The 104,599-nt window shown below is 44.0% G+C and overlaps 1 protein-coding gene and 1 non-coding gene across 2 annotated transcripts; one reads left to right on the plus strand and one right to left on the minus strand.

Annotated features, from left to right (window-relative positions):
* Positions 1 to 4,969: 4,969 nt before the first annotated feature.
* On the minus strand, positions 4,970 to 5,075 carry LOC114216885 (U6 spliceosomal RNA). The gene has a single exon (XR_003610860.2). It is a non-coding gene; the product is annotated as a U6 spliceosomal RNA (small nuclear RNA).
* A 9,215-nt stretch (positions 5,076 to 14,290) lies between these two features.
* On the plus strand, positions 14,291 to 83,116 carry MAOB (monoamine oxidase B). The gene is made up of 15 exons (XM_088028571.1): positions 14,291 to 14,387; positions 14,509 to 14,603; positions 15,575 to 15,712; positions 53,017 to 53,121; positions 53,840 to 53,931; positions 60,383 to 60,524; positions 61,719 to 61,868; positions 62,980 to 63,139; positions 67,212 to 67,308; positions 68,338 to 68,391; positions 70,868 to 70,925; positions 73,801 to 73,898; positions 80,122 to 80,233; positions 80,812 to 80,874; positions 82,100 to 83,116. Exons 1-15 carry the CDS (start codon positions 14,291 to 14,293, stop codon positions 82,250 to 82,252), a joined length of 1,614 nt encoding a protein of 537 aa, XP_087884697.1. The 3' UTR covers positions 82,253 to 83,116.
* The last annotated feature ends 21,483 nt before the right edge of the window (positions 83,117 to 104,599 follow it).

Below are 104,599 nucleotides of genomic sequence, written 5' to 3' on the forward strand. Positions count from 1 at the left end.
TATTTTGGCTTTCTTTTAAGTCTTTTATCAAGGAACAAGCTGGGTTTTGGCCGGACCTGAAGAGGTTTCAACCTACCTCTGATCTGGCTTATAGCAGAGGTTCTAAACTGGTAGCCCTTGGGCCAAGTCTTCCACAATTTGGGGATGGCTTTCCAGTGCTTTAAAATTTGAGTTTTTTACAGATTTTCACATAGATTTTTATTTATTTGAGATTTTTAAAAATTTTTATAAATTTTTTCATAGATTTTTTAATTTATAGCTTTTTATTTATTTATTTGAGAGAGACCCAAAGAGAGCATGTGTGTGTGTGAGAGAGAGAGAGAGAATGAGTGGGGGGGGAGGGGCAGAGGGAGAGGAAGAAACAAGTGGACTCTCCACTGAGCAGGGAGCCCGATGCAGGACTCGATCCCAGAACCCCGGGATCATGACCTGAGCCAAAGGCAGATGCTTAACCGACTGAGCCACCCAGGTTCCCTTAAAATTTGATTTAAGAACTTTTGTTCAAGGCACACAGTCTTTATCTCTCCTTGGCCCTGCCTCTTATATTACATCTGCCCACTTCATACTTTGCCTACTCTGCCCTGCTCCCCACTGCTTTTAGATTTTCAATCCTCAACTTGGAATGCAAAGTAAAGGCAAGATCTTGCCAGAACCTCAATATCCATAACTGAGAAGCCCAGGCAATGTGTAACTTCCAGGGGCTAGCACTCAGGAGGTGTGAGGTAGAAGTAGTTTACCAGAGCATCTAGGAATGTGAAAGAAAATTCTTTGTAGCCACATCAGCAAGTGCTTTTCCTTAGGAAGGCAGAGGCCAGAGCGAGACAGGCCACATTTTGGGAAAGTACTTTTGGGCTGTCAGCTTTGCCTGGAGTTCAATTTTGTGTTGAGATGGTCACAGAATGGGCAGCCCGTTTCAAGGTGCTGGAAGGAGCTTTCTGGTAAATATTGATGGTGGGATGCTTGTGGTAGGGGGAAGGCTCTGGATCCACTGCTTTCTATTTTAAAAGGAAAAAGAAACCCACATAATTAAAATTTTAGTAAAATGGAACAAATAAGAGAAAGTACAGTGAGAGGAACATATAAGCTTGATTAAAAGCTGTTATCATTGGATTTTTAAAACACTAGGATTTCAACAGGGTCTTTTATCAAAATTAAAATAGTTGAACAATTCTTAAAAATGTCCTGTAGGGGTTTTTCTTTCCTTTCCTTTTTTTTTTTTTTTTTTTGGAGGGCAAATTCCTGAACCCTAGGTGGGATTGTTGACTCTCCCCGGTGATGGAAGATGTATTTTGTCTCTCATGTAGGCTGCTGCCAGAGAAGCCGATCTTGGGCTGGGGATGATAAAGCGGAGAGGAGGGTTAGCCCCAAGGCTAAAATGTGAAAACAGCTTCTGAGAAAACACACCTTTGCCCTTTGCCCTTATTTCCTCCCACCAGCACCGATCAGTTCACACTCCCCACAGGACACTGACCTTAATGGTGTATGCCAGGAGAGCCATATCTTTTCCTTTTTCTTTATTACTCCTCGCTTACCTGTTTGGAATTCTGGATACAAGGACTGTTCCAGTTGAGTCAATAAAAAAACGAAACAATTATGCATGAGGATAGTAGCTGTATGTTGTCTCCCTGTTTTGGCAAGAAGAGTGACACATAATCCCCCAGTGACTGGCAGCTTGTGCCCCTGCTATCTCCATGTCAGCCCGGAACCCCAGCTAGTACTCCTGGTCATGTGTGCTGTGCAGTTTCAGCACACGTGTGTGCGCACACGCGAATATGCTGGATGCTGAGCACACATCTGCTTGCTCCGGTGTGGTTCTAGGTCTACACACTCTCTAGGTCTACACGGGATGCGACTTACAGTCTCAACGTGAGTCTTTCAGGTTGGATTAAAAAAACCAAACAAACCCAGAACGGGCGCCTGGGTGGCTCAGTGGGTTAAGCGACTGCCTTCGGCTCAGGTCATGATCTCAGGGTCCTGGGATTGAGCCCTGCATCGAGTCTGCTCAGTGGGGAGTCTGCCTGTCCCTCTCCCACTGCCGCTCCCCCTGCTTGTGCTCTCTCTCTCTGTCAAATAAATAAAATCTAAAAACAAACAACCCAGAAGGTACTTGGCCTGTAACATTGAGGTCAATGTTGTAATGCCAGAACTGCTCCCTCCACCCCTTTGACTTCTATTTGAAAGTGGTTGTGAAGACCTAAAAGGACTCATTTTCCCACACACTCGTTTCTGAATGGCCCATTTCTGGTTAAGTTCACACTTGACTGGCTGTCGTGTTTCCATCCCTCCTGGTCTGAGGGCCCAGAGACCAGGAGCACATGAGCTGGCAGGTGAAACTTCTCGTGTCTGGGTGGGCCGTGGCTCTTCCTTGGCACTGAGAAAAGCAATGAGATTCTGAAGGCAGAATTTCTCCCAGGAAGGTGAATCGTTTCATAAATGGCGTCGACCGTCATTTAATTTTTGAGTCGGGTTTAATGACAGATTTGATTTTCAACATTCTAAAAATACTACGGAATTTGTATGAAGCATAGAAATTGTATAACCTTGGCAAGGGGAATTTCTTAACTCCCATCTCCAGAAAGTTCCATTCCTCACTTCGGTTCTAGGTTGATTGATGCACCCTGATTAATATTTACTGCTCTGTGTTGAATGCTGCAAGACCTGCTTTTTATTTTGCTGCTTACAGCTCAAAGGCTGAAACTCAGATCCTTAAGCTCTGTTACCATGAGACTCACCCAACTGCTCACATAACACCTGTTTGGGCTAGTGCCCCATTTCCCAGGTCCTGAAATAACACTGCTGGCAAATATCCCTCCCTCTCCGCCTAACCCTCCCCCCCCCCCCACCGACACCCCAGGGCTCCACAGCACGTAAGAAATGTCAGCCTGACCCGGCCATCTAGGGCTTTTGTCACCATGCTATCCCAAAGTAAGTTCAATGAACAGTGATGTTACCTTAATATGGAAAAGAAAATTTCCTATGTGTATTAGTTTGCTGGCACTGCTGTAACAAAGAACCACACACTGGGTGGCTTAAGACAACAGAAAAGTATTGCCTGCAAGTGAGAACTCCAAAACCAAAGTGTCAGCAGGGTTGTTCCTTCTGAGCACTAGGAGAGAAAATCTGCTCCGTGCCTTTCTCCTAGCTTCTGGTAGTTTGTTGCAATCTTTGACAATTCCCTGACCCTCAGAGGCTTCACCCTGACCTCTGGCTTCATCCTCTGATGGTCTTTGCTGTGTGTGCATGCCTGTCACCCCATTTTCCCTTTTTATAAGGACGCCAGTCATACTGGATTAGGTCTCACCTGAATGACCTCATTTTAACTCGATGACCTCTGTAACAACCCTGTCTCCAAATGAGTTCCCATTCCGAGGTTCTGGGTGTTAGGACTTTAGCATATGGATCTTGAGAGGACACAGTTCAACCCCTAACACCGTGCTACCCCAAATTCCCTCATCTGGTTATCCTTTGGCTAACTTACAACACCTCAGAGGTGGCAGCCCACTTCCCCCCCTTCTCCAAGACTCTAGCTATGGCCCTGCCCCGGGTCCTTCCAGATTCCTGGACTTCCCTTCTCTGTTTGGCCTGCCTTCAACCTGGGTGATCCTGCCGCACTTCATGTCCCTAGGAGGGAAACTTCTATTTCCTATCTTGGTAAGATTCTGTCTTTTTCCTTCTCCATTCCACCATTTCCTGCTTTTCAGTACCTCGGCTGAACCAAGTACACGCCCAGCCTCCCCAGGAAGCTCCCTTTCCAAATTCATTATAGTCACCATCTTCCTCCCCTACCCCCGTGGTGCCTCGCCTGCTAAGCTTTGCTCTCTTCTAGAGGCAAGTCCTGCTTAGACATCAGTTCCTTGAAGACGTGCTGCCTAAGGACAGTGGTGTGGTTGAGAATGTTTGATTTGTTGAGTCAGGAAGAGGGGAGAAGTTTGTTTTGTTTTGTCTGAGAGGAGGATTTTGTGACAGATCTACCACCAATTGTAGCCACACCGACCAAGTGAACCAGTGGCTTTAGGTAGTGTTTCCCAAAATATGTAAGGGGACATTTCTGCCTTTCTAGAAAATCACTTCCATCCCCTGTCCCCCAATAAGTTACAGAGATGAAGAAATGACAGTATAGTATCTCCTGATGGAGACATGCAGTATATTAATTAAAGTCTCTGACAAGTCCAGCTGAACAGAAACTGGTCTAACTTTGTGTGTGTTTATTTCTATTTTATTTTACAGTAGCTTCGTAGCACATTACTGACACCATTACAACTTATTACTAACAATCACTGTTGATACAGCAAAGGTCAGCAAACATTTCAGCATTTGTACTTGAACAGTGTTTCATCCATCTTTAAGCTGGGCAAACCTTAAGTATTTTGCAATTAAAAAATATATATAGTCTAGGAAAATCTACACATTTCCAATTTCAAATAACCAACTTCATAATTTTGATTTTATGGACAATGTTTTTTAAAACATTGAGATGTAATTAACACATATTGGTTTCAGGTGTACCGCCCAAAGAGTCACTATTTGTATATATTGCAAAATGCACCGCAAGTCTAGTTAACATGCCCCATATGTAGTTAGAGAAGCATTTTTCTTGTAATGAGAACTTTTAAGATCTGCTCTCTCAGCAAATTTCAATATCAGTCCAGAATTATTAACTACCGTCGCCATGCTGTATATTACATCCCCGAGACTTATTTTATGACTGGAAGTTTGTACCTTCTGACCACTTGGTTTAACTTTTTTTCCAGAATTTTCTTACTACGAAAATCATCAGAGAATTACACAGTCAACACTCACATAGCAACCAACTAGATTCTATAGTTAACATTTTTGCTGTTTTTGCTTTTTTCCATTGTAACCATCTGTCCATCTCTCTCTCTCTCTCTCTCTCTATCGATCCCTCTTATTTTTTGATGCATTTCAGAGTAGGTCACCTTTTGCCCAAAAGTACCTTAGCACACCTATCCTTAACCAGCTTTGTTTACGAATTCGTGGGTTATCCTTGTGCAGGGGCCATGCTAATCTTCTCTGTATCGTTCCAATTTTAGTGTAAGTGCTGCCGAAGCGAGCAGTAAACCAGCTTTGTTTAAATCAGCATTTCCTTGTCCCCCATGAGCACAGAAGTCACATGTATTTTTTTTTAAGATTTTATTTATTTATTAGAGAGCAGGGGGAAGGGCAAAAGGTAGAGGGAGAAGCAGACTTCCCACGGAGCAGGGAGCCTGATGCGGGGCTCGATCCCAGGACCCTGGGACCATGACCTGAGCCGAAGGCAGACACTTAACTGACTGAGCCACCCAGGTGCCCCTAAAAGTCACATGTTTTTTTTCTAAAACGTACTGATGTCACCCAAATTTCATGCTCCACAGGAGAGACTTTGGGCTAGATGCTTTGGGGTTATGAAATCTCAGCTTACTTAAAATCATTGTCCTGTCTCATTTAGATTAATCACAGGATGAGAAGGGCCACATTTAATCACAGGCGAGGAAGACGTGAGGACTCTTGCCCAAGGTCATACAGCCAGGCCGTGGCCTATTAGCTCTAGAGCTTTTTCTGCAGAATGGTGGTGGTCTGCCTTGTCCTTGAACCCGGAGACATTTTCCTTCCACTCTGGTCGTTGCACACCTCTGTAGCTGACTGCGTTTGTCTTCGGTTTCACTGGAGTGTTTTAGGGGGGAACAAAGTAAAGCCTCTGGGCCAGGCTCCACACTAGGCTTCCAGAAGATGGAGGGGGAGGGCCAGACGTTGGCATAGATGAACCACTCCTTTGTGACTTCATTTCTTCCAGTGACTTGTTACATCTCACCCAGACTTCTTTTCCTTGGCCATGCCCACATTTTATCCTCTCCTTCCCGAATTCCTAAAATTCATCATCTCGTTTTTCGTGACAAAAGGTGTTTTTTTGTTTTGTTTTATTTTTATTTATTTTATTTTATGTTTTTATTATGTTCAGTTAGCTAGCATATAGTACGTGGAGAAGTATTCAAGGTAATCTACAGCAGGCCTCTCACCCTCTTCAGGGCATTTGTAATACCTAGCTCTTTCAGAGACTAGGGTCTAGGGAGCGGGTGAGCCCAAGGGGGAATGATAGCTCTCCAATTTTATATTCTACCCGAAAAAATGTTTGCTTGAGTCCAAAACTCCATAGGAAGGCTACTATCACAGCAATGAGATATGTCCTCCTCAAGTTACATTCAAGGAAACTCATGGCATCCTATGATTACCTTCTATGCTTAAAAAACAAGGTTTTTTTTTTTTTTTAGTAGTTAATTTCTATCCTGATGATTAGATATGTCTCAGGAAAACTGCTTTAATCAGTCTAAGATTTCCAGTAGTAGTTATTGGTTCCGTAGTACTAATCTTTTAAATGTTTGAGGATAGATAAATTTAACTCCTTGTTTTCCGCTACTATTTCCCGATATAAATAGTATTTGAAACATTTCTGGGGCGCCTGGCTGTGTCAGTCAGCAGAGCACGTGACTCTTCATCTCAGCGTTGTGAGTTCAAGCCCCACGTTGGGCATAGAATTTTCTTAAAAAAATTTTTTTTTAAATTTCGTCTGAGAATTATGTTCTTGGTAATAATGATTGTTAGGATCTCAATTACCATAACTCACTAAAAATCCTATAATTATTGAGTGGTTACTATTGATTGATTGATTAATTGATTTGAATTCCAGTATAATTACTGTATGGTGTTCTGTTAGTTTCAGTTGTACAATATAGTGAGTCAACACTTCTGTACATTACACAGTGCTCACCACAGTAGGTGTGCTCTTGATCCCCTTATTTATACGTATTCCATGGAATTTCCAAAAGGATTCAAGGCAGGTGAATTAAAAGTTTTGTTTTCTGTAACAAGTTTGTGTATTACAGTCTTCATTTAAAAAACTGAAAAAGACAGAGCTGTAATTTCTGGGTTTGCATTTTTTTCCATGGGCCTCCATGTTGAGGTAAAGTGAAAACAAAGTTTGTCTACCCTGATTACAACATACAAAAGCTATCCCACTCCTTTCCAACAACAAAGGGTAAAGACAAAAGCTTGGTTATGAAATAAGATTTATTCTGATTGCTGACATTTTAAGAAAATGTAATCATTTACATATAAAGCCATGATGAAGAAACAATTTTTATGGCTTTAGACATATTCTGAAAGGCCTTGGAAGCAATCTCATTCTAGTATCATCTGGAGAAAGGTTTCTATGGCAACTCACGAATGCTTGATGTTTCTTATTCTTTTCAAGAGCATAAATCATCCCACAGCCTGAGGCTCCAGTAAAGGTCCCCTTCATTTTGGAAGCGATTGTCATTTGTTTTTTCTGTTAGATATTTTGTCTGTCTTAGAGAAAGCAGAGCAAAGGGCTTCCAAGAAGGCTTGGAATCTATCTTTTTCATATTTGCGAGCAAGACGTCAATAGCCTAAGCCTAGACGTTGCTTCTCAGTGATCGAAATGACGGTACACATTGGTAGGCTTGGTTTATGTCACGTTGTCTCTCTTTTCCAAAGAGTTGGGTTGATGCGTTCTCGGGAAAGTCAGTCTGTACTTAAGGAGAAAGAACCGTTTGGCCAAAGCACTTAAGCTGTAGTTCAGGGGAGCTGACCTTGAGGGCACTGCATTTGCTCTAGAAGCTTTCAGATTGTCCTGTAATATGCTTTCAAGGTTTTGGGCACGGACAGGCTGCAGGTGATTTTTATCCATGTATTCTTTCCAAGAGAACGAATAAAGATATATTTCAATTTTAAAACTTGGCATGCTTGGGGAATTTTTCTAAACACAGGCCATTGTGTATATTATAGGAGTGACTAATGAAATGACTAGTGAAAAACACATAGAGGACATAGAAACAGAACTGGATTTTAGCTCTAACTCTGCCATAGCTGGTTGGGTAACACTGAGCAAGCCCTTGAATCTCTCTGAGCCTCCAGTTTTTAATCTAAAGAACAGAAATAATAATGCCAGCCTCACAGGTCATGTTAAGGACTGAATGTGTGTGAATATAGGAAACTACAGTGCTGTAAAATGTAAGGTGGTTAATATCGGCAGGCTCTTTCTTTCCAGCTTTTTCCCTTTGAAAAAGTCAAAGGTGTCCCTTACCATTTCTTTTTTTTAAGATTTATTTACTGATTTGAGAGAGAGAGTACAAGCAGGGGGAGAGAGAAAGAGAGAGAAGCAGACTCTGTGCTGAGGACGGAGCCCCACACGGGGCTTGATCTCATGACCCTGAGATCACCACCTGAGCCAAAACCAAGACTCAGACGCTCAACTGACTGTGCCACCCAGATGCCCCCCTTTGCCATTGCTGGTGTGACCAGAGGAAATCAGTTTCAGTGTGTGCAAATATTTTAGTTTCTTACACTAAATCAAATATATTATGTTTACATAGACACCATCACGGCCATTTATTTATTTATTGACTAGGTGATTTAATGTCATCTTTGTTGAAGGGTATTAAATGAATCCATTCCATAATCACCTAAGCGCCCAACTGTGTCCTAGGATTGAGGAGACAAAGAACGGATGATTACATTCTTATCATCCAGGAAATAAGTTTTCTGAGTTTCAGGGCCACAGCATAATCTGTTCAGGCAGGTGCCCTGCACAAGGTGGCCAGGCTGATGCAGTGACAGAGGGGATGCGGTCCAGCCCACATTCTGCCAGCCAAGCCATTTGGCCCATGTGTGCTGCATTCCACTGAAAGAAGGACACCATTTTGAAATTTACCTGCGGGGTTTGTGTGCATCTTCTTGTAATTTACACAAAGGCACAGAATGTGCCCACAGTGGCCCTGCTGCTTGTATGGTCCGTGATGTTTAATGGAAGGCTCCCTGTGTTTCACCTGTTAGTGTGAGGAAGGCTGCTGGACATGTTTGTTATCTGGAGTCCAAATGTCTGGATTTGAATACAGGCTCTGCCACTTTTTTTTTAGCTTTGTGACCTTGGGCACATGACTTGGCCTCTCTGCACTTCATTTTCTACATCTCCTCACTTCACAGAGTTGTTGAAAGGATAAATTCTTCTCTTTTTTTAAAGATTTTATTTATTTGACAGAGAGACACACAGTGAGAGAGGGAACGCAAGCAGGGGGAGTGGGAGAGAGTCTTTCTGCTGAGCAGGGAGCCCGATGTGGGGCTTGATCCCTGGACCCTGGGATCATGACCTGAGCCGAAGGCAGACGCTTAACGACTGAGCCACCAGGCGCCCCAAGGATAAATTCTTATATGTAAAACACTTAGAGCTCAAAATGTTAGCTGTTTTGTGACGTTTTTACCTGCCTCTCTACTCCGTGTTGGAGTTCAGCAATTAACCACCGAATTCCATCTACAAATACCACTTTCCTTTAATGAATTTATTTCACACAGGGGATATTTTCATCTTACCCCAGGCCCTTTGTGTGTGTGTGTGTATTTGTGCTAAATAACTAAAAGGCATTCTCTTTAGAGACATCAAAGAACCCCAGTTCTTTGATCAGAAGGTCACTTGGTTGTTTCTAGAAATTTCTCATAAAACCATTGCTTTGTCAGAAGTGACAGAGGTGTCGAGGGCTATTTGCAGATTTTTGGCTTTCATCCTTCCTGGGGGAATGCTTATATCTTTTACCACGTTTATAAGGTTAGAGATGCTTTGAGGTACAGCGAATTTCTTCGTCAATTTTGGTTAACATGATACTTTTTGGGGGGTGGGTGCGTAGTTTTAGACTGAGAAAAAAAAGTCCTTACATGGTATTGAAGTATTGATGTTTCATAATGTTTTCAAAACAATTAACTTTGCATTTTTGAAAAAGTTTCGTGAAATATTCAGGTTTCGATATGAAGGACGTGAGCCAGGTTGACAAAGCAAAGCATGAGGCAAGTGGGGATGACGATTTTTCTCTTCCTTCCCTGTCCTAACCCTTCCACCGATCCTAAGACACCTTGGGAAAAAAAAAAAACAAAAAACAAGTATCCTTTTGTTGCCAGTACTTTCCAGTCTCCTGCCTCATCCAACTCTTGGGTCATTTTCCATGACATGAAAACTTGGAAGCATTGAATGCTAATAATGCTAATAATTTTTAGATATTGAAAATAATTCGTATGTCTCCTCCCAATGGAGGGCTCCAAGTCATCAAGATAATCATCACTTTGATGAAACTCTTTTCCAAATAAACTGCCTGAGAAGAAGGATGCAACGTTTTTTTTTTTTTAAGATTTTTTAATTTATTTATTTGAGAGAGAGAGAATGAGAGACAGCATGAGAGGGAAGAGGGTCAGAGGGAGAAGCAGACCCCCCACTGAGCAGGGAGCCTGATGCGGGACTCGATCCCGGGGCTCCAGGATGATGACCTGAGCCGAAGGCAGTCGCTTAACCAACTGAGCCACCCAGGTGCCCAGGATGCAACGTTTTTATGATTTCATGGCATTAGGCATTAGACTCAGATGTGTCGTGCTATTCGTCATTCATCCAAGGAAGACTCTTTGAGCCAAAATACTGTAGCCACTGCACCATCTGGAGTCAAATGAGATGATCTTATCAGGGGCCTTTCGGGGGCACAGAGGGGCTGTCACCGAATGTGCCAATGGTAATTCGTTTGTGAAATATTAATTGATCCTGCATGTCAAGCACCAGTTTAATTAACTTTTTAAAAGTACAAAGTGATTCGAAGTTCGCTCCTCAATTGGTTACCAAAGTTAAATATCCATTGAAGAGAAAAACTGACACTTTAAGGGTCCTGTGTTTAGATGGAAAGTAGAATGTTTTTTTTGTTTGTTTGTTTTCGTTTTGGTTTTTTTAAGAGAGAACACAAACAGGGGGAGCGGCAGGCAGAGGGAGAAGCAGGCTCCCAGCTGAGCAGGGAGCCCGATGTGGGGCTCGATTCCGGGACCCTGGGATCACGACCCGAGCTGAAGGCAGACGCTTAACCGACTGAGCCACCCAGGCGCCCATGATAGCAGAATGTTTTAAGATATTTTGCATCAATCAGGGTAATAAGGTTATTGTATTTTTAATTTTTCCTCTTTGGTCCAAGGTTAGTAGCGAAGAGTTCAGGTTTGGGGCTGAGCTCTGACCCTGTCATTTACTGAGTGTGTAATCAAGGGCAAGTCAGTGAATGTCTCTAAACCCCCATTTTTCTTTTCTTTTTAAAATGAGGATAATAATACCTCCCCACATGGTGAAGACCCAATGAGCTTTGCTTGGAAAGCGTTTCACCCAGAACAAACCAAGTGCTCGATGCTTTACGATGGTGGCTGTCACTACTGTGAATATTTTCTTTTTTTAAAAACTGCTGTTGTTTTTTCACTTGTGTCTGGAAATGATTGCATGAGTGTTTAAACAGTACCAGTCACGTCTAGTGTTTTTTAGGCAAACGTATGTCTGCTACTTTCTGATCTGGGGTTGGTTTCTTTTTTCTTTTCTTTTTTTCACCCTAGTATTGCATTGTAAAATTCCCAGACTTCCCAGAGAATGCATCATCCCTCCTATTTTTGTTCCATGGCAAAATGGAAAAAAAAAGTTCCCAGCAACTGGCAGAGGAACGAACTCTTGAGAAATAACCCTGTTGTAAGCTGGGGTGGCTCTGTGGAGTTCAGTATTTGCTTATTCTTCCATCGGTTAAACCATCATCCTTCCCCCAGTCATCAGTGAGGAACCTCTGGCGAGCTACTTCTTAATCTTTTTTTTTTTTTAAGATTTTATTTATTTATATGAGAGAGAGAGAAAGAGAGAGAGCATGAGTGTTGGGGGCGGGCAGAGGGAGAAGGAGAAGCAGACTCCCCACTGAGCAGGGAACCTGATGCGGCGCTTGATCCCAGGACCCCGGGATCATGACCTGAGCCGAAGGCTCCCCTTAATCTTAATCACCTCCTGACTGGACTCCCAAGTCTACCAAATGATCCTCAGTTTCTTAGGTTCCCTGAAGTTTCCTCCTTCTAAACTGCAGTGACTTCCTTAAACCCCCCATACATGGACCGGACCAGTTATTTTTCAAATCAGTTTTTGCCCGTTGATGTCCCAACAAGCAATTGAACACCGCTCACCACCCCCCACCCCGTGAATATTAGACCAATTGTAAGGTATTTCCAAACACGTAGTGTCATTTTGCCCTATTTAAAGATATTTTTGTAGTTTTCTGTGTAGGACTTTTTAAGGCACCTGGGCACGGAGAAGTCTCTATTGAATGGTTTGATAAGACCCTGGCTTGTTTTAATAACTGTTCATGTTTAACATCAGATACTATTGGGTAACTGCACAGACCAAAAGACAGTGCCTTTCGTGGACTAGAAAATGCTACTGTGCATGAGTGATGTTGTATTTCATTCTGAATCCCTTTGTTTAAGCTTCAGCGTGTTAGCGGGTCCATCTGAATTCCCCGATAACGGCGGTTACTATGGCTGCATGTTATTTCATATTTCATTTGTCGAACTGATGCTTGATAACAGAAATGGCATTGAATTGTCTACAGTTTTGAATCTAAATAGAAATGTTCAAAAAATAGATAAATAGAAATATTTTCTCCTTTTTTTTCCCTCGTGGAGATAAAATTGACACTGGAGTTAAAAATCCGAACCTTATCTTTCCAAATGATGGGTTGTGCAATGCTGTGCACACTGTGTGTGGATGGCCGGGGACTTCAGGACCCTTACCCTGCCACCACCTCAAAGCCCCTGCCCGGCCTCCAAGGACAGGGCTTGGAGAGACAGATGAACTCAAATAATGAAATGTCAGATCCGCCTCTTTTAAAAAGTGGGTTTCCTCTTTTAGGATCGCTGATAGACAGCGAACAAAGCCTTGGCTTTTGCGGTGGGCTCCTATTTTCTGTTAGACGGATGCTTATCAAACCGCAAGATACAAGTGTGTTTTAAAAACACACTGAGCCAAATAAAGTGAAAAAGATCTTTTGAAAATGTAATTTCCCCCTGTAGCAGAAAGTGAGAGATGCGATCTGTGAAGATGATGGCTCTGAGTCCCTGTGGAAAGCAGTATGCATGGTTTATGAACTCTGACCCTGGAGTGAAGCTCCTTGTGAGACCTTGCGTGTTTCAGTCTCCTTGGCCGTCAAAGGGGAAGATCAGTAGTGCCTTTTCTCAATGGGTTGTGGTGAGAGTTCATTGAGTTATTAGTATATTAAAACACTTAGAATAGCGTCTCAAATGTAGTGAGCACTCGATGAGTATTAGCTCCTTTTTTTTTTTATGGACTCTTTCTTTTTCTTTTTCTTTGCACTTGGAGGGGGGGGTCTAAAAATCCCAGAACTATTATTTTTGAAAGACAAGATAGAAGCTGTTTCATTTGTCTATAAGGCCCAGCGTCTTGGCATTTCCTTGATTTTGTTTGCTGTCATGAGGCAAATGATGAAAGTAATTAGAACTGAGGAAATCCAGTCATCATGGTGAGAGTACCAGAGTTTTCCTGTCTTTCCTAAGAGAACCATCTTACTGAACTCTGTAAGAGTCGTTTCGAAAATGCAGGGTTTTAAGATCTCTGGGGTAAAAAACTTCACCTAGGATGTGCTTATACCAAAAAAGACATATATGGACTCTACAGTAAGGTTTGTACTTTGTCAAAACTCACTGAACTCAGGGCGCCTGGGTGGCTCAGTCGTTAAGCGTCTGCCTTCGGCTCGGGTCATGGTCCCAGGGTTCTGGGATCGAGCCCCGCATCGGGCTCCCTGCTCGGCGGGAAGCCTGCTTCTCCCTCTCCCACTCCCCCTGCTTGTGTTCCCTCTCTCGCTGTGTCTCTCTCTGTCAAATAAATAAAATCTTAAAACAAAACAAAAAATAACTCATTGAACTCATTGAGTAAAGTTTGTCGTATGTAAATTTTCCTCAATAAAGCTGTGTTTCTTTTAAAGAATGTAATTCGGGGTGGTTCCGGCATTCATTAAGTATTTTTGCCTACAGTCATAATTGAGTGAATGCACTGAGTCATTTCATTCTTCGGTGACGGTCCCATGGAGAACTAGAACATAGAGTGGGTTGAAATTTTATGTCTTTGGTTTTGAAACTTTACACCGACTTCCAAAAGTTCATGTTGACACAGAATTTAGCAGTCAATTCTAGGTCCTCTCAAATGCTTTGAAGGCCTAGTCTCCCCCTGACTTAATGGTGGGTTTTTTTCCCAGATTTACCTGGAGAATGAAGTCAATGGCTACATTTGGTCTGGTGCCTATTCGGGCTTATACATTTCTCTGAAGTGTGGCCTTGTATTTTTATTTGTGTTGTCAGACACATAGTCATGCAACTTAGTCCTTAGAGATAGATGTGTTGATATAGTAACCGAAGATGTTTTTAAGGTTTGAGACATTTACCAGAGATGAAATCCCTTTTGTTCTTGCTAGAAATAGCAGTTGCTTTCCCAGACTTGGAATCTGAGCCTTTACTGAGAAACCCTAGCCACCTGTACGGTGAAGGTAACAGTAGGCCATGTAAGTGAGCCAACACGGACTTTTCTCATTGGGGTTAACGTGAGGCCCTTATCTGGAGTCCCTGTGCTGTGTTTGATTGTGATTTCTTATTGTGTTTTCCCCCCAGGCATGGCAGCGGCCAAGCTTCTGCATGACTCCGGCCTGAATGTGGTTGTTCTGGAAGCCCGGGACCGGGTGGGAGGCAGGACTTACACAATCAGGGTAAGACACTAAGGATGGGGATAAAGAAATGTGAGACTGAAGCTGAGTATTTTCTTTTCTAAAAGTCTTGAATTTCATTTGACTCTTTATTAAGAGAGTGGAAATTACTTTGAAACATTCTCCACAGCCTCTCTCTCAATTTGCTACCCTTTCCAACGTTTTCTTCTGTCTCTTTGCTTACCTCATGATGCTTGGCACTTCCCGGATGAATTATTGCACTAATAAAGAGGTGTTTAGAATACATCAGTGAATAAAATAAAGATTCCCACCTTTGCGAAACTTCTGTTACCTTTGGGGGGGCGGGTTGGGCAGGGCAGCTAGATGACAAACAAACAACAACAGAAAAGGAGGGCCTTCTATGGTGTCCCTGACTAATAGGTATCTGGTTATGCTTGGACACCTTCAGACATAGGGAGCTTTTCTAGTCCCTTCTTCAAAGATCGGTCCTTAGTCATTGGAAGTGAAGCCAATTTGTAACCATATAGAAAACTTGCTTATGAACATATAAGAGCAATTTCAAAGGTTCAAATTATGGCCAAATGTTGCCTAATTCTTTCTTTCAAACGTCTGGATTAATCACATAAGAAGTGATCATTTCCTTTCTTGGTTTTCTCCAGCATTAAGCATCTCAGAATTAACCAGAAGTACCAAATAAAGAGAAATTCATCGATAATTCGTAGCTTACAAAAACCAAACCATGATGTGATATATGTTGTAAGTGATGGGGTTCAGAAGTCTGTTGCGTATTTAAAGTTTTCAGTCCAATTTGCTTTAAAGAATGGTTTAATAACTAAGTCACGTGAAGGAAGTACCATTGAAAACAGAATCCCATTTTCCATGGATACACTTCAAGGTGTGTCTATAACCCATGACATGACAATTTGCTTATTTCAGAGCTCTCTCTCTCTTTTTTTTATCTTAGGAAGAATATTTTCAAAAATATTTTTTTTTTTTTTTCTGTGGGAAAACAGAACCAAAAGGTTAAATATGTGGACCTTGGAGGATCTTATGTTGGGCCAACTCAGAATCGTATCTTAAGATTAGCCAAGGAGCTAGGACTGGAGACCTACAAAGTGAATGAGGTAGAGCGTCTCATCTACCACGTAAAGGTAAGCCTGGGCCAACCTTTGAAGGATTTGAAGACTTCTCTATAGGTCTTTCCATATATGAATTCCAGATCCTTCGCTCAGAGAATCTACTTCATTCCTGAATGATGCACATGTACTTCATAAGTGTGTTTCAACCATTCCGAGAATGTTTTCATTGTCATCAAAGGGGAGCTAGGTGGGAATTCTAACCTATTTAGGAAGGTTATTGATAAAGTGGCATTGCCCGTTTGGCAAAAAGTTTAACAAAACCAATAGAGAAAAAGATGTCTGTGATTGATTTCTTAAATACCTCTATTTAAATACCTGGGCTCTTTTTGTGATACAAAAACCTGTGTACAGTTTTATAAATACGGCCCTAGACTTCATATTATGAAAAGTATTTGTAGTATGCCTAATATGCCTAACATAATATTTTGAAATTTTGTCATTGTATCCTATATATCATCTAATATTACTGTTCTTTGGAGATTAACATAAAAGTGGCTCAAGCCCCAGAGTCCATCTTTTGTGGGGAAGCTCCATTGATCTCCCCAAAATTTCTGTGAGTTTACTGGGTCTACCATTCCCATGATCATTTGTGGCTCATGGTTCCTGCTTCCATGAAATCTATGCTCATTCACATCTTACAGCCTGTGACTCTTATCTTCCCTTTGCTCCCTGCCAACCTGTGTTCAAATTCACATCTTTATCTTGATTGTCTTCAGACCATCCCAAGCATTTGCATGCAACAGACCTGATCGAAGTTTTGAGCAATGGCGGGGGAGGGGTGTGGGGGCGGGGGTTAATTGCAGAAACACAAATAGCTTAGAATTGAATATTGGACATTCTTACTCTAATAAGCTCTTAGACCAATGAGCCCCCTGAGGATTTCTCACTGGCCTCACTTCTCTGTGCATCCAAGTCACCCACTGTGTTGCTGTCTTCAGACTCCTCTCAAATCTCCCAGGTCCTTCTTTTCCCAGAATCATCGTCTTGGTCCAAAAAGTCACTGTTCTCTGACAAGCAAAGAGTCACCTACTCTGGGTCCAACCCTGGAGTCCCACAGAGAACTGGCAGGGAAGTGAACTTCAGCTTTTCCTGTCTTTTGAACTTCAGCTTTTCCTCTCTTCCATACTTGCCTTTGCAGGTAGAAATGAGCAGTACAGAGACATACTCCTCACTGGTAGAAATCATCCCTTTAGAAGACAGAAGTAACTAGCAGCAGTCAATTTGGATTTACATTAACAAAGTTGACACCCTTATATAATTTGTGAGTGATAATATCAAGAAGGACAAAAAGCAGACTGTACATTATGAGTCATTTAATAAAACAGAAATAAACACCTATCTAATTTGGTTCAATGGGGGTAAAAGATTTCCTTAATTTATACATAAATGTTTTGGTTGACCTTCAGATTTTGTTTTATAAGCCTTTGCACCTTGCTTCCATCTGTGTCTAGCAGAAAAAGAGACACATGAATTAGAAGTGAAAGTGTAGCATGGCAATAGTGCAATTTCTTGAACATCAATCAACAAGCTTAATAAACATCTTTCATTGGATTCCTTGCTTTTAAATGAAGGTCACGTTGACCGCGATTTCTTTGTCTTCCTTGTCCTGATATGGAAGACTTTCAGAGACTGATCCAGAACACTAGGATCTCTTTTAGGTTTTTCCAGACAAAGGAAATGACTAGAGATTATATTCATGTCTCTGTCTTTGTGTGTGCTGGGTTTCTTGGCAGTCAGAAGCTATGCCCAGGATGCTTTGTTCTTCTGGTAATCTTACGGCTGACATTAAGTTCCTTGTTTGAAAGAGATTGCTCGCAGTCATCAACTGCAGAAATGATGTTACACTGAAATAATTTTTCAGAGTGATGGCCACATGTGCCGCTTTCTTAGATGATTTCAAATAGTCTATGTGCAGCTAAGAAAAAAAAATACAAATAATTAAGCAGTATCTCTGACTTGATACCGGGTAAATACATTATGCCGTCAGTGCTCCTTATAAAATTTCAGATAAATGCCATTGCTTTTTAATGACTACAAAAGGAAAAATATAATTAGAAAAGGTGGGTAAAGAAAAGCAATTTAAAGATCCTTCCATAATCCTAGAGAAAATCACTCGAAAATACTCTCTTGCTTCATAGATTTTCATATTTCTCTATTGCTATCTTCTGACCTCTACTGGAGGAAATGAGAAATATTAGTACACTTAAAAAATATCGGATACATACGTATATATAGAGATATATTTGACATACTGACTTATTCTGTAATTAATTCTCACTGCCAAGACAACTGAAACACTAATGAGGCTATGAAATATAGGTCTTTTTCAGTCTCGATAGAGGTGCTAATTTGACCTCCCGTGGTCAAATCCAGATCATAAATAGTGATAGAGACCTGATGCCTAAGAAGTTCAGAAATTTGTCTCCTCTGTCATGGTAGGCAGTCCTGTAGGCATATGGAGGTTACTCTCTATTGCCTATTTCAATGACTACTGCCAAGCACAAACTGTGGTTCATGCAAACATATAGTATATTCATGCCTTGTTTCATCAGCAACCCCACGTGTACTTTTTTTAAGATTTTATTTATTTATTTGAGTTGAGAGAGAGAAAGAGCACAGAGGGAGAAGCAGACTCCCCGCTGAGCAGAGAGCCTGATGTGGGACTCGATCCCAGGACCCTGAGATCATGATCTGAGCTGAAGGTGGACGCTTCACCGACTGATCCACCCAGCCGCCCCCGCACGTGTATTTCTTAAGCCAAAACCTGAGAGTATCATGTATGCCACTTACCGTATTGTCAGATCCTGCTCTTCAAATCAGCCTACTCAAGAAATCTGCTTTTTAATGTTTTACATGGTTGTTAATGGAAGACAGAGTTTTATGGGCAGATTTAATAACATTAGGCTGAGGAGCTAGAATAGGCTGGTTGGAACTGAAACTGTGTGTGTGGGGGGAAGCTACTCATAAAAGGAGGAGGGACCGGCAGCTCCCAATGGGCTAGCTCTCCAAAGGAAGAGTGTCTTCCTTTCTTTTCTTTTTTTCTTAAGATTTTATTTATTTATTTGACAGAAAGAGAGAGAGGGAACACAAGCAGGGGGAGTGGGAGAGGAAGAAGCAGGCTTCCCGCCGAGCCGGGAGCCCGATGCGGGGCTCAATCCCAGGACCCTGGGACCATAACCTGAGCCGAAGGCAGACGATTAATGACTGAGCGCCCCAAAGGGTGTCTTTCTTAAGAAATGATGAATCCCAGTATCACCAGGGCCCTGGTAGTTGTAGAAGGAACAGTCGGCTGATAGATGGGGTGTGCTCATGCCGGCATAACAAGCATCCAGAAACCCCTGGTGTGTGCTGTGATATGCGGGGTCTCTTTCCTGTCTGCCTCCGATCTGTCAGAAATGTTTATTACTGCTGAGTGGCATTCATTTTTAGTGCTACCATAGATCTGTCTTATGTTGCTACGGTGTGGTTTTCCAAAGCCTCGTTCGTGAATAAAAGATGTGATACCAAGCTACATTGGGATTTCATTATTGGTGGGAAAAGTGATCACTTCAGCTCAAATCTTTATTAATTTGGAAGGTGTTTTCCTCACTTCTGAAATCTGTGGTACCTCCGTTAGAGCTTCACAGTCCTGAAATTGTTCATCTGTTTTGCAAATAGTCGTGCTAATTTCTGCTAGTATGATTTAGAAGGCAGCTGTTTAGGTGCCTTGGAAGTGACTTGGAAACATTGTTCTCTTTCAGGGACTATCCCATAATTAAAAAGAAAAAGACGACAAGTGAAAACTGAAGGAACTTCACTATATTTTGATTTACACCTCTTTCTCTTTCATCTAGTGTGTGTGTGTGTTTGTGTGTGGTTGTTCTCTCATTTGTGTTTTATTCTCTTGGGTTCTTCCCTTGAAAGTGGTGAAAATTTTTGAAGTTCGGTACAAGTTAGGCTAGCGGCAAATAGAGTTTCTCTGTTTCGGAAGCTTTTATGAGTCTGAACTATGGAACCAGAGTCTAGTCAAACATGAAACTGCTTTAGCCCAACTTCACACTGATAATCATTTACCAACTTCAGCTATCTGGAGAAACTGAGGGGGAAAAAAAAGATACTCTGGTCTTAGTGTGCTTCCTGGCAGTCAGAAGCCAAGCTCATTGTCAAAGTCCCTTGTGTGTCTGGATGTGGTCAGCCTCCGTGCTCGAAGAGGCATGTGAATGAGGAGACCTCCCTCAAATATATTGCCAGCTTGTTCCTGCTACGACGACTGCCTTTGCTCACACAACCTCATGGAGGAGGTACCATTTGGCTCACCACCTCCACTTGTTGAGAACTCCGAAATCCAGCTGAAAATCCAGTACACCAAAGGCCTGTCAAAGGCAGAGAGTGGAAACTAGGTCTCTAGCGACAAGATCTGTTCTGTGAATTTCGTGAAAGAGATCACAGGTGCTGAACTTGCTCTCTGTATTAGGGAATGGCAACAGGTGCTCGCTTCGGCAGCACATATACTAAAATAGGGAATGGCAACAGAATGAGAGCCCAGATATCAAGACACAAAATATTCAAATTATAATTGCGTTTTTCACGCAGGACCTCAGCATCTCCCAGAAATGAGCAAATCAGAGGTGTCTGGTCTTTTTCAGGCTCTTAAAATTTCTTTCCCCACACCACTGCCTCCAGTCCTGTTAGTCCAGGGAAGCGTCCAGGGTGCACTTGCTTCTCTCGTGATGATAGAAGTCCCCGGGAACAGGTTAGACAAACACTTGCATTTTGCCCAGGAACAGCTGCCCATTTCACAGGAACGTCACACATGCCACGCAGAGCTCACTGGCTCCGGGAGTCTGCCCTAGTCGAGATGGGCTTCGTGAACCTTCTCTTCCCCTCCCACCCACATTCCACGACATTTCTTATTTGTTGGAAATAAATATCTCTTATCATTGTAGGAGGTTTTTTGTTTTTGTTTTTTTTTTTTTTTTTTAGTGTGGAGGATAGTAATTTCCTCTTCAGCGAGTAAAACCCATTTGTCTAGGGATCATTCTGAATCTTAGGTTATTCTAGAAACCGAAGTGCTCATTTGTGTTCTTTAGAAAACACAGGCAGCTTTTTGACATGTAATAATTTGCTGAAAATTATGCCTTCAACAGCTGGATTTGGAGCAATATTTTGGGATAGGAGATGAATTTATTCTAGGCCTTTGAGGTTTCCATTTGGAACTTAATTTATGATAAAATCAGTAAGCCTATTCTCTATGTGTGGACACACACATACAAACATCTGGATACACTTAACAGTGGCTAGAGTTGTGGGCAGCACAGAGTTCGTTTTAAATCACACGGAAGGCGGAGGGCAGAGAATGTATAGAATTCAGTTACAGTGGTGAAATTCACTAAAGGAAATAGGCCTTCAGCTTCAGCCTTGTGCCAGATTTGACAGCCCCTATACCATGTCATCATGGGGTGCGGCCAAGTGGTCCAAAGAAGATGCAGTGAAAGGGGGTGCTTGGTTGGCTCAGTCGGTCAAGTGTCTGCCTTCGGCTCAAGTCCTGATCTCAGGGTCCTGGGATCGAACCCTGCATCTCCTGATCTCAGGGTCCTGGGATTGAGCCCCTAGTCGGGCTCCCTGCCCAGTAGGGAGTCTGCTTCTCCTTCTCCCTCTGCTCCTCCTCACGCCCCCCACCCCCCCACCGCTTGTGCTCTTCCTCTCGCACACAAATAAATAAGTAAAATCTTTAAAAAAAAAAAAAGAAGATGCAGTGAAAGGGTCCCAGCTCACCAAAGCATGGTGGCCAATAAGGACAACCAGGTAACAGAACAGAGAGCTTTGGCAGCCTGCGGGTACCAAGGGATTGACAGGAAGTACAAGACGACCTGAAATGTGTTGGCCCACCTTGCCACCCCCTTGGCATCAGCCCGCGGAAAGGCTTACACATGGATTCCGAGTCTGTTGCTCACAGAGCCCTCGCCTTTTTCCTGGCCTTTGCAACAACCAGGAAATGATAACAATAGTAACACTACTGCAGTATGGACATCTGGATCCTACCAAGCAAGTGCTTTTACACATAATATCTTATTTGTGAGTTACTTGGTTGTGAACTAGAAGTTTTAGTCTCATTTCACAGGCAAGAACATAAAGCCTAAAGAGATTGATTGCAGAGGGCGGGAAGCGATGGGGTCAGAGCATGAACTAAGGTCTTTGGGTGCCAAGAATACACTGACCTTGCTGTCCCCTGGATGAGAGGCTTTCCGTCATTTCCTTCTGAGCCCCAGTACTTGGTTTGCCTGCCCGCCCTCCTTCCTTGCAAACTTACACGCTCGCATCTTGGAAAAATCCAGTTCAAGATTTTCCTTTCCTTAAAATGTTCTGCAGTTGACTACAGTTATCACCCTGGCTCCTTCCCAAGCCCTGTATCCTCCTCTCTTTCCTGATGAAACTTTGTCAAACCCTGTTTGAAAATAGGATGAATAGTGTCCCATTGTGTGTACTTCAGGATTACCCACATACACACACACACACACATACACATTCACACACAGAGCATATTTTGTTTATATTTAACATTCTTGGATTCCTATTTTTATACTTTTCATATTAAAAAAGGTTTTTTAGGTCTACTTTTTCACGCATGAATATTTCACAGATACTCTCCAATGTCATTAAAAGTCCTTTGTTTAAAAAAAAAGTTCTTTATAGGTCCCATTTTGAACAGATATATAATATTCTGTTGTAAGAACACTCTGTAATATAGTGGCTATTTTTCCAGTCAGATACTTTCAATGAGGCATTCATACTCTATCCAAATCATTCAACGTGTATTGAGCATCTAACACAGGTCACTAGTATGCAAGGCAGTGGGCTAAGTAATTGAATCTGAGACAGTTTGGGCTACAGCCAGTGTCAGATTTGTGAGATCAAAGATTCCCCTCTCAATATAAAAGGAAATTAGCTCCCCCCCCAAAAATGACTAAATAAAATACAGAAAAAAAAAAAAAAGGATTTCCACGCCACAATCAAACCAGAAAAGAGAGCAGCCTTAGATCATAAAATTTGAGAATTGATGGCAAGGAAAACTTTAGCTTTCTAATCCTGGCTGCTCAGTCCCAGAGCTCAACTGTTGCTGAAAGCTAATGTATTACACATAAAAGCCAGCGATCACAAACTCTTCAACAATTTCCCTTAGAGTGCCAAGGCTGGTAAGTACTTAGTGTGCCTTTCAAATTATCCAGACAACAGTTTTGCCAATGCGTTCCCACTTTCTCTGCCTCTTAATCCTGTGACATCTCTTTCCTGGCCACCTGCACCCTGTCCGCTAAGCCAATGGCACCCTATTTATTTATTTATTTTTAAGTTTTCATTTTCATTCCAGTTAGTTAGTATACAGTGTTATATTAGTTTCAGGTGTACGATATAGTGATTCAGCACTTCCATACATCACCCAATGCTCATCACAAGTGCCCTCCTTAATCCCCATCCCCTGTTTCACCCAATGGCACACAATTTAAAATTTGGTCATAACAGCACTCCACTTCAAAGTGTCATCAGATGAGGAGTCAGAGAACTCAAGAGTGGATAAGCCTTGGTGAAACTGTTTTTGAACAGTAAATACATTTAAATAAAAATTTAAATATAAAGAATTGGAAGAATTATGTTTGTAGTACAGAATATACTACAGAGTGTATTTTTATTTTTATTTATTTATTTTTACTTATTTATTTGGGAGAGAGCGAGAGCACAGGAGTGGGGTCGGGAGGGGCAAAGGCAGAGAATCTCAAGCAACCTCTGCCCTGAGCACAGAGCCCTATGTGGGGCTCAGTCTCATGACCCCAAGATCATGACCTGAGCCAAAACCAAGAGTCAGATGTTTAACCGACTTTGCCACTCAGGCGCTCCTGGCCTATATTTTTAAAACAACCTTTATGTGGTTAAAAAAAAAAAAAAAGGAAAAAAAAATGATGTAATCTATAAAATCAGAATGTGAGGAAGGTGAGAAGAAATATAAGCAAATTGAGTGCTAGTGACATCTTTCATAGCATGGAATCAGTCTATACCAAAATCAAACTTGGAGCCAATAAAAAAAAACACATTCAGATCGCTTAATGCTTTTTATGATCTTTTCACTTTCTGCTACAGGGGTCTTTCAGGAACCAGTGTTTCTTAGGGTTATGCAACGTTTATATGAAATTGAGTACTTCCTTCAGTTCACTTCTGTCTGTGTTTCTTCCATTAAATTTGAATACATTTAGGTCATTAAAAATAGTAAATATAGTATGATTTGATCCTCAGATACTTGCATTTCTTTCTTTGCCCCCCTTCCTTCCTCCCTACCTCCCGCTTTCCTTCCTTCCTCCTTGCCTTTCTTTTTTGTTTCCTTTCTACCTCTGTCAGTCATCCATTTGTGCATTTATCCATCCATCTATCCATCCACCCATCCACCCATCCACCCACCCATCCATCCATCGACCCACCCAGCCAGGCAGCCAGCCAGCCATCCATCCATCCACCCATCCATCCATCTTTCTGTCTTGTAGATGCTTATAAAAGGGTCTGGAATGTCAGGCACCAAATGTTATAGCTGTTTTTTAACCTGGAGGGCGTAATTTGAGATAATTTGTTTCCTGCTTCTTTGAATTTTTTTAATACTGCTGGAACTTTTTTTATAAAGAGCTCCTCTCATTTTTATTTTTAAAGATGTAATTAGACACAGACTCTACTTTTGAGAGCTCATGGACTATGAGAAGAGGTCTGACTCTGTGACTCACATCTGCCCAGCAGCAATCTCCCGGGTTATATATCTATTAACAATGACCAAACTGCTTCCAGCTGGGCTTAGTGACTGAGCTTCAACCCTTTGAGTTTAGACAGTCTAGATCCCAAAACAGCTGTTTGAATGCAGAATGTCAAAGGCTCTTATCCTGTTATTAGTGGGCTGCAGAATTTTCCCAGTGCCTGACACACACACACACACACACACACACACACACACACACACACACACACACACACACACACACTTCATTGTTGACCTTTTGTGCCACCTTGGCCATGGTCTTTATGCTTTTGTGCCTTGATTTCTCCATTTGCAAAAGAAAGGTATTTGTCCTTGCTTTTAGTGCTTTGAGCTTTGAAAGAAAAGATGCTAACAGAAGATACTGATTAACCTTATCCCCACCAGTAAGGCTGCTTTGATACACTGAAGTTACTAAGAATGTTTTTTTTTTTTTTTAAGATTTTATTTATTTATTTATTTATTTGAGAGAGAGAATGAGAGAGAGAGAGAGCACATGAGAGGAGGGAGGGTCAGAGAGGGAAGCAGACTCCCTGCTGAGCAGGGAGCCCGATGCGGGACTCGATCCCAGGACTCCAGGATCATGACCTGAGCCGAAGGCAGTCGCTTAACCAACTGAGCCACCCAGGCGCCCTAAGAATGTTTTGCTAGGAAGGCTAGAGTCTATTTACTTTCCTTTTGAAAAACTTCTCTAATGATTGTGTGGATTCTTAGTACCAAGGAAGAATTTGAATGGCAAGGGCACCACGGAGGATGAAGCTATACAAATTCCTATCTGAAGAGAACCAGGCCAATACATTCATCCTGGAAATATTTTTACAGGCTCCTTATACACTGAACTATAACTCTTCCTCCTTTTAAATGCAGGCTTCTTGCCTTCTTTATTTGTGTCCTGTATTCTTAATAGGCTAGGCCATCGGCATTTGGCTGCAACTAAACTCACATGCCCAGACAAACAAGAGCAAATAGATAATAGAAGAGAGAGAATAATATTTTCTTTCCTGGTTGTGTTTACCTTCTCTGTTTCCTTCAGCTCTCCTCTGATTTCTTTAGGTCCTGGCATATGGGCCGATGTTATTATTAAACCCAGTCGAGGCCCTTCCCTTCAGGTTACTAAGTGGTAATGCTTCTGTTCCTCTAGAACCCTCAGGAGACAGTGAGCATGTCAGAGTTTACTAATCTCTAAGCAACCTAAGTTCAGAGAACCAAAATACATTAATTTTTTTCTTTTTGACATATATGTGAAATCTGGGAATACTCACCAAAATAGCTTAAAACAGCACTGCACAATGGAAATAGCTGTGCCACATGCCATTTAAAGTTTCTAGTAACCATATTGAAAAGTAACGAGAGAGGTGAAATTAATTTTAATAATTTTATTTAAGCCAACATATTCAAAATAGTGTCATCTCTCAGCATGTAGTCAATATAAAATGTGATTAATGTGGTATTTTCCATTCTTTTTTTTGTACTAAGCCTCTGACACCTGGTGTGTATTGTATACTTCTAGCACATCTCAACTTGGACTTGCGGCATATACAAAATGCTCAATAGCTACATACGGCTCGTGGCTACCATACTGAGTAGCACAGACCTCAAAGGTCAGCAGATTCCGTGTATTTGTGTCGCCATTTCTCACACATCTTCAGTTTTTTAAAAACCTGTACCAAACATATGCCTGGCTCCTACAACATAAATCCTACATCATGACACAGGTTAACTTCCCTTAGGCTGGCAACCTCAAATATCTGGCATCACAAAGAACTTGGAAGTAAAACAGAATGATATTCCTTCTATGGATTTTGCTCCCTCATGGCAAACCAGCTTTTTTGAATCACATTTTAAAAATTCTCCTGGGGGCGCCTGGGTGGCTCAGTCCATTAAGCGTCTGCTTTCGGCTCGGGTTGTGACCCTGGGGTCCTGGGATCGAGCCCCTCACTGGGATCCCTGCTCAGCAGGGAGCCTGCTTCTCCCTCTCCTCTCTCCCCCTTTGCCCTCCCCACCTCTTATGCTCTCTCTCTCTCTCTCTCTCTCTCAAGCTGTCAAATAAATAAAATCTTTAAAAAATAAAAATAAAAATTCTCCTAGGTGCACAGGGAGGTGCCATGTGTCTGATATTTTTATGCATGAGACAGTAAGCAAATTGGAACTCCCTGAGGTCAAGGTGGTCGGAGATGCTGCCACGGAGAATGCTTTGAATGCCTTCTCAAAACCTTGAAGGACATCGCTGAATAAATTCAAGGCAGTAACTTCATGGAGAGTATAAAGCCTTTTTGTAGAGCGTCATTATTGTATTAAAATTGTCAGATGGTCCGTAACTATGACTAACTCAGGAGCAACCATAGAACTGGCCCAAAGTCCTATAAGTGATTATTGTTTTCAAACACAGCGAGGGAAGATTCCCACCAGTACTGAGTTGTAGAGAAGGTAAGCCTGGAGTTCGGTGGGAGAACTTAGTTATTTACGCATTTCATCTTTCAACACACAGGTGCCACACAAAACTCCGAGCAAAAGCGCTGCTGAGTGGCCTGGCACCTTTTACTGCTGACATTTACCGTTTCCCCCTTTTTTTTTTAAGTCAGCAAATATTAAGGACCGCTGCCACAGACAGTGTCTGGTCACGTGCGAACCAAGAAAAAGAAATCGTGGGGCGCCTGGGTGGCTCAGTCCTTAAGCGCCTGCCTTGGGCTCAGGTCATGATCCCAGGGTCCTGGGATCGAGCTCCACATCGGGCTCCCTGCTCCGCGGGAAGCCTGCGTCTCCCTCTCCCTCTGCCTCTCTGCCTGCTTGTGTGCCCTCTCTCGCTGTGTCGCTCTCTGTCAAATAAATAAAATCTTTAAAAAAAAAAAAGAAAAATCGTAATTCATAGTCACCAATAGTTTAGGCTCTCACGTTGAACCAAACACACGTGGGCCTTAAGGCCCCTGGTGGTTCAATTCAAAAGCGAATTTAATAATGACAATAGCCAAAGTCTTTTGAGATTTCTCTGTATACCAAGCACTATTCTAAGCATTTGATATGCATTATCTCACTAATGCTCAGAAAAGCCTGATGGTTATTATTCTCCCTTATTTACAAATGAAGGCACGGAAGCACAAAGCCTCTGGGTGATTTGCTCAAGATCCCCCAGTTGGCAGGTGATGGAGTGTGAGATCTACAACCCTGATCACCATCTCACTCCAGAGTCTGGGTACTTGGCTGCACAGCCAAGGTGCTGACGAGCGCAGAAATCCTACAGAAGGGTGGGGACGTCTCAGGAAAGAAGAGAAAAGGGTAAGGGTGCCGAGAACTGAACCCTCCTCTTCTTTGTAATCAGGTTCTTGCTCCCTCCTGCTGCCCTCTTCTGTCTTATGCCCCATTGCTGATGTTTGTTTAATCCTCATTTGACCGCCTGGGACCAACCTGATCTCCTAGCGGTATTAGGAGCTCATGGAGGCCACTGACACCAGAACTGTCCATTTGGTTAAATCAAGGGCTACTGGGAGACATCGAGTCATCCTATTTCATTCTTAATCCAGACATCTTAAAGAGTATTAGAGGTGCTCATTCTGGGGAGACTGCTAGAACTCTGCGTCATAGAAAATAAACATGAGAGTCGACAGCCACACGCGTGTCTCGGGTTCATTTCACTTTTCCATTGCAAAGTGTAATCCTAATGAGGTTATAAGAAGCATTGCTTTCTATAAAGCTTCAACCTTAGGCAGGAAAGGGAAGAGAAAACTATATATTTAAGGGTGACCTATGTAGAGTAGTTGTTTGGCAGTCGAGGGGTGTCGTTATGATACCTACTGACGTTGATCCTTTGGATTAAAAAGGATGAGAGTCCGTCTAAAAACAACAGGTTGTTTTAAGCTACTGCCGCTCTTTCTGAAGCCGGGATGGTTGGGCCACTGCTATTTTAAGGTCCTCATATTTCTCCCTTATTGGTTCCAGGCATTTCTCCCAGATCACTGTTGACATCTTGTCTACATATCCAAGCTGGAGCCAAGCTTTCTTGACTGTAGAACCCTAGGACAAAAAAAAAAGGCAATAAAAAGTAATTGAAAGAAGGAATAACATTAAATTTTTATCACGGCCTACAAGCACCTACATGATCTACCCCTACCACCCTCCTGACCCAGCACACTGTAGCCCTGGCCTCTCTGGATTCTAGTATGTCAAGGACATTCCTACCCCAGGGCTTTTGCACATGGAGACAGATCAAAGATGGCCACAGATTCTCTGACATTCCTCCCACGGAGAGGCAGAAGTGGGTGGGTTCTACGTACCTTCCCTTTGAATCTAGGAGGGTCCTATCATTGCTTTGACCAGTAGAGTGTGATCGAAGTGATGCTCTTCCAGCCTGGGGGGCTCAGGCCTTAAGAAGCTATCAGGTTCCACTTCTTTCTTGGAACACTCATCCTTGGAACCTTGAGTGACACCATGGAAGAAGCCCAGAGACCCTGAGAGCGCCCTGCTGGAGAGGACATAGAGAAGCACACTGGTCACCTGGCCCCGCTGAATTCAGCCTTCCGGCCATCCCTCCCAAGGCACTAAACTAGGAAGTAGAGCCGTCTCGGATGTTCAGCATAGTTGAGCCTTCAAATGACTTCAGTCCCAGCTGCTGTCTGACATAGCCCCATGAGTGACCTTAAGCAAGCACTGCCCAGCTGAGCCCAGTCAACCCACAGAACTGTGAGAGATAATATTAGATTAATGTTTTAAGCCATGAAGTTGTGGGGTTATGTCTTTATGCAACTAAAACACACTTGCTCTTTTCTCCACTTGGGATGCTCTTTCTCTGGTCTCAACCCAAACCCCTCCTCCTCCAGAAGGCCTTCCCTGATTGCTCTATCCTAAGGAGTAGCCTCTCCACACCCCCCGCTCCAATCTGGTATTCTCTATCCTGAATTTGTCCCTTCCCTGCTTCATTGTTTTCTCACAGCACTTAACAAATGCCTGACATTATATCATACACAGTATATGTTTTTTATCTGCTTTCTTCCAGTAGGTCATAAGCTCCATATGGGCAGAAATGTTTTTTTCTATTTTGTCCACTGCTGTATCTCCAGCACTTGCATTGGGACCTCACGTATAGTAAGCTTTTAAGATAAATGTTTCTTGCCTGCATGAATGAAAGAATGGGTCTGTCCCTTCTAGAGCACATTTGAATGCGAGCCTGTCTCTTTTAGAGCACATTTGAGCAGACCTTGATTTGGTGGTGTTCTTAGGGCAAAACTGAAATATATACTAGTCCTATAGAAACTAAGTGCCTGGGACGCCTGGGTGGCTCAGTCGTTAAGTGTCTGCCTTCGGCTCAGGTCATGATCCCGGGGTCCTGGGATCGAGTCCTGCGTCGGGCTCCCTGCTCAGCGGGGAGCCTGCTTCTCCCTCTCCCACTCCCCCTCTCTCTTTCTCTCTCTGATAAATAAGTAAATAAAAGAAAAATAAGTGCCTCCCTGGTATGATGTCAAGAAACCAGGAGTGCCTCCCATCTCCACACACCCACCACCAGCTCCCACCAAAATTCCACAGCTGACGATTACTTTCTTTGTCCACAAAGTTAAGTCACAAATAAACTTAGAAATACAGAGGCAAACAACACAGAAAAATTCTCATCCTCACGGAACTTATGTGTTAGCTGGGAAGGACAGGCAGTAAACAAACAAAATACATAGAAAAAAACAATTTATATACCTAAAATAGAATTAGAATTAGCCATGTTTGATATTATATTGCTTTTCACTCGCAGTAGCAGGCACAATGAAGAAAGATGATAAAGTGCAAAATTAAAAAATGGATTTGCTTCAAATGAAGTTAAGTCAATGGTACCAAAATTTCATAAACTGCGTTGTCTGAAACTTTTTTAAATGTTAATTTTCTTTTACAGTCTCTAATAGGTATATGAGTTGATTTTCAAATGTATTTTAGAGTTAAAATTCAGTTAATCAGAATTACACAAAAAGCTCTGGATTTTTAAAATCTGTTATTTTTCCCATGTCAAGATTTAATAATTTCTACAAAGGGTTTGAAATTTTCAGCCAGATCTGTTAAACCTTTCATATACATTAAATAAAACATCTGTTCAGCTGCATTTGAAAAAAATATATACAGTTGACCCTTGAATAACACAAGCTTGAACCACGTGGGTCCACATACATGGGGATATTTTACAATACAGTACTGCAAATGTGTTTCTTTTCCTTATGGTTTTCTTTTTTTCTTTTAGAGAGAGAGAGCTTGCGAGGGTGGGAGGGGAGAGAATCTTAAGCAGGCTCCATGCCCAGCGTGGAGCCCAACACGGGGCTCCCTCTCACAACCCCGAGATCATGACCTGAGCCAAAATCAAGAGTCAGACGCTTAACTCCCTGAGCCACCTAGGCGCCCCCCCTTACGATTTTCTTAATAACGTTTTCTTTTCCCTAGCTTATTTTATTGTAAGAATATAGTATATAATACATAGAACATACAAAATATGTGTTAATCGACTGTTTACGTTATCTGTAAGGCTTCCAGTAGAGAGTAGGCCATTAGTAGTTAAGTTTTGGGGGTCAAAAGTTATATGTAGATTTTCAGCTGTGTGGTGGTTGGCATGCTAACCCCCACATTGTTCATATATATATATATATATATATATATACATATATGTCCGAAGATCATGCACGCTACGGAGAATGGGGGCTTTGGGAGTGGTGTGAGAGAGTGCGATCCTATTTCAAATACAGTAGTCAGGGAGGAGGTGACATCTCAACAAAACCTCTCATCTGTAGGGTTTGCATGGTGTACATACCATACCAACTTATTGTCACTAAATGAAGAGCTGAGGGATGAGCACAATCGGTTCTCCTGAGCCACTATGTGCACAGGCCCTAGCACAACACGGGAAGGTCAGAGAGCTGGTATCCAATACTAAATGGCAGAGGGTGTATAGACAATTATGAGAACATTGGCTTATATTCTAGGTGATAGGAGAAGCCTACTTAAGCAACTTAAGTTTGCTCAGGAGCAAATAAATGTGTGTGTGTGCATGCATGCACGCGTCCACGTACACGAACGCATGGATGTGTGTGTATTTCTTCTTCATAGGTGTCAGTTCACTCCAGCCACCATTCTGCTCTTTTTCAGGGGTAGATACCAAAGAAGAATATACATCCTTCCCCTTGAAGAGCTGATTGTCTTTCTTCATTCATGCCTTTAACCAAGAACCCACTAAAATAAAAATGTCATAAATGATCATGATTTTGAAGACTATGCGGCTTATTCAACCTAGAGCTTTTCATAAAAGTGAAGTTCAGAACATGTTGGGAAGGCTTACGTTGTCATCACAATTAGTATATAATACTTCATCTCATTAGTTGGTGATGAAAGTATTCTTAGGATCCTGCTTGTAACATTCAATTGAAACTGATGTATGTACATTTGGGAAACTTAAGGGTTTTCAACAGACAGTAATTTTGAAGAGGAACATTTTGAAACTATGCTTACACCGCCCTGCATTTTTCATTGCCATGGGCAGCATTTAAACCAACTGTAGGTCAGCATAAGGTAGCGAGCACCCTGTGACCTGCCCTGGAATTTGAAGCAATCATATGATACAGTATCCCTGAATGGCATTTTAAAATTGAAGTTATGCATAAGCATGGTGTTGGGGTTATTTTAGGAACCTTCTAAGTTAATAGCTTAATTTTGAGGGAGTCTAAATGATACAGATCAAAGACAAAATACTTGTACAGTGACAGACTTCTTGAGCATAAATACATAAGCTTGCATATGGAAAAAGCGAGATAGTTGAAAAGAATGTCAGGAAGGAGAAAGAGGTAAGTGCTTACAAATTTATCAGAAGCCATAAATTATAATATATCTTAAAGAGCATCCTTCCGAGCTATGAAAGAGGTAGCCATTGTTCCAGTAGTTTTTGCTGATATCTTCCAGCGGGTCCAAGATATGTTGGAATGATCAGATCAGAGCTCTTCATACCCTTAAATATATATATATATATACATACATATATATGTATGTAATCAAGTGTATTGGGGGCAGCCAAAAGATAAAACTACTAGTCCATCTATAATAACATAAAGATTGAGATCATAAGGCTTAGAACGCAGAGGCCTGGATTCAAATTTCCGACTCACTACTTTATTAGCTGTGTGATTGGAGGCAAGTTTCTTAACCTCTCTGTACTTTTTTGTTTCTTAATCTAAAAAAATGAAGGTAATAATAACACCTTGTTCATAGGGTTGTTGAGAGAGAGAAATGAGTTAAATTTGTAAAGTCTTGAAAGAGTCGCTGGTACCTCGCAAGTGCTCAGGAAGTGTTAGCCGTGATGATGATGAGGGGGGTGGTGATAATTACGGTGCTTGCCTATTACAATCCTTATTTTTCTTTCCCACTTTCTTCTAGCTCATGACTTAACCTTTGCAATGTTTTTTTTTTTTTAAGAATATAAGATATAATGCCCTTGGGTGGCTCAATTGGTTAAGCATCTGCCTTCGGCTCCTGTCATGATCCCAGGGTCCTGGGATCGAGCCCCTCATCGGGCTCCCTGCTCAGTGGGAAGCTTACTTCTCCCTCTCCCTCTGCCAATCCCCCCCCCCCACTTGTGCTCTCTGGCTCTCTCTTTCTCTGTCAAATAAGTAAATAAAATCTTAAAAAAAGAATATAAAATAAAATAAATAAATCTTAAAAAAAAAAGAATATGGACGTCAATCAAAAGTAGCACTTAAGTGAATTCCTTTGAAAATGCTTTCTTCCTGAAAATAATTGTCTCAAATAAGCAAATGTCTCTGGGATAATCCTTTCATCTCAGTGCAATTCATCACATTTGAATTCCTTGAAGTGTCTCTAGGGTGTCTTCCGCGTACAGTTCACAAGTTGCCTCTTTGCCAGACTTGTCTCTTCCTTTATCTGAATCTCACTCCAGATTTCTCCCGCCGCATCATCTCTTTACTAGACCCCAAATGTTCCTCTAACTGGGATCTGCCCAGCATCTTTCTCGCTGTCTCAACAAGGGACTCTCCCTTAAATCAACGTAGTTTCACTCCAAGGGATTAATGTTCATAGCAGCAAAGCTCCTCTGGGGGCCAAGGAAACACTTCTATCTATGCATGGAGTCTCTTGATTTATTTCAAAGTGGAGTTCTTCCTTCAAAGCATTGAATTTCTTTTGGGGGGAATTTTCTGACTCATCTAAGGGAATCATCATTTTGGTTTGTACCATTAGAGAAAGTCAGCATTTTCCTCAAACAATTTATGGAGTGAAAGGTTGGTATCTGTGTCAGTATTGATCAGAGGCTGACTTTGGAACTGCGTGAGTTACTCAATCGAGAGTACAGAGCAAGTTGTGGAAATAATCAGGATCGGGATTTCCATCTTGGGAGAACCTCTCTGTAGAGAAATACAGACTAAGTCTGGAGTCACAGACCTCTGTCAGAGTCCTGGGCTTTTAGGAAAATTCACCATAGACCCTAGCCATGTGTAGTTTACTGCTTCCTAGAAACCTCAAGTCCTAGTGTGTAATGTGGAACTATTAGTTTCTACCTCCCAATGTGGTCATGAAAAGTGAATATGATAATATATAAAATGACTTTATATATAAAATGACTATGTGTGTGTGTATGTCTTATGTGGTAGAGAAACTCTTTAGGAGGGAATTTTTTTATATAATTTGCTTTTTAAACACAATTTTTCCAGACTTAGACCATAACATATCCTCAGATTTCAAAATGAGAGTCTGGTAACCCAAAGATGATAGTTGACTTCTGAAGAATAACCCATTTTGAGAAAAATCATTTGTTTTAAAGCCCTAATTTCTCTTCTTTCTTCTTCCTTCCTTTCCCTACCCTCTCTCCCTCCCTTCCTTCTCTTTCTCTCTCTCTCTCTCTCTTTCCCCCTCTCTCACTCATCTCTCTCCCTTTCTCTCTCCCTGGCCCTCCTCTTCCTCCCTCCCTCCCTCCCTTTCTCTCTCCTTTTATATTGTACTGTGTCTGTACCCAGGTTACAAAGAGCTTTTTCATCTTCTCATTACTCTATACAGTTTAGGGACATCAAAAGCATTTGGATAATATCTTTGAAAGACCAGGGATGCACCTGTCGTCTGGCACCTGTGACCCCAGGGAGGCTGCAGTTGGGCTGGGAAAGTGGTGCAGTTGTTGGGGATTAGCTGAGCTGCTCTCTGAGGCTGGTGTTCAGGGTCCAGTCCTGGAGGTTCAGAGAGGGCTTGAAGGTGACTGGATGAGCACCTTCCCTGACAGGAGGGTGCTGAGATGAGCAGTCGGAGACGGATTTTTCTGCTGGTAAATCCCAGCATGCTGAGTGATGCTGTAAGGGCAGGAAGCTTTGCGTCTTCTGCTACAAAGTCATCTGCCACTCACACGGTGGAATTCCCCTGGAGGGTCTGGAGAGCCTCCCTTCATGGGAGGCTCAAGATATGACAGTTGGCAATACCTTTCGTGGAAGGGAAAGTGTCGGGACAGTAGTGATGATATTCATCAGTATTTACACATTTACTGTGTGTAAGGCACTCTGTTAAGAGCTGCATATGCATCATCTCACTCACTGCTGGCCATGATACCATGCCATTGGTTCTGTTTACCTCCACATTTTTGAAAGGTGTGTTGGGAAGGCAAAATTTCCTCTGCCCTTCAGGGTCCTTCTAGCTGGACTAAGAATTAAATTGACGTGAGACCGATTAACAGGAGAAAATCACATTTAATAGCATATGTACTTATGGGGAATCCACACAAATGTGCAAATTCCAAAGCCAGCAAGGCAACATGAAGCTGCTATGAGCTGAGGAGAGGGGTAGGGATCTGAGGATACAAACAAGAGAAAGACCATTAGGAAGAAGGGGAAAGGAGATGTTTGGAAAAACAAGGTTGCCCTATGATGCAGCTAACTTTCTTAGGTAAAAGGGAGTCTCTGTTAATAGCTCTCACAGCTGAGGTGGAAGTAAAGAGCTTTTCCTGAGTCAGCTGGGTTTGGATTGCTTTTAACTCAAAATAATGTTCATGCCAAAGTGGCCCATCTCGGCGTGGCCTGCGCTTGGGTTCTCTAGGTGCATACAATTGAAGTCAGTTGCCTGAGTTCATGCGGTTACAAAAATGGATCTTTTCCAAGTGATTTCTGGTGTTTGAACATTCTAAAATAAGGCTTTGCAATAATTGTGATTAAGCCAAATATCCCTCTTTTGCTAAGGCTATTGTATTTGGTTTTCTTTCTTTACTGTCCTGTAATTCAATTAACTGAAAAATCACGTCAGCTCTTACTATGAACTATGTGTTACTCATGACACTTCTGACACCAAATACGTGGGGATTTTTTTTTTTCACACACCAGCCAATTCTTTAACTCTCCAGATACCAACTGGGTATACTACAATTCAGTTTAATTCTAACACTAATTACCCAGAGTTGGCATAGACCCCACAAATTAAGGGCTTAACCCCACAACATTGCCCCCACTACCGAGGCCAGTCACAGGTCCCGGGCCTTCTGTACTTCTGACTGACCAGCTATAAGTTGGAGGTTCCCACAACCCCCTCCTCAGGTGTGATAATTTGCTAGAATGGCTCATAGAACTCAGAGAAAACAGTTTACTTACTAGTACTGGTTGGTTGTGATAAAGGGATACAAATGAACAGCCAGATGAATAGGTACATCAGGCAGGGTCCCAAAGGGTTGTGAGTACTGGAGCTTCTGTCCCCGTGGAGTTTGAGGCTGGCCACCTTCTCAGTACACGGATGTGTTTTTGTTCACCAACCTGGAAGCTCTCTGAACTCCCTTGTTTAGGGATTTTTCTTTTTTAAAGATTTTATTTTATTTTTTTAATTTATTTGAGAGAGAGAGAATGAGAGATAGAGAGCATGAGAGGGAAGAGGGTCAGAAGGAGAAGCAGACTCCCTGCTGAGCAGGGAGCCCGACGCGGGACTCGATCCCGGGACTCCAGGATCATGACCTGAGCCCAAGGCAGTCGCTTAACCAACTGAGCCACCCAGGCGCCCTGTTTAGGGATTTTTATGGAGGCTTCATTACATAGGCACAATTGATTAAATCGTTGACCACTGGTGATTAGATCAATCTCCAGACTCTCTCCACTCCCCACAGGTACAGGGACACAAAGTTCCAAGCTTCTAATCACGTCACGTGGTTGATTCCTCTGGCAACCAGCTCCCTTCCAGAAGCTCTAGGGGACCAAGAGTCACTTCCTTAGCATAACTTCAGATTTGGTTTAAAAGGGGTTTTATGGATAACAAAAGACCCTCTTTTCACCCTTATCACTCAGGAAATTCCAAAGGTCTTATAGGCCAGGCATCGAGGACAAAGACCAAATATATATTATCACAACACCACACATTTGTAGTACAATTTTCCAAGCCATAACATATCTAGACGGGCATGGAATTTTACAACTCTTGAATAATGGCTGTTTTTACAAGCACTTTATGTTTTTGTCTGTGAAAAACCACATTAGATTTCTTAGTTAAACTAGAATGTTAGAGCTAGGAAAACTACCTTCTATGTAAATGATTTATGGAGGATCTATGAAGTCTTTTAATGAGACTAAAAGTGATCTTTTCTCTAATTTAAGATGACACGTAAGCTAACGCAGCTAGCAGAGCATGTTAAAAATGCATAGAAGAGAAGATTTCAATATTAAGACTTGTTTAAGATTCATGGGAATTTGGAGATCATGTAGATTTTAACTCCTTCTTTCCTAAATAACTCAAAACCTGTAGGAGTTTTCTTAGGTTTTTTTTTTTTTTAATTCCTTGCAAACATTTTTAAGATGGCAAATTTAACTCTTGCTCCTGGCACAAACCCTCACGTGAACACTAATGGGATTTTTAAACTCTGACCTATGATACAGAAGTGAGCTTTGCCTTCTCACAAACTTTCCCCTCTCGTTTCCCCCTTTCGGTCTGTAAACCTATCTGAGTACGTTTGTGGCCGTTGTCACTATATTGCCCATTTCCTGCAGCAAGTCTCTGGTGAGGATCATGGAGAAGAAGATTGGGACCTCCCCACTAATCCTGCTTCCAGAAAAACCCTCTTCTCAAATGAGGTCCCACTGTGCTTGGTTCTAGACGCTTTTCATGAGATTAGCATGATGAGGGAGTGCCCTGGGGGTCAACAGCTTGGATAGGAGGGGAAGAGCCATCAGAGGAAGTCAAACTGTGATGTAGTTTCAATGGAAGCCTCAGCCACCCCTGCAAGGAATTCTGAATATGGGATGACCCTGCAGAGCTGTTCTGAGTAGGGCAGAAGGACGAGGACTTGATACCCTCATATCATTCAGTTATTGGAAGTGAGCTCCCCAGAGAAGGTGGCCTAACCTTGGACAAGTGGATTTTTTGCAGCTGGGGTAATCTCTGAAGGAGGCTAAGAACCAGGGGCTGCCTGCCAGGAGTAATGCTAGCAGCTGAAGAAATAACTCCCTTGCTTCTGAATGGGGATATGGGCAAGCTTATCACAGCATCCACCACATGGACCGCTGGGTAGACCTCTCCTATCTTCAAAAATTCTAGGCCAAGCTTTACGGATTGGGACTTCTGTAGACCTTGCCATTTGGCAAAGAGAATGGCCCTGGGCAGAGAAACATAAGGGTGTCTGGGATAAGAGAGATGCAGTCATGAATCCTGCTAACTGCGCTCTCCATGAAATAGCTCACTTTCCCCAAAGACTCAGGGTTCCATCAAGGGCCTTTACAATATGCAGCCATGTAACCAGGTGATGCCATGAGGCCAGCCATGTGCCACATTATAATCATGGTGCAGTAATTCTCTGCTTCCACGAACCTGCCCCTCCAACTAGACTTTGGAACTCCTTGAGCCTGGGACTGTGTCTTATTTCATTTCTGTCTCTTCAGAGCACTACACGGTGGCTGTTTCATACCTTGTAGTGAATACATTTTTACCGAGTGAAAGAAGAAAGTGTCAGGGGCACTTAAAATTGCGATGCCTAGAGATTTTTCTTGGGCCCATCCAAGCCTATCACTGAGACAATTTTGATTCTCTTCATCATTTGGCTAAATATAGTGTTAGTTCTAATTTGGTAGTTATCCTTTGCTTTGTCTCTCTGCCTAGGGCTTTTAAAGTTCAATTACATATAAGCCAACAGAGTGGAGTGGTGATGGGGGGGTCATGTTGGTACCTGCCGTTGTGCATCGGTGACCATCCAGATCTTGGATCTCCTGATGCATGAGAGATGCCATGAGTAGGGGAACTAGCTTGACTTTAAGCACACCTGAATATGAACACCCCTCGTTAAAACTTTGCGATCCTGGGAAGGTCGTTTATCCCAAGACTCACTCTCCTCATCTGTAAAATGGATCAATACACAAATGTTCATAGAGCATTGCTCTAATAGCCAAAAAGTGAAAACAACCCAAATGTCCATCAACAGATGAATGGATAAATAAAATGCGGTCTAGCCATAAAATGGACTGTTCTAGAACCTTTGCCACCTGACTCACAGAATAGCTCTTAAAAAAGAGCCTTAAAAAGGAAGGAAATTCTGATACATGCTACAACATGGATGCACCTGGAAAACACTATGCTAACTGAAATAAATGAAGACACAAAATCCACTTGTAGAGTTATCTAGAATAGGCAAATTCATAGAGACAGAAAGTGGGATAGAGATTGCCAGAACTTAATGGGAGGGGAAAATGTAGAGTTAGTATTCAATGGGTATGAAGTTTCTCTTTGGGATGATGAAAATGTTCTGAAAATGAATAGTGAGGATGGTTGCACAACATTGTGAGTGTACTTAATGGCACTGAACTGTATACTTAAAGAAGGTTAGAACTGTAATTTTATGTTATGTATATTTTACTACAATAAAAAAGATGAATTTTATTGTATGTGAATGATATCTCCATAAAGCTGTTATTTAAAAATAGGGCTAGGGGTGCCTGCGTGGCTCAGTTGGTTGAGCATCAGACTCTTGATTTTCAGAACAGGTCATGATCTCAGGGTCATGAGATCAACCCAGGATTCTGGCTCTCTGCTGAGCATAGAGCCTCCTTAAGATTCTCTCTCCCCCTGTCTGCCCCCCTCCCCTCCACTCACACACAGTCTCTCTCTCTCTCTCTCTCTCTCTCTCTCTCTCTCAAATAAATAAATAAATAGATAGATAAATAAATAAAGGTGGTAGATGAAGAAAGAGAAGTATGTAAGTCTTGTTGACCATGGTAAGGACCTTGGGTTTCTGGTAAGCGTGATGGAAAGCCATTAGAAGAATTTGGTCAGGAGAGTGACATGCTCTAGTTATATGTTATAAAGCTCATTCTGGCTGCTGGGAGACTCTGGGGGCCAAAAGTGGAAAGCAGGGAGAGAGTTTAGGAAGTTAATGCAATATTCAAGGCCAGGGCTGGTGGTGGCTTGGACCAGGGAGGTAACAGTGAAGGAGGTGAGTCGTGGTTGTATTCTAGATACATCTTGCTGTTTAACTGGCAGTGTTTGATGACTGATTCTATATGGCTGGGAGAAGAGAGGAGTCGAGGGTGACTTTTACTCTAACCAATTGATTTTAGGCAGTCTGTGGTTTCACATATGAATGGATTATTGGTTTCTGACCAGGAACAGTGATGGGGGTGGTGGGTAGAGAAAAGAACAGAATGAATCAGCGAAGTTTGCTGGACTCCCTGAAGGGCCATTTCAGTCAGTAGTGAAAACACAGAGATGTAGCAAACAAAGATATTGTATGAAGGGGGGAAGTTATGCTGTCTCGGGGGGATCTCAGGCTCTTGTTGAAGACCATTGGAAATGGCGTAAGAGGCTCTGGAAGCCCATCTGCTGAAGAAAAATGGATCTTCTTGGGGCGTCTGGGTGGCTCAGTCGTTAAGCGTCTGCCTCCGGCTCAGGTCATGGTCCCAGGGTCCTGGGATCGAGCCCCGCATCAGGCTCCCTGCTCAGCTGGAGGCCTGCTTCTCCCTCTCCCACTCCCCCTGCTTGTGTTCCCTCTCTCTCTGTGTCTTTCTGTCAAATAAATAAAAAAATTTGAAAAAAAAGAAAAATGGCTCTTCTTAAAAAAAAAAAAACAACGGATCTTCTGTTGAGAGATATTGAACATGGACTCAGCCACTCTGCCCTCTGAAAACTGTGAATTCCCATTTTCGGGGAGGACTAGCAACTGCCAGCCTGACGCAGGACATCGGCAAGGTCTAGGTCACAGATGATGGTGGCTGCTCTACACTGGATAACAACTAGACTCCAAAAAGGAACTCGCCTTTGAAACCACTTCCTCTTGTTTCTCTCCCCAAAGAAGTCAGTCACCTATGGTCAGTATGGATACTGAACCCTTCTTTCCAAGGAAGGGACCCTTAAGTAGTGATCTGGAGGCCACCATGATGCATCAGCTTGGGCAGGAAGCTTTTCTCCATGACAGTAGATCAGCGCTGGCTGGGCTGAGATTAAAGCCTGAAGTTCCTTTCTACTCAAGTAGTCAATGAATTTATGTTTCTTAAGACATTCCAGGGCTGGGTGGCTCTGTCGGTGAAGTGTCTGCCTTCGGCTCGGGTCATGATCCCAGAGTCCTGGGATCGAGCCCCGCATCAGGCTCCCTGCTCAGCGGGGAGTCTGCTTCTCCCTCTCCCTCTGCTGCTCCCCCCACTCATGCACGCGCTCTCTCTCTCTCTCTCTCTCTCTCTCTCTCTCTGTCATAAATAAATAAATAAAACCTTAAAAAAAAAAAGACATTCCAGGGCTCCTTTTCTGGCTGCTAACCTTCCTCACCCTGAATTCAGAAGTTACATCAACCATTAATTTTTTAAATACAACTTCATTGAAATAGCAGTCATATACGATACAATTCTCACATTTAAAGTGTACAATGCGATGTTTTCTCGTCTATTCAGAGTACGTAAATTTTTACTGATGTATGACATACCTACAGAAAAGGAGACACAACCTAAATGTCCAGCTTGATGAATTTCCACAAAGTGAACACAACCATGAGGCGAGCACTCAGACCAAGAAACAGAACATGGTCAGCCCTCGGAGGCCTCCTCACGCTCCCTTACTGATACTGTCCTCAAGGATAACTGCTTTCCTGACTTCTAGTACTTTTGTAGATTAGTTTTGCCTGTTTTCGAACTTATATAAGTGGAATCATACAGCATGTCATCTTCGGGTCTGGCTGCTTTTGTCATTTTGTGTTGTGAAATGCAAGTGTGTCATTCCGGGTAATTGTATATCATTCTCCTTGCTGTATGGTGTTCCACTGTGGGAATATAATTCAGTTTTTCGTCCATACTACCGTTAAGGGACATTTAACATTCTTGCGTAGTGTTTGGAGAACATTTCCTTGGGCATCCAGAAGTGGGTCATAAGCTACGTACCATACACAGCTTTTAGTAAATAGTGCCCAACAGCTTTGCAAAGCGGTGAGACCATGTTAGACTCCCACTAGCCGGGTGCGAGAGTTCTGGTTGCTTCTGAATCTCACCCAACCCTTGGTATTGTCCTGACCCTTTTTTAACCCCAAATTCCTGCACTCTTGGGGAAGGAGCCGCAGATAAGTTTCAAGCCCACTAAGTGTTTTCTGCAGAATTGTCTGTATGTGTGCATTTGACTGGAGAGATTCCATGGTGGTCAGCAGATTTTCAGAGGGGCTCTTGTGCCAGAGAAGGGCAAGAACCCCTGCTTCAAGTTTTTGGCTGTCGTATAATCCCTAGCATTGTGATAGCACAGCCTTTTATGTGCGCCAAGATTTCTTCTGGAAAAGCTAAGGCCGCTGGGTAGCTGTCTCTATTTTTGAAAAGCACATTATTCAAGGCCAGAACACTCTGGAACTTCGCTAGTGCTGGTGCCTGTTGGGTAATATGTTGTTCAGAAATTATATGCCCGAAATAAAGGGATGGTGTTTATTGGGTTATTTTAGATGCCTCTGCTATTTGAACAAATAAACACTTAATGTGTCTACTAATTCAAAGACTGAAAAAAATTGGCACGGGAAAACAGATTTTAGCTGTGGGCATTATTCTGCTTTGGAAACAACCTCTTGGCATCAATGGGGTGTCCTGATGGTTTGCAGTGTGATATGGCTGGAAATGGCCGGTATAAGTGGCTCAGGATTAAGGGACACAAAACCTCATGTCTTTCTGGGGGCACCTGGCTGGCTCAGTCCAGTGGAACGTGTGACTCTTGATCTCGAGGTTGTGAGTTCAAGTCCCATGTTAGGTGTAGAGATTACTTAAAAATAAAATCTTAAACAACAGCAACAACAACAAAACCTCTGTGTATTTCTCACACACTGAGTCTTTGAGGTAAATATATGAGCTAATTTTGGAGACTCTCCCCTGTGGAACTCCGGGTCTGTCTCCATTGGCAGGTGTAATTACAACAAATGATGAAGATCAAGAGGACAAAGGTATTGATTAGGTCTTTGGTTGGGGGAGAGTTACAATCTTCAGCTTCCTACTCTGAGCACTTTAATTTTTTCAGAAAAAATTAATTTCGATTGTGTTTAGAAAACAGTCAGACTTCTGTCTCAGGCCCTAAAGAATTCCTCTTCTTAATTTACACGACTAGCCTTAATTCAGGCTGCTATTATAGAATACCAGAGACTGGGTGGCTTATAAATAACAGAAGCTTATTTCTTACTAGAGGCTGGGAAGTCCCAAGATCAAGGCGCCAGCAAATTTGATATCGCTGTGTTCTCTGTGTGTCTCACGTGGCAGAAGTTCTCCAGAGTCTCTTTTATAAGGGCCCTGAGCTCATCCATGAGGGCAGAGCCCACCTGACCCCATGACTTCCCAAAGGCTCCTCATACCATCCCACACGGGAGGGGAGGTTTCAGCCTATGAATTTGGGGGGGCGGAGCACACACAAACATTCAGTCTGCAGCTCTGTTCATCCAATCACCCACCTATCTGTCCGTTCATCCATCCAATCATCCAAAGCTTGTCCAACATTGATTAAATAGATAACATTCTTACACATTATGGGAGGATGCAAATGTTTGATTCCTTTCCCGAAGGGGCTGGAAAGAGAAGAGATACCCATGTGGAACACCTAGAGAATACTACCAAGGTAACATGGGCAGGTCCCAGCTAATATGGCAGGGGCTCAAAATGGAGTGAACTTTAGATGTAGTGCACTGATTGGGGGTGAGGTGAATCTTGGAAGGCTTCTTGAGAAAACTGTCTGGAGCTGGGCATAGAGAGTAGTTCAAGCTTTGCACTGATGGAGATCCGAAGGCAAAGGACCTTCGAGGGAAGAAGCAGCAATAATGCAGTGGTGATGATGGGCTGCTGAGATCAGAGAAACTTGTCTCCCCAACCAGAGCACAGAGGCCATGTGCTTGGCAGCCACCTTGAGAAATGGGCGCAGGAGCCTGGATTTGGTGCAGTGAGCAAGGGCGCATCCCAGGACACCGCTGGGGCCTCTGCCGGAAGCTCTGCCCCCCGCCCCCCCCCCGAGATAGTCACGTGGTTCCCTCTCCGTCCTCTCTTACCCTTTCCCTCAAATGTCACCTTCTCAGGGAGGCCTTCCTTGACTGCCTTATTTAAAATTGCAATCAACCCCAGGGGCGGCTGGGTGGCTCAGTCGTCGTTTAAGCGTCTGCCTTCGGCTCAGGTCATGATCCCAGGGTCCTGGGATCGAGCCCCACGTCTGGCTCTCTGCTCAGCGGGGAGCCTGCTTCTCCCTCTCCCTCTGCTCCCCTCCCCGCTTGTGCTCTCTCTCAAATACATAAATATATAAAATCTTTTTAAAAAATTGCAATCAACCCCAAACCACCAACACTTCCTCTTTGTCTTTCCAGCTCTCTTTTTCTTCATAGCTCTTACCACCTTCTAATATACTTCGTGATTGTCTTACTTCTTTTGTTTAGTGCCTGGGTTGTTAGTTTATTTCGTTTTCACCTACTAGACTCTAAGCTCCCAGGAGAGCAGAGACTGTTGTCTGTGGTGGCTCCACTACTCTGCCCCCGGAGCTGGAAGGGTGACAGGCACATGGGAGGTGCTCAAGAAATACTTGTTGAATGAATGAGGGAATGAGCTGACATGGCAGTTATTTGAGATGGGCTGGGCTGTTCCTGGCCTGGGAATGGGAGGGACCACCACAGGAAAGATCTGGCTGGTCATTGAATGCATCACTAGCTTCCCCTGGTTTGAGAATCTCAAATGGTTACCAGATCTAAATGGCCTTCCAGAGACCTTCTTTGTTGTTGTTGTTTTTTAAAGATTTTATTTATATATTTATTTGTCAGAGAGCGAGCACAAGCTGGGGAAGCAGCAGGCAGAGGGAGAAGCAGGCTTCCCGCTGAGCAGGGATCCCAACGTGGGGCTCGATCCTAGGACCCCGGGATCATGACCTGAGCCGAAGGCAAATGCTTAACCGACTGAGCCACCCAGGCGCCCCCAGAGACCTTCTGTAAATCAGTTGGGCAGTGGCTCATAGAGCAGAGACCTAAGTAAGAGCTTGAGCCCCGAATACATGAACCTGAGGTTAAATTCTGTTCCCACTGCATGCAAGCTGTGTGACCTTGAAGAAGTTACTCAACCTCTCTGTGCTTCAGAACTTATCTGTAAAATGAAACTTAAAATTAGAAGTTTACTTGCTGGGTTGTTGTGAGAATTAAATTAAATAACTTAATGAAAACTGTTAGCCCTGGGGTGTTTCATAGTTACAGTTAAGAGCCTGGGATGCTTCTTGATCAAGAATACTGGCGTTTGAGTGTCTGAATTTAGATCCTGCTGCTGCTTATTGGTTATGAGACCTTGAGCAAATGATCGTTATTTCATCTGCCTCAGTTTTGCTATCTGAAAGGGTCGTTGTGCAGATCAATGAATCCACACATGTAAAGTGCACCAAACACATCCTGAACAGAGTATACACTCTGTTAGCTGGTGTCATCATTGTTACTATTTTTCCTGTGGGGCTTTGCCTAATATCTTGGCCATCACGGCCCCCATCTTTGCCATTTCTCCCTACGTGGATAATTCCAGTCCTTTCCTGGGCTCCCAGGCTGCCACTCTCTGCCCCTCCCTCCAGCTTCACCATGTGGTGATGCAGTCAGAAGACCGTGTTCATGCCAGCTCATGGTGCTTAGAAATGTGAACCGCCCCCCCCCCCCGCGGGGCTCAGTTTGTTAAGTGTCCGACTCTTGATTTCGGCTCAGGGCCTGATTTCAGGGTCGTGAGATCGAGCCCCGCGTCAGGCTCTGTGCTGGGTGTGGAGCCTGCTTATGATTCTCTCTGCCCCCCGCCCCGCCTCACTCTCTCCCTCTTAAAAAAAAAAAAAATGTGAACGCATGAACAGAGGAAGAGAGCCATTTGCTACGTAGACCTTACAGGACTTCCTTCCTTTATCCCCCACGGGCAAGATTCCATGTCTTTTCTTCCAAACTGGAAATACAGATTGAAAGTAACGCTCGGTCCTCCAAATTTGTTTATGCCCTAAGCATCGTCCTTGCCAATAGCCGTAAAAATGACTGAGTTCTGGAGGGCTGGCTGGCCTGCTCCGGCTCCCCACAGGGAGGAAGGGCAAGACTCCCATGAACAGCAGAGAAGACATCCCGAGAGGGAAAGGTCGCTCTCGAGGAGCTGGATCTAAGAAGGGCCAGGCCACCTGTTTCTCCTGGCAGACACCGGGAATAAAATGGCAAAGGGACTTCCTAGATGGGACAGAAATCAGGATGTGGGGTCTTTGCCTCCAGAGAACCAGAGTCAGGAGAAGAGCAGGCCATCTGGAGCATTGGAGGTGATGGGAGTGAGGGGGGCGTCACCCAGCCAGCCGGGTTCTGAGAGCCGCTCATCTGCTCACTAGCCGGGGAGTCCAGCAGGCAGATATCGGATGTTTTCATTGAGTCTGCTGAGGCTCACGGACTACAAAATAAGGTCATGTGATCATCAAGTCAGTCGCTGGTGTTCAAGAAGTCTGCTTTACATAGTCAAACATAGGCTGCCTACAAGAGACTCATTTTGGATCCAAAGACTCCTGCAGATTGAAAGTGAGGGTGTGGAGAATCATTTATCGAGCAAAAGGAGGTCAAGAGTATTGGAGGAGCAATACTTATATGGGACAAACTAGACTTTCTTGTCCCTATATTGTTTTTATCTGGCCTTGGTAGCAGGGTAACACGGGCCACCTAGAATGATTTTGAATGCCTTCCCTCTATTCCATTATTTGTAAGATGCTGATAAAGATTGTCATTAATTATTATTTTTTTAACTGTTTGGTGGAATTCACCAATGAGACCATGGGGTCTTGGGCTTTTCTGGGCTGGGACATTTTTGAGGCCTTGTTCAACTTTCATTCTCATTACAGGTCTAGAATTACCTATTTCTTGGATTCAAGATTGATGATTCAATCTTGGGAACTTGTGTGGTTTTAGGAATGATCTGGTTTTCTTTCTGAGTGATCTGATCTGTTAGTATATAATTGTTGCTAGTAATCTGTTATCACACTCTATTTCTGCGGTTATCAGGTGTCTAGTTTTCCATTTCTCAGTTTGGTTTTTGAGGCTTTTCTCTTTTTCTTTGCTTAGTAGTTAAAGCATTGCCAATTTTGTTTATTTATTTACTTTCTGGGAAAAACTGGTTATGACTTTCAACGTTATGCTACTTAGCAGTTTATTCTGGTCTCTTTTATTTATTTCTGATCTTTCTCTGTTGTTTCCTTTCTCAACAAAATTTAAGCTAAGTTTTTTTTTTTCTGGTTCCTTGTGGCATCATGTTAAGGTGTTTATTTGAACTGTTTTCCTTTTTTTTTAAAAGATTTTATTTATTTATTTGACAGAGAGAGAGATAGCGAGAGAGGGAACACAAGCAGGGGGAGTGGGAGAGGGAGAAGCAGGCTTCCCCGTGGAGCAGGGAGCCCGATGTGGGGCTCGATCCCAGGACCCTGGGATCACGACCTGAGCCGAAGGCAGACGCTTAACGACTGAGCCACCCAGGCGCGCCTTCCTTTTTTTTTTTTTTAAGATTTTATTTATTTGTCAGAGAGAGAGAGAACACAAGCAGGGGGAGTGGCAGGCAGAGGAAGAAGGAGGCTCCTTGCTGAGCAGGGAGCCCGATGTGGGGCTCGATCCCAGGACCCCGGGATCATGACCTAAGCCCAAGGCAGACGCTTAACCGACTGAGCCACCCAGGTGTCCCAGAATTGTTTTCCCTAATACAAGCATTTATAGCATAGATCTCACTCAAACATCTGCTTTTCCTGCGTCCCATAGGTTTTTTCTTTTTCTTTTGCTTTGAGACATATTTCGATTTGCCATTTGATTTCTTATTTGGCCCATTGCTTGGGCAGTAGTGTGCTGTGTAATATTTACATATTAAATATTTAATATTTACATTGTAGGCTTTCCAGTTCCGTTTTAGCGTTGGTCTTTAGTTTTGTACCATTGTGGTTGGAAAATATACTTGGTAGGATTACAGTCTTCTTAAATTTGTAGTATCTGTCTTGTGGCTTTTTCTGTGGTTTGACCAGGGGATTCTTCTGTGTATCCTTGAGGAAAATGTGCATTCTATTTTTCTTGGATGGAATGTCTTACATATTTTTTTTAGAACCATGAAAAAAATTTTTAATGTTTAAAAATATAAAATAAAATAAAAAGTCAAACATAAATCTTCAGGCCAAGAATTTTGATTCTAAGAATTTATCCAAAAGCAATTAATCAAAAATGTGGATGTGGATTTATAGGTAAGAAGTGGTTGTATAAATGACAGGATGTTTATCATGAACCATCAACAACACCTATTTAGTGAGCATGTCCTGTTTGTTATGTATAAACACTTTTACATTCTTAAAAATCATGGAGAACCTCAAGTTGCTTTTGTTCACGTGACTCTGTAGATTTACCATGTTAGAAATTAAAACTGAGAATTTTTAAAAAATATTAATTCACCTAAAATAACAATAATAACCCAGTGACAATTTAACATAACATATTTGTATGAAAAAAGTAATTTCTAAAACAAAAAAAATGAGTGAGTAGCATTGATTTATATTTTTGCGTCTCTTTTTCACATCTGGCTTGATAGCAGAAAGCTGGAGCCTTGTATCCACATTAGCATTCAATCTGTTGCAGTATGTTTTGGTTGAAAGAAACGAAGATCTTCCTGCATGTGTGCTGGGGAAAGGGAGACCCTCACAGACTCCATGAATGTACTTGAGGGACCCTGAGGGGTTCCTTGGATCACAGTTTGAGAAACTGTATATATGGAATATTGTGTAATAATCAAGGGAAATGCTTATCGAGTAAATAATAAATGACATGGGAAATGTTTGGAATACAATACTGCCTGGAAACTAGCAGGACAATAATTGTGTGTACAATAGAGCCTCAAATATAAAATGTATAAAATATAGGAAAAAATGAAAAAAAAAACATAGCTGAAATGTTAATACCCACAATAGATTTCTGCTTGGTGGGATTATGGATACTTACTGTTTCTTTATAGTTTTCTTTGTCATCTGAAATTTCTTTAGTGGCTCAAACACACACACATATGATGTGTCACATCAAGCATGGCTCCTGGGCTTTACCTTCTCCCCACCAGCGGGGACATATGCCTTTCAGCCCAGTCTTACCTCTCCACAAGCACCCGCCCTCCCTAAGGTGACCCCCAAAGAGCCTGGACGCTTCTGTATCATCTGTTTGCCCCTAACTTCCCTCCACTGTTTCTTCCAGAGAGCCCACAGAACGGTGTGCCTTGGTCTCAAATCCCAGAATCCCTGTGGTGGTGGTGTCCCTTCCTCATGGCGCTTGCTACGATTCTTACTTAATTTGTATCACAGGGATTTTGATATTAGTCACCAGTATATACTTAATGGCCGGTGGATGGTTCATGATGATTTGCCAGACGTTACCCACCCACCTCCCTATACACACACTTGTGACCTTGACAGAAAGAGATAAAAGCACAAGCAGGTTGAGGGACCCCTGGGTGGCTCAGTCGGTTAGGCATCTGCCTTCAGCTCAGATCATGATCCCAGAGTCCTGGGATCGAGCCCCACATCGGGCTCCCTGCTCAGCGGAGAGCCTGCTTCTCCCTCTCCCCCTCCTCCTCACTTATGCTCTCTCTCTCAAATAAATAAGTAAAATCTTAAAAAAAAGAAAAAAAGCACAAGCAGGTTGAATGGTCACCCCTTACACGGGGGGGGGGGGGGAAACAAACCCTGAGGACCAAGATGGAGGGGAAGAAAATAGTATTCAGCCAAACAATTTAGTTACTCGGGGGTTTTGTGTGTGTTCGTGTGCACAGACACTTTGGTTCGGCCAGAAATCCCCAGCCATGAGTTGGAGAGGAGTGAGAACCCAGCAGATTTGATTAGTTGGTGACCGCTCTGTCACTACCAGGCTCTGCACCAACAGCCCATGGCCACTCCTGGGAGCGTGGAGATGGTTGTTTCAAAACTTGAGAACCCCAGTCTGACTCCTGGGGCTTGCCCTGGGCAAAGGTGAAGAACACCTTTCGGGTGAGGGCAGCGTTTCTGATCCCTTTTGCCACAGGAATGCAGGGAGATGTTTTTGTATGCCAGTCTTGGAGGCACTCTGCCCCGGGTGGGTAGCCTGACTTGCTTCTACACTCTCGAAGTTGTGTCCCTCACCTCCTTTGTGTGAGTACCTTGGTGCGTAGGGTGGGAAGCGGGGCGGAGGTTGGCACTACTCTGCTGGTGGGGATCTGCAAAGGTCAGAGCAGGTCTGAGCTCAGTGGCAGACATCGAAAGGAGGAGGTTAACAATAGCGTAAGAAACCTGCTCTAGACGGAATGTGGTCCCCCGAAATTCATATGTTGAAATCCTAAGCCACAGTGTGATGGTGTGAGGGGCCGGGGCCTTTGGGAGGTGACTGGATCATGAGGTTGGAGCCCTCATGAGTGAGCTCAGTGCCCTTATAAAATAGACCCCAGGGAGCTCCCTTGTCTCTCCTGTTATGAGAGAACACAGCAAGAAGACAGCCATCTGTGAACCACAAAGCGGCCCCCACCAGAAGCCAAATCTGCCAGTGCCTTGATCTTGAACTCCCCAGCCTCCGGCACTCTGAGAAAGAAATCTCTGTTGTTTAAGCTCCCCGTCTATGGTCTTTTGTTATAGCAGCCCGAAAAGACTAAGGCAAAACCTAAGTACAAAAGATCGTTTTGGAATTTAGGATATTGTGTGTCAAGCAGATAACAAGGTCAAGGTCACACTGCTGAAATGAAATCAGGTATGTTTTGTGAACTTACTGCATGCCAGCAATTGATGCCAGAAGGTCCTGTTCACTGCCGTACATGGGTCACCTTGCTTTCTTTTCCCAGCACATCTATGAGGTAATAGTTACTGTCGTTCCATTTTACACACGAACAAACTGAGGCACCGAGAGGTGAAGCAACTCAACATGGCTAGTGAGTGGCAGAGCCGTGCCTTGACCCAGGTTGGCGAGCCCCAGAGCCGCGCTCTTGCAGCTTAGATCCCAGTGGGTGACACAGAATGATAAATGCGTGAACTGGTACCGTAGAGGTAGTGGCAGGTGAAAGGGAAACAGAGAGCTGGGCAGTGCTGAGAATGCCGCCCAACCCAGCTGTTTACGAAAATCTGGGCATACTTCCTGGAGGAAGCAGATGGGGCCGAGATGCTGAGTTGGAAACATTGCTGTCTGGGGCCCAAGGAGATTAAGCAACTCACTTTGTGTCAATCAACTTAGAAATTTTAAAGTTTTTTAAATTTTAAAAAGTATGTTTTAAAAACCCAGTATACACATTGTCATTATGCTGTACATTTTAAACTTACACAGAGCTGTATGTCAATTATATCTCAATAAAACTGAAGGAAGAGATGCAAACTTAACAAACCAGAAGTAACACTTGTGTGACCACCAATTAAAGTTACTATTGTTTTGTGTGACTATAAAAAAAAAAAGGGGGTGGCAGGAATTGACTGGAAAATGGCAAGGGAGAGGGTTACATGGGTGCACACATGTGTCAAGACTTCCCAAATTGTGCATTTAAAATGGTTACATTGTATGTAAATTATACCTGAATAAAGTTGATTAGAAAGTGCAATGGTTATGTGTCAGTTTGGCTAGGCCACATACCCAGATACTTGGTCAAAACTATCTTACATGTTTCTGTGAAGGTATTTTTTGGATGAGAACACTGAAATCAGTAGACTTTGATTAAATAGATGACCCTCCGTAATGTGGGTGGGCCTCATCCAATCAGTTGAAGGCCCAAATTAAAAAAAGACGGAGCTCCCCTAAGGAAGAGGTCATTCTGCCAGCAGACAGCCTTTGGACTTGAACTTCAGGTCTTCTCTGCGTCTCCACCCTGCTGGCCTACCCTGTAGATTTTGGACTTGCCAAGCCTCCATAGTTGTGTGAGCCAATTTTGTTAAATAAATCTTCACACTCTGCCATAAACACACACACACACACACACACACACACACACACACACACACACACACACACACACACACACACTGGCACATACACACTACCTGTTGGTTCTGTTTCTCTGGATAACCCTACCAAATATAAGAAGAAAAGTAAGCCTGCCTCATAAATCTTCCCTGAGAACCTTATGGCCTTGTTGGGAAGAGAAGACCAGTATGGCCACAGAATGAATACAAGAATGAACGTGAAATCTCACCTCATTTCACACCTTGCCTGTCTGCCTACAGAATCCACATGAGCTGAATCTTTGCTGAATGACTCAGAGTTATGGTGAGATTTTGGTTGACTGTGGACCTTGCGTTATTCCAAGTTGGGTGAAAGATGACATCAGAATGCACAGCCTGACTTCTGACTCGGGTTTTCAGGTTGACCCAGAGTGGTTTTTGTGCGTGTCCTTAACTGCCGTTGAGTTAAACCTCCCAGAGATGATTTACAGGCGGTCTTATTATTAGTCTTTGGAGAAATGTGTGCCCTTTATCTCTGTGTTGAGGTGACCCTACCCTGCCGGGAGAACCAAGTAGTACAGATATGTCCCCAGAAGAGGCTTGAAATTGTCTCTTCTTTCTGTTCCCATGGGAACTCCTGTGTTGATGTGGCACCTACGATTCCTTGGAAAAGCTTGCTGGGCTCTATTTCGTGGCTCTTCCTACAGGTGCTTGCATTCCTACAATTGGTTATTTATCCCCTTCTAGCTTGTAAAACATTTATAGTTGTCTGACCCTTCAGACACATCGGGTCCCCTCACTCTGCGGTATTTGCAGGTATCACTGGCAAATGAGATTACTTTAGGTAACCCCACTTCTGTACTTTAAATTTTATGTGGGAAGGGTTCTAATCTCAGAGAGAAACCTTTTTATTGTCTGTGGGGGTTTGGGGGCCCACATTTATTTAGGTAACAGAGAATTGAGCTGGAAATCTCTATGCTGACAATTAAGTAACATTCTCTGAGGACACAAGGACTTAAAACACGTAAGTGGCGGCGCCTGGGGTGGCTCAGTTGGTTAGGCATCTGCCTTTGGTTCAGATCATGATCCCGGGGTCCTGGGATGGAGTCCCGCGTCAGTCTCCCTGCTCAGCGGGGAATCTGTTTCTCCTCTCCCTCTGTCCCTCCCCTGTGCTTGTGCTCTCTCTCTCAAATAAATAAAATCTTAATAAGTAAATAAATAAATAAAAATACCTTGTATCCCACAGGGCAAATCGTACCCCTTCAGGGGCCCCTTCCCACCTGTGTGGAACCCAGTTGTGTACCTAGATCATAACAACCTTTGGAGGACAATGGATGCCATGGGGCGAGAGGTAAAGCTTACTAATGCTTCTTTGACTATGTTTGTATTTTTCCTAATAAGTTTAGTCCTTCAAAGAAAGAAGGGACACTGTATCAGCAATGCCTAGCATGTTATCTGGTACATAATATCTCTCAGTAAAGATTTAGGAAATGAGTGAATGAACTGGTTTTAAACCACTAAAAGAATGAGATGTCCTGCAGACCGCTGGTCACATACCACCGGTGAGGGCGGGGAGAAAAGATCACACATCCCTCAGCCTTCCTGGGAAGTCCTCAGGACAGAGCAGAATAAGACTTCTAAGGTCTTTGTGTTGCCATCTTGCTCAAACCTGCAACCCATAAGTAAGCACACACAGAGCTTGACCTGAAACTCCAGTTTAGGCATGATTTGGTGCAGCTGTCTGATCCGTGTTAAAGGCTGAATTTATGAATGTTCTCTCTAAATGAGCAACTTAGTAACTGATATTTGGAAATGGCCCCATTTCACCATAGCCTCCATTTATTGTGCAGGAAGTGTTACCGTAAATTCAGTGTGGACCCAGTGGTATATAGATCGATAGAGGGAAGGCTACAGAGACAACATTGGTTGTGCCGTGAGAACCATAAATGGGGGCATTGGCAAGCTTACATTTTCCTTCTTCAAGTGAGAGTTCTCAGTTCTCTTGAAAGAGTTATTTGAAATGGAAAATTATATTCGTTTTTCCCCTCTGAATCCTTATCTGAGTGTAGATTCCCAGTGATGCCCCATGGAAGGCACCCCTTGCGGAAGAGTGGGACCACATGACAATGAAGGAGCTGCTGGACAAGATCTGCTGGACAGAGTAAGGCTCACCGTTAGGCACAGGCATTTACTGTGACAAAATCTCTCAGGTTGATTTAGCAATGCCATTCAGCGGGTACGGAACTGCTTTGTGTCTAAAACCACACCATTTGGCCAGATGGAATGCTAAAAAATACTGAAACCGGATTCTGTCCCAAGGATGTCTACACATCTTTGGAATAGCAATGCATCCCAAAGGTGGTATTACCACATCAGGTCCTCAGAACAGACCAGAACATGCCACCATCTTATGTAGAACAACTTAAAGATCGCCAGCTTGAAGACCTCGTTTATCAAGTTGCTGTTATAAGAAGACTTTTGTCCCGTTCACGGGTGGTCAAGGGTAGAGATGGTGCATTATCGTATGCATTTGAAACACGTTATGGGATGGGGTGCAACTCTTCAAGGATTTGAAGAGGAACTTCTAGAGAAGTTCTCTGGATAATTCACAGTTGTAGAGGAAACACGCATGGCTGGACTAACCCCTCCCCTTTATTGAAAAACATGTAGCTTTGAGAGCAAGTGTTCACCAGTCAAGCCTTAAAATTCTGCTTGGCAGAGCTGGGAACTGGCTACAAATTGTGGAGGTGAAACAGATGACCTCGAGGAGCCTCACTGCTCTTGGACAGCAGGAAAAAAGGAAAGGATTGTAAGGGTCCAAGCACATAGAGAATTTGTAGTACACAGAGTAAGAGAAATGGAGGCCAAGTTCAAGGAGACTGTCCTATCATGCTAAACAGCATTAGTTGAGAAATGTCTGGCTCTGGGGTTGATGTATTCATTCTTTAGGCATTAGGGAGGGAAGGTGGACACTGAGAACTAAAAATAAGAACAAGTGTTTAGGGATCTCTGATTTTAAGATATTGAAACAGTCAAAAGACATAATATTTATGGGGCACCCGGGTGGCACAGTCGGTTAAGCATCTGACTCTTGGTTTCAGCTAAGGTCATGCTATCCGGGTGGTGAGATTGAGCCCTACGTTGGGCTCCATGCTCAGCGCAGAGTCAGCTTGAGATTCTCTCCCTGCATCTCCCACACTCCCCTCCCGCTGCTTGTTCTCTCTCTTTCTCTAAAATCATTACAATCTAAACAAATCTTTAAAAAGACATGAAATTTACATACTTCTTGATACATAAATTCAACTTTTTAGAAATTAGCTTAAAGAGAGAGAAAAGAACAGAGAGAGGCATCCAGGGAGAGGGAAGGGAGAGAGAGGGAAAGAAGGAGATTCAAAGAATTACTTTTAGAAGGGAAAGTCTAGGGGCGCCTGGGTGGCTCAGTCAGTTAAGCGTCTGCCTTCGGCTCAGGTCATGATCCCAGGGTCCTGAGATCAAGCCCCACATCGGGCTCTCGCTCATGCTCTCTCTCTGTCTCTCTCTGTCTGAAATAAATAAAAGCTTAAAAAAATAATAAAATTAAAGGGAAAGTCTAAATGTCCAAAAATAAAACATTGGTTAAATTAATAATGAGGCATCCAAAAATGGAATACTCTACAGTCTTTTAAAATCATGTTGTAGAGAGCTCGTGGGTGGCTCAGTTGGTTAAGCATCTGCCTTCAGCTCAGGTAATGATCCTGGGGTCCTGGGACTGGGCCCCATGTCAGGCTTCCTGCACAGCAGGGAGTCTGCCTCTTCCCTCTCCCTCTGCCTCTCCCCCCACTCATGCTCTCTCTTTTTCTCTCAAATAAATAAACAAAATCTTAAAAAAAAAACGTGTTGTAGAAAAATATTTAATAGCTCGAAAAAGTCATAATATTAAACACATAAAAAAGCAGGCTGTCATTGAGTATATACAGGATCATATACGATCTCCTTATTTATTTATTTATTTATTTATTTATTTATTTAGTAAAGATTTTATTTATTTATTTGACAGAGAGAGAGAGACAGCGAGAGAGGGAATACAAGCAGGGGGAGTGGGAGAGGGAGAAGCAGGCTTCCCGCTGAGCAGGGAGCCCGATGCGGGGCTCGATCCCAGGACCCGGGGACCATGACCTGAGCCGAAGGCAGATGCTTAACGACTGAGCCACCCAGATGCCCCATAATCTCCTTTTTTAAACGGAAACTCTATATGCGATGCAAAAGCAATGGACATCTATCACAGTGTTTTTAACACTTAAAATTACAGTGCAAACATTTATCCATGCCATTGAAAATGCATCATTAAATATCATATTTTATGTTTGCAGAATATTCCATGGAAAGTGACTACTCTGATGTATTTATCCATCATCATCCTGTTGGACATTTTGGTTACTTCCAGGTTTTCATAATTATTATTATTATATAATACCTTGTGGTAAAACACCTTCGTGCTTCTCTTATGACTTTAACCTTTGAGAGCAACCAATTCTGAAATAGAAAAATCCTATTATTGTCATGAAATGAATGCCTGTTATTAATTATATCTTTTTAAACACATTATTTACCACTTTTTTTGAGAGTGCAGTTTGCAATTATAACTTATTTTATTGTAATACAGTTTCAATATTTTAAATTCTATGCATTAGATTTTATAAACGTAGTATTTAATTATCTGCATTTGTTTTAGAACTTCCATTATGAAAAGCTTTTCATAAATTCAGGAAAGTCTTTTCTCTTCAGAGAGCTTTGAAGCCCCTTGAAAATAGGACTAATTATATTCCTTTGGGATTATAGAGATCTGACATTTTCTACCACAGTCCTTGGCCTAGACCCACCACCCTTAGTGAATATTGTAGGTTGTTGGCTGACAAAATAAAACATTCTGAGATATTAAGATTATATGAACACAAGGTTATTTTTAACTTTCTGTAAGCAAGATGTACATGCTATCATTTTCTGGTTTTAAAGGAAGTGATTCCCTAAATATCCAACTTATTGTTACTCAACCTGAAGCACAATCATATATTTGAAGAATAATGTGGATCAGTCTTTGAGTTATTATCACTGAAAGAGCGTTTTTCAAAATACGATAAAATAAAACAAAAAATCAAACGTGTTTTTCAGAAACAGGTTACAATTACAGTGTGGTCAAGGCTGTGTAGATACAAAAAAAAAGGCTATGTAAATACACTTTTCAAAACCTATAACTAAAAAAAAAGTCCCAAAATGAAACCAGTGATTATCTTTGGGGGGGGCAGAAATATGGAAGACACTCATCCTCTCACCTTTTTACTTTATGAATTTTCCAACTTTTATATAATGTGTATGTATTTTTCATGTAGAAAAAGATAATAACATTTATCTTTTAAAAAGTCAACAGGGCAAAGAACATGAAAATATTATTGCGCTAGCTTCCTTGACCTTCCATCCGTCAGATGTTGTTCTTCTTATTTCTTTTCTCACTAAAGCTCCCAGAGAAAGTCAAATAAAGGATTAGGAAGGGCCTGGCCCTCCAGAGAGAATTGCTTTGAGATCTCCCTCTATTTCAAGCCAGGGTGATTTCTTTCCCACCCAGTTGGCGACGACGACAACTAGAATCACAGCAGTATTTTTGTGTTTAATCTTGGTTGTCTCAGCTGGACCAGTGTTCAGTTTTAGTTGTTTATTACTCCCTTGACCTTATGCCCCCCAAATTCCCCTACAAATTAAGGAACAAAAAGAATAGAACATTGGGAAACAGCAAAGGATGTTTCCACTTTGAAGTAATATTTTAAACTCACGTCTGGCTGTTTGCTTTAGACCGATGGTACAAATGGCCTTCGCAAAGAAAACACGAGTCAGCAATTTCCCTCCCTTTGGTTATCGTGAGGAATCTTACAAAACTCACTTTAAGTCCCTTCAACATATATATTATACTAGTTTCAGGCTAAATGATGGGGACTGTCACAAAGACGCTATCAGGTTGTTAGGGCTGTGAACATTGTCAGGAGTGTGTGTTGGGCCTGATGGCAGAAACTTCCAGAGTCAAGGTACACTAGCGTAGAGATGTGGTCCTCAGTGAGTATTTGTGCTTTCGAGCTTGTAAGCTGCCTAATTATAAAGCATTTCGAGGTAGTGAAAGCATGAGGTTTGAATCAGGTGTGATCTGGTTTGAAGTTGTACCATTTAGTGGACTGTGTACGACATATTACTAACCTCCCTGAGACGCAGTTTTCAGGCTTGTGAACTGGGGAGAAATTGCTGTTTTATAGAATTGTTACGACATTTCAATACAGTGGGTTTAAAAACCATGGAGTATGAAAGAGTTCAGTAACGGAAGGCAGTGTCGTGTATCCCACCCGTTGTCAGCATGACCAGGTGGCAAACTCTGCCTTGGATATAAGCAGATTAACATCACACGAACTTTATGTCAAAGTGAAAAGGGGGGGATTGGCTCTTATTAAACATGTCCCAGAGTACACATTACTACTGGTGAATTTTAGAAATGTTAAATAGGGGCGCCTGGCTGGCTCAGTCAGTAGAGCACGCAACTCTTGATCTCGGGCTTGTGGGTTCGAGCCCCACATTGGGTGTGGAGATTACTTAAAAATAAAATCTTTTAAAAAATGGTGTTAAGATATAACTGAGTTGTTGGAATTGCAAGAGATCACTCACTTTCTGGTATGCCTCGAGATAGGATAGAACCTTTCCCTGTTGACCTGCCAACCCCAAGCAGAAGTTCACATATCTGTGCTCTATTAATTGCTTTCCCCCCTTATCCATCCTTTTAGCTTGTCTTCCACTAGACAGTAAAATAATTGAATAAATAACTGGGACTAGGGTTGCCTGGGCGGCTCAGTCATTCGAGTGTCTGACTCTTCATTTCAGCTCAGATCATGATCTCTGTCCCTGCATCAGGCTTTGCACTCAGCGCAGAGTCTGCTTGTCCCTCTCCCTCTGCTACTCCCACCATTCTCTCTCTCTCTCTCAGATAAATAAATAAAATCTTTTAAAAAATAACTGGGACTAATTCTGTATTAGGGATAGCACCTAGCTTATCCTTTGCACATTATGTATAATTTATTTATTTTTTTAAAGATTTTATTTGAGAGAGAGAGAGCAAGCACGAGTGGCAAGGAGGGGGTAGAGGGAGAGGGAGAAGCAGGCTCCCCACGGAGCAGGGAGCCCGATGTGGGGCTGGATCCCAGGACCCCGGGATCATGACCTGAGCCGAAGGCAGACGCTTAACTGACAGAGCCACCCAGGTGCCCCCATTATGGATAATTTAAAAATAATATTTAACTGATAACCATTTATGCGTTCAGTCATCCAACAAGTAATTATTGAGTGCTTACTATGTGCCAGACACTATTTTATTAAAGGGGACACTGGGGACACTGGTGAGCAAGAAAGTTAAGATTCCTGTTCTCATCGGTTGATAGTATAGTAGGGAAGACAGCAGTAGAAAATAGCGAACCAGGAATAAAGATAATTTAACACAATGAAAAGAGTTCTAAAGACACCATACTATGGTAGGATGATAGGGAATGCCAGGGTACTGGGTGAATGGAAGCTGGTGTTTATTTTCACAGAGGTAGAAGAGTTCATCTTTTTTTTTTTAAGATTTTATTTATTTGAGAGAGAGAGTGAGAGAGAGAGAGAGAGAGAGAGAGACCACATGAGAGGGGGGAGGGTCAGAGGGAGAAGCAGACTCCCTGCCGAGCAGGGAACCCGATGCGGGACTCGATCCCGGGACTCCAGCATCATGACCCGAGCCGAAGGCAGTCGCTTAACCAACTGAGCCACCCAGGCGCGCAAGAGTTCATCTTTCTGAGGAGACATTAGAAGACGTAGAGAGGGTACGGAATGAGGTAGAAAAAGTAGGCCTGGGCTAGATCACTTGGGGCTTTGCTGGCAAAGGTGAAAGATCCAAATCCCGTTCTGGTTTCGATAGGATGCCACTGGTGGGCTAAAGCAAGAGAACATGACTCGATTTATACAATAGAAAGAGCCCCACAGTGGGGAGGGGCTAAAAAGCTTCTGGCTTTGAATTTGGTGAATGGATACCAGGTAACGATGAGTGGAGGCAGAGAGGCCAGTCTGGAAGAAACAATGGCAATACTCCTGACAAAAGATGATGCTGCGTTGGTGGTGGTGATGGCAGGGTGATGTGGTGAGAGACAGTGGGACTCCCTGATGGATTGGGCTTGCGGGGAGAGTGAGGGAAAGAGAGAAATTAAGGTTGATTTCTAGAGTGTTGGCCTTAGCAGTCGGGGGAATGGTGACGCCTTCTACGGAGATGGGGGTCACAGGACGAGGAGCAGGCGTATGGAGAGAAATCATGATACCACAGAATACGGAATACAGGCTGATCCTGAGTAAGCTGTTTGGGTGAAGGGGAACATAAATCTCATTCCCACAGGCACAGATGTCATGTTTTCTAATACTGCATTCTAGAATCATGGATTCTAGTACTAGTGACAATTTTCTGCCACTTGCCAAACTGTGCTGAAGTTAGCCAAGTAAATGTAATGCTTGAACAATGTCCACAGTATGAAGAAGATGCCCTCCCACATTTGTTAACCGTGCTCGCGTTTCTTCCCGAGCAGATCTGCCAAGCAGCTTGCCACTCTCTTCGTGAACCTGTGTGTCACTGCAGAGACCCATGAGGTCTCTGCGCTCTGGTTCCTGTGGTATGTGAAGCAGTGTGGGGGCACGACCAGGATCATCTCAACAACCAATGGAGGGCAGGTACTTATCCATCCCCACACTGTTCCAACAGAAGACCGCCATGCCTAAATAAAAAGATTGGCATCCTCCTTCTTCAGTCATGAATGGGTGAGGCAGGAGGCAGGCTTGTGGACTTCAGAACTTTATGATGGCAGCCCCAAGTGGTTTTGTGAGGGACAGTCTGTTGTTAGGGACCCAATGTGGGAACCCAGCCGCCAATGGGGCTTTAAGATGCACCTCGCTACCTCACTACATACTTTTGCCATTCTCCATTTGGATGTGCATCTGATTATTATCCGGGAGGTTTGTAGGAGACCATCCAATGAACATAGCTTGAGCACTTCTTGGACAGCTCAGAAAGAAAAGTCAGAAGCGCATTTTCAATTTCAAACACACACATTACCACACAAAATCCATTCACTCAGGCTTTCATTCATTCATTCATTCATTCATTCTGTTTCCTGAGCCCCAGCATTGTATAAAGCTCTGTGCTAGGCCTAGTAGGAAGCGAAGTTGAGATCTTAAGTAATCTGCTTGCTGGTCATTTTCCTTCCTTTCCCCTTTCTCCTCCGTCTCCCCCTCCTTCTTCTCTTCGTCTTTTTCCTCTTGTCCCTCTCTCCCTCTCTTTCTTCTCAGACCTATTTGAAATAATCTTTTACAAAATTACCTGAACTGAAAATTTAGGAGAAGGCAGTCAGCTCAACCATGTGCCCAGCCATGCAGAATATTCGGAAGCAACAGGCTTGTGACCCAGGATGCTCCAGAGAGGAGGGTGGTGGGTAGGCCAGGGAGGTTCTCAGCCTGAGTAACAAGGAATGGAAAAACAGCCTTAGGTGTGCTCAGGCAAGCAGTAGTCCAGCTGCAGGTGGGACTTCACCGGACCTAGCAGCCCAACAGAAGGATCTAGATGGGACACGAAGCAGGGGTAGCGGCCAGGCAGGTAGGACATGGGGGTCAGGCTGAGGATGTCCAGCAGAGGGTGGAGCCCGGGAATCCACAAGAGCATGACCTAACAGTCACCTGGCTAGAAAGCCTGTAATTTTGTCAAAAGCCAGCAATCACTAGTTAGCAAACAGTGGTCGAAGACACGATTTGCAACAGCAAAATGCAATTTATACATCTCACAGAGAGAGATGTGAGAAAAACTCACAACTGAATCACTGAAACCCGTTCCTATGTTTCCTACCCATCTCTTGAGTCCTCTTTTCTTTCCAGGAGAGGAAATTTGTGGGTGGATCTGGGCAAGTGAGTGAGCGGATAATGGACCTCCTTGGCGACCAAGTGAAGCTGGAGAGGCCCGTGACCCACATTGACCAGACAGGAGAAAATGTCCTAGTGGAGACCCTCAACCATGAGGTGTTTGAGGTAACCAAAAGCCTTAAACTAGGGGAAGTGGCCAGAATCCCATAGATAATCAAAGCTTAAATAAAGCCAAGAATGTTCCAGACTTCATAGACAATGCTTTGCCAAAGGTGAAAAAGCTACCTCTGAAGGGAAAAGAGAACCAGAATATTTGGGGAGAGGGCAGATGTGTAAAATCATATATTATCAAGCCTCTGTACTGGGCTCCTATGTAATTAGATACCAAAGAAAATATTTACTGAATAAATATCAAGTGCTTCCTATGTGTCTGGCATTATTCTAGGAGTTGGGAACACAGCAGAGAACAAAACAGATAAAATACTCTGCCCTCATGTGGCCTACATTCTAGTGAAGGAGAAAGGCCATAATCAAGTATATGGTTAGGATATAAAGTATCCCAGATGATGGTAAGTACTATGGAAGAAAATCAGGGAAGGAAGAGAGAGTGTACCAGAAGGGTGGGGGGGGGGGTAAGGGGATCGGTCGTGCAATTTTAAGTAAAGTCGTAGGGGAAGGACTCAATCACAAGGTGATATTTTAGCACAGAACCAAAAAAGATGAGGCGTTGAACCATGTGATGGGGTCCTTCGAGGGAAGAGCATTCCAAGTAGAACAGCCAATGCAAAGGCCCTGAGGTAGAAGCAGACCCAACATGATGAAGGAACAGCAAGGTGGTCAAATGGCAGAATTAAAGGAATGAGGGGAAGAAGAACAGAAGATGAGATCAGTGCTGTAACAAGGGTCCGTTTCTATATAGGGCTTTGGAGGTGAGTGTAAGGAACTTGGCTTTGACTCCCAAGTGTGTTGGAAAGTCATGGGAGGATTTGAACTGGGAACAATAAGGGCTAATTTTGGTTTTAACACAGTTCTTCCCATTTTTCTGTTAAGAAGACACTCGAGGGATGCCCAGCTGGCTCAGGCAGTGGAACGTGTGACTCTTGACCTCAGGGTTGTGAGTTTGAGCCGCATGTTGGGTGTAGAGATTACTTACAAATAAAATCTTTGGGGAAAAAAAAAAACATTCCAAGGGGGCCAAGGGTAAAATGAAGGAGAAACATTAGGAAAAAAAACAACCACCCACGAATAATGTTTAAGCACGTTGTTTTTCTTCCAGGCTAAGTATGTGATTAGCGCTGTTCCTCCTATTCTGGGCATGAAGATTCATTTCAGTCCCCCTCTGCCAATGATGAGAAACCAGCTGATCACTCGTGTGCCTTTGGGTTCTGTCATCAAGTGTATGGTTTATTATAAAGAGCCCTTCTGGAGGAAGAAGGGTGAGTATTATCAGAAGGTCCAAGAAACTTGGTGCAAAGACATGTATTTGCATGTAACTGGTTTTATTAGAATGCTGGGCATAAAACACTACTAGTCCAGGTGCTGAGTACCGTTCTAGCCAGTAAAATATATTGTGCCAATAAAATATATATTTGTGACAATATATGTAAAATATATTTGGCACAAACTCCCTTGAACTATGACTGATTCTTTTCATAAAGTCTTGTTTACTATAAAGTCTTGTTTTATCCTGCCACAAAATCTTGTGAAATAGTTATTCTCACTTTCTTTTTTTTAAAGATTTTATTTACTTATTTGACAGAGAGAGACACGGTCAGAGAGGGAACACAAGCAGGGGGAGTGGGAGAGGGAGAAGCAGGCTTCCCGCCGAGCAGGGAGCCCGATGCGGGGCTCGATCCCAGGACCCCGGGATCATGACCTGAGCCAAAGGCAGACGCTTAACGACTGAGCCACCCAGGTGCCCCTTATTCTCACTTTCTAATACAGTTTTTTGAAGGATGAGTTTATAGAGCCGTTCACGAAAGTAGGGATTCTGAAAATTTCCAGGTGATCTCTCATTCGTGTTGAGATTCTACTATATTAAGTTAAGCTGATTCGTTCCTTCACGTATATTCAACAGGTGTGCTACTGTGTGGGCTGGCACGTTCTAGGGATGCCCACCAAGTGCTCGATTCCACAACAGTGGAAATGTTCTAGGGATGCTCCGTCCAGTACCATAGCCACTGAGCACATGTGGGTATCGAACACTTAAACGTGGCTAGCATGGGGCACCTGGGTGGCCTAGTCAGTTAAGTGTCTGCCTTTGGCTCAGGTCATGACCCCGGGGTCCTGGGATCGAGCCCCGTGAGGGGCTCTCTGCTCAGTGGGGAGTTTGCTTCTCCCACTCCCTCTGCCCTTCCGCCTGCTCGTTCTCTCTCTCTCTCAGATAAATAAATAAAATCTTTTAAAAAATTTAAAAATAAAAAATAAAATGACAGAAGCAATACCTGCCTTTAAAAAACAATTACAGAAGTGAATGTGTTCCCTATAAAATGTACAAAAAAAATAAAAGTATTTGTCCCTCTCCTATGGCATGTGTCCTGGCATATCCTCCCCTTAGGGAACAACAACTAAAAATTTTAAGTTGTTTATCTTTAGAAATTTATCATGTGCAGGGCGCCTCGGTGGCTGAGTCCGTTAAGCGTCTGACTCTTGGTTTCAGCTCAGGTCATGATCTTAGGGTCGTGGGATCGAGGCCCATGTTGGGCTCCATGCTCAACGAGGAGTCTGCTTGGGATTCTCTCCCCTCTCCCTCTGCCCCTCCTCTCTCTCTCAAATAAATAAATCTTCAAAAAAAAGCAATTTATCATATGCACAGGTAGTACTTTAAATATATGTATACATATATATTGAACTATATATACACTTTGAATATATATTAAAGAATGTGTGTAATATTTATGAGCAAATATAATTTTAAGTAAATAATGTTACACATTTTTCCAAAAGCATATTTTTTTAAAACAAGATACATACTGTACTGAAATTCACTTTTTTTTTGGTTAACAATGCACCATAGACGTGTCTCCACATCGGTGCATTTAAATCTACCTCATTTCAACAACTGAATACAGAGTATTTCATTGTGTGGCTCCATCAGAATTTACCACATAGGTCTGCTGTTGATAGGCATTTCGATTGTTTCCAAGTTTGTGCTATTATTACACACGATGCTGCGGTAAACTGCATTCTTCATATAGCTCTGCAAATCTGTATAGGAGCATTTCCTTTTGATACATTTGTAAAAGTGGAATTTTGAAGGCAATTGACATGGGTAGACCTTTGAAATTTTTGTTAAGAGTTCTGGAGGAGATTATGCTAAGTGAAATAAGTCCAGCAGAGAAAGTCAATTATCATATGGTTTCACTTATTTGTGAAATATGAGGAACAGCATGGAGGACATTAGGAGAAGGAAGGGAAAAATGAAGAGGGGGGGAATCGGAGGGAGAGATGAACCACGAGAGACTGTGGACTCTGAGAAACAAACAGGGTTCTAGAGGGGAGGGGGGAGGGGGGTGGGGTTAGCCCGGTGACGGGTATTAAGGAGGGCACGTACTGCATGGAGCACTGGGTGTTATACGAAAACAGTGGATCGTGGATCGCCACATCAAAAACTAATGATGTATTGTATGGTGACTAACATAACATAAAAAAAAAAAAAGTTCCTGTCCTCCCAACGTCCTTGCCAACTAATGATATTTTACTACTAATATTTTAAACTTTACCAATGAGCAGAGAAAAATATCCCATTTATCTAGAATTTGTTAATTTTAACCTTTAAGAAGGCTTGAGGCTATATTAAATTATTTTGTAAATTACCTATTTATCCTTTGCTTGTTAATTTTTTTCTGTATGTGTTGCAAGTATTTTGCAAGTAGTGTGTTGCAGTCCTTGACTGTTAGTTTATTTCTGCTTTTCTTGCTGCGTCTCTGGTTAAAGGACTTCGTTAAATGTCTAGATGTCCTTGACCGTCCCTTCCTTTTTAAGAGTGAGGCTTGACCAAGCTGACCGGAAGTCCAGTGTTCATGGGCGGGACTCCTGAGTGGTCTCCCTACAAGTGATAGAAATGTCACTGATGCCGCACGGTTTGTCCCAGCACGAACGTGACTTCTCTCTCTGCCCCTTTGTCCTTCACTCATGCCCAGTGTGCTTGCATGGCTCGGAGGCCAGCCTTGCTCTCGGAAGGAAGTGTCTAAGGACCCACGCCATCCAGAAAGCAAGGCCTCCGTTCAGGACAGCCTGGTGTCCCCCACTAGCTCTCTGTCCAGTCTAGCTGACCCCACACCATCAGTGTGCACGCTCTCTTTTCATCTCTTCTTTCTTGTCTTCTTGTAACAGACGATTCCTTGGCTATTTCTCTTGTATCCTTAAGTCTTCTTGAGTTCTTGGGTGGACTTAGGACATTTCTTCTTCCCATACTTCAGTTTCTCTCAACATTTTTCCTGTCCCTGCACACTTGAGGGGCATGCAAGCACCCCTCAATGCAGTGGCTGGCTGGGACATTGATTCTTACAGGTGCACAGTGAAGGGAATGTCAAAGAGAGAGAGAGAAGCAAGTGCAGGTAAAAAAAACAAAACAAAACAAAAACCCCTTCAGGTGTGTCTGCTCACACACAGGTTGAGGGTGGTGCAATACCCTCAAATTCTCTGTTCTTTCTTCCTCCTTTTGAAGCCCTCTCATCGGATTTTCTAGACAGCATTTGTTCCAGAGTCCTCCACCATAACTTTGTTCAAACAACCTCAAATTTGCAAGAGAATGACGGAGGGGAATGAGAGAAGCACTTTGCACCAGAATGAGCTGACATTGTTTCCGGAGTTGTTCTGGAGATCATGTGACGAATGAGGATTTGGAACTCTGTGGAGGCTGGTTACCCATGTCCTCTCTGCCCTGTCTCCAGAAAACCGAGAACTAGTTGGCTTAGTCTAAGTGGTTCCTCATAAAAAGTGAACATTCAGTCCCTTCTATTTTACAGTAATGGACTAGTATTTTTTTTTTTTTACACATCTTTGGTTTTATCTGATTTCTTATGAAAGAGGAAGCAAGATGGGGCACAAGTCTTTTTTTTTTTAAGATTTTATTTATTTGTCAGAAAGAGAGCACAAGCGGGGGCGGGGGGGCGGCAGGCAGAGGGAGAAGCAGGCTCCCTTGCTGAGCAAGGGCTCACGACCTGAGCCCAAGGCAGACGCCTAACCAGCAAGCCACCCAGCTGTCCCGGGACACAAGTCTTAATGACAGGGAAGACAAGATTTTATTGAATTGTGGCCTGGATTAATTCATAACATGACATTGCTTTATTATGTGCAAAGAGGCGCCTACGGTTTGATTTTTCACAAAATGTTGGCTACTCACCCTTCCTTTTGACATCAGTTTGGTTTGCCTTCATTATTTAGAGTATAACATCTTGTATTTGGCCTTCGGGCTCCTAAATTGAAGATGTGTGCTTCACAGTGGCTATTTTGGGTAGTTTGATAAGGTGATGAATATCTTTTTCCATTTTCCTATTTTCCAAGATTACTGTGGAACCATGATTATTGAAGGAGAGGAAGCTCCAATTGCCTACACATTGGATGATACCAAACCTGATGGCGACTGTGCCGCCATAATGGGGTAAGGCGTGCCTATGGTGGTGCGGGTGCTATTTGGTGTTGACAAAATATTCCCGTACTGTTAATAAATGTGCCTTAAATTTTGTTAAATTTTTTTTTACCCAATGAGTAAAAATCTCCAAATCTGGCAGTAGAAAAATTCTTAATGCCTTTAAAAAAAATTATGTGTTCCAATGGATAAATATTTGGAAAGGAAGTAGAATACCAATAACATCTTAAAATTTGTTATATCCATTTTCTGCTTCATATTTCATGCCGGGGGTAGACATATTTTGGTGAGCTATCTTTTGTGAAAGCATAATATAAAGATGACTTAGGGTGTTTTACTAAAAGGACTTCTTGTGGCTCCTGTGTGGGCATCAGTGGTAATTATGTGGGATGCTGAGATTTTCTGAGCCACTAGAGAGGAGCCGAGGCTGGCCCAGTGCTCAGCTTGGCAGGCAAAACCAGCACAGACTGGGGAAGTCTTCGGGGTCAGAACCTGGCCCAGACTGGTGGTTACCTGAAGCAGCCAAAATTGAGATGAGCCAAAAGAGAGATACATACAGACGTATTTCCGAGAGAGCCCCGGGTGACGACAGGGAGATCAAAGCCAGTTGTGAAGTTGAAGGCAATCATAGGGCTAGAAATGGAGGCAGATTTGAGAAGGCTGGACGCTAGAGAGACACCCTCGTGAGACGGAACCAAAGAGCAAGGGCTGGATGACCTTAGGTGCACGTTTGAGCCCAAGGGCTCGTTCTTGTTGGCCATCAGCCATGTCGGGGGAGGCAGGTCAGTCATCATATTGTCTTGGGCAGAAATTATGGCCGGTCATCTGTGTTTCATCCCTCAGTCGCTGAAGCTGAAGGTGCTTGTCAGTGTCAAGAATGTAGCATGTGAACAGTAAAACATGGAACAGAATAAACTAGTATGTCATTTGTTTCTTCTGGTTGACTCCATTTGCTCTCTCGGCACATGTGTAGCTATAGAATTGGGGCCAGGATGAACGCAGCCATTAATTTCCCTCCTTTTTCTTATTTGTATGTTTTAGATTTATCCTTGCCCACAAAGCCAGAAAACTGGCACGTCTTACCAGAGATGAAAGGTACGGAACCAAGTGCCTCTTCTCTCTTTCTTCCTTCTTTTCTGCCTACTTGCTTGCCTTTACATTTTACTTAACTTTTTACTTTGAAGACTGCCTAACTATAGGTGTATTCCCAATGCTACATGTCAGCGATGTTAATTATGAGGGTCTAGTAGAGAGGCACAGCCAGTGACTTAAGAACCAAGTGTTCAAATTAATATTTTTTTAAAGATTTTATTTATTTATTTGAGAGGGAGAATGAGATAGAGAGAGCGCATGAGAGGGGGGAGGGTCAGAGGGAGAAGCAGGCTCCCCGCTGAGCAGAGAGCCCGATGCGGACCTTGATCCCAGGACTCCAGGATCATGACCTGAGCCGAAGACAGTGGCTTAACCAACTGAGCCACCCAGGCACCCCATCAAATTAATTGAGTTTATTGTCCATAAGATACCATGCGAGGAGCTCTATGGAATACAAAAATGGACATAGCCCAGGGGCTGAAGACGTACTGGGGAAGGAGATAGCCAGGTAGACAAATGACTGCAAGGCAGGGCAGTCTGTGTGTATCCTTGCATGAGTGATGCATAATAATTACAGATTAAAGGGACAGAGGGACGAGTTTCTCTGGAGGTGGCAGTTTCTTCCAGCAGTTAATATTCACCACTGGCAATTATTTATTCCCACACTGCCTCTGATGCATGTTTACCAACTCTGAGCCTCTGAATTACATTATGGCGCATTCCTTCCCCTTCATTATCCTGCTTCTTTGTGACTATTGTCACCGCTGTGCTTGGCCGGGGGTATGGAGGACTGACCAGGCCACTCACCTAAAAAAAATAAATAAATAAAAATAAAAAATCGCCCCTGAAATAGCAAGATCCATGAAGGTAGGAGGTTTTGTCTGGCTGGTCCACTGCCCGATCTCCAGTGCCTGGAGCAGTGCCTGCAACAAAGCTTTTCCCCATTTAGCTTTTGATCATGTTTATGGTTTATGTGTTTTATACTATAAGAAAAGGCTAACTTTTTATGAAGTTAAATTTATCAGTTTTTAAAATCATGCCTCCAGAATGGTCTTACATATGTTGAAAATACTTTTCTATTCCAAGATTATTTTAAAAATCACTCCTTTTCTAATTACTTTTCTGGTTTCATCTATTACGTTGACGACCTTTGATCCTCTGAAATATATGTTGGTGTAAGAAGTCACAAAGGAGGTCAACTTTGTTTCATTCACGGGTAGCTTTTGTCCCAGTGCCATTTGATTGAATAATCTGTCTTTCCCTCGTAGGTTGTTTTTTTGTTTTTTTTTTAAAGATTTATTTATTTATTTATTTGAGAGAAAGAATGAGAGAGAGAGAGAGCACATGAGAGGGGGGAGGGTCAGAGAGAGAAGCAGACTCCCCGCCGAGCAGGGAGCCTGATGCGGGACTCGATCCCGGGACTCCAGGATCATGACCTGAGCTGAAGGCAGTCGCTTAACCAACTGAGCCACCCAGGCGCGCCCTCCCTCGTAGGTTTTAATAACTTTTGAAAATCATTGCCTGACTCTAAATTCTGTAAAAGTCAGACTTGAAGTAACTTGAAGTTAACTATAATGTCACACCCCAGCTAATAATTGTCTGACTATTGGCTAATGTCCAACGCCCCCAGGAAACTAAATTTCTTAAGAGCCACCATTTATTGAACGTCTATTGTGTCCCAGTTCTCTGTTGAGCATCTATTATGTCCTAGCTCTTTATTGAGCATCTGTTATGTCCCAGTTATTATAAAGCGTAACTTTCTATGCTGTGCATCAGTGGTTCTCAAACCTGAGAATCATCTGGAAACTTTGGGAAAGCACAGCTCTGCCTGCCACTGCTGTTTCTGAATCAGCAGGTCTGGGCTGGGGCCTGAGAACTTGCATTTCTAAACAAGTTACTCGGGTGATGTTGCTGCGGCTGCGGCTGGTGGTGGTCTGAGGACCACCACACTGTTTTACAGCATGAAAAAAAAAATCATGCCAGTTTGTTAATAAAACTAAAGCGCGGAGAGCTTCAGTAAGTAACCTGCTCAAGGTCTCCTAGTATTTGAGGGGCAGAAGCAGAATTCAAGGCTTTTCCTGCCCCTTCCTCTTTCCACTCTGCCCATTGCCTGGCCGTGGGGCGGTGAGAGGAAGAGGGGAAGCAAGGATCCCCCCCAGAATCTCTAGCACTTCGCAGACAGACACTTAACGAGGTACACAGTGTTTTCTTGAATGAATGACCAAATTGCCGGGTAGCCCCCCGCAATGCGGGCCATGTATCACTTCCTCTTCCTTCATATTGTTGGCGACCACATAGACTTAAGACATTTGAAATAGAACACAAAGGGTCTTGTTTTGAAAAATTAAAATGAAATGGCAAGTGGAAGCAATAGCTCACAGGGTCTTTGAATGAAGGGTTGTGTGTCTCTTTTACTTCCTTCCTTTCTTCATTTGCCCTTTTGTCTTTTTCTCCTCCCCGCCCCCCCCCCCCGCCATAGGATGAAGAAACTGTGTGAGCTCTATGCAAAAGTTCTGGGCTCCCAAGAAGCTTTGCAAGTAAGATGGAGAGAGCCCCCTGGTTTTGTCCTCAAGGGGCTCTGAGGGATAGGCTCACGCAAGTAGCGTTCTAGAGAGCTCACGTTCTCTCTGATAGCTCAAGAATCCCACAACACTGTTGTGTTTCAGGCAACGCTACACTTGTCCCCGAGTTCAGCACTCTTCCTGGAGCAGAACGTTGGGCCACGCCACTCCCACCTCTGTCAGAGGGGTAGGACAGAGCTTCGGCTACTCCTCAGGAGATCCTGGATCCTAGCAGCCGGGATGGGAATGCAGAGAGTTTTCTCTCTCTCCGATCCTGTAAAAAGCTGAGGTCCTCATTTGTTTGCATAAACTAGCATATAAGCATTCCCCAACACCCACCCACCCTGCACTCTCAGAGGCACAGATCAGGTGGCCTGGCCCTCTCTTGCACATCCCCTTTTCTCTTGTTTTACCCTTGAACTTTAGGGGTGCAGGGAAGACACGCCGATTATATTGGCTCAGGGGGAGCCCTGCCGGCCGAGTTTCACAGATACCTTCGGAAGTAGCCTGAGGATGAGGACCCTGCGATCTTCAAGTTACACGAGTAGTAGCCCCCACCCCACCCAGGTGGTGAAAGGCAGGATGGGGGGGCGGGATCACGGGTCGGTGTGGTAAGGTCATTTGGTGACCGCCAGAGGGCGCGATGCGCCCCTAACTAGTAGACATAATCCCATCCCTCATCCATATTTAAAGCAACGAATTGGTGTTCTCATGACATGCACCAGACCGTGGGGGTTTGTAACATTTGAACATGGATTAAATCACCTTTTGAAAGAGATTATTAAATCCGGTTATCCATGAAGCATTTGAAGACAATGGAGACCCATGTACAAATAAGCAGTTAAAGAGTGAGAAAAATCTAATGAGGGGGCTAAGACTGTTTAACTTGTTAAGCCTCTTAAATCCAAATCTCTGCAGTGCACATCATAACCTAGTTGAGCAGCTACATGGCTTAATCTTCTTACTTCCACACTGATCTTGCTCAACTTCACAGCGCCTTGCTCCGTCCCACTCAGGTTGTTGTAGCTTTTCAATTTGTCATTTTCGTTCGTTCTTTTAAAGCAAGATTCCCCTTCCCCCCTCTCCCCCCGCCCCCCACACGATGTAGGTGAAACTCATGCTCTTGAGGATTTTTGGAGTTCCTTGAACGAGAGTGATGGATTGGTCTGGAGAGAAGCGTAATAATAATAATGAAGATTGTGTTTTGCTTCAATTTTTTGTGCTTCCGTAGACCACTTAGCAAGTTTATGTATTTGAGAGAGAGAGAGAGAACGAGTGAGGGGAGGAGCAGAGGGAGAGGGAGAAGCAGACTCTTGCTGAGCGGGGAACCCGACACGGGGCTCGATTCCAGGACCCTGAGATCATGACCTGAGCCGAAGGCAGCGCTTAATCAACTGAACCACCCAGGCGCCCCTCGAAAGTTTAAATATAAGCATAGCCTCTAGGCTCAAGGGTAGCGCGAGTGAAGTAGCAAAACCATCAATATACACACGCTAAAAAAAAATAATCCTTTCACGTCCATTAAAAATGACTGGTTTTTCTGTTTTAAAATGCTGTCCAGATACTTCATCCTGGTAGATACTCGAGCTTTCTTGAAGTAAACGTTCTGAGACGCACTCAGGCTGAGGTGGTATGTCACTGAGATCCCTCCAACGACCTGTGGGATGGTTGTTTGGGGAACCCCAGTTGGAAGGGAATGTAGTTGCTCTCAATTTCCAGCAACAGTTGAGCATGTTTAATGTGGGAAAGTCTCTTTCTTCGAAGAAGAATGTGGGTGATTCATTGCTGCTGATAAAGATGAGCTGGTCCTGTCTTTGTTTGCTCTTGGCAGGAAGAGGAGCACTTGATTTCCTTTTACTTTGGTGTTTGTTATGTGGAAGGAAGCAAGCCCCAGGAGCAGGGAAAGGGGAAAGATAAAGCCCACCCTCTCTTCTGAGTGGCTGAAGACAGCCAGAGAAGAGTGCTCCCAAGGTGGTGGTTGCCCTCAGACGCAGAGAGCGCATGAGATGTGGCAAGACCACGAGCGACCCGGACCCACTGACATCCCCTCAACTAGGGCCCTTGTGCTCTATAAATAGGATGCGTTACACACGACTATCCATCATGCCGTATGGGACTGCCTATTTTTTAGACAAAACATTTTTTTCAAAATCTCTTTTTTAAGCTGACATTTTTCTCTTAAAACTTGCTATGTTGATTTTCATGTCAGAATAACAAGGATAAAGCTTATTTTGGTTATTTTAATAAAAGGCTCGAGCTTTGCAAAATCTCAGCCAACGTTTCGCCTGTTTGTGGAAAAAACACGTCTTTCAGACATCAATAGTTGTTGCAAGTGCCCTCATCCATAGAAGTGCCTACAAGCCCATGAAAACATTCATTCGTCCATCTAGCTGCCCTTACTTGGCAAAGCTCACTTCCACCAAAGACATGAATCTGGTCATCCTTTTTCTTTGATAGACATGTTTTTCTGCCGTTTTCTCTGCTTCAGCCACTCCAGTAAGCATTAAATCCTTTTTTAAACTTGTCTTGAAACCATTAGGCACTAATAACTTTTTAAAAGGTAAGACCAATTAAAATGTGGAATGAGACAGTTGCAGTTCATGAACATTTCCTGAGACATGAATGAACCAAGTGAGAGAACTTTCTGCAGTCAGAATGTCTTCGGAGTTTATTACCAAGGACATTTACCTGCCCGAAGGCATATCTCTAAAAATATCAGGCTAATAATAAGGCTTTCTTTCAGATGTATATTGGTTCTTCAATATGATGCCCACCAGGCTGTGTTTGATTTATTCTAGACTAAACAGCTTTGTCTGAGTTTCCTCTGAACTTTTGTCTTTCTCTCTTGCAGCCAGTGCATTATGAAGAGAAGAACTGGTGTGAGGAGCAGTACTCGGGGGGCTGCTATACCACCTACTTCCCCCCTGGGGTCATGACTCAATATGGAAGGTAGAGTAAAAGTGTGCTAAGCTCTCACTGAAATTCCCTGAACCTGAATCCGAACTCTAAATGGGTTCATGGAGCTCTTCTCCCTTTTTATCTTGTAAACACGAAAGAGAGAGAGAGAGAGGAAGGAAGGGAGGGAGGGAGGGAGGGAAAAGAAAAGATATCCCTAATTTCCTTTGTATCTTGTGAATCTCCTGGGTTGAAGTCATTATAATTCCACACCATGGTGTGCCTTGCACTCTGGATTCCTCTGAAGGAGCAATCCCGATCAATATAACCAACGAAGGTGGCCACATAAGAATAGGAATTTAGATAGTCAGAGGGTTCGCTTATATTGTCAGAAGAATTATCTTTATACTGAGGTTAGAGCTCACTAAAATTTCCTTAAAATGGAATTGTCAGGGTGCCTGGGTAGCTCAGTCGGTTAAGCGTCGGACTCTTGGTTTTGGCTCAGGTCACGATCTCATGGGTGTGGGATTGAGTGGGATTGAGCCGCAGTGCGGAGTCAGCCTGAGATTCTCTCTCCCTCTGCTCCTCCCCCAACTCGTGCGCATGCGCGCGTGCTCTCTCTTAAATAAATAAGTAAATCTTTTAAAAAATGGAACCGTGGAAGTGCCAACATGGGTACACCATTAGTAAAAGCAATCCTCAAGTCAGGATTTCTTAGAAGTTTACTACGAAGGACACTGACCTGCCCAAAGACATATCTCTGAAAACATCAGGATGATAAGGCTCTATTTCAGGCATGTATTGGTTCTTCAATATGAATTCTAGTCTGGGAGTGCAGGGACTTGAGTACAGTCCCGATTCTACCAATAACCAGCTTTGTCATCCTGCACAGGTCGCTTCTCTCTGGACCTTACTTTCCTTGGCAGGTGTATAAGAAAGCACAAGATGGCATACAAGGGATATAATAATCAGTATGTTCATGACAACATGAGGGTTTTTTTAAAAAGACTGATTTTATTTATTTATTTACTTAGAGAGTGTGAGTGGTGGGGCGGGGCAAAGGGAGAGAGGGAGAATCTCAAGCCGAGTCCACGCTGAACTCAGAGCCTCACGCGGGGCTCGATCTCACGACCCTGAGATCATGACCTGAGCCAAAACCAAGAGTTAGATGCTTAACCAACGAGCCACCTGGTGCCCCAGGAGTTTTTTTTTAACACTTTTTCTGAGATATAATTCACAGACCATACAATTCGCCAAAGGCGCACGATTCAGTGGCTTTTAGCATTAACGGCGTTGTCTGTCCAAGTAGGACTCACTGGTGTTTAGATAATTGTGTTTGATGACAACGACAAGGTATGGATTGATGATCCAGCAGTAATTATGATGACCATTATAGTAATTACTAAGCCAAACAATAATTTAATACCAAGAGCTCAATCTAAATGAGATAGGACATGTAGGGTAGTGAGGAAAAGCCTGTTGGGAGTATGCAATAAAAAGAAGGTACGAGTGAATTTAAACAGGTGATCAATCTGTCCACGAAAATCAAAGAAGGATTAAAACCTGCTTGTGAGGAGATACACAGTGACTTTGGTGAACACTTTCCTTATCTTCCTGAGGATGGCAAAATGTCACGTACAAGAACATTCTGGGGCCAAAGAGCACCACCTGATTAGCTACTGGGTCAGTAAGTTCATTTTGGGATATGCTGAGTATAGACTACGTCCATAGTAGTTGCTTCATTCAGGACTTACTGGCTGAGCACCAACCATTTGCCAGGCACTGTGCTGGAAACATCCATACTGAGAAAATTCCTCCGTGCTGCGAAGGAGCTGACAGTGTTGGGGCCTGGGGTGGGGGATGGGGAGAAGAGAGGACAGCAAAAATTGACTCTAACGTGCTGTGGTAAGTACTCTAATAGACTGGCGTACAGATACCATGGGGACCCAGGGAAGGATGGGCTAGCCTTACCGAGAGAAATCCAAGAAAGCTTCCTAATACACATACCACCTGAGGAGTGTAGAAGGCAGAGAAAGGTATTGGAGAATGCACCCCGGGCAGATGGAACATTATGAGCTTGGAATCCTTCAAGTTTGTGGGAGGTCTGGGGGAAAGTTCTGCGTGGCTGGGCTCTGGGTCATATTGGGGATTGAGAATGGAGATTCTCTGATGGAGAATCAGGTAAATAGGATCCTTTGCCTCATATAACAGATTCAGGAAGACAAAATTTGCCCTTTCAACAAAGAAAGGCCAGTCAGAGCATGACTTTTGGTTTTGGGTTTTGCGGTGTGAATAGATTTCTGACCACGGAATGGCAAGTTTCATGCTCAGTCCCCTAAGGTGTTGCAAGAAAATGTCTATCGGGCCACGGGATGGCGGGGAGCAAAAAAGAGATTCACCCACACGGGCCTGACCCTGGCCACACGACAGAAACAACATAAAGCCCATCGTATCAGGCTTGGGTGGTGACATGGCAGTACCCTATTTTCATCCTTATTTCTTCCCAAGGACATGTATCAGGCTTCATGTCACCACCTTCAATTTGGAGGGTAGAAACTAAGGCTCAGCATATCTTGGTGACATAGCTCCTGGACTCAGCAAGGATTACCTGCCACAGGGCTTCCCTTGACCCATCAGGTCATGACATTTGAGGTACTGCAAAGAGTGTTATCTTCAGGGGCCTGGAAGTACACAGAAGATGCTCTGTTTCCAGATGAGGACAAAGGACAGTGTTGACAGCGCATTAGTAAAGAAACACACATTTCTTAAGGAATTTTACTTCTGGGTAGGCAGAAAAATGAATTGTAGTGATGAAGCAATAAAACACGTAAAGAAATATTTTACTCCACCAAGCCAGGGGAAATACACATGGAAATATCCCTTTTTGTGAATATATACTGTCTGCTCACTCAGCTGTGAAAGAAGAGGCAGGGATTTTTCTTCTCCAGCTTTTGGGTGTTTTTTCCCCAAGGGAAGGTTTGTACATGACAAGTAGAGGAAAAATACCTCTTTGTCTGTTGAAATTAATTCTTAGTTTTTACATTTTTACATTCCAATTGTTTGCATGACTAGTTCTCTAAGCACTTATTCTCTCATCTAATATTTAATTCTAGGATTTGGCCAGGGCTTCTAGAGGTTTCCAACTTGGTGTTAGTTCCCTTGATTTGAAAAAAAACAAACATGCACGGGCACCTGGGTGGCTCAGTGGATTAAGCGCCAAATCATTTTGCCTCCTGTCGTGATCTCAGGGTCATGAGATCAAGCCCCACATAAGGCTCCATGCTTGGTGTGGAGTCTGCTTGAGATTCTCTCTCTCCCTCTCTCTCTGCTCCTTCCCCCACTCGTGCACTCTAAATAAATCAGTAAATAAATAAAATCTTGAAAAAAAGTGGACATTTGTAACGATGATATACGAGGCAAAGCATAGAGGATAAAAACAGAGACCTTGACATTAAAGCAAGCCTGTTTGCTCCTGTGTAAAAAACAACATTGTTTAATGAACTTGGAGAAAGCGAATTTACCTTCTCTTGCAGGGAATCCTTCCTGAATACCTTTAGGCTCTCCAGGCCCTTCTGGCTACAGATTATTCCAGATTATTCCATGTATTATTGGCAGCATTTAATATTCTATAATATCTTCTCTTCTACTTTCTACCCCCTTTTTATTTATTTTTAAAGATTTTATTTATTTGACAGAGACACAGAGAGAGGGGGAACACAAGCAGAGGGAGAGGGAGAACACAAGCAGAGGGAGAGGGAGAAGCAGGCTTCCTGCCGAGCAGGGAGCCCGATGTGGGGCTTGATCCCAGGACTCTGGGATCATGACCTGAGCCGAAGGCAGACGCTTAATGACTGAGCCACCCAGGCGCCCCTCTACCCCCTTTCTATTCTTAATGGCTTCAGTGAGGGCCAGTGAAGGAAAACCCACCAATTCAAGCAAGCCCATTCGGTTTTCTGATAAAAAGCTCAGTGGTGTACAGTGTTGGCCGAGATAGAGCTTGGGTGTTCACTCTGGACCTCCACATCCCTTACTTGAGATAATGTAAACCTGAGATAGGATGAATAATGACAGGGTAACAGTGCGTCCTTTATGGTATTTTTGTCAGGGCAACAACAAACCACCCCTCCTAGAAGCCAAGTGCAGGACACTTCTGTCCCTTTGTATAGCATATGGCCACTCTTTGCTAACCAGTGATGATGATACACCAGGCAAAGCACAGAGGACAAAAACCAGAGACCGTGACATCTGGTAGACCTAGTTCAAATCCTAGCTCTGCTATTTTCTAGCAGTGTGGCTCTTAGCAAGTCAGCGCACGTTTCTTCAAGCCTATTTCCTCATGTGTAAAGTGGGATAATGATAATAGTAGGTATGTCGTGGAGCTCTTTAAAAAGATTGAATAATGCAAGAGGGAGGAAGTATAACTAGGGGGCTAAGACTGTGGGTGCTCAGGGTGCCTGGGTGCCTCAGTCAGTTAAGCATCCAACTCTTGGTTTCGGCTCAGGCTCAGGTCATGATCTCATGGGTCGTGGGATCAAGCCTCATGTAGGGCTCCACGCTCAGCGGGGAGTGTGCTTGAGGATTCTCCCACTCTCTTCCTCCCCTGACTTGTGTTCTCTCTCTCTCTCTCTCTCTCAAGTAAACAAACAAATCTAAAAAAAAAAAAAAAAAAAAAAGACCGTGGGTACTGGAGCCAAATGGCCTGGATTCAGGTCTCAGCTCTGCCACTTACTAGCCATGAGCTGGAGTGAATGACCGTCTTTGTTGCTGATTAGATTCCCCAGGAAGCAGAGTCTGAAACACAGATTCGCATACAGGATATGTACTCGCGACAGCCCTTGGTGTCAGTGCTTGTGGAAGTGAGAGGAAGGGAGCAAGAGAGGGACAATGGAGAAGCTGGACTGTGATGGACTTCCAGTGAAGGCCTCAGCTGAGCCCATAGGGAGCTCTGGAGCTAGAATGGCCCTTAAGAGTTGTTCCAGGTTGGAGCGAGGCGGGGAGAAGTCCTTACCACCCCGTGATGATCAGTCATTGAATGCTCCTGCTTCTGGAAAAAGGCAGAACCTTGAGGTGACGCAGTTTTCTTCAGCAGAGGCGATCCCCAGAGGGGGCTGGCACCCGAAGGCATCTTCTGGTAGTGCTCCCAGCAGCGGGGAAGAAATCCTTCATTCTTGGGCGCCTGGGTGGCTCAGTTGGTTAAGCGACTGCCTTCGGCTCAGGTCATGATCCTGGAGCCCCGGGATCGAGTCCCGCATCAGGCTCCCTGCTCAGCGGGGAGTCTGCTTCTCCCTCTGACCCTCCCCCCTCTCATGCTCTATCTCATTCTCTCTCTCAAATAAATAAATAAAATATTTAAAAAACAATTTGTATAAAAAGAAATCCTTCATTCTTGAAGGGGGGGTTCTTGGCAGTGCATCACAATGTCACAGTCCCTGTAGCTCCATATTCTCGTCTGCGAAATGGGGATAATCATAGCACCGACCTCTTAGGGTTGTGGTGAGGATTAATGCTTCGAGGAGTACTTGGCACCCAATGAACGTCAGCTGTTATTTAACGAGGTAAAACTCTTAACACAGGTAGAGGTAAGTGCTCAGTGAGTGGTAGGGGTTTTTTGTTTGTTTGTTTTTCGATTTATTTGAGAGAGAGCATGAACAGGAGGAGGGGCAGAGGGAGAGGGAGACAAGCAGACTCCCAGCTGAGTGCAGAGCCCAATGTGGGGCTCGATCTCACAGTCCTGAGATCATGACCTGAGCCAAAACCAAGAGTCAGATGCTTAATCAACAGTCGCCCAGGCGCCTTAGTGAGTGGGTAGTTTTATGGCCTTAGTCAGGCTCATAGATTTGTTACCTGTCACTGATGGAGAAGTGTCCTCTAAGAGATGGGGAATCCAGAGCTCAGTGAGAGGAATTGATTTGCCAAGTTCATTGGTGGAATAACCAGGTAGGGAACTGGGGTAGGTGTCACCTGGCTTGGAGCTGGTGAGCCATAAAAGGACTGGGCCCAAATAGTCCCTCATTTCGTGTAGGCGAAGCAAATACATACTCCAATGACATCAGCCCCTATACCTGCAAGCTCTTGCTGCAGGAGCACAATTCAGCTTGTATTCTTTGTGACAAGGATCATGCAGTAGCCGGAGGCACCTGTGAACATTATTCCAGAATTGTCCATGTACTCGTGACACTTAGTATCGGAGGAAACCAACCAGACTTGGTCTCTGTAGGAGGGCTCTTCTCTGCCTCTGTCAGACTGACCATTTTGACCTCTTTGCTTTTGTTTCCAGGGTTCTACGACAGCCCGTGGGCAGGATTTATTTTGCAGGCACCGAGACTGCCACGCACTGGAGTGGTTACATGGAGGGGGCCGTGGAGGCTGGGGAGAGAGCAGCCCGAGAGGTAGGGCCTCGGGTCATGGGCCGTGGGAGAGGAGGCAACGCATGGGTCCTACAAGCAGGTCAAAGGTGTCTGAGATCCTGGAGACCAACTCTCCAGTAACCTCCATCTGAAGACCCATGAGACACCATTTTAACAGTATCCTCAAGTGCAACAAACACCTTAAGCCAAAAGTAATAATGAAAATACCGTGTCACCCAAAGTAGAAAGACCCCATGGGGCAAAAGATCCCTATGGGTGTACTTGAGAGATCACCCGGGTCTAATATTATAGAACCAAAAATGATTTTATTACGACTCAGAATTCATTGTATATTTCCTGACAGTCCCTATGATCTCATTCCTATTGAGGCATGTTCACAGCTACTCGAATCTGTGGTGAGCCTAATGGTTGGAGCTTCTTATGTCATGGCTGGAAGACCATTTTAGAGCCTTTTAAAGATTCAGTGGACTACGTTGGCTTTTACCCTGGTGTTTTTGATGGATATCCCAAGAGACAATCAGTTAGTCCTTTATTTAAAGAGCAGATTAGCAGCAGAAAGATGGTGTCACCTTTGTAATTCACCAAAACACTCTTTTCAGATCCTGCATGCCATGGGGAAGATCCCAGAGGATGAAATCTGGCAGTCAGAACCAGAGTCAGTGGTAGGTTATATTCTATTTCGTGAATTTAAATCCCGTCTCTCTAAAAACAATTATTTGCAGAAAGAACCACTTATAATGTTCATACACCTTTCCCTAAGTAATTCAACTCATGCATGTTTGAAAAGATACAATGAGGGGGTGCCTGGGTAGCTCAGTTGGTTGAGCCTCCGACTCTTGATTTCCGCTCAGCTCAAGATCTCAGGGTTGTGAGATCGAGCCCTGAGCTGAGCTCATGCTGGGCATGGAGGCTTCTTAAGATTCTCCCTCTCCCTCTGCCTCCCCTCTCCAAAAAAAGAAGAATTTTAAAAGATACCATGTGTTAGGGCAGAGGTGAAGGATTTAAAAGAAATTGATAAATTTGTAGCCTGCCACATCCATTGCAGATTATTAGGAAAAATACAGTTTTTGTCAAGAGAGTTCTAGAACATACTAAGAACTCAAGAAACGCTTTCTGAATAAATCTCTAACCTGGTGATTCCCAACAGTGGGTAAGAAATGAAAAGAAGTATGGCAGCCTCCCCTGTCTAGGGACCAAGGGGTGGAATGAAATGGAACAGATTTAGATTAGAAAACTATGTTCAATATATGCACTATTACTTTTGTAATAAAACCCCAGGAAGTTTTCCTGACTGGAAGGAAGGACACACAGAGGGATAGAGTGAAATGCATTGCAGAGGACAAGGGTCAGAAAGGTCAAAGTTATTCCTTGATCAATGTGAAGTCCAAAAGAATAGCCCTGCCAGTCCAAGTCACTGCCTTAGTGCTTCTGTCGGAGATGGGACTGGGGTCTGAGTGGACCACAGAGTCATTGAACTCAACAAATACTTACTGTGTAGCGACTCCACATCAGCCACCATGCTAAGGGTACTTAAGCAGTGCTTTCACGGAGCAACGACATGTGGAGAGAACAGATGATAATCAGAAAGCACAAGTGTCATGAAGAAGACTTGCCAAGGGTGTAAAAAGAAGAAGCCATCTTAGCCTGGGGCCACAGGAAAAGCTCTCCCAGGAGCCTGTAAACTAAGACTTGAAGGATGAGTCAGAATTAGCAAAGTAAAGGGCCTAGTGGGGAATGGGGATGAGTGTCATGAGCAGCAGGTACATTATAATTAATGGCCTAGAGGTGGGCAGGAGTGGGTCATGTTCAAAGAACTGGAGGGAACCAAGAATTTCTGGAGCAAAGTGCGTAAGCCCTGTACTGACACCGAATGTTCTCTGAACCCAGGATGTCCCTGCGCAGCCCATTACCACGACCTTCTTGGAGAGACATTTGCCCTCCGTGCCAGGCCTGATGAGGCTGATTGGATTGACCGCCATCTTTTCAGCAACTGCTCTTGGCTTCCTGGCCCACAAAAGGGGTCTACTTGTGCGGGTCTAAACAGTGGGCGTCTGTAGCCACACCTTCTTCTCACTCTGTCTGGTGTGTGGGTTTGGGGAAGGGGTTGCAATGAGGTTCCAAGAAGACATAAAGGCTGTAGAATGAGGTGGGGAGCATGAAGACGAGTCAGACTTCGACCATAGGACACATGGTGTGCCCTTTTCTAGTTGACCCCTGCATATCGTCCCTTACCTGGCTTCACGTTCTGTCTTGCCTATTTCCGAGTTTACTGCACCCAGAATCTTTATAGTAGCTAAACAGGCTTCTTAAGATCCTCGCTGTCCCATGCCACACCTTGCCCATGCACAAAAAACTAGTTCTTTCCCCCCCCTCTGTGGCTTTGTGTGGGTCCTTTCTCTTATGTGCAACTTCCTGTTTGTCCAGGTTCTCTGCACTTGCCCTCACAGTACTGTATTGTCATAGCTGGGCCTTAGAGAACATCCAGTCTTCGCCTTCTCTTGTAGTATAGATCAAGCCAAGGCCAGGAGAGGTGGACCTTAATCGCCCAAGGTCCACAGGAAGCCGAACATCCAGTCTTCGCCTTCTCTTGTAGTATAGATCAAGCCAAGGCCAGGAGAGGTGGACCTTAATCGCCCAAGGTCCACAGGAAGCCACTGATATTTGGGGGACTAGAACACATGTCCATTGCTTCTCCCATCCCCCAGGGTGTATGCCCCAATCACTCACCCTTCCACACCTGCCATGTCCCTTTGTGTGGGTTTATGCTGCACTAAGTTGTTAGGCACTCCTCAGTGCTACTCAGTATGTATCCTCAAGTCTTACTGTCTTGTGCAGTGTGTCTTCAGCAGATTTTAGTTTCTTGGAGGATGGGAATCTTGTCTTTTCTTCCTTTTGTATCCTCCATTACGTCTGGATACAAAGGTCAGTACGCACTTGGGCAATTAAAAATAAAGTTGATTGACCAGATGTCTGTTGTCTTTTCTTTTCGGGTAGTGACTTTCAACGTTTTGGCAGATCAGATCAAGACCCAGTATTAGGCATATAATGGTGGCTTTAAAGCCTTTGGTCAAAGTTTCCTTGAAGACCCAGATGATGCATGCATTTTGATTGCATGATCCATCATGGGCGATGCGTGTCCAAGCACTTGGTAAATGATTTATAGTGATGATAAGGATGCTAAAAGACAGAGCTCCTTCCTTGCACCCCCCTCAAAAGACCTGTCATGATAATTGACATATTAACAAGATGCTTTAATTATTAAGATAATTATAACATTTCAGTTGCCTTTTCATATTTTTATCAGTGCAAAGCTTTTTACTAGGTACACTCATTAATTTAAAACTACAGTTTCATAGTCCGTTAAATCTCAATTAAACTATTTTTTAAACGATATCATCATTTCAAAGTATTCATACCTCTCAACTCCCAAGGTCAGTTTTTGTCAGAATATGTTTTAAATCCATAGATGACCATTCTCTTACTCTCCTTTACAAAATGAACTTATTATTCTTAGCATAAATGCAGTTTGAGAAATCTCCATGATTAATGATAATGTGGAGTTTCTGATTTTACAGTGACGTTTACATTCACGAATTTATAGGAATTTAGAGACTAAATGAGGAGGTGAAAAAACCCACTAAGACTTTGCATGTAACCATTTTGGTTTTTGAATCTGCCAAAACATGTAATGTACTTGGCATAGAGATGTCTTCAGCACGTTTCCCTTCAGAAAACATCCCCCCCCGCCAAATTTACCACATTAATAACTCCCAACACATCCATTAAGAAGGAGTCAAATAGGGAAACGCACATCAAAACCACAGCGAGGTATCACCTCGCGTCTGTCAGAATGACTTACCATCAAAAAGACAAGAGGATGCCTGGGCAGTCAGTCGGTTAAGCGTCTGACGCGGGTTGTGATCTCAGGGTCATGGAATCCAGTCCCACAACTGCGCTGAGGGTGGAGCCTGCTTGAGATTCCCTCTCTCCCTCTCCTCTGCCTCCCCACCCCTGCCGTTGAGCACGCACACACGTACGCTCTCAAAACAAAAAAGAGCAAGTACTGGTGAGGCTATGGAGGAAGGGGAACCTTTGTGTACTTTCGGTGGCTGTAAATTGGTACAGCCACTATGGAGAACAGTATGGAGGTTCCTCAAAAAATTAAAACTGGAAGTGCCATATGATCCAACAATTGCACTACTGGGAATATATCCAAAGAAAATGAAAACGCCATGTTGAAGAGATATCTGCACCCCCATGTTCATGGCGGCATTAGCCAAGGCGTGGACACAACCCAAGTGCCCCTTGACGGCTGAATGGATAAAGACATTGTGGCATTTGTATACACAATGGAATATTATTCAGCAATATAAAAGGAGGCGATCTTGACCTTTGTGACATGGCTGGACCTTGAGAGCATTACGCTAAGAGAAATAAATCAGACAGAGAAAGACAAATACTGTATGATCTCACTTATACGTGGAATCTAAAAACAAAACAACAAAACCCAAACTCAGAAAAAGAGATCATACTCGCGGTTACCAGAAGCAGGGGTTTGGGGGAGGGGAATTGGAGGGAGGGCGTCCAAAGATACATAAGTCCTAGGGAAGGGATGTACAATACCATGACTATAGCTAACACTCCTGTATGATATACAAGACAGTTGTTAAAAGAATAAATCCCAAGAGTTCTCATCACCTGGGAAATTATACATATATATATAAATAATTATTAAATAAATTATATCTATATGAGATGATGGATGTCGGTGAAACTTACAGTAGTAATCCTTTCACAATATACAGTCATATCATTGTGATGTCCACCTTAAACTTGCACTGTGTTGCCTGTCAATTACATCTCAATATAACTGAGGGGAAAAGATTTACTGAATTTTCAAAAAAGGAAGAATCAAATCAGGATTTGATTTTTTGATTTTGATTTACTCGTTCCAGCAATCTCCTGGACAACTTATCCTCCATTTTGGCGGCGTGGTCCTTTGTCTTTGTTCTCCCGATGCCCCGTGCACAGACCTCATGTCCTGCATGTACCACATGCTAAGGCCATTGTGCCATCTTGTTGACCTACATGATGACGTCACTGAGATGCCCAGCCATGTAAGGTGTCAGTTACCAAGGTAAATGCCAAGATGGACAAAAATGGGAAACTTTCAAGGAAAGACCTAAAAATCAGTTTCTTCTCTTTTGAAACTCCTCACCAGTTTTGAGGGTATAAAAAGAGTGGGGAGGGGTTTGTGAAGGGATAGATTAGTGAAGAGCTCTCTCTGGAGAGAGCTGCCATGCTCTGAGTCCAGCGAACCCAAGGAGGAAGGAGAGGGGTGCTACCTTCTAATCCCAAGCCTAGCAAGAAGCGTTTGTTTCCTTTGAGAGCTTGACACACCCCTGAGGAATCTAAAGCCCTGGACTCCACCCAAGATGCTTCTGACCAGAGAGCGAGGGATGACTGTCACAGAGACTGCCGAAGAACAGAAGCTGAATGGGTATCAAAATTGACCACAAGGAAGGCACTGCCTGTGTTGGGGTAGTCAAAGTCAGAAAGGGCCAGCATGAGATTCTCCGAATAAAACCTCACAAGTGTCTCCACAAGAGTCGGTTCTCATGACAATCAGGCCCAGAGCATATAAATCCATTATACAAGAGGACCAGTCAAGTAGGAGCGTTCACTGAGCCGCCTTCCCTCATCCCGTTCCACGCATGCCCCTGAATTTCCAGAACGTACGGTGGGCAAGCTAAGCAAGGTGTACAGAAGGAGAGGAAAAGTTAGCCATAGGCTCCTGTGACTTGGCATGACAGGCCCTGAAATGGGTCCTAACTGGAAGAGAGGAGAAAATCAAACTCTAAATCAAGTTTAAAATTAAAATAAAATAAAATAAAAAATAAATTCAGAGATTTGGTGGTTCTATAATTTCGGACATTCAAATTATTGAATTGAAACTGTGGTTTGTGACTTAAAGAAACGTTAGGACTGCCTCTAATTTGAGAGTGATTGATAGACGGGAGCCCGGGTGTCTCAGTCGTTAGGCATCTGCCTTCGGCTCAGGTCATGGTCCCAGGGTCCTGGGATCGAGCCCCGCATCGGGCTCCCTGCTCAGCGGGGAGCCTGCTTCCCCCTCTCCCACTCCCCCTGCCTGTGTTCCCTCTCTGTCAAATAAATAAATAAAATCTTTTAAAAGAAAAAAAAGAGTAATTGATAGAGTCATAGACCTGCCAGTGTGTTTGAACACGAGAAGAGAAGAAACATCCTTCACTGTGCAGGTTTAAATGAACAGTGGAAGAGAAAGAAAGTTGTGATTTCTTTACATCCCATTCAATGCCCTGCTGTCCTTATCATCTATTCTTTAGAGCAGAGACTGTTTTTCTATTCATCTTTTCATCCTTTGTATCTCTTATGGTGCCTAAGCCACCATAGTGTCTTAAAAAATAAATGGATTCCTGTAATTTTCATTATAGTTCTGTTATTTATAATTCTGACAATCCTATTACACTGGCCTACTCTTGGTAAAGAGGATGTGCCTGTGCCTCCTTTTGCAAAGAGCTCGTTTTCATTTTTTCTCATCCTCATTTTGAAAGTATTGTCTTCTTGACTATATGCTAGTTGACGTAGCAGTAATAACTGTTTGGGTCCAGTTTCCTTCTTGAGTAGATTGAATCTAAAGCAATGATTCTCAACGGAGGGTGCGTAGCAGAATTACTGGGGTGCTTTGGAAAGAGCGACATACCTAAGCTTTACATGGAGAGTTTAATGTAGCAGGTTGGGTAGAGGGCAAGTGTCTTCATAGACCTTTTCTGTCAAGGTCTGAAACTGAGCCTTTCTCACAGGTTGGCTGCTCTGCCTTCATTCTCTTTCAGCTACCCAGCTATATCAGGGTGAAAAGAAGATGCTTATAAAACACTTGGAATAAAAGTGAACGGTATTGCTCCCTGAAAGCCAAGCATTAATCCGTCAGGTTAAAGAGTGAGACATGTTTCCGGGATCATAGGAACTACTTGACCCAAGAAAGGCTATCTTTCGATTGGAAAGCATGGTTGTCTTCATCTGGGTCCTCCCCCAGAAGCAGAGCCTGAAGCGGTGGCTTTGATGCAGGTCGTTCACTCTAGGACGTGATCTCAGGGAGCCAAAGGGGGACAGGGAAGGAGGGAATGCCAGTCCCCAGGGTGCAGTATCGAATTGGCCACCGCTGTGGGCTTCTGGGGCTCGGTTCTGCTGGGGACCCTCTGAGGAGCCATGCAGAATGCACCTCAGACTAGATCACCGGAGGGAGTCAAAGGAGGGACTACTCATCTCCTGTTGGTCAAAGTTTTCCATAGAATGTTTAACTCCCTTACACTTCCAGGATTGCCCATGTATCAGAATGGCTGCCGAGGACGGTGCTGTCAGTAACTTGCTCCTCTGGTTGCTGGTTGCTACAGCAACGGCTGAAGTCAAAAGAGAGGCTGAGGGGACGTGGTGGTGCTCAAGAGGTGCCCTATATACAGGGGCCAATATACAACTTAAAGGAGAAGTTAAGAGAAGCATAGTATGGCTTTTTTTGTTTTTTTGGTCCAAAGAAGAGCTTCTGAATCTTGGGAACAAATCTGTTTATGCAACATGCCTGTGGTTATTTCAGTTATACAAGTACATTCCAATTGGAGATCTTCAAGGCTGCACAACTGGGGTAGATCCCATGATTGGTAAGGTCTTAAGCAAGAAAGGTGTCCATGAAACACAGTGCTTGCCACGCCTGTGGTCTCCTTTCAGAAAGAGTGGTCAGAAGTGGATCCTTGCAACTAGGTCACCAGCTTGCATCATCTACTACCCTGATGACAACTGATTGGACTATGGTTGATTCTTGAGTCAAAGATAGCAGCACTCTGTGAGTGGCCAACGGCCCATGCGTTGACCTGGCCCAAAGCCTTTCTGTGGCACTGGTGAAGATAAAGGACACAAGATGGGGGGCAGGCTAAGTCACAGGAATGGGGTAATGGTGCCTGATCCTAAGAGGTGACAGTAGAGCGGCTGCTGTGTCTCTTGACCTACTGAGACATCTCAACAATGGCCAACGTTCCAGGACATCATGAGACTTGACTGAACTACAGTGGGCTGATCTCCCCTACTTCACTTCTTCTAGTTTGTCTATGGAAACAGAGTGTACCTCTACCAACATTCCTCCCTCCTATCTGCTTTCTTTCAAACTTCAACTCTACTTGTCCCCAGTTACCTAGCCCTCAGTAACTACACACCCTTTAGAATTTTGTCTCCTGGACAATCTGTCAGAATAGGATCCCTTTACTTCGATCTTAGCCTAGGCCCCAAACTCAGAAGGACAAGTCTTCATTTCCACAATAGATTAAACCGGGGCACCTGGGTGACTCAGTCAGTTAAGTGTCTGCCTTTGGCTCAGGTCATGATCTCAAGGTCCTGGGATCGAGCCCCGAGTCGGGCTCCCTGCTCACCAGGGAGCCTGCTTCTCCCTCTCCCTCTGCCTCTACCCGCCCTGTTCCTCTCTCTCTCTCTCTCTCTCTCTCAAATAAATAAAATAAAATATTTAAAAAACAAAACAAAAAACCCCAATAGATTCAACCTTGTAAACCAAACAAAATAGTCTAGAATGTTCTGGACGCCAGGGGACTGCGTAGACAACCAGGTGTACTGTGGTGGTGAGTTTGCTCTTGTTGTTTGTTTCCTGTCAGTTTGTTTTTTAAATGCTGAGGAAGACTCATTTGAGCTGGAAATTTTCCTGGAGAGCAATCTTAATGACATTTCAGTCTGTGGACACTAGAAGCCAAGCTCCTGTATTGGAAATAACTGATCTAATCGGACCCTGCCCTTACCCTGGGCTGCTCCTTTTTGATGTGATTGCTCTTGTCATTTCTGCTGAGACCATGCCGTGAGTCACTGACCTATCATATACCACTCCGGCAGAATGACATTTCAGCCTCTGGCTCCCATCCATGATGCCTTTTGACCTCTTCTTTCACCTTTCCTTAACTCTCTAATCCCCAACCATTTCTTCCTTAAGCATTCTGGTCCAGTTGATTCTCCTTGAAAATCTATTTCCCTGCAAGGCAAAAGGCTGAGTGTCACTGAGCTTTTGCACTTGAGTTTGACATATCCAGCTGTTTTCCCTCTCGGCCATTTCATTGTATTATATTTTCTTTTCCCTAACCTGCTGTCAAGAGCTTTTCAATACCAGAATCTTCCCTGGGTTATAGAAAAGCAGGGAGAAAGTCCTGGAGTTATGGCGGAGGATCGGGGAGTGGGAAAAAGACCAACAGCTGTTCCAGAAGAGGGTGAGAGCTGGCTTGGGCCATAAGCCCCTCATCCCCATGACCCATTCCTCTTCTCTGACCTTGTGTTGTCCTCTATCTGCTCTTCTCTTCTGCTGCTTAACCTCTAGGGCTGCCAAGTGCTCGGGCCCCAGTCTACTGGTCAAGGCTGGGCTTAGAGAAATAGAACTCCTTCTGGAACTCCAGGCTCACTGGTGATACTAGCCCTTTACACTAGGCATCTCTATGTTTTAGAAGTGCTCCAAGGACAGGATTGTCTTCAAAGTCACATTTTTCTAAAAGCTGCTTGGCATGTTAAAATCAGGAAGTAAATTTTGTCCTTAGGTAATAGAAGAGCCTCCCTGCCAACTCCCTGCGTTCTTGAGCCCCCTTTATTTTAAGTGCCCAACGCCAAAGTTACCACTGAAGCAAAGGACAGGGTAGGCGATGAAACCTGATGAAAAGAGCGATGAAAAGGGCAGTATAGGAACAGGGCTCACAGAGGGGGCTCTGGATTTACAGGCCATTCCCATTGGCAACGGCCATGTCTTTTGGAGCCACAAGTTAGGACGGAATGTTGGGTATTAGACTTACTCCATATGCATCCTTCTGCTCTCATCCTAGTAGAATCTTGATTTTGCTCAGCCCTTCACCCACTGCTATGCTGCCACATCCTCAGCCCCAAGATGTGGGTAACTGTTTAAGCCAATGGTGGTGGGTCTGTTTCCTTTGTCAATGATTGACTTAAGCCTCACCGTGCTATATGATTCTGGCTAATGGAACAAAATAAGTCTTCTTAAGGGGTAGGCTGGAGCTTCTGGGAGAGTGAGTTTTTGTAAGATTTTACTTTTAAGTAACCTCTACACCCAACATTGGGCTTGAACTTACAACCCCGGGATCAAGAGTCACACGCTCTACCAACTGAACCTGTCAGGCGCCCCAGGGTCCTTCACTCTTAAAAACAGACCCATGAAATAAAAAGTCCAATCCCATCCTTCCTGTGGACATTGCAAGTGTCTGCATGAGATATTTGTAATTGCTACAGCCATCTAGGTTTCAAGCCTAGGACGAGTCCCATGCACAGAATGAGTCAGGGCCAAAAAAGTCTCAGAGGTACCGAGTTATATCTCTCATGCTCCCTACTTACAGCCTTCCCTGTCTCAGGATGACTGGCCCTATGAGAAATAAGTTCAACAAGTTTGAATATGTGTTTTCTGGTACTTACAGTGCAAAGCATCCTAAAAGATCCACCTGCCTTGACACAATTTAAGACCTTCTTATAAGACTGTCTTTGGATAATAATCATGCTTATTATTAATTATATTCTAATAACAGCTACCTTTCATTAAACATGCATTCTTTACAAGACACTGCACGTCATCTTTTTAAATCCTGAAGTCACCCCCATCATCTCCATTTTATAGATGAAGAGTCTGAGTCTCAGAGATGCTGTGAGGCAAAGGTCTCAGAATCAGCAAGAGGTGGACATGGGCCACAAACCCACCTGGGAGGGGCACTTGGGTGGCTCAGTTGGTTAAGCGTCTGCCTTCGGCTCAGGTCATGATCTCAGGGTCCTGGGATCGAGCCCTGCATCAGGCTCCCTGCTCAGCGGGGAGTCTGCTTCTCCCTCTCACTCTCCTTCTGTGTTCTCTCTCTCTCTCTCTCTCAAATAAATAAATAAAATCTTTTTTTTGTTGTTGTTTTTGTTTAAGTCAGTTGCAAACCCACCTGGGAGTTGTTCTAAACCTCCAAGTGTTCTCTTCACTCCCTGAGCCAGCCTTAGAAGAAGTTATCCAGGGACGCCTGGGTGGCTCAGTGGGTTAAGCGTCTGCCTTCGGCTCAGGTCATGATCTCAGAGTCCTAGGATCGAGCCCCACATCGAGCTCTCCACTCAGCGGGGCATCTGCTTTTCCCTCTCACTCTCCCTCTGTGCTCTCTCTCTCTCTCTCTCTCAAATAAATAAAATCTTTTTAAAAAATTAAAATTTAAATTAAAATAAAAGAAGTTATCCAGAACACCAAGGACCTGATCTTTCTGAGTTACTGGTATTTCCAAAGCTTAGATATTTTCTTTTCAAAACAGCTTTTCTCTTGCTCTCTTACCACTCTGTCGAAGCCCAACATCTTCTTGATATGTTCTTTTGCCCATTGCATTATGTGGATTAAAGAATGATCACCATTCGATCACAACTCAGCAAACATATTCAAATACTATCTCTCCCAGGTCTTTTCCTAGGTGCTGGGAATAGAGTTGTGACCAAAACGGGGGCAGCCCCTCTCTTCATGGAACTTAAATGCTAATGGGTGAACCATCAATCAGTTAATACCGTGAGGCACTGTGGGTGGAGAGGAGTGTTGTCAAGGAAATGTAAGCAAAGGGAAGGGAAACGTTGTGACGTGGGCAGAGGGTGGCTACGGTAGACTGGGTGGTCCGCTGAGGCCTCGCTGAGAAAGTGACACTGAGTCCTAAGTAGACTAAGGGAAGGAGGAATCATGTTCTTTGGGGGAAGAACATTCCAGGCGGGAGCAACAGCAAGTGCAAGGCCCAAAGGTGAGAGTGGGATTGGAACGTCAGAGGAAAAGCAGTGGGGCCGGTGAGGCAGGAGCCAACAGTCACAGGAAATTAGCGACAGGAAATAAGGTTGGAGAGTCTGATGGGGGCCAGATCATGTAGGAAGTCTTAGGCCATAGTAAGGCTCTGGCTTTTATTCTAAGTGTGAAGACAACCCACTGGAGAGTTCCTAGTAGGGGCGTAGGTTTGGCAAATGTTTACAAGGGTTGTTTGTAGCGAATACCGTGGTGTGCCACCCAGATCTCTCTCTGGGGACTGAGGGCACTCATTCTCCCTGAAAGTTGGGAAGCTGACAGCTCCTGGCTGTGTCCCTCTCTGTAGGCCGAAGAAACCGCCCTGGCCCAAAGATCTGTCCCTTCCCAGGGGTAGCCCCCATCCAATGACTGGGCCCGAAGGGGGTACAAAAGACTCTCCCAGCTCCAGAGCTCCCATGGGATCAGCTGACACCCCTACAGCAATGAGGGCCTAGTTCAACCTCACCTTCCGCCCAGTTCCGTTTCCCTCCCTCCCTCCCAGGCATTGAGCCCAAGGGCATCCTCCAGAATACTTCCTGTGCACACATCTCTGTCTTGGAGTCAGCGTCCTGGGGAAGTCAGCCTGTGACTCACTTTGCAGTTTGGAAAGCAGGCTATTCGGCAGGAAGTGTGGGAGCAGGAGGCTGGTTAGGAGGCCAGGGCAGCGCGTCCAAGCCAGAGACTCTGGTCGCTCGGTTTTGTGTAATAGACCGGAGACATCTGTTACATATCCACGGACATCCAAATGGGGATGTCAGGTAGACTGTTGACCATACCTGTTAGAGTTTAGGGGACAGGTTGGGGCTGGCGATATGATTTGGGGAGTGCTGGGATTGAGTAATGTCTGAGGATGAACCCTGAGACATCCAAACATTTCATGTGACATGTTCCATAGATACTTGCTCAATTACAAATGGCGGTGATCCCTAAAAGAAACATATCTGAGAACCATTGCAAGTAGTATACTCAGACGACCGTGACTTCACTCTGATCATCCATCATAAGCTACATTATTACAGCTTTTCGGTGCTGACGACAACCTGATGTTAGAAGGTGAGTAGTTATTTCTTAAAGTCTCCTGAAAACATTTCCGGTCTAGATGTCCAGTGTTCCGACACCTGGTTAAACAATCTGCTTCTGTTATTTATGTATTTCCTTATTGTCTGCTCCTTCCCAGAGGATTTGGGGCAACATCCAGCTGTATATGTAAATATCAAGTTAATAAAGCAAAGCGCAAAATCAAGACTCGAGACTCCCAAAAATATGGCAGGTGAGCAGAAAATGGATGAGGAGAAGGTAGACAAGTAGCTGGACACGGGAAAGGGCAACTGCTGCCCAGGTGGGGAATCTGAGGGCCTCCAGCAAGGACACAATGACCAAGGCCTGAAGCGTCCCTATTTTAGTTGGTCATGCTGTCTGAACTATTACATCAGAAAGGCTCTTGGATAGGGGTCTCTCACAACGCGCATCCAGCCCACCAGGCGGATTCCTGGCACATCATACCCTGGTGTGGATAAGCTTTGTCAAATGGTGGCCAACCCAGAAAGAAAATCTACTCTGCAGAGGGGCTTCTGAGCCGTATCCGCACAAGGTGAGTGGAGCGTGTTGGGAGACCTCTGACTCCTTCCCCTTCACTTTCCGGGCTCCTGTCTCCACCCGCCCCTTCAACGTCAGCTTTTCCTCAGGCCTCTCCCTGGCCTTCTCTGGGTGTCCTTTCAGTGGGCTACCTCCTCCTTTTCCCAGATCCCGCTGACAGAAGGAAGAGGGCCCCCAATGTGCCCCATGCTTCTCAGGGGTCAGGAGGGGGATGCTAAAAGATGCTTTTCATGGCTTGACCTCAGAAAGGTGTGTTCCGTGTTTGAAAGAGCTCAGTGAGGGGCGCCTGGGTGGCGCAGTCAGTTGAGCATCTGACTCTTGGTTGGCTCAGGTGGTGATCTCGGGGTCGTGGGATCGGGCCCTGCGTTGGGCTCTGCGCTCAGCGTGGAGTCTGCTTGGGATTCTCTCTCTCCCTCTGCCCCTCCCCTGGCTCTCTCTCTCTCTCTCTCTCGAGTAAATGAGTAAATCTGAAAGAAAGAAAGAGAAAGAAAGAAAGAAAGAAAGAAAGAAAGAAAGAAAGAAAGAAAGAAAGAAAGAAAGAAAGAAAGAAAGGAAAAAGAAAGAAAGAAAGAAAGAAAAAGAAAGAAAGAAAGCAAGCAAGCTCAGTGAAAAAGCAAATGGCTGAGCTAGAATAAAGATGCGTGACAGGGGAGGGCGACAGTAAGCTCTATTGGCCTTTTGTCCACCCAGCGGACTGTGACCTGACGACCCTCCCTTGGGACTTAGACCTGCGGACAGCACTATTTCCTCTGTCTTGGGCAGCCTCCCCTGTTGTCAGCCTGGAGAATTTCTACATGTTGTCTTCAGCCGCTCAGCTCCAGAATGTCCCTCTCCCAGAAGCCAAGGGGAGGAGAGTCGGTGGGGCCAGTGAGGCTGCCCCCCCTCCCCGCCCGACCCCGACCCATCGAGGCTTGCAGTGGCAATCACACAGAACCCCTGGCTTGGTAGAGTCACCTGGACAGGTGAGCAGGGTGAAGCTGCAGGGGCCCAGGCGGGGCTGGCGGGTGAGTCAGCCAAGGCCCTTAGAGACAAGGGCAGGTGGACTCAGAAGTCCAGCCCTCAGCAGGGTTATGAAAGGTCGGGTAGAGCTGGGAGGCAAGGGTAAGAGACTGGAAGCATCTGGGTTCCAGCTATACCCTGGCCTCGTAGGGAGGGGTGGTGAGAACAGGGAAATTAAAGTGCCCGATGCAGACCACTGGCCTGAGTGGGTCCAAACCCCATCCTCTGACAAAGATGGGTTTGCCTTAGGGAACAGGTCCTGTAACCATCAGCAGCCCCCTGGGAATTCTGCCAGAGGCCCAGTCTCTGTTCCGTGTAGGTGGGGCCCTCTTGCCTGAGCCTGAAAACGTGCCCTGTCCTGGATTCCGATTTCCTATTGTTCTCTTCTGCAAACCGCCCCCCCCGCCGCCACCCAACCAGACATCCTGTAAACCCAGACTGAGAATGGCTTTCCACCTTGCATGGAAAGGCCACCTTTCCCTCTGAGCATTTCCTGGTCACCAAGGCTGTTGCCCTTTGCTCATCCTGGCCACCCCACCATGTTGCCTCTGCCTGAGGAGACAACCTTACACCGCGCATCGGCTCCTTCCTGTCTCCGAGGGACCGGCCGGGCAGAGCTGGTTTTTCTGGACGTTCGTCCATGAAGGATTGTTATCTGCAGAGTGCTTAAAAGCACTCATCTCATGCTAAACAACCCTCATATCGTCCCCAGTGCTGTCTTCTTTCTTTACCCAACCAGAAATGTCTACCGTGGATGGCTTCATGCGAGGAGAAGGTTGGCCTAACTTGGAGAAGCCAGGGGCACCCTTCTTGGATATGGCCGGTGTCTGCCCCAGCCCTTGAAGCGAGCGGGGGGCGGGGGAGGGGTGCGGTTTGAGACTGGATTTGTTCCTTTCTGTCCTTGCTAATTTTAATTTGTTAATTTTGTATTTCAGCCGGATACCCGGCTTCCCCTCAAGACTGGGCATGTCATAAATGATCGAGTGAAATAAATAATGGATAAATGCTTCTCTCTTAGATTCCAGTTTAAATCCAAGGAGCCCTGGTGAGATCTGAGACCTGCTCCTGTCAATTATTTCTTCCAGACTGACCTCCGGTTACTAATTGGCTCATTTAAATTCCTTCTTTTGAAGGCATGTTGCAATGGAAGTAAAATAATTGAAGAGCAGCAAACTTGAATTTGTGGCTGGATACGTTTGAAGCTATGTCATTACCATGATGATGCCAGGGACCATATGAAATTGTGGTCCAGGGAAATGACAGTGGGTTTTAATTTTTCTCCTGCAAGTGATATTGCTTAGGAAAATGCAAATATTAATGATGATTCTTGATCCTTGCTTGCTTATATCTCGATGTGTGCTGAAAATACTGGCTTAAGCCTGTGCTTTTCACAAATGACACAGTAGGGGGAAAATGATTGCATCTGTGTGGCACATTAGGTAAATGGCTAAGGTAACACCATGCCTGGAAGTGAGTGGCTTGGGGGCTCCAGCCACCCAAGACTCTGTCTCTCTGCCCAGAAGGCTGATGGCCCCCAGGTGTCTGCACACGTACACCCTATTTGTGATGGCGCCTATCATTGGGGGAGAGATTAAACATCACTTAAACACATGTGTGATTTCAAAGTTTTAGGTAGGGAAAGGGAAGACAATGAAAGATTATGCTGGAGAATGAATTGTGAGAAAGGGATTGTGAGGAAAGGCATCACTGAGGAAATGATATATCATCAGTGACCCAAAGGATTTAGCCACGTGAAGATTACGGAAGAGAACCTTCTAGAGAGGGGAAGCTGAGACAGAAAAGGACTAGATATATCTGAGGATTTATATGCAGAGCTAGATGGCTGGAAGATTCTGAGGGACAGAAGAGTGGCTTGAGGCGTGGTTAGGGAAGCAGGCAGGGAAAAGAGCAGACAAGGCCTTCTGAGCCGCCATATGTGGTCTTATCCAAAGTGCAACCAGCAGCTACTGGGGGGACTTGAGCCCCGACTGACAGGACCAGACTTGCATTTTTGAAAAGATCACTCAGGCTACTGGGGGTGGTATGGCAGAGGAGACACCTGGACATTTGGGCAGGAGACAACCAGAGAGGTGATAGTAGAGGAAAGAAGTAATTCAAGGTGTATTTTAGAAGTCAGAGTCATCATAGACCACAAACTGTGATCTCGAATCTTCTTTTTCTTCTTAAGGCTACCATGTGTCGTCACTAACAGCTTTCACCAGCATTACCCTAATGAACGCTCCGAACCATTGAAGAGCTCCACTGAGCAGATAAGAAAAAGCATGCTCAGGTACCAAGATTCAAATCCAGGCCCAGCTGGCCCCAGAGACCCGAGCTCTTAACACGCATGCTCGTCTGCAAAGGAAGATGACTTTACAAGGAATCTGTTTCTAAAGACAGTTCTTAAGGCCAAGAAATAAAAATGTGCGTGTCGCAATCCTGAGTATTCTCAGTTCTGTGTTAAATCTAAGAACTGAAACCGACCTGCTTTCCTGGCCCTGAGCTGAATCATACAGGAGCCAGTCAAAACAACTTGGCTTCTTGTCCCAGGAAAGACTTGTTCCTGGAATACAAAACTTTGAACTGCCAACAATAGCCTATCTCTCCAGACTAACAGCTTGCTCATCAAGACTCACTTCAAAGACCCCGACCTCACTGTGCCTGGCCATTCTGAACTACGATGTCATAGACTGCCAATCCCAACCAGTCTTCCTCTTCTTTTTTTAAACTATTTTATTTATTTATTTGAGAGAGAGACAGAACGAGAGCGAGCATGAGCTGGGAGGAGAGGGAGAAGCAGGCTCCCCGCTAAGCAGGGAGCCCGACGTGGGGCTCGATCCCAGGACCCTGGGATCACGACCTGAGCTGAAGGCAGACGCTCAACGACTGAGCCACCCAGGCGCCCCAGCTCATATGTTTTTAAATCATGAAATGTTCCACTTGCTACTCCAGATTCAGGCACCTGAAAGAGCAGGAATTTGAGGACCAAGCAATGCTGGCTTTTAATTCTTGGTTTTCAAGAACATTAAGGCCCATGCGGTAGGTTGAATAATGACACTGACAAAGAGGCTCATGTCCTAACCCCAGAACGAAGAATATATTACCTTCCATGGCAAAAGGGACCCTACAGGTATGATTAAGTTAAGGATTGTAAAATGGGGAGACAGCCCAGGATTATCGAGGTGGGCCCAATTATTAACACAAGTATCCTCCATAAGAGGGAGTTGGGAGGGCAAAAGTTGAGGAGGAGGTGATGTGTCCATGGTAGCAAGAGACTGGAGTGATCTGGCACGAACCAAGCATGCTGGCAACCTCTAGAAGCTGCAAGAGGCAAGGAATAGTTTCTCCCCTGGAGCTTTGAGAAGTAACCAGCTCTGTTGACACCTTGATTTTAACCCTGTAACGCTCATTTCAAACTTTTGACCTCCGGGGGGCGCCTGGGTGACTCAGTCGTTAGGCGTCTGCCTTCGGCTCAGGTCATGGTCCCAGGGTCCTGGGATCGAGCCCCGCATCGGGCTCCCTGCTCGGCGGGGAGCCTGCTTCTCCCTCTCCCGCTCCCCCTGCTCGTGTTCCCTCTCTCGCTGTTGTCTCTCTCTGTCAAATAAATAAATAAAATCTTTGAAAACAAAACAAAAAAACTTTTGACCTCCGGAACTGTAAGATATTAAGTTTGTGCTGTTTTAAACCACTGAGTTTGTGTTCATTTGGGATAGGAAGGATAGAAAACGAATACAGCCCACAGAATTAAAATGGCAGACATAGCCAAGGTGGTTGGTTTGTCAGAGAAGCTGATCTGCCTTTAGCGTGTCTCAATGCAACCCCTACCCCCACCTCCCAGTGAACTTGGCTTTAGGATGCACATTTTGGCCTGCTCTGATAAATACAAAGCCCATCTAACACTGGCAGCCTCTTTAGGCCCACCTAGGGGCCCCACATCTGCACTTCTCATGTTTACTGGTTGATGCTGATATAATGGGCCACGGTAGTCAGCTGAAGACACATCATGGGCAAGAAGACCTCTTGTTCTTAATATAAATCTAATTCACTGTGAGATCTATTTAGTGTATATCCAGCCTGGGGTGCACAGTTTACCAGCTTAGATGTCATCTTTCCAGGGCACGGTGGCTGAGGTCCTTCTCTTTAGTTTGTCTGAGATCCCATTAACTGGAACTACCGGACTCTTAGGCACAGTTTAGGATGCCAGGCACTATTAACCATATGTTCTCTGAATTTATATAGCCCAGAATAATATAGGCTGGGGGACCTCTAAGGTGGTCCCAGTACAATATAGTATCTAAAAGAAACACGATTTAGCCCCCCAAAGTGTAAAGAATAGTGTAGATCCTTACTGTACCACACAACTCTTAGCCAGACTTCCTAAAAACCCTCCTCACTTTCTGTGTTCCTAGGTGGTCAAGGCAGCTTTTGCAAACCCCTTCTCTCCAGCTGCATTCCAGAGCCCCAGTTTGACTTTCTAGAACTTTCTCTTCTCTCCCCCCCCCGCCCCCGCAGCCCTCTCTCCTGCTTTTCCTGGATGAGTTCCCTGCCCCAACTAAGGTCAAAGTAATTCCTTCCACCTCTCTCGGCTCCCACCCAGTATCCAGACAGACACAATAGAAGCCGAGCAACCACGCCGTTCTAACAAAAAAATCTCTTCCTGGGGGATTTGGGCAGAGGAAAGGCTGTGGATATTAAACAGTAAATGTTTCTGTTGCACGTAGCAACTGGGAAGTAAGAGAGCACAGACAAATGTGTCTGGAGGAAATTCTGGCTGGAGGTGACACCTCTTAGTTTCCCCAAGCACGAAACTCTTGAATACTTCAGGCTTTCCTTTGAAACAGCAGTATTTGGCCAGAAGATGGCACTCTTTTAAAACAAATTTAGGCGGTCCTTGCACAAAGGGGTTGGAAGATGGTCCTAGTTGATACAGATCTCCGGGGGCAGAGAAGGGCTGGGTAGAGAACAGTAACAAGACTTAAGGGGAACAATGGTCAATGGGGCAGATGGGACTTAACACCCAGCACTTATTGAGGATGCTTGTTGTGATTTTCTTTACCGCTTCGCCATGCTGTAAGCTAGGGACTGAATGTTTGTCTCCCCACAAAATTCGTTATGTTGAACTTCTAACCCCAATGTTGAGGGTATTAGGAGGCGGGGCTTTTGGGAGGTGCGTATGTCATGAGGGTGGAGCCCTCATGAATGGGATTAGTGCTCTTATAAAAGAAGCTGGAGCGAGTTCCTCCTACCCTATGGGGACACAGTGAAAAGGCATCATCTATGAACCAGAAAGCAGGCTCTCACCAGACACCGAATCTGCTGGAGACTTGATCTCGGACTTCCAGCCTCCAGAACTGTGAGAAAAGAATTTCTGCTGTATATAAGCCGCCCAGTTTATGGCATATTGTTAACAGCCCAAACAGACTAAGACACCATCTTGTTATTTTGTACTTCCTTTCTTGGCCCGATGCAGTATTCTCACTGAATTGCCACATGGTGACGCTTAAAGAAGCTTGAGGACAGATCCTAGAAATTTCCCCTTAAATCTCATGTTCCCCTAGAACACTTCCCCTGCATTCATATATTCTGTGCTTTTCGGTCACAGCACTGACGAGAGCCACAGTGAATGTGTTCCTTGGCGTCTACACTAGACTTTGTGCTCCATGAGGAGGGCTCTGTCTTGTTCACTGCTGAATCCCAGCTCAGGGCTTACCGGCACATAGTAGGTGCTCAGTAACTGTGTGTTGAATGACTGCTCCTCCAAAGTCTCAGCCGGCCACTTCAGGCTAACAGACATACCTTGCATTTTTCCCACCACCTTGGTATAAAGTGGACAGCAGCTTCATAGTTATAAAAATCCATCCAATGTTGATGTCCTGTTTATTAAAATCACATTGTGGTCAGCACGGCTTGAATGCCGACAGAAGACCTGTGAGTTCTCACGGCAAGGGTGCGGTTTTTCCAATAAAGTTTGGCACTGTTACTGTCAATCATGACATCAACACGGCGGGAGATAAGCATTGCCCTGGGTGGGTTGGGGGAAGGCTTAGCTCTTGAGGGTGATTTCTATTCTATTCTAAGAAGGACTTGGGAGGGGTTCTTTTCCCCCTTGTCTTTTTGCTCTTCCAAACAAGGCCTCCCTGCCCTGTTCTAAATAGTTCTACAAAATGGTTGCTTGCTGGTCTTGGTGCCATTTCGCAGAAAATCAAAGGCACTCTAAAAGAATCTGTCATTTAAACGATGTAAACCCAAGCCTTGTTTTATTTATCAGAGACTTCAGAACAATTTCGACAATTGTGAGCAAAGCCTTCACGCATTTTCATCGGTTAACAATCTTTTTTAAAATTTTATTTTATTATGTTATGTTAATCACCATACATCATTAGTTTTTGATGTAGTGTTCCATGATTCATTGTTTGCATACGACACCCAGTGCTCCATGCAGTACGTGCCCTCCTTAATACCCATCACCAGGCTAACCCCTCTCCCCACCCTCCTCCCCTCTAGAACCCTCAGTTTGTTTCTCAGAGTCCATAGTCTCGCATGGTCTGTCTCCCCCTCCGATTTCCCCTTCCTACTATCTTTTTTTTTTTTTTAACATATAATGTATTACTTGTTTCAGAGGTACAGGTCTGTGATTCAACAGTCTTACACAATTCACAATCTTTTAAAGCACTTTGAATATACTGTTGAGAGAGGCAGATACTCACCAGGTCAGCCACAATCCCCACTACTCCCTAATGCATCATACCCGCTGCTGTTCATTTGCAGCTGCCTCGCTCCTGAAGACATCAGATTTGGGCCTCCTGCTTATAAATGCACACCCCCCCCCCTTTGATCTGTTAGTAACCTGTTGAAGGGGCTTCTTCATTGAGACAGAGGTTGAAACATTTCCAGAGTTTCTTCCAATTCTGGGTTTTTTTTCTTCCACCTAACTAGGAAAGAGGGACAACCTTTTAAAAGCCGTTTCCTTATCTAACAGGGATAGGCTCACAGAGATAGCTCCATTCTATCTGTAAAACCAAAGCTCAAGTTCACAACGTCTCATACATGACAAAGGGCAACTGTATTCTCCTGCGGAGTAAGTGGATACTGTGGGTGCCTCTCCCTGGATCCTCCAGCTACTGGGAATACCGGCTGATCTCAGTTCACTGCAGTTCACTAGGAATGGTCCTTGGACCTGCCTCACCCAATCCAAGGCAACACCCACTCCCAGAGGGCAGCTAATGAAGGGACAGAGGCCAGCCACACCCTTTGTTTCAATGGGGATCAATTGTGAAGGGCCTTCCCAGCTACCCCCTTAGGATCTGCTGAGGCCTCAGCTGCATTTGCTTAAGTAGGTCAACTCCTGCCCACTCCTGCCTTGCTCAGCCCCCTTAGCTGTATTTCCTGAGAGCTGTCCCCAGTAAGGTTTCTGCCCCGATTCTCCATCTGTTTCCAGGGAACCCAACCTAAGAAAAGGAATGAACCAAGCCACAGAGTAACTTTGCCTCTGCCATACCAGTAGAGGCCAAAAGAGATCCCTGGCAACAAATGTATAAATCCCATAAAGCTGCCATGGAAAGAATCCTTAGAACCCACCAAGTGCAACCCACCCTCTTCCAGATGGGGAGACTGAAACAGAGAACCACAGTGATCTGCTCAAGGCATCAGAAACAATGGATCGTGGATCACCACATCAAAAACTAATGATGTATTGTATGGTGACTAACATAACAATAAAATAAAAAAAGGGGGGGCATCAGAAGCTAGTTAGGTGAGAAAGCGGCCATCGGACTCCCCACTGATTGTGACCCAGGCAGGAACACAATACTCTAGCATTTAATCAGCTCCCAGGAAACCCTGATGGACTGTGAGAGTCAAAGGGAACTGTGAGAATTTGGGAGTCAGTACGAAGTGGCCTTGTAAGCCCATCCCCCACTGACTAAAAAGAGGAGCCAGGTCTGAATCAGGGATGGTAGTGCACTTTATTAACAAACAAAACAGTACCGGACGCGCAAAATCGTTACTTCAGTGGCAACACACACAGGCGAACTCCCACATGGAGCACTGGGGCACATTTCAGACAGAACATTAGGCACCAAGTTCACAATCAAACTAAACGTAGTTCACAGTCCTTCGGTATTTTCTCTTCCGCGCAGTTCAAGTCCTTATTTAACAGTTGTGACCAAAAGGTTACCTTGTTAAGTCTAATTCTCGCCCTTACTGTGGAGTGAGGCCAACACAGCCTTCAGGACTGTGAAGCGGATGCCAGGCTCTATCAGCTGTTGAAACTGCCTTTGGTTCCTTGGGATGGGAAGAAAGACCTCTAGGATCTTGGTGGTGGACAAATAAAATGGTGGGAGTTCTCAGCTCTGATTTCCTATCTCGGCACACCTGGAATAGCATTCATTTTTAAGTTCAGTATATAGTTTAATCTATAGTTTAACAGGGCTGATCTCACTAGGGTAAATTAATTGGTTTTCTAAAAAGTTTGAAAAGAGGGTAAATCACATACTCAGGAGTCCTGCAGCATTAAAGACTTAGATATGTTAACAACCTCCTTACTGTAAAACTGTTGCCTGTTAAGTAGCTGAAGTCAGCGTTTCCCAAAAGGTGTGTCAGAACCAAGTTAATCAGTAAGTGAACAAACAACTGAAATAGGGATGTGATTTCTCTGAGCAGTTTGATATAATATGTGGCAACTCCTTATGGACTGGAGCATATCCAAGACAGTACCCAAACTCCTACGTTAGCTAAAATGCTTTTCAATTACAAAGTAAAGAGTGGCAGAAAAATCCTGCTCTTTGCTCTTAGGATAGGCAAAACTGGAATACCTTAAGCCCTCATTATCAGGGTCCAGTGACTTGTGAATTTATAAGGTTAATTATGTAACTTGAGTTGATTTCCTCTGGCAATCTTTAATTCCCAGTGAGTAGGAACATAGGGGATTAGGTTAAGAGGTATTAGGAGTTAAGAAGGGTATGAAAATCCTGAATATGGGAGAAGCAGTAGGGGGGGAAGAAGCAGTAGACTCACCAGCTCTGAGACAATCACGTGACATTCAGTAGAGGGGCAAACACAATGTTATCACTCTCTTATAAAAGTATAAAATGATTGAGACACATAAGGATTGACCTGATTAATTAAAAAAGGTGAATTTGAACGAAGCTTGTTGAATAATGTGTGGAAGTATGCCCATCAAAATTTTTATGTAAAATTTTTGGTACATAAAAGAGTAAACTTCAGGTATCTAGAAACTTCATCTAAAATGAAATGCCTCGGGGCGCCTGGGTGGCTCAGTCGTTGAGCATCTGCCTTCGGCTCAGGTCGTGACTGGAATCGAGCCCCGCATCGGGCTCCCTGCTCAGCGGGAAGCCGGCTTCTCCCTCTCCCTCTGCCTGCTTCTTCCCCTGCTTGTACACTCTCTCTCTCTGTCAAAAGTAAAATAAAATCTTAAAAAAAAAAGAAATGCTTCATTCATCAGTGATGTGGGATAAGGTGTTACTGTGTATCCACCTGTGTACCCAAGTCTACTGAATCTTGTCAACTGCTTTATTTGATCACATTGGTGTTGATTTTTTTCCCCAGGTGCTTACATGTAAAACAGTAGTCTTTCATGGCTGAAACCTCTGGAAGGGGTTTAAAAAAAAAAATCTTGAGTTTTTAGAATGGGAAAGGCCAGAAAGAGGTGGGCACTGTTCTGGGCCCACATTACTCCTAAAATGGAGAACTCAGTCTTCATATTAAAATCACTCAATTTCATGTCTGTTACAAACTTAATAACTAAGGCCAGTGAGGTTATAATATAAAGCCCCAATTTCCTTTCTCTATTTGAGAGTCTCAACAAATAGCAATCAGAAATTTACCATGTGTATTTCAGTTCCTATTTGAGAGAGATCAGCATGCTAATATTTACTCAAAGGTAACTCTGTCATTTAGGTTAACAGATCTGCCTAATTCCA

This window comes from Eumetopias jubatus, unplaced genomic scaffold, assembly GCF_037043125.1.
Source record: "Eumetopias jubatus isolate StellerSeaLion01/CBP00866 unplaced genomic scaffold, mEumJub1_p1.0 scaffold_11, whole genome shotgun sequence".
In the NCBI taxonomy this organism is placed as follows: Eukaryota; Metazoa; Chordata; class Mammalia; order Carnivora; family Otariidae; genus Eumetopias; species Eumetopias jubatus.

Bases quoted from the DNA above. Each gene is read 5' to 3' on its own strand.
- MAOB (XM_088028571.1), top strand. From the start codon at position 14,291: ATGAAATCCCTTTTGTTCTTGCTAGAAATAGCAGTTGCTTTCCCAGAC. The intron at 70,926-73,800 runs GTAAGATGGAGA...TCTCTCTTGCAG, and splicing joins GCTCCCAAGAAGCTTTGCAA to CCAGTGCATTATGAAGAGAA. The intron at 80,875-82,099 runs GTAGGTTATATT...CTCTGAACCCAG, and splicing joins AGTCAGAACCAGAGTCAGTG to GATGTCCCTGCGCAGCCCAT.